Here is a 144,179-nt window from a genome sequence, read left to right as displayed (position 1 = left end):
TGCTGAGCACTTTTTTTTTTGGTAAAAAAAGTCGTTCTAATGATACCAGCTCTTCTGCTAATAACCCTTTAAAAATAAATACTGTGGATTTATGGGCTACATAAAGGAGAGATACAACAGTGAAAACACCAATCATTAACAGCATTCTTTTGCAGGTTTTTAAGAAAGGGTAAACTGATTAGTATTGTGTGGTGCACTACACACCTATTTTGATTAGGGGATCAATCTTTTTAGTATGATAGTAAGCATGTTTACAGATGGTAAATTTTAATTAAAAAAATAAAACAAAACACAACTTCCTTCCCACCAAATTGGATGCCACAGCTCTTATCTGTCAAAGCTATTCTCCTCCGCTAGCAACAAATTACAAACATTTTAACATTTTACCACAAATGTCTTCAACTTTAGACATCAGTATGACTAAAGCTATGATTTTAATCTTTGCCCAAATATAGAGACTGTTTTTGTACCTGATTAGAAAAAAAAAAATCAAAATCTAATCTACCCGGACAGGAGGTGGCAACTATCTGAAAACTGACGAGCAAGGCACCAGCCTTACCAGATAAAAGTCTCAGTTTCTTTGTAAACTGCAGCCTTACCAATTTTGCACCATACAAAAACCCACTGCATAACCCCATTCCCACCCAAGTCACATACCTATCTGGGAATGGGGCCCTATGCACCAGGAATAGCAGGGAATAAAAAGGGATTCTCTCCTTCAAACACTGTAATATATATTGGACTCTCGTCCCTGTAAGGTATCATTCATCCCTACACTGGGAATTACAAGCACATTGTTCAAAACACACCAGAGCTTGCCTTGACTAATTGTTAGACTGTGATTGCTCTGTTTGTATCTACATTCCATTATTAGCCTTTTCATTTAACCCCTTGCCAGTGGTCCTAGCCATGGCGCAAAAAACCTCTTCTTTTGAATTTCACTTCCAGAGTATTAAACCAGAAACCAAATTGAATTCCTTCTAACTGATACTGTAATAGAGCTCCCTTTGCTAACACTTAAAATCTTAAACTTTTCATTGTAATGGGCAGTAAAAATTAGTAGTTCTTACGTTGTAAAGGGAAACCTAGATGAGACAGAGCTTTTAATCTGACCTCTTCTGAACACAAGCGAGAGATCTCATTATCAGACATCAAATTAGGACCATTAATGTCACGCTCATGTCACCTTGACCAAAGTCTTTGTGGGATTGTCAGAGCAGTATCTTGTTGGTGCTTGGCTGGTCTATTTCATCAAAAAATTCAGTGGCATATGTGTTAGGTAACAGCATGTTCTTTTAATAGCTGCTGTCATATGATAGAAAATGCTCTTTTTATCACATCCACTTATTTTAAGGCATTATTTCCACTTGAAATGCTGTTGAGAAAGACTATACTAGCCTAAGGTGATACAAATGTATTATCTCCCAGTAATAGGAAGATAAATGTATGACACTTCAGAGCAATACATCTTTGCAACCAGATCATATGAACAAGAGCTGTGAGCTAATTTCTTTCAAAAGCCCAGGAGCTGCTGCAGTCTAGGAGAAATAGTGTGTGGAAAATCCAAGTAAATGGCTAAAAATATTGGGTTTGAGGTGGAAGGAGACAGGAGGGCAGAGGGAAGAAAGGTGTACAAATAGTAAGTTCTTTAGAGAGGGTAAAGCTCAGTAAATCCTGAGTAAAAACAAAAGTCTTCCTGAATTAAAACTTCATAGAAAATCTGTTGTGTAAGACTGCTACCAAATGGAAGAGCATAAGCAGAGAATATTTTTCTCAGGTGCCAAAATATAGAGGATCCTCTCCATTTCTCACAGGTGTGTTGACTTTAGGAAGACATAGCTACTTGTATTGGAAAAACAAAGGTAACATTTTGTAATCAGCCCTGAATGCAATAAACACAGGAGGAATGAAAACATGGCCTGTGTGTGCAGCAAAATACCATGGATAGTGAATTACTTGAGTTCTGAAACAACAGAGAGCCCAAGCTCCTCTCTCAAGCCTTTGCAATGTTCATGACTTTCCTGGTCAGCAGAACAGGAGTCCTTTCACTGTCCCACTGAGGCTCTGAGTGCTCATGCAAATCCCAGAGGTCTTTGTCTTTTTTGCCAGATGTTACCCCACCTACTTGTCAGGATCACACTGCTCTGCATTTGCTCCAGTTCTGACAAGATGCAGACCTAAATAATTCTCCCACAAATGTCCTTCTGGAGCTACCTTCAGATTCTGAGGCTCCCCATAGCATTCAGACCAGCAACATTTGCCTTCTTTTTGTCCTGTATGAAAGCAACTAATTTCTTTCTCAGAGCTTTCTGTGATGTTAAGGGATAAAATATCAATTTGTCTCATCCTTGATAGTGAAAACCCCATTTGGATCATAGATGAAAGAACTCTTCTCTACACTTTCAATACAGCTGGAAAAATATTTTTTAAATGTTCTTTAGTTTTCTTGAAAGAGAACACAATTATAACTTTATTTTTCCTTTCTTGAACAAATATAAGAGGGGAAGACTGTCTTGTGAGCTACTGAACAAGGGGTAAAGGTCACAATTCAAAACAGAAAAGGTCCAGAGCCTAGGGGTACTCTTTCCCACAAGTGGCTCAAAATGTCACAGCCTAGAACTTCATTCTCTCTTCAGTTTTCCAATTTTAAAGAATTTACTGGAAGGCTATGGTGTACTGAAAGGTAGAGCAGAATCCCAGACAAAACAAACAAACAAATCAACAAAACCTGGAAGGCCTGACAGCATGATAATTATGACAATTCCTTATAAAACTGGACAAAGTTGATTTATTCAATACAAAGATTTAAAATTGTAGGCCATTGAAACTTACACCCAAGAGTCAAGTGTTTGAAGGCATCCTGAAAACATAATAGCTGCAACTGAGTTTAACAAAAAAACCTGGTCATCATTTTGATCTTCATATGATACAGTTCTGGGGGAAAGAATATAATGTGATAAAATGCTTGTCTATTTTCTAGAATACATATTTTATGTTCAAAATTTCTGAAAGTATATTGAAGAAAACCTATTTACAAGTGCATTATAGGATTTAAGGATCTGTTACAAAAACAATGTAGTATAATAGGATCTGTCAATAATATCTGTGTCAACAAAATTTATCAGAATTTATGTTCTCAAATATTTCAGAGAGACAAGGAAAAAAGGACTTTGCTTTTAGCTTTGCACTGTGGGACCCAGACACAGATGTACTCACAGCCAGACTAGCTAACAGCAAGGCAAGGAATGCTGGGCCATCTTTGCTCCAGGCATGTTCCAGATAGGGCAAGGCAGTGTTGCTTGCACAAAATCTACAGCTCCTTTGCCTTCAAAAGAGCAAAAATAAATTAGACTAGGAAGGGAGCATAATTTACCTTTAAATGATTCTTTAATTTTCATTTAGGATTCGTGTAGACAGGATTTATGAAACAAAAGGTTGGTTTAGAAGTAAAACATCCAAAAGACAAAGAATACTGATCATATATATTTTTAATACAGACCATGGATTTTCATTGTATCACATGTATAACTGAAGTCTTTAAACTTTTATTTTGCTTTTTGGATACTTATACTTCATACTATTACTTATATACTATACTTATATACTATACTTATACTTCAGACTATTTTGTCTCATGTTTTACTGAGAGAGACTATGCCAACTGAAGCTTCAAACCAGTGGGAAGGAAAAACAAAGGACAAGTGTGACCATCCAGAGAATATCATACCTGAAGTGAGCCAACTGAAGGCCCAGAGTGAGCAAGATAAAAGCCCAAGATGGGGAAGGAAGCAAACTTTTCTCTTCTTGAACAGTCAAACCATATGTATAGTTGCAAAGTTCATAATGTCTTTCTGAGGTCTATGCAGTTATTTCTTCAGTTCTGCTATCACATTCAGCACTGGCATGTAAAGTAAAAGATGGAGGGTTAAAAAAATATTTAAGGCATTCTTCCATTTACAAACGTATAGACCTGAAGATCATTATCCAAGAAGGTCTGGAGAAAAAAAAATCTTCACAGAAATAGGAGAGTGGAGACATTAATCTTAAGATGTCAGATCTTTCAAAGCCTTCTAGAAGAATCTTAGCTAGTGCACACTGACACTAACCTTGTCATCTCACCCTCAGTTCAAAAGATTCTGAGCTCAAGTGACTGGAAATCAGATCAAGTTTCCAAGTGCACATATATTTGAAAATAACAACAGCAACAACAAAAATCCGGGGAATTTAGTTAAGCTAGAGTCAAATTTTGGGATTTAGTATTACCTGTGAGCAAACATACAAAGCTCTAACTCTGTAGCACTGTCTGCAGGCATTGGGGCACCCAGCCATTAATATTGCATCTTCCTTCACAAGCTGCCAGGATGCAGAACCTCTCATAAGTGTTATTTCAGGTTCCTCATATTGCTGTCACATGTAGTCATTTCATCCCAAAATAATCCCTCTCACAGTGTATGAGCACAAAAGGGTACACTCCATAGCAGAAAAGGTGGGTTGAGAAAAGACATGGCAAAAAGAAACACCATAAACCTATACCTGAGACAATGCACATCATCTGCGGTGCAAGTTCCAAACTGTCAGTGAGAAGAAATTTCAGAAAAGTTTACAAGGAATTCTTGCCAGGTAACAGGATTGGCAAGACCAAAAATATGCCTCCTCCTGACCCATGTAGATTCCTTTCCCTCTCCTGTTTCTCATATATATTGATTTTTAGATATGATACACACATGCATACTTTTCATCAGATATTAAATACACATTTGTTCTGCACTGTAAGATTTTTCTTGAAGACATCTTTTTTATTAATTTTATGCTAAGAAATTAGGCCCAATTTCTTTCTAACACCACTCCCAAGAATAAGATTAAAAGGAAGTTATTTTGAAATCTCAAAGCGTTCATGCTGAAAACAACTTCACAAGCCAAAACAAACAATACATTTTGTTTTTGTTGCAGTGTAGTTTTCATTAACTAAGAACCAAATTCCATCGAGTTTTCTATTTGTAGCTGCCTTGAAAAAAAGGAATGTAAAAATCAGAGCAGACTTTGTAGCACAAAAAAGATGTATTAATTCTTCACACAAATTTTAAGCCCTTCAGTTACTATATTAGACTACACAATTTCCAAATAACTACGTTTTCAGCATAAAAAACTAGCATAAAGTCAATCAAATTTTTATCTGCTTCTCTTTCCCCTTATTAACTACTAAAATAACAGAATATAATTCAGGCAGTATGTAAGCTTTATATTTCTTTCTGTTTTCACTATTTCAACACTAATACTCAATACATACATAGTTAGTTAACTAACTTAACAGAAAACACACCAGTTTTGAATTCTTTTCTTGACACACAATGTCAGACTTCTGCATTATTCCATAAAAAATAACACATTACATTGTTAAATTTCAGTTTTGCCTTGAAAGACTCTTACAACTAACACAGTCACTCATAATGCAAATCTCTACCAGATGCAAATGCTTTAGGTAAACTGATGCTAGAAATATGAAGTTCACTTATTATTTATATCCTTACTTTTGAAAAATATACTTTTAGAAGACTGTGTTGGTAGCTTTGTATTCTAAAATATTTTTCTGTCCTGAGAGGTAACACAGATTTTTTTAAAAAGACCTAGAAACGCATCCATATATGTCATACACAAATTCTTGTGTTCTGTTGTTTTTTGTTTTCTTTTGCCAATGCAATTTCATCCAAAATTTCCTTTTTTATTCTTTTTTCATCACCCAACATCCAAAACATCTATAATTTTCAGAGTAACTTTATTTCATGCAATAAGTAGTAAGTCAGGAGGTTGGGATGGAGAGAAGTGTCAGAAGATTCCTCCACATCCCACAGTAGTAATATTCCAGTTTCCAGCTGTCACCTGTGTCTGCAACCAGAATGTCAACAGGCAGAAATGATTTAGAAATCCTGGCTCCCTCATGTGCACCTGAAAACCTAATGTTTCCTTTACTGCTGTCATACTTGCTTCCACTTGTCTCATTCTAAATTAACTGACTGATATCAAATAAATGTTGACACAATAAATAGAATAAGGCAGGATTAAAGCAAATTCCCTATATCCCCTGTTGTTTGTAATCACTGGACAAAGACTTAGGTGGAGGAAACTCCTATCACTAAAAACCAAAGAAACCTCAAATAACAAACAAAAATTCCAAAAAGCCCACAGAATGCTGCTTATCTCAGCAGAAATGAAGTATTTCTGGGTATTTTTAGAAAATCATGGGATAGTTTTATTGATAGATGCCAACATCATCAGGGGAATTTTTCAAGTCAAAACTTGACCTGAATAGGAACTTCAGACCCTAAAACATTTCTGGATCTCTTCTCTTGTACTCCCAACCAGCTGAAAGTAGACATCCTCCCACAACCCCAACAGAGTATTGGTGTTTACTATTAAACTCTCTAATTAAGATTATTGTGTTTGGCGAAAAACAGCAAAAGGCTTATAAAGAGTTTCAACATTGTCATTTAAAAACACAGTGATGGATTCACAAACAATACAGAGTATCATATTAATTTCAATTGCATCTAATATCACTCAGGAGAACATTGAATAAACCTAAATCATTCTGAATTATCGTAGCACAAGTAGCAATAAAATATGACAGATACTGCAACTGCATTGTAAAAGGCTGTTATATTTTATGTAACACTGCAAGTCAAAGCTCTGAAGTGATTGCATTAAAATCTTTCAAGCACAGATAAATTCAAGATTTTTATATCTCAATAGAAAATATACAGAGTTTGCATATATCTGCAAATGTAAATTTCAGTTTTTAAATTCTAGTAAACAAAAAAGAGTGGCTAATGACTTACCAGTGTTTACAATGCTAGGTGAAATTAACTGGAAAACAGTGAAAGATTTTATTAGCACTAAGAAAAAAGGCAGAGTATAATAAATTTATGAAACTCTATACATCTGAACCTATGAATTTTTATAAAAGGTTACCTGGATACTGAAAAGAATCTGGAAAAATATTTCCAGAAATGCTGTGTTCTCCCTTTCTTATCAATTCCTTAAAGTCTAGGGTCAGAATCTTACAGTGGGAAGAAAGAAGTCTCACTTAAGGAAGGGGAGAGAGAACATCTCTGTACCAGGTATGTAAGTCAAAATATGTGATTGATTGCTCTCATATACATTCCAGTCTTCAACACCAAAGAAAGCGAAATATTCATTTATCCATGTTATCATAAATTCTTACCATTATACCCAGCATTAAGTAACAATGTAGGTAGTTTTTATTTGACTGCTTGGGGAAAAGGAGGTTTTCCTTGTTTCAAGGCTTAATTTGAGCCATTTTTAATGAGCCATAATTCCTAGATAATAACATTGGTAGAAGTATTAGCCTGGAGACTATTTTCTCCCTGTTGATGAAGTCTATACACAGAAATTGTTTGTCCTGTCTCTTATTAAGCCACTCATGAGTCATCTGCTTTAATAGGCTCGCACTTCCAACTGATAGCTTCTCAAATGCTTCACCAGTCACTGAACATTGAGAAGACTGAGCAAGGATTGATGGTGCAAGCATAAAAGTGCATTAAAATCTCATTTTACTGTAGAATTTTTATTATTTTTCATAATAAAGTTTTGAAATTTGAGAGCACTAAGTGTCAACAAATTTAACATCAGCCATTGAGATGTGGGTAAACCATGACTGCTTATAACAATAAATTTGTCTGATCCATGCATTTATTGTTGAGTCTAGCTTTTAGACCAGTGGACTCTACTGAAAGCAGAAAACTGAAAAGCAATCAATTGTTTTCAGCATCTAGTATATTTCTGCACTGCAACATTCAGGACACAGGACCAAAACTGGCTAAGTAAAAATTCACTTAATCCAGCATTTATTCCAAAAAGTATTAGATGATACATGGAATTCAATAAAAGCAAATATAAGCCAAATATTTGGCCAGAATGTTTAATTCTTCCTTGAACACAAAACACTTCAAAAATTCTGCACAAAAATGCCTTTTGGAAACAGAAGTTTAAAATCCTAATTATTTGCACGACACTGCTGCTCAGCACAGAGTCTTACAATGCTGTCAAACTGCCTACATAATGTTAATATTCAGGCCTTGAACCCAGAAATACCTTGGTGCAATGTATCTGTCTCAAAATGTAATCATACTAAAACTTTGTCAGGAGCAAGATCAAGCTCGAGAATTCCTTTTCAGGAAGTGTAGTTTAGAGGCCACATGTAGTTTCCTGAAGTATAACAGAGTAGGGGAAAAAAATGAATTTTCTTTTTGTAGAAAACACAAATGATTTAGTAGAAGTTTATCTCTTAGCAAGAGATTTGTAATAGCCTTGTAACAGATCAAGTCACAGACAACTCAGAACATGACAATGTCTGACTGGCACGCATATCACTCTTAATAATCCATACTACAGAAGTTCATTGGGCTGCTGTTACCCACTTTAGGCCATTTTGACAAATATGGATAAAATTAAATACAAATAAAGTCACAGTTCTCCCCTTTACTGTAAGGCATATGTTTCTTACTTTATGAATAGTTTCAGGGCCAGCAATTGGCAATGCATGATGAGGTTTCTAGGCAGATATTTGTTCCCACAAGGAGTTAACTGTTACCCTGAAACCATGTAACAATGAGGAAAAAAATCTTCCAACTGTTTTTATAGAGTTCTTAAATAGTACACCTGAAGGTTCTGTTGAGATAAATAATTAATAATAAGTACTTTGAATACTCTATTAACATTTAATAGGAGAAAATATGTGATTAATTGTATTTTTGTATTTTACTTTCTTGACACAGTTCAAGACCAAACATTGCATTGCAATAAATACCATTTACTTGGAAGAAGAAACCCAAACAAAACACCCAGGACAAACAAACAAAACTAAAAAGTGCTCATCAAAAGGTCAGATTGCAGTTGGCAAGATGAAGTTCTCTCAACCTTACTAACATTGAATATGGTAGCCACAAGAGTTAGTCTTGCATGATCACTGCTGCAGGCAATGGCAGCCTGAAGATTTTCAGCATGAATAAAGTTGCCTGTCCATGTCCACTGGCAGAGTAAACTTTGGTTTCAGGAATAAATATCCCTTAACTTCCTTATTAATTTGTTTGGAAATATATTCTGTTTTATTTAAAGTAATGCATCTTATATCCAGGTTACAAAATAGATATTATTCTCTTTTCAGCTCTTCTTAGTTCCATTCATAATGTTAAAGCACCCTGAAAGTTTAAATGTTTTATGAACTTTTCTATCTGCAGGCTCATTTTATGATTCACTTCTTGGCTACATCCACAATATCTTATGCTTTGGCTCTCTTTGAGATATCTCAAAAATTCAGCTGTGATGCCAGCCTTGTCTAGATCTTGAGCCCATGGGGACAGCACACATTATCACCTCACAAACCCATGAAGTCACAAGCAAGACCTCTATTTAAATTTCACATGATTCAAAAAAGCAAGAAGTGTTTAAATGATCTGTTTTGGTTTTTTTTTTAGTTAGAGGCATTTTATTCTAAGTGGAAGTTGATCACTGGTGTCTTGGCAACAAGCATTTCATTGTACAGCTGACAGAATCCTCTATCAAGTTAGTGGTATAAACAAACACCTTATTTCCACTAAGATATTGATCTCATCTATTCAGTTGTTGTGGAGGATTTTTGTCTAAAAAAAAAAGTGTGTGTTTGCAAATACCCATGCATGCTCCCTTGTGCATAAGCACTGATCCCACCAGTATCCAAATTACTTGGTCACAATTACCCATCCTCCTTTGATTGACAAAAAATTCACTGTTTCCCAAAGCATGTTTTCAGTTACTCTGAAAGTGGAAATATTTCATTCAGCAATACTGATACATTTATTTCGTAATGTCTGGATTCACTTTTGGAAATTTGTCTTGGCAAATCACTCTCTGGCAGAACTACATTTAACTAGGATTATCTTGGGAAAAGAAGATAACAGAGAAGTACTCAGTATACTAACTTCACATTTATACAAAAACATAAAATAGAATAGAATCTATGTGGAAGGCTGCCACGAGGAGCAGTTTAAGGAAATCAGTACATGCAGCTGTCTCCTATTTCAAAGCTTCCTCTAAAGAAATTTTTTTTATATTTTAGCAAGACAACTCAAGGCCGTAAAAAGATAGTGAAAATGAAGTTGACTTTCCTCTAGCAACACAAAAGAGGGAGAAGAAATGAAAGATTTTACCCTTGTTATTGTACTCCTCCAAATTATTTCTAGCACTTTTGTTCGAGGCAAGAATTGTCATCAATATAGGAACAAACTGTAGAAGCATATTCACTATGACACAACCACTTAGCTCTTCATAAATCCAAAGACACTTGTATCACCTATAACGGCCTGGATGTTTATTTGTAGAAACATCAAACAAGTTTGAAAGATTCTAAAAATCAGTGTTTCAAATAAAGTCCAAGAACATTCCATGTCATGTCCCTTGTACGTCCACTTGCTGTTGTAACTCTGTTGGATACCAACATAACATATAAATATCTGAAAACAGTAACAGGCTTGTAGGATCATCTAAATCTTATCTCTGTCTAGACTTGTTACCAAAGTATATAAACTATGTTTTGATTCAAAAATTAACACTACCTACATTTTTGTGTAGCAAAGTTAGGTATTAAAATCCTTAGCTGGTATATTTTTTTCATTATCCCATTGTGGATTTAGTAAACTTTCTTACCAAAACCACATGTTCATACCTACCAGCAATAGAAATGCCCAGAAACATTGACAAATAAAGTTATCAAAGACCATTTATGTGTGTGCAAATTGACATGCAAATGAAAAACTATTCCAATATAAAACACTCAGAATAAGGTAAATATTTGCTGAGAAACATTAACTGAATGTTAATGTTTCTCAAATTCAATATAAAAGGATTTCCCAGAGACCACTTACAGAGAAATAAAAACATAATTCATACAAACAGCTGCATAAAAACAACTCAGTAAGTTCTTAACATACATGAGTTGGTAAGTTATTTGTCACTGTGCACTTAACAATTCTCAAGAGCTTGCAAAATTTTAACAGTAGAAATACAAACTATTTCAGCTACCTAGAAATAAGTGTTGCAAAACAAAACCAATAATGACATGAGATATTTCACTGCTGCCACCACAGAAGGGGTTCAGTTTTCAAACAAGGAGCAGAACATGAATTATATTTAAGCTCCACCAGACTGAACACAGACTGTATTGAACTCATGGATTTCTGAAAACTCTGGGTGTTCTGGAATCACATTCATTTTATAGGTATATTTTCCATCACTCTGAATTTTTCTTAAAGTGCATTCCCAGCTCTCTTATCTCTCCTCCTCCCCAGTCATTCCTTTTACAAAGGGGAATTGAGCCATAATCTTGTAGCTGGTACAAATATACTACGTCAGAGCTTTGTGCCTGAATTAAACCAGGAAAATATTAATAGTCCCTGACAAAGTGAGTTTATTGGACTATTTCCTCCAGCTAAGCCAACATAAATTCCACTGACATTGGAAGCCTGGAATGTTAGTTCACTTAATATCAGCCTCGTATGTTTAATGTGCCTACAAGAAAAAAGTGGGTTTTGCATATTTCTCTTTGTGTGCACAGATAACCATAGTCACAACAACTGTATTTTATGACAAATGAGTAAATTCAGATGCCCAAAAGAACAGAGGGGGATAATCACCTTCCTTGAACATGACACTCTGTTGTGACATCCAGGATGTGGTTGGCCCTCTAGGTTGTGAGTGCACATTGCCTAGTAATATTGAATTTTTCATTTAAAAGAAGAAACCACCCACCCCAAGTCTTTCTTCCCAGGGCTAGTCTTGATCCATTCTCTGCCCAGCCTGCACTTATGCTTGGGATTGCCCTGACCCAGATGCAGGATCTTGCACTTGGTCTTGTTGAACTTCAAGAGGTCCACACAGACTTACCTCCCAAGCCTGTGTAGGTCCCTCTGGGTGCCATCCCTTTCTTCCAACGTGCTGATGGCACCACAGAGCTGTGTGTCATCAGCAAATGTGCTGAGGGTGCACTCAGTCCCACTGTCCTTGTCACCATGTTAAACAGCACCCATCTGCTGTGAGGAAAGGGTTAAAACTGGAAGACTGGAGAGGAGGATGATAGATTCACTCAAATGACCTCGAAGCTGGGAATGTTGAGGCCTGGAGAATGTGTGGGAAACCTCATGTATAAAACATATATTATGCCTACTGTTGTTTATCCTCTGTATTTTGAGAAGTGGAATCTCTGTCTAAAGATAACATAGGTGCTTGCAGACACCTGGAGGCACTCTCACAGATGTGCTTGAGCTTCCTGTCTTGGGAGAGAGACCAAAGCTCAGAGCTCATAAAAAGCACAGGGAGATCACGGCATGGTGATAAACCAGGTGTGTGTGAACCCTTGATAAATGGGTGCAGACAGCAGCCCCACCGTGTTCTGGGGTGAACTGAGCCTGACAGGGTCTTGGTTCCTGCTGGTGTGCCTCTGCCTGGGTGTTGCTCTGGGATCCTCTGGGTAGTGAGGTAATGAAATAAATTTACTCTCAGCAATTTGGCTGTGGCTTAGGGGTTGTTCTGGCTGCCTGCCGGTGTCAACTCACACAGTCTCTCTGAGGAATGCCACTTGTCACTGCTTTTCACTTGGACATTGAGCTGTTGACCACAAGTCTGAGTACAACCCTCCAGCCAATTCCTTATCCACTGAGCGGTCTGTCCATCAAATCCATGTCTCCTCAGTCTAGAGACAAGGATGGCATATGGGACAGTGTCAAATGCTTTGCACAAGTTCAGATAGATGACATCTGTTGCCCTTCCCTTATCCACCACTGCTATAATTCCATTATAGAGGGCCACCAAATTTTTCAGGAGTGATTTGCCCTTAGAGGAACCATGTTGGCTCTCACCAATCACCTCCTTATTTCTGACCATGCCCTAGCATACTTTCCAGGAGGATCCACCTCATGCTCTTGCCAAACACTGAGGTGAGACCTGTATTTTCCTGGATCTTATGTATTCCGTCTGGTCCCATGGACACATGCACCTTCCAGTTCCTTAGATGGTCTCAGTGAGCAGTGCTTCATTCTCCCAATCCCTGCTTTCACCTTCTGCAGCTTGGGTGCTTGGCATGAACACTTGCTGGTGGAGACCAAGGCAAAAAGCTAATTCACCTCCTTGGCCTCCTCCATGTCCTGGTGACCAGGACTTCTGTGTTCCTAAAGAAGTTCTTCTGTGTTCCTAAAGAAGTCCTGTGTTGGTGTACCTAAAGAAGTTCTTTTTTTGTACTTTGGATGTCCTTGGCCAGATTTAGTTCTGTCAGCCCTTTACTTTGCTAACAAGATCCCTGGCTGTTTGGACAATTTCTTTGTATTCCTCCCAGGCTACCTTTCACTGATTCCATACTCTAAACTACCTGTTTGTGTTTAAATTTGTGCAGGATCTCCTTGTTCATCCATGTTCACCAGGCATCCTGGTGTTCTTCACTGATTTACCCTTTGCAGGGATTGCATTTTTATTGAGCCTGGAGGATACAATCCTGAAGTGTCACGCAGATCCCTTGGGCACGCCTTTGCCTGTCCTTCCTAAAGGTCCTGCATCCTTTCATTTCAGCACTCCAGTCATAGGAGCCATTCCACAGTGTTTCAATGATGCCAGTAAGGTTTTAGCCCTGCAGGCATGGGCACATCTCATTTCTCCTCTTTATTCCCCATGCTGCATGTGATAGCACAGAGGCATTTAAGCTGGGACACCAGTGAAGCTGGTTTTCTGACTGAAGTGACCAGAATTCCTTGGTATGGTCCTAATGACCTGTGCAACCTCAACAAGCTCTGGGCATCTCTTGTTGGTTCTGCCATCTAAAACATGAAATTAATTGGTTTCAATTATATGCCCTACTACTTGATTACTCTTATCTGAAGCCCATGCTGACTACATATAATCCTCAATATTAGCATTCAGATTACATCCCTTATCTTGCTGCAGGAAAAGTGTGTTACCATTGCTCCAGTCTGCTGCATTTTAGCAGACTAAATATTTTAGATATCACCTCCTTGATACAATATCAAACGAGATAAAAGGAGGCCATGAGGTGAGACAGCTCATCTAGCTTTATGGGTTGCTGTTATTCTTTTTTCCTGAGATTTGTCGTCCCCTTGGTTTTGGGATTTTTTAATTTTTATTTTTGTTTTTAAATATTTTTGTTTTTAAAAGACAAAGGTGTCTTCATAAAGAAGAGCAAGTCTTCCCAAAGTTTGATCTAATGCAGGTAGTGTAGGTACTATTGTCTCCCTGCTCCCCTTTCCAGACCAAAGGGACATATCACCACCACTTAGCCATAGAGTAGTTCTAGCTGAGGAGAAGGACATCTCATGTTCCTCTTCCTATACTGCAGCTACAACATAGAAAAGCATTGCTAAAATTATGACAGCATATCAAAGATATCAAAGAGGCACAGGAAGCAACACTACTGCACTGACTCCCATATGGGAAAAAAGATCCATGCTATAGTTAAAACTTGCATATATTTAGGCTATTTTCCTTAATACAGACCAGACCATCCTGAGGCATATTTTTCCTCAATCCTGATCCACTTCTCCTATACCACCTATTTCTCAACCTTTTTGAAAATGTAGTTTCAGCTCCTTAGTGCCCTGCCTTTTTGTCATATGCTTCAAATAGGAGGGAAAAAGTGAGAAAAGAAGTCTGACACAAGACAGAATTCAGTTCAGTAGGTTTGCTGTTATAAACCTCTCCCTTTATGTGGTTTGTTAAATAGAGAAACTTAAACACCTCACAACATCCTTTTGAGAAATAACTATTAATGCATGTTTTCTCATAAATATTTACAAAGGCAAGACACCATAGTTCTGATCCAGTACCATTTAAAATATTCACATGTTAAGCAAGTATGTGAGAGGGAGAAAAAAATTAGTATTTACATCTGTTCAAATAAAGACTAAAAATCTGTTTTATATTGTGCTATTCACATAATTTGTGTGTGGCCAAGAGGGAGTTTTGGTCATTACAGTTCAAGTCTAAAATCAGCAATAAATTGCATAGCAGTAGGCAGGATCATCTATGAACCTGCCTGTGGCTGAGTTACCTCTTTTCAGTAATAGCCAACCTCTGTTTAAGGTCACTTGCAAATCTTGGTAGAGAGCTTTGTACACAAAGACTGTCTGTGGCTTAAAAAACCCAAACAAACAAATCCCTAAACCATACATAGTATATAAGTTCTACAAAGCAGATGTACTAAAAATAAGTGATTTACCTTTATCAATCCCCACAGCCCTTGTTTTGGGTTAGAACTTGTTTTGGGTTGCATTTATTACTCCAAAAATGCCATCAGTTGCAAGGTTGTGCATATTAGGCAGAACAGGTAGCAGGTTCTGTTACCAAAGCAAATGGGAATGAAAAAACTCAACACCAACCGCCTCTTCCATACACACTTCTTCCCTTGTTTACTATGGACTACTTTCTTCTGAGCCTACTCCTTGTTAAATATCTGTGATTGTTAACCAACCTTAAGATGACTCAAATGTATGTGGGAGTTTGTCTTTTTTAATTAAATAAGCCTTGCAGTTGCCAAGCAGCAAAGAAAACTTCTACAGAAAAAGAAAATAATGTTGCAGCAAAACCTTTTTCAGTCTACTTCCAAAAAGATCAAAATAATAAAAAAAAATCCATGCATCTTCCTTTAGTAAAATTCTAAAATGCTCTTCCATTAATTTCATTACTATCCTTGCAAGTAAAACACTCTGTTTACTTGTTAGACTAGCATCTCTCAGGGGAAAAAAAAAAATCTTAAAGCATGAAAACAAAGGGAAAACAAAAACACAGTCACAAGATGCATTTTTACTGGCTGTGAAAGACACTCCAAAATGATCTGTCTGGTCATGGAATGAAATTTCCTCTTTGAAATTCATTAAGTCAGACATTATCAGTCCAATCCTGCAATTCTGATTCAGGCAAAACTGTCATTGACATCACTGAAAGCTTTGCCTTTATGAAAAAGCAAGAACGGATTTCAGAACTGGAACCTAGTTGTGTTTCATTTCATTACCATCTTATTTCACAAACAAAGACCCCATTAAGATCAGAATGATATTCTAATTTAAAGGAAAAACTGCATATCCACGGAACACAAACCAAGCAGGGTATGAATTGCAGTGGAATTTTATTGTGGCCTTTATTTTAACTTTCCGTTAGATGTCAGGACTGTGCAAAAATCAACATATATTTTCTTTATGAGTGTTGGCTTCTCTCAAAGTGATTTATGAAAACAGATCTGCTGCTAGAAGTGCTGTAGGGTAGACAGAAGGTTGTAAGGAAAATGCCAGCACACTAAAGAGACTAAAGAAAAATAGGCAAGAACAAAGCACAAAACAAAGCAGTATAGAAATATTTAAGTATTTAATATTTTCTTAAGATATTACAAACACTAAAGAAGCTATCCCATTTATGCATAAATAAAAATAAAATTTAAAAACCAAACAACTATTGCATCAGAGGGACTTTCTCTCAGAACTCTGCTAAATTTGGGAATACAGACCTTCATTTTTCTCTTGCTTTTCATACAAGACTAGAATTATAAATCTCCAAATTTGAGACTTCTCATTGCCTGATCAGAAGTTACATCTTCTCTTCATAAATGTATAGAATATCTTGAGTTGGGAGGGACCCATAAACATCATCAATCAACTCTCTCCTCCTCCTCACATTTGGTGCTATTTAGGTATTAATAAACTATTAATAGAATATAAGCAATCATCTTAAGACAGAAAATTTGCATTCACTTTTCCTAACTGAATTGTTCCCAGATCAGTATAAAGTGCAATGCTGTAGAGATACATAATAACGCTTACAGAGTAAACTCAAAAATGGTTGTGGCTGTATTTCAGACCTCCTGTGTCTGAAAGCAATCACTATATATCCCTCATTTTTTATTTAAACTTTGCCTCCAACAGCATTCTCCTAGCCATGAAGTTACAAATGTCAACATTTGTACCTCAAATTAACTTCAACCAGAATGGGGAGTCAGAAGAAAATTCTACAAATGTATCTGCCCCAAAAACCTCACTATATAGAATCTTAGCATTTTTTGATTAGAAAAGATCTCTAAGGTCATCAGGCACAATCATAGTAGTCAACAGTCTGTCCACTTCCACAGGATGTCAAGCATTCACAGCTGAGGTTTTTATACCCCAGAGTCACACACTTTTCTAACGCATAGGTGTGGTCATCAACTCAATACTCTTGCTCTGAAATTAAAGTTACTGTGCTTAAATCTGAAAGATCTGGTCAAGCATTGGGGAAACTATATTGGCATTGGAATGACACCTGGAAAAACCATGTATTGTTCACTCTATTAAAACACAAGGTAACGCAAGAAGGCAGAGAATGTTGCTTAGAGAGCAACATTAGAGGTTATTATTACAGAATATCTTAGTATCACATGTTTAAGATTCATGTCACTTTACTGAATGTGCAAGACAGTTTAAAATATGAATATAATGGAATATGCAGTGCATATAAAAAAATATAAATACAAAAAAAATATCAGCATATATATCTTAGTTATTCTATATATAAACCCAGTTTTCCGGAAGGATTATTTAAGAGAAAAAAGAAATTTAAAAAAAAAAAAAAAAAGTTTGAGGGGATAGAATAGGGTTTAAAGGTTAGAAAGCAACTTTTTGCTAAATATGCCTGTTTGGAAATCTGCTCTCATTACAACAGAAAAATTCATGAATTTAAAAAAAAAACATTCTCTTGGTAATTTCAGGAAAAAGAATACATTTGAATTATCTCTTGGATACAGTTCTCCTCTTTGGACAGTCTTCTAAGTAAACATTTCAGTCCTTAGTATTGTTTGATATTAATTTTTTTATTATTTTTTGATATATCTGTTTTCACCATATATTTTTATTTGCTTTAGGAGGGGGCAGAAATAGGGCTTAAAAGCAGTCTGATATTTTCAGCAGTCATCTCATCATGTATAAATGGATTACATTAAGATTCAGTACATGAAAACACCAGATAATAATTTTTTTCAAATTTTAAAATAGTATATTGTACATCAAACTCCTTTTTTTTAATTGAAATGTAAATTGTGGCAGTTTGCATTTTGGAGACACAGCTTTCCCTCTTTTGTTTCATTGCTCAGATGTGCTATAAAGGCAATTCTTCTAAAATACACTGTAAAGTAGACCCATGTTAAGGAAAGAGCATTGGAGAAACAAAAACTCCTGACTTCTCCCAGTTCTAATCCAAGTTGTTACTGGGCAAGTAGAATCTTCAATAAAATTGTTTTCTATGCAACCCACAGAAGTCATCTCTATGTGGAGCTGTGTGGCCTTTCAGCACCTGTTCTGCCCAGGAGTACCTAAAGGCATTTGTTTCTACTCATGCAGCATTGCTCCTGCCTAGGGGCAAGTCAGCTGGACCTAGATGATCTTTAGGGTCCTTTTCAACCCAAACCATTCTGTGACTTTCTGAACTGTGTGACAAACATGATGGTATTCACTCTCAAAGTAGTGATCAGCCAGTTTCTATCTGGACTGTCCAGCCAAATTGAAACCTACTTTTGTGTATTATATTAAAAAAGTGAAAAGAAATTTCTTCTTATGGGAAGCATAAACACAGGAAACCAAAGGACACTGCTACAAAACAGACCAATATTTTACTGTACAGTTTATTGTTACAATTAAATCAAATAATGCTGAATCCCACTAACTTATTTTCAATATGCTTCACAGCCCAGGGAATCAGCTGTGTTTTGCTAAGGCTGCAGAGCAGTGCTCCAATTCTGGAAGCAGGAAGGCAGAGATTTTAGCCACCCAGATGAGATTTTGCTTTGTGATCGTTACAGTCTCAGGACTGGGAACAGCAGAACCACCTGCAGCAGGTGAAGACCTGCCACTCTTGGTGATTTTTTAAGTCTGACACCATTTGTCTGTCAGTGATAAGCTATGATTTCATCCATAAGCTATGATTTCATCCAGACATTAATGCTACCAAGCTTCTGTTTTTATTCAGACAGCTTAGATGCTGCTCAACCAACACCCTTGACCAGACATCCTGTTAAACACACCGGAGAAGTCACTTAACACCCTATCTTTTTAAAAGGATTTTACAAATTCACAGCACATTAACAGCTTTCCCTGTTACAAACTACTTGGGAATTGGCAGTTAGGCAACACAGTGTCAGTAATCTCAAGTGCAACACCATATGTCAGATCTATTAGAATTAACAATAACAACAGATAAACACAATCTCCAACATGTACATTCTCCTGAGCACACAAGTAGTGAGTACACATGAATTTTTACAGGCTGTGAAGAAGACTCTGCAAGGCCTTGGTGAAATAATGCATTAAAATTCAATTATAGTATCCATGAAAAAAAAAGTGAGGGCATTCAGTGTTGCTTGCATTTCCATCCCTCAGTTCCTCCACTAAAACCCAATGTAACTGGGAACTGTCTTCATAAGATCTTATAAGCCATGAAAAATTGCAGCATTGTTTCCTCTTCAGGTAAGACCATTGTGTGAATCTGGTAGATTTTTTATTATTTTGACAAATTCCAGTAGTGAGAGGGTATCAACAAAGAAAAGAACTTAGTCCACTAAAAAGCAGTTTTCCCAGATTAAATAACAACCATTCATCAGCTTTCAGTTGCTCTTCAGCTTTTCTTTCAGCTTAGACTTTTTTCTATTGTTTAACTGGATGCTAGGTAGAGCTAAGAAGGGACCTAGCCTATATTTATGTAAATCCCAGACATATCTCTTCTTTCAGAACATTTAACATTAGAAACATTTACAAATAGTTATGTTTCTTCAACAGACTAGGTGGTACTATCTTCATGTTTAACAGAAATATATATATATACCCACCCCTTAAAATAGGAAGGTGAAAAAAAGTCATTACATATTCAACTTCTGGTTTCTACTGGAAAAATTCATCTTAGATGAGGAAAAACTACAGAAAAAGCCAGCTATTTTCCTGGTCAGTTCACCTTGGCAAATACAGTGGCAATTGTTATGTGTCTATTTAGTGTCCTTCAGAGTTTGGTGAAAGATATCTGGAAAAATATCTGGAAATAAAATCTGGTACTGAAGGCTAAACTGAGTCCATGCTTAAGTGTTTTCTTAGTTTCACAGGCTGTTTTTGTATGCCACTTTCAGGCTTTATCTATAGGCACTTCAAATCACAAAAGGTCTGTTAAAATCTCAGTTATTTTGATGACCTGGCAAGATCTAGACATCATTGTCTTGGCAGAATAGCCCTGTCTTGGAGCTAATCAGTTAAGGGTAATAGTACAAGCTTTCCCATAAACAAATAGATCCAACTCACAATGGGTAGTTTGTTGTTTGTTTCACTATCTGGAAAGCAAATTATCTCAGATGAGGCATATCAATCACTACTGGTCATAAATTACTGTTGACTTTGACAAGCTGTCAGTGAAAAAAGCAAAAGTCATATTTCAAAATTATTATCTTAAGACAAAGAAAAATTCCTTCCCCCTAGCAGTAAATACAAACCCTTCAGAAGCCTCAGACAAGCATCTGCACCTGAAAATGGTCACGATGAGACCCAGTCCCACACAAATCTTGTAAAAGATGTCTATTCCATAGGAATAAAAACAGCCCAGGTTGGGGAAGGGACCTTGATAGATCATCTGGTCCAAACTGCCATGGGAAAGGAAGCCTAGATGAGATTATTCAGTCATGTCCAATTACATCCTGAAAATCTTCAGTTATGAGGACAGATGATGATCACATCCCTGATAAGGCTGCCCCCAGTACCCTAGCATTTTATGAGACATTTGTAGCATTCTGAAACTCCTCCCATTTGCCTTCATTCAATTAAAAATAGATTTAAAAATAGATTCACATTTTGTAACACATTTACACACAATAGTTGTGCCTTAAAACTTCTGAATGCTATGCTGAAAGGGGAAAAGTGGGGTACACTAAGCCATCTTCCTTACTGCATTCTAATGTCTATTGAGATAAACTCCTTGCACACATCTTGTTTTTGGAGAAAATGTTTTAAAGAACTGAATTTTGCCTTTCTTGTAGCTGGAAAGAAATTCTGGTTCACTGTAATGCCAGGCTCCAAATGTCTAATGGCTGCCCAGGTGTTTCCTGCCCACTGGCTTTGCAAGATGCCTGTACTGTATTTAACTTCAGAAATTCATTTATATGTGCAACATATGATAAAGGAAATTATGTCTCACTACTGCCAATATGCATGAAATAGCTTTGTTATTAGGTCTGGCAACTCAACAGTTTTTCCATTTTACATTTGTTTCACCTAATAGCTGTCACTTATTCAGAGTGGTTCCCACTGGTATCCAGGCATTCATAATAATAATAAAAAAACATTTTTCTGAGGTAATAGTCCATAATATACTACCTTTAAGAAAAAGCACTGTGAAAGAAGGGTCATGCTGGTTATACTGAAGTTTTTTTTCAAAGCATACTCCTTAATCTCAGTTTTAAATACAACCATTTAAATGAAGCATAACTATAAAACATAACTGCCAAGATAAGTCTACATACTTTTCTAAACCCTTCCACCTCATGCTGCATTGGCTACCTCATTATAATAAAAATAGTCTGTCTCATTTTAATATTGAAAGAAAAATAAACACCATAGTTGAAGTCTGGACTCTTGATAAACACTGCTCAGATATTTGAAACGCAATGTTCTACCTTATTTTTCACTGACATCAGGGTTCACTCCATTTACTGCTAATCTTTGTGAAATACTGAAACAGATTGTGAAACAAGTAAACAATTACAATTGCCTGAGCAAATAAAGATTTGAGATTCTTTCAAGAATCATTATGAATTTGCTTGGATTTTCTTCATACAGATTTTGTATTGCCACTTTTTCATTAATGTGGGACCTAGCTTGGGTTTTTTAGTGCAAACAGAGCTGAGCTATGTCAAAATTTTGTCTGTTACTATAGCTGCTGAATTCCATTCAAACTAAACGGAGGTAGCAGTCATCTTTTTCCTCAATGTGTTTTGATTTGTTGCCTTATCTGCTGACAAGGATGTCATAAAAGCTTCAACTCTTCCACCTCTATTAAAAACTTTTGATGAATGAGATATTTTTGTGAAGACTTTTTTTATATAGCAAAAATATTTTGAACTTTCCTCTGGCAGAAGTATCTTGATACTGATGACAAAATTAATAATATTTCCAGCAGATCAGGTCTGCTTGAAAATGCTGTATATTAGTAACGTCTCAGACATTGGATTTCTTCTTTGCCTCCATCATCAGGGTGGTACTCAATGAGCTGGATGGATCTCACATCTACATTCAGCTATGCCAAGAAGCAGATAAGAAAGAATTTTTACTCCCATTTTAGAGTTTGGAAAGCAAACTATTCGGAAAAATAGGAATACTATGGATCAGATTTTGATAATAACTATGCACATTTTCAAGGTCAGACAACATTACAATCTCCAAAGCATTTGGAGACACTTCAGTTTGTCAGAGAGTTAAAAACACAGTTCTGTATTCTTAAAACTGGTATGAGGCAGTGCCACAGAGAGAAGAACAGAACTGTTGACAGCATCAGTTTCTCTCTGTACTCCTGAAGACTGCATCCTAACCCTACTGAGGCCCAGAAAATGCACAGCAGTTTAATTTGCTTTTTGCCATTACTGCATTCCTCTTCCCTTGGTAATAGGCCTCATATTGTTAGATACCCTAATTGCTGAACTGACACACTGCATTTGTAATGCAAGGCTATTTACATTTGCATTACAGTTTTTCATCCAACTTCCTTTCTTCCAAGGAAGAGGTCACAAAAATCCACTATAGGATTACTCATCAGCCAGAGACTATTTGAGTTTTGCACATTTATGTCTCCAGATTGAAAGTATGAATCACTCTTCTACATCATTTCTGCATATAGACCACAGCTCTCTATCAGGAAATATGAATGAATTTAAATTTGATCCACCAGGGCCTCATCTGTTCAAAAATTTCACACTCAATATAACTGGCATATTTTTCTTCTGTGTCTCATCTCCTTAGCTGACATACAGGACCATTTCTTTAAAAAAATCCAAAACATAGTTTGATAACAATTCCAGCAAGAAGCACCCTTACTGAGAATTAAAAATGCAAAACATAATTTATATACAATTGAAACAGCGAAGATAAATTTGCCTTGTTTATTCTTCCAGTATTTCTGGAGTTGTTCAGGGTTCAAACTGAAACTTTAGTATTAAATACATACTGAGAGTACATGGCACATTCACCACAGTTTTATGATTTTAGTCAAATCTGAATTTTCTTGTCTACATCTGTGACTGAAATAGACTTGCTTCAAGTTCTGCCTCTCCTCAAGAAAAATCTAAACTGTAAAAATATACAAGAAACATCATTCAGAATGAAGAAACTTGATACTCCAAGTTTGATTTCAAGATAACATAAGCAAAACCAAGATATTTTTCAATGAAAGAATCTTCTTAATACAGCAAAAACTTTCCTTCATTAATGACTCAAAGGAACACTAAGCAAGTTTGCTGATGATACTATACTGGGAGGAGTTGTCAACTCCCTTGAAGGCAGAAAGGCCCTGCAGATGGACCTCAACAAATCAGAGGGCTGAGCAATCACCGATCATATGTTTAACAAGGGAAAGTGCACTTGGGTTGGGGCAGCCCTGGATATACAGACAGACCAGAGAATGAGAGGCTGGAAAGCAGTGCCGTGGAAAGGAACATGGGAGTCTGGGTTGACAGAAAGTTGAACATGAGTCAGCAGTGCCCTGGTAGCTAGGAGGGTGTGAGTCTGGAGTTGTCCTGTGCAGGACAAGGAGTTGGAGTCGATGATCCTGATGGGTCCCTTCCAACACAGAATATTCTACAATTCTCTGATTGCCAGGCTTCAATAAGGCCAAAGCTGTGAAATGCATGGGAACTTGCCGTCCTGCCAACAAACACAGAACTCCCCTTCGCTGGTACTGTTTTGCAGATGGAGAAAGGTTTTTCCTCTGAAGAAACTAGGCTTTTTGACACTACAAATACTGCAACGTGAGCATGGAAAGCTACAGATTTCCACTTCCTTTGATCCCCTTATCTTCGTGTCTCAAAGCATCCTCAAGGATATTGTCATTCAGAAATTTACCAAAATTAGAAATGTTTAGAAACTGCTAGCTTTCAATCCATTAGCTAAATCATTAGAGCTACAGTGAAACATAGCCTGTGGAATCCCACTGTTGTAACTGTGCTTTGTAAAAGCATCCTCTGAAATATGACTCAGAAGGAACAAACACCTGTTTGCTTACAGAGCAGGACACATTTTTTTTCTCCTTGGGGCAGGACTACAGGGTCCCTCATGTGCCTGTGCTTTGCAAGCACCCACTTAAGGGCAAAGCAGATAATTTCTGAGTGCACAACACATGCATGATCTAAGTGAGTGGGACTCTCTGAGTAGAGTACCTCTTCTATTTCCCAACAGCTATCCTCTTCAAGTGCTTACATTAAGTCCCCAAAATAGTTTTCTGCATCTACTAATGGAAAACCTGTATGAGGACAGTGTCTTTCTTCACATTAAGAAAACATTTGTTTAAGTAAAGCCTTGAAATAAAAATCTCAAATCTTCTGCAATTTTATATTGCTTAATGTCTTTACTACAAGTGAGGAAAGAAATGCACTTCTGGAAATTTTGTATGCAGAGCCTGCTCTTTTCTGAAGTTCTTTATCTTAGTTCATATGTTTTCTTTATTAATAAATAAAATAAAGCCATAAGTTCCATATCAACTTTATAGCTACACCTGAAATAAAATTCATCTTATATTGAACTAAAAATGCAGCCAAGGATGTTGCATTTAATATGTGAAACATATATATGACTAGAACAGACTGGTTTTATGATTCATTATCACTTTATACTTCTGAAGAGTCTTTCAGTTTTTGGTTATGTTAGTTTGTAGTTATGTTGTAGTTATGTCAAAGAAGGCACTTAAAAATTTTAACATTATCTCCACTCAATGATAACATAACAGAGATAATAAAAAATAAATATTTGAAATTAAGGTATAAACATTGCTAATCATTAATTCAAGATAAGGCTTCAATATTTCTTTTGAGCCATATTTAAGACAAAACCTAGTGCTGTGTCATATTTAAGCATATGCTGTACTATATTTATGCATGTGCACACAAGTCACAAATACACATCTGATTCAGGCCATGTAATAGTTAATAAGACAGAAAAGAAACAAAACACTATCTACTGCTAAGTAGTACAAGCTGTCTGTCACATCTGCCCCCTACTTACAACTTGACAATAACCAGAGCAGGATAGTCACTCCAGCCTCCTTTAAGTGTCTGGCCATCACTTTAACCTTCCACTGTTGAAGCATCTAGGAGTGTAGAGTTAGGAATTTCTGTAACTGGATCATCCATGTACAAAATAATTGCCATGCTGGACCAGAAAGCTGGCAAAAATAAGCTGAAATAAGAACAAGCTTGCTGTTTCAGACTTTTATTATTAATTTTAAAAATGTTACAAGTCAGTTCAATGAGATTCAGTTTGTTATAGATAATTTAAAGGTGAGATGCATCATGTGAATGATCAGCACATACATTTAGAAAATACTGATCATTGAACAGAGATTTCAAAACAAAATTTACTAGATATAGATTAAGATTTATTTCATAAAAATGTAGAATAGACTGGAAACTCGATGAGTAGCTTTGGGGCAAAACTCTTTGATTACAGCACATTTGGAGAGGAAAAAGTTTCTGTAACACTTTATATTCTGGCACATACAAGTTACAAAAGCAGCAGTTAACATTTAAGTCTGAGATCTTTTGAGACAAATAGAAAGCAAAAAAGTATCTTTAATAGTGTTTTTTGTTAACAGCCTAACCTATAACAGCTAGAACACCTATCAGAAAGAATATGTAGGAAGCCACATCTTAAGGGATGAAACAACATGTATTTAATAAGTGTTACTTTGCAGTCAATACCTGATAGAGAGCTATTACTGAAATAACTTCTTCCCTATGACACTAACATGTTCTGTCTTTAAAAAAAATCCACATTCAGAAACACACAAGCTGTTCTCTGCAAGACTCAACAGTGATGTGCTAAATGCACTAGTACAATAGCTTTCCTCTGACCTTCCTCTTAAAGGATTACAATGAACAGTAAATCTGATGAAATCAAAGATGAGTTATGGGTTATAGATACTTGAAGACACATTGGCACCAATATTGGAGTTACAGATCAGGTCAGGACAATCATCTTCATAGCTCTACAAAGACAGCTGTTGACTTTGAATCATCTCCAGCTATATAGTTTTTGTCAGTAGATAAGAGGATTTTTAATTCAATAAGTACATGTATATGATCACTTGGACACCAAATTTAAATTAAACTCCACATTTTCTGTAAGTTATTATAAAATACATGCTCAACCAAGTTGAAACTCGAAGTATTTCATAGCCTCATTTAGAGCAATAGCATCATCATCCTTAAGAATCTGACCACAAGCCAGTACTGACACCAGTGAACCACATCCCCAAGTGAACAACTTCACATCTACACAACTTTTAAATATCTGAAGGGATGGTGTCTCCCCCACTTCCCTGAGCATCCTGTTCCAATGCTTGACAACCCTTCAGGAGATTAATTTTTTCCCAATATCTAAGCTGAAACTCCCCTGACACAACTTGAAGCCATTTCCTCTTGTCCTATCACTTGTTACTTGGGTGAGGAGACTGACCTCCACCTTGCCACCGGTGGGATAGTTAGAGAGAGAAGGTCCCCCTGGATCTCCTTTTCCCAGGTTAAATACCCCCATCTCTTTCAGCCAGTCCTCATCAGACCTGTACTCTCAACCTTCACCAGCTTTGCTGCCCTTTTGTGGACAGTACCTCCAAGTCTTTCTAGTAGTGAGTGGCCCAGAACTGAACACAGGATTAGAGCTGTGGCCTCACCAGTGCCATGTGCAGGGGGACAATCACTGCCTGGTCCTGCTGGCCGCACTATCTAGTGCAATCTAATGTATAATATTCTCAAAACTATGTCCTATATGCATTTCTCTTTAAAGCACACATGCTGAAGAACACCCCTGCAAACTGCAGATGCCATTTCTACAGAAGTGAGCCTCAAAAGGCAGACAGACTTGTCCTAAAATGTAAGTTAAACTGGGCACCTTGAAAATTAAATTACTTTCATTCATTCCCATTTTCTAATGTTGAAGAACTCTCTGGGTGCAAAGTGCCTGGCACAGCTTTATCATTATTGAAAGTTTATGCTTTCAAGACTTACATATTTTCAAACTACATCCCTTTGAGTTATGAATATCTGAGCAACTCACCCCTTCCTCCTTTCCAGAAGAATGAGGCTAAGAAAAAAACCTCATTAAAAGGATGGCCAAATAGTTGCATTAAGTGAATCAACAAAACAGGAGTAACTGTTTAGAATTACGTCTCTCAAAGCTTTTCTAGAGCCCTCCCCATGTAAAGCAATTTGCCACATACAAATAAAAGCTGGACAGTGAGTTGAGAGTAGCACACCTTCAAAAAAAAAAACCAGTAGTCAATTATTGAAACCATCTTCTCCCACTGTCAAGGTACTGTTAGGCAAAAAATTAGAGCACATCTCTACACAGTCCACAGCTTTAGTTGTACAGTCAAATTTTAAAGGACGTTATGAGTGCTCATGGAAAAGTTTTTGTACTTGGCTTAGAACTAGAGTTATCAAAATAGTTTTCATCTAGAGCAAAAATCAGAAAGAAAGAAAATGCCAAACAGCTCCTAGAAATAATTCCAAAATATAGTCACAAATACAATACCGACTTAGGAAATACCATACTAACATCAACTGATACTCATGTTACAAGCCCTTCTCATATGGGCTTCCTCTCATGTCTATATTTCAGTGATGAACAGCACTAGCTAGAGATGTATAAGTAGGAAGCATTAGATAAGAGCAAAACCAAACACTATCAGTTTGTTTCAGGGAAAAAAATTCAAATGATTAAACATGATCCTTTTCAAAGGCATGGCAGATACTGCAAACATGAAATAAGGAACAAGACAGTATGTTAGGAGGTAGATTGATTTGAGAATTAATAGAATGCAAATGAAACAAACATCAAAATAATAGCAACATGAGAAGTCCAATAAAACTTTTCCCTAATAGTAGGCATTATTACACCTCAATCCAAAAGATCCAGTGATCCAAGCCCTTAAAAACAAGTCAAAATATGTTATCAAGCACTCATTCCATATAAAAAGTAATGAATGTAAAACCAATGTAATGTAATTGATTATCACAAAAATAATACATTTTACAGTAAATTAATTAGCTAGAATAATAGTCAATAGATGTAAAAAATTGTTTAAGAAAAGCTACTGAGGAAAAAGTGGGGAAAAATAGTTTGGTTTTCATTCACAACTCTGAGAATCAGTTTCGAGTAACAATGTTTATAAAGAAACAGCCAGCTACCAAACTAAACTTGCCTAGGTCTTACATTTTGGAATCACTTTCCAGATCTCCTAGAAAAAAGGATCTTCTGCAACCTATTTATGTCATACAGGAATCCAAAGGTTATTGAATGTTTACACAGCTCATAATAACCTTACTAGATTTGTGTCCTTTCTTTAACCTTATCATGCATGTATTTTGTACAGTCAGTAGAAAGGAGCTGAGCACAAACCACAGCTAGAGGAAGAGAACAATCACTGGGAGATTTTCCACTGTTTTATGTCTTTAGTATTTACTCTCTCCCTAAGTTCATATTTGTGTTTCTTACTCCCAGGACATACTGCAAAATCTGTGTACTCTCAAGATGAACAAGGAAAATGCTGTAAAGTAGGGCAGGATAAGAAAATCTGAGTATTCAGCTTTCATTCCTCTCTTTTTACATACACCTGCTGTCACTATGGCTTTGCTGCATCTCTCCATGGCCACTCAGAAGTGCTTTTAGAAAGTAGTTTGGTTTGGGGTTTTGGTGGGGTTTTTTTTACATTTTAATTTATAATACTTCAATAGAAAAAAAGGTAGTCCAGCCCAACCTGATTTTAAAAATATCTAAGCCCCTTCTTTAAGCACAAAAATCAACACAACCTAAAATATAAAGCATTGAGACATCCTTATTATAAGTCTACTCACCACAAGACCCACAGATTTTCAACTATATTAAAAAATAGTCTCAAGCCCTACTATGTTTTACACATGCAAGCAATCATATTTCTAGCCTCAAAATCCATGGGAGTTAATTTGCACAGGTACAATATGCTTCTCTGTTATTTTTTTGCATGCAAAATTATCCCATGGGTGAATTAAAAAAAAACCCCACTCAAACAAAAAGAAGAAACTGAAAGTTTCACACTGGGAAAATGGCAGGCTCTGGATATTTAAGAATTGTTCTAATATGATTACATGGTGTAATTAAATTTAAAAAAAAAGAAGCACTCACTTACTAGCAGGAATGGTCTCCCTTGGAGCTTGAGCCAGCAAAACACTCACAGGACAGCTGACTCCAGCAGAACAGCTCACTTGCTTTGAGCTAAGCAGAGTTAAACGGATTGAACCCTTGATTAATTAATGGAGCATTTTATACAAAGTATGAAATTAACTTGGAAATCTTTCTGCTTTTGATTGAACTGCTAACACAATTGTTCATAGGCATCTCTACCCTCTTTATAGACTGTTCTGATATCTGAGAGAAAATACTAAGTTCCCATTGATTCTTATTTTCTAAGAGAAATTATAAGCACATAAAGAGAAGATTAGATCTTGCTCCAAGGCAGTCAAGACGCCACAGACAACAGACCAGCTACACCTCAGAGCTTCTTTTCAGTGATGACTGCTTTTGGAGTACAAACTTATACTGCATTTATATCCTTTCTTAGTTGTCTTCCTATAAAGTGAATACATACAGACACCTTTTGTAACTTTTTGTAAATTACTAATATTTAACAATAATTTTATATTTTGATATCAGACAACTTGGTGGTATTTTTATGTTTATACCTGTTATTTACAGGTTGGGGAGTGTTTTCATGTGACATATTATTACTCTGAAATAACTCTTAACATTGATTGGGATCTTACACTAAGAGTAAAATATAGACCATTTATGTGCATTTTAATTTCTGTTACTAACATAACACACCTCTCCAGATACCGGTGTCTCATATAGATTAGCACAGATCTAAAGATCATGATGGATAAAACTGCTGCCAGTGGAAGTCAGAAAATCCATCTGACTTATGAGAATTAAGGTTAAAGGTCGAATGTGTTTGAGAAGAAAAAATATCTGAAGAAAAATACGTGCAATCTGGTGTTTCACAGTTTGATAAAAGACTGAAAGTTTATTCAACCATGAATTAGAAACAATTTATTTGTAGGCACCCCAAAATTAAATGCAATGGCCAAAAAGCCTATTTATTTTAGTTATCCCAAGTTCTTGCTTTTGAGGCAATACATTTTCAGAATGCTATGAACACACACACATTTAATTTTTTAGAGAAAACTGTCTGGTAAATTATTTCATACAGACTCCACTTTGTTTTTAGAGACTGAAATACATTTCTAAGCCTTTTCTTGCTTGTTGAGCTACATTGAACAACTACATTTTTCTTTTTAGTGAAGTTACTCTCATATTTTAAAAGTGGCCCTTCTATTTTAGGACTGCGTTCATTGAAAAACATATATATTCTATTTGTAGTTTTGTGTTTAGTAATAGGTCAAAGCCTCTGGGGTTTCACACTTGAATGGATTACATCCTGGGGAATCCTGTGTACTGAGAAAGCCAGACTAATTAACATAATAAAACATGTCTCAGTAAAACCAGTATCTAAAACTACAGTGATGTCATATCCCATCACAACACCCTCTTTAAATGCTAGAATGTACAAACTGGCAATGCAAGTGCGGTAAGGAATGCATACTTGAGGTCTTTACTCCTTACCATTATGATATGTGGGGTTTTCAGCTGTCAGTTTGGAAGCCAATCTTATAAGAAAGTAATTAACTCTAACTCTGTAGCTGAATATATCATTATAAAGCATTTGGGGTTTATAGGTTCACATGTTTTAGTATTGGAGCCATGGCTGACTTGAACTGAATCTTAAGGGGCATCAGACTTTACCCAGTGGCTTCTGGACCAAATCCAGAATATACAACTGACCAAGCTCTAAAGACTTCATCACCATTAAAGAAAGGTGATCAGTTTTGCTCCCTTTTTAGGTATTTCAATCATTTAATTGCTTCAAAGTAAGATTATTATTCTTCTATTCTGTATTCATCTTTTATCAGGTTCCAGTCTTGCCAATTTACTACCTCTAATTATTTCAGATTTTAAAATTTTTACCTTGACTTCACAATTTCTTTTGCTTCATGCAGATGTCTAAAGACCTTTCAGTTTTTTACAAGATGAAATTTAATCTTATATTTAAAAAAGTATTCCAAGCTGTAACATTCCTGTAGTTCTTTCCATAAACCTTTGAAATTTGTTGGCAGCCTTTTTACAGGATGATTAAACATACTGAACCATAATGTGTTTATGATTGGGCATAATAAAATGATAATAATAACTTCTCATGACTACAACTATGATTAGTTTGTCTTAATAGTCCAGAATAATGCTATCACACCAAAAAGCACATTAATTAATCCTTCTACCCATATATGCACTTCAGTTCCTCTGTGTGAATAACTTGAAGTAGCTACATTATCTTCCATTCTGTTGTATAAATTGTGCGTTAATAAACTGAGGTATACTATAATATTGACCCATCCTATTTCTTGTTGTCCTAATACAAAGTTTTTCAAGTATCCCCATTTTTGGAACAACAACAACAAAAAATATTGTTATGATTCTCATTGGGAGCATCTTCTTCCAGTAGCCTTAAACTACTTTTGCCTCACAGGCTACTGTGAACACTTGAAGTTCACTCCTGGTGAACACTTCTCAAGCTTATAAACACAAGTGATTTACTTTCATATATACCTAAACCAACTAAAACATGGTTGAACCAGGGATATAGTAGCTATCCACCCTGCTGGTTATAAGGAGAATTAGAGATTGACTTTAAAATATTTTGGTGAAAACTTTTTTTCAACATACTGATGTTTTCCATGTGTAACGAATGTACTTCAATTCACTTCTAGTACTACTGAAAATAAATGAAGCAGCTCAATCATTTTCAGTAAATATGCTGAGTTTTGTATGCATGTGACACACACCAGCTACCATGTTTTGAATTATGAGAAATATTACTTAAATTTTTAAATATAAATAACCAACATTAATACTTGGGACAGAAGCTCTGATTTCTGGATTCTGATTTTAAAATAGATGTTCAAACAAATCTAATTTTTCAATCTACTGTAACTGCCTGAAGTATCAAAAGATACCATAAAGATCTTCTAAAGATGGGACATCTTACCAGTAATGATATGGAATGACTAAAAAGGCGGTAATTAAAACAATATAGTAAAATTAAAACAATAGGAAATATTTTATCAAAGTTTGAAGTCTACAGTAGTGTTTTGTTGAATTGGAACCTTTTATATACCAAGGTGCATTGTTTTAATTCACTCAGAAGAAAATATTTTAATATTCAACACTTCCAGCAGAAAAGCTTGAAAACAGTCTCATTTAGCAGAATAAAATATTGCAATGGTAAACTGGCTACCTAAAGCACAAGCAAGCATATATATTTCCCACAAGGATTTTGAGAAGCTTGAGCTCTGCATATCTAAAGTATAGCCTGCATTTATAATTAATAGAACTGTTCCTATTGGAGACATGGAGAGTTCGTGATAGCAGTTTCAACTAGTAGCACCTTAAAAAAATGCATATGCCTCAGTGCAAATAAATTAAATTAGAACAATTCACTCTTGAAGTACATAATGCACAAAGATAAATAGCTCCTGGAGAAGCAGCCTCACTGCATACTCATTTTAAGAGAAAAGAGAGAGAGGAATCAACTCTTCTAAATACAGAAAAAGAAAGTAATCCACTGATTCTGCAGAGCACCTGCATTGACAGACTGTCCCTGAGCAAATAGAGGGATTTGTTAGTTTGTTTGCTATTGTGTTTTCAGTTGAAGGTGTAAACAAGTTTCTTTCATTATCATTGTTGACATTTAGGGCTACAGAGAGAAAAAAACCCAAAAGGATCAACTTTTTGCAAAGTGGACCTAGAAACCTACAGTATCCCTTCGTTTATGTAACCCATACTAATTAAAAAAGTTCAGGGAATGGAGGAAAATTTGTTAGTGATGTTCTGGTGCATTCTTTGCCATAGTCTTGATAGGTATCAACAACGAAATCCCAATTGGCTCTAAAATGTGTGGTAGGCATTAATATTTAGTGATGCCTGCTTGGAACAACCTTGAAGAAGAGCTAAAAAAAAGAATAGCAATATTGTAAAAATGGACAATGTAAATTAAGAACAGTGGTGAAAGTCACATGTGGGGTATTTTTTGAAAAAAAAAAAAAAGAAAAGAAAATATACCTGCAGGTGGAACTTTCAAGGTTTCTAATGAAATGCCTTCTTTCTAACTCACACCTATCTTTGGATATAAGGAATGCATAAAATCCCTGTTTCTTATTTCTTTCCTGCATCTCCTCTACTTGATGACCTTATAATTGGGTTTTTTTCAGTGTTAAAAGTTTTTCTCTATTTCACTCTCTCTCTTTCAATCTTCCTTTTTCTGTAATGAATGTATTATACTTCCCTCAAATTTCAGTTTCTTTTTGTTTGCTTCATGTGCCTTATCTCTCTGAACCTTTGCCTTTTTCCACATCTGCTTCTGTCTTTGACATTCAAGTTTTCTATGGTTTTTTAATAGTTTTAATAAGAGTCTGGCATGAGATAATCCTGTGGGCTGTGCAGTTATTGGAGATGCCCAAGTGTTGGGGCTGCCATCTGACTGTTAGTGTTTCCTGTTGAGTGGCTACAGGGAAAAATAGCAGGCAGATCATACTGAGGAGGCAGTCAAGGAGAGGGAGATAGGCCCAGTCAGATGCTGTTCACAAATGCAGAGCTGTGTCCTGAATGGTTCTCCCAGATTTCTCTTTCCACTGGCTCTCCCTGGCATGATATGGCTGTTCAAAGGCCATTGTCTTTTAGGTTCACAGAGCAGCCCTACTCTACAATCCCATAGATATTTTCCCCTTCTGCCCTTCTCCAGGTGTAGCCCTTCCTGACAAATCCTTCATTTTACTTGGTGCACAAACCATATAGATTCCCACAAGAATTTCTCAAACAATATTTCTCAACATCAACTCATAAAGCCTTACCCTTGCTAAGGAAAGCAACACCCGGTTTGCCTGACATGTTTGGTTTCTTTGACAATAAATGTAATCATGTCACTTTCCTACTGCCACCTGTACTTGTAACATTGTTCTCTGTCCCCCGTGTTCTCATTAATAACTTTCTGGTTTCCCTCTTAAGATGTTCCTTCCCATAATCCCTTCCGCTCTCCTTCCCAGTCAAACTTTCAAACTATTTGGGTTTCTCTATTAGCCCACCCTATGGCTCTAGATCATCTTTCTTTACTGAAAAAGTCAAATAGAACAAAATATAATGCTTTTTCTGTGTTAATCAGAACCGTATTTTCAAAGAGAGTGAAATAAAGAGATGGGTTTCTCACACCCCCTCACCCATTTCCTAAGAAAAATCCTACCCCCAGACCTACAGCAAAGCAGAAGCGCCCCTCTTTGCCCAGTCTTTTCCGAGACCCGAGGTTCAGTGAGTTCACCCGGTCTCTCTGACCCGTGTAGGCATCGGCTCGGTGGCCGCTGTTCCCGCGGCAGGGACGGCGCTCGGGCCGGAGCGGTTCTGAGCCCCGCCAGCCCCAGCAGAGCGTCCCCCGCGCCCGGTCCCGCCCCGCGCCCCCGCGCCGGCCGCGCTCTCGGGGGGCGGCCTCAGCCGGCCCCGGCCCGGCCTCCCGCCCGCCCCGCCGCCGGCCGCGCCGCGCCCCGTGCCCGGGATGCGTCCGGCGGCCGAGAGCCGGCTGCTGCCAGGAGCCGGGGGCAGCCGGGCGGGCAGGGGGGCTCCCGCCGCCGCCGCGGCTCGGCGCCGCCGCCGCGGCTGGGATTAGCTCCCGCTGGGCTGCGATGCGGAGCGGCGGGGCGGGCGCGGCGGGGCCCAGCGGGAGGGCGCCCAGGCGCTGAGGCGGCCGGCGGGCGAGGAGCCGCCGGAGCTCTCCAGGGTGCTGGGCTGCTGCCCGCCCGCGGAGCCCCTCCGATGCCTCCGACACCACCGCTCCTGGGCTCCGCCGCCTCTCCGAGCAGCATGGCCCGGATTAGGTACCTCCGCGCCGCTGTCTCGGGGTTTTATCTGTGGGAAGCCGCGGTCCTGCTCAGGTGAGTTGCTTTCTTTTGGGAACTAGAGGTGTCCCCCCTCCCGGGTGTCGGGCAGCTGAAGTGCCTGGGACAGGTGCGGAGAGCCGCCGCGGTCACCGCCTTTCCTCACCACGAACGCCCGGCTACATTCGGCAGCCAGGCTGTGGGCACAGAAACTAAATGCGTGAGCTCCACGCTTCCTGAACGGCTTCATAACATTGCACTGTCCCGAATCCCATTTTGAATTTTACAAGCAGGAGGTTGTGTACTTCCTTCACTTGCTCGCAGATAGTTTCCTTGTAAGATCTATGAATTTTATCATTGCTTTTAGCAGGAATTATAACATCAACGATATTGAAAATTCTTAAGGTGCAAAGTGTCTATATGTAAAAGTTACGAAAGATGATCTGAGTTGGGAATATAAAGACTTCTTTATTACTATCAGTTCTTTTCAGCAAAATGAAAATCACAGATTGCCTTAGGTCAGAAGACTTGTGCAGAAACAGAGAAACACTAGCTGAGTGTTTCTGAGAGGATATGGTCTAAAGAAGTTCCCTTAAGAGGGAAAGCATTTGCTGTGCTACTGACAGTCTATGATTTGTATTATGAAAGATGGCAACATATCCATAAATTATGACCTGAGTAGAAGACTGAGGTTCGTACGACTTTCTCAGCCCAGCACACTCTTTTTAGGTAAAGTGATGTTACTATATCAATGTAAGCATTCTTTTCACACATAGCTCTGGAAGTGTGGTGATACCAGGCTAAAATGAACTTAGAAAGTTCATTTTAGAACCGGTATCACCACACTTCCAGAGAAAGAGATTTCAATGTCTTATTTTCACTGCTGATGCAGTTAGCCATGCTTGTTATCAACAAACATTCTAGCCCTGTATCACAATAAACAAACTATGGCATATAACATGACAGTGCCAGACTATTTTAAGAATCACATTGTTATTTAACAGACAAGAATTGAAACTTAAATTTGAAAAGAGAGCTTGGGGATTATACATGTAAGGGATTTATAAGCATGAAGTTAAGCCAGCAGCATGTATTCCCCACAATGATGGCACACTTCACAAGTGCTCACAGTTTTATAGCAAATCTTTCCATTTTAAAGTTAATTTAATGATGTCAACATATGTAACATAAATATTTTATAATGCAATTTTCTTGTAATTGTGCCAAAAGAAAGAGATTTTAAGAAACTTGGTCACATGGTATGAGATTGACACTGTCAGGAAAGAGTCAATGCATGTATATTACACTTTAAATTTTGCAGTGAGTATTTAATGTTCAGTGTAGGTGACCAAACACTTGTGTAGTGTAAGCAATAAAAGCAGTACTATGCTATTTTTATTCTATTTCAATGTACTTATGGAACTTATTTCTCCTCTGCATATTATTCCATGCAAATGCCATCCTACTGTTGAATTGTTCATCCTTTATTTTAACGACGTAAAAACGTTTATTCCAAAGGGGAAAAAAGCTTTAAAGTCAGTTATGAAAGTCATAGAGGTATTTTTTATCACATAAATCTGTACCAATACTAAATTGTTCCCAAACATATGCAGATATCTTATGTAGCATAAATTCAAACTATTCTCTTCAACATCCAGATAACTGTGGTATTGTAATAACATTCTGCTTATAAATAGTCACTTTATGATAATTAACATGGTTACTGTGCACAAGGACTATATAGTTGGAGAAAGAGTTCAGAAAGCTGCTCAAAGTCCATGTTTATCTTCCATATCAATCTCAAGATAGAGACTGCTGATGACTTCGTCTAGAAATAATACATGAGAAACCTGAGCCAGTTCAAAACACATAGGAGTCTTCTCCACACTTTGAAAACGGAAAAAAGTGAAAAAAAAATGTAAAATACAAAAATCTGTAAAATTCTCAACTTTTCTAGAGCCATTAATTCTATTTCTTTTCCAACTTAAGCCTTGTGAAATGATTCCCATTGGAGCAAAGGGAGCAGGGAATAATAGAATGCTGCTCCTATTCTCTGTTAGACACAGACTCCAGCCTCAGAACCTGTATAACACTTGATGGGAAGGTGGGTGTGCTATGGATTTCTAGGAACAGTCAAAGTGGTTTATTTACTCACACACTTTGGAAGAAATGATGTTATCTTCTTTTACGTTGTGAAACTTTGAAACTTTTCTGCTCTTCATTAGGAAACTAAAGGCTGTGTGAGAAAACTGAATGAAACAAATAAGAAAAGCCTTCATTACTTGTCCAACAGCCCTGAGGCTATTTAAAATTAATGTTTAAATTACATGCCTGTGAGGATAGAAAAAAAGATGGTTTTCAGTGTAAATTTGGACTGGCTATTTTAATGAGCAAAATCTCGAAATGCATGCTTAACAAGAAGAAACTTCACCTGATTTACTTTTTTTTAAAATAACTCATTCTTCATTCCACATCAAAAGATCCTTCAAATTGCAATGACTGAAACAAGATGTATATTGGTCATTATAGGGTCTAATTATTTGGTTTCTGAAAGAGGTAGGGGAAAAAAAATTAGAAGAGCAATGAAGCTGGGAAAGGGTCTAGAGACCAGGTCTTGTGAGAAGTGGCTAAGAGAGTGGGGTTGTTTAATCTGGAGAAAAAGAGACTCGGGGAGACTTTATTGCTCTCCACAACTCCCAGAAAGAAGGGTGTAGCCAGGTGGGGATCAGCCTGTTCTCCCAGGCAACAAGTGACAGGACAAGGGAAAATGGCCTCAAGCTGTGCCAGGGAAGATTCACATTGGATATCAGGAATAATTTGTTCATGGAAAGGGTGGTCAAGGATTGGAATGGGCTGCCCAGAGGGGTGGTGGAGTCACCATCCCTGGAGATGTTCAGGAAATGACTGGACGTGGCACTTAGGGCTGGGGTTAAGTTGAGAAGGTGGTGTTCAGTCAAAGGTTCTACTTCGTGATCTTGAGGTCTTTTCCAACCTTAATGATTTCATGATTATCCATAGTCTTTCACTATTGTCTTTCAATATCGTGCATGTTTGTACTGTTATGTCATAGATTAACACGCATATTGATAATGTATTAACAGATTTTAAACCTGAAAAACAATGGTTAAAGCACATAACACTTTGGTTTATGCAATATATTTGAGGATAGAGAGAAAATTTATTATCAGACCCAAAATAAAAAAAACTATTACTTATTAATATTACTGCCAGTCTGAGCCTGAGTGGGATACTAAGAGGGTCCAGGTGCAAAAAAGAGGCAAAATCTAGGAAAAATAATGTAATGTAGCCTTAAAATAACTGTAATTTACTACCAAAGAAAGAAAAAAATCCTGAGATATAGTTTGAAGTTATAATAATGTCTAAGACTGAGTATTCTCCTGAGTTTTCAATAAAGTAATAGTGTTAATGAGAAATCCTCTGGATTTGCCTGAATTCCAAAAGGTCATGATGAAAGAAGATCATATTTGTAGAGTAAATGCAAAGATCAGATTTGTGAGTCGAAAACAGCTTCATAACAGCTCAGGAACTTTCACAGACACCAGCACTGATCTGTTAGAGCTACGCTGTCAGGGACTTGAAGGTATTTGCTTTTTCCTTGGAGGATGTAATGTATCTATTTTATATGTAGACCCGTGTATGAGGAAAGAACAGGATGAAAAGGTAGATTGCACTGGGGAAATGCAAAATAGATTCTTCCTATGTGGTATTTCTTTATTTATCTATATTAGCATAGACTAAGAATCATGCTATAATTAGACTCTTGCCTCTTTCCTTGTTCTTTTCACTACTCCATTGAACTTACATTTAAGAAAACAGTATCACAGACACAGATAATTGCTCTTAAAAACCAGATTTTTGTGGGAAAAACCTCCATGCAACCTAACTTTGGGGCATATCTGAGTTTAAGGTTAACTGATTTTGAAATTGTTCCTGCATTTCATTGCAAATTGATTTCAGGTGAATAGCTATAAGAGGCAGAAGTCATAATCCTTTAGGCCAGTATTAGTTCCTTCAAATAATGAAAGAGAAAAAAATACAGCAGCTAAAAACTATTAATTCTGACATAGCATCACAAATATCTTTGAAAATAAAGATTTTCAGGTGCTGTAATGAAGCTTTCCTAGCTTATTAATATGTTAATAATTAGACCTACAATGCTACTCAAGAAATAAAAGCATCCAAATCAAGATGTGAATAAGTTTGTAAAAGAAAACCTACTAAAGCAAGATGACAGCACTGAGGCACAATACCTTCTCTTGGCAGTCCAGACTTAATATGAAAGTTAGTTTCTGTGGAATAAATCAGGTGACAGACTCCGGGTCCCATGAAAAGCACTTAGCACATCTCAGGGAGTAGCAAAGGAAGGGTAGGCGAGCTGGGAGCTCAGACTTACAGCAACGCAGGAAGGAACAGGATTCTGCCATGTAAGTTTGCAGTCCCACAGCACTTGTGCAGGAGAACAGTTCAAAAGTTCAAATTGATGGGCAAAGGTGGTAATGAAGAGGTATGCCCAAGGTCAAAGCCAAAGGGTCAGGTCAGCAGGTCAGGCTCACGATGGAAATGATGAAGGTACAAGACTGGGGGAAAGCATGCTTGCAATACTAGCTCGTGCAGAGACCATGAGAATCTCCCCAGCACTTCTGAGGGTGAAAAAAAAAAAGGAAAAACAAACACAAGTCCTCAGAGAAGAGAGGTGAACCCCTGCTGAGGGTCCTACAAAACAAACATCTCTGTTTCAAAGCTGAGTTACCAGAGCTCACACTGAGCCCAGTCAAATTTCCTGTAATGAAAGATCCTTCCACAAGTTTAGGAGGAGAGCATCAGTACCATTAGGGAAGCATTGCATTTTCCTAAACTCAGACAAAAGTGACAAAAAGGGGTTTTGTGACCCCTTATTTGAATATGTAATTCAAATGCTCTTGTATTTCAGCTCTACCGATCTCTCTTGTATTTCAACTATACCACTGAAGACAGTAAAATCCTTTTGTACCAAATAGGTGCAATTTTTACTTTTCATGAGTAAAAATTTGATTAGTGCTTTAGCTATCCATTCTTTATATCTATAAAAACGTGGTGATTTTTCTAAGAGATTATCATCTTTATAATTTCAGGAAAGGATTATATATTTATATATTATGTATATATTTTTGTGTTTACAGTACTATAATCTTTAAGAAAATTAAATAACACAGAAATTTCAATTAAAACCATGAATCTTTCAATTCTTACAGTGCTAGTGACATTTTCTTACTTTTCAACTTCTTTTAATTCATTTCTAGCCAACTGATGGTAACAACAACTGAAAGCAAGTAATATTGTGAGATAAGTGCTGTGCTTCTGTATGATGATAAATGTAGTAGCTCCTCTATAATATTATTTTTGTCCAGGCATCCTAGAAGTCATGACAATCAGAGAAAATAAAAGTTTTTACAAGATTAGAGCTTCTTATTTTAACAGATTCAGAATACAGGCTTCAAATGACCTTACTGAGTATTATGTAATAATACCTATAGGGAATTATTCCTGCAAATCAGCTTTTCTCAAGTAATGAATGATGAAGAGCTCTTTTCTGTGGTGTTGCTTCTTGTTCTCTTTACTGCTTTTCCTACTAAAGTTCATGATGTTTAGTGAAAGAATCAGTGAAAGAAGATAGGAAATAGAAGATATCACTTTCACTGATAAATAGGCATCATGAATAGGTCATGTAAAAGGCACCAGCAAAAAGGGAACATCTCAGAGAGCAGGAAAATACACTGTAAAAAACTATGTTTAACAAGGATGCAGGACCAAAACAGAAGAACGAGAAGAGCATCAGAAAGCAGAATTGTTTGCACTGTAAAGTCAAGAAAAAAGGGTGAGAATCTTAAAGACTGTACTTTTTTCCTAGCATAATCTGTTATTTTTTATGGCTTTTGAGGCAATATTATCCTTTCTGGCTGTCCTTTCTGCCTTTAGATGGTATGGCAATGGAAGTGTAAGAAGTGACAATAAAAAGAAAGAATGAGAAAAAACCATAGATGGTATATATTTATATAAAAGAATGCATTTCATTATTACATTTCCAGTCAGATATCTAATGAATTGTTTCAACACATTATTGACAACCCATTATAGCAAACAGCGTAACAACACCCAATCTACACTTAACTGGACTTTTCACATAATGAACAGAATCACAAAATCACAAAATTCAGTTGGAAAAGACCTCTAAGATCATCACGTCCTTTGAATGAACATCCCCATATCAACTAGACCATGGCATTAAGTTCCACATCCAGTCTTTCATTAAACATCTGCAGGGACAGTGACTCCACACTCCAAATTTTTATGCAATTTTTCCACACCAAAGACCACCCTGTTACTTCTCTGAGCTTACCTCTGATGTACAAAATGAGTGGGGACAGCTGGGAGAGTCAAGGCTATTTCTAGGTAGGAACTTCCCTAAGGAAGATCAGTCCTCTTCAATATCATTATTACCGAAGTTTCTTTCTGGTGACACAAAATATTAGCAAAATGTAGTTTTCACAGTTTTCAAGACCACAGAAAAGGTAGAAAATTTCAAGAATGCTCTGGTCTGACATGATCATGGTCACTGATGGGGCATTGAAATAGTGGAGCTGCACAAGTAGTGGGGCTACTGACTAATACAAATCAATGGTTAGAGGAAAAAGCAAGGCAGCAGTTTATCCCGAGGCTCTTCTGGTGAAACAATAGAGTAGAACACAGGAGTACTAAATTTTCTCAAACAGTTCCTTAGGCTGAGTTAATTGCTATTCACCTGCATGGGATTCTTACAGTTAAAACTAATTTAGGAAAAGCATCATAAGCAAAATCAAAACAGCTATAAAATTTAAAAAAACAAAATTATTCTTTTCTTCTAATAAAATTCAAGCTGTAGTTATAACTACATCACCTACTGTCTTAATATTTTTTCTCTTTTTTGCATTCTCTCTTTGATATAAGATAGATATATAACCATGTTTAATCTAAAAAAGGTATTAGCTTGTGCTGCCCATCACAGCATTGCTCAAGGCTTCATATACCATGTACAGTTTACATTAAGACTCCACTATGTCTAGAGTTCGAGTTCATTATAAAAAACATTCCAAATACTTTCCCCCTTTCTGAATTTTGAAAGGTAAAATGTGAACCTAATGTAATCCTAGTATCTCTGAAGATCCACAAGTACCAGAACACGCAATTTTACAGATGATTTTCTACAAAATTGGCTGTTAACAATTTTGTATGATTTTTACCAACACTTTAATTAATTTTAATTTCACAAGTAACCACTCAGCAGAAATACCTTGCTAATACAATTATACCAGCATGGTTCTCATAGGTTTCTTTTCTTTTCCTTTGTTTCTCTTTGAAACTGTTATGATGTTACGTCTTAGTGGGAGACTGCACTTAGGGACTATTTCAGGACTGAGCTTAGGGACTATTTTGTGAAAAGTTGGTTTATAATGTTCTGGCATAGAGTGGGATTCAATTTCTAAAAGGATCTTGAGTTTTTGTCCTGCTAAGTCTTGTAGTTTCATGAAGGGTTCAAAACTGCACTGTCCTTTATGGGATTCAGTAATGCACAGGAGAGTCCATCTTCTGGGCTAGGTAGGCTAAGACATCTTCAGGGACCAAGTGAACTTGCAGGTTTGTGGGTAATATATGTGCTGACTAAGAATGCCCTACTAGATAAAATAAATGTCACAAAGTGGTAAATTGCTAGCAAAAATAGAATAAATACCTTGAAATCAATCATGACTAAAGCACTGACTTCACACAGCGAAGTTGTGCCTAACTCCTGTGTTTGAGGGTAAATGTCCATTCTGTGCCTAAGCACATACATAGAACATTTGGGAGGGGATGTGCATCTGTGGGATGTTTTCCCTGATGCTGTTGAGTCAGATCCATTACCTCTGACTCAGCAGTATTAGAACTAAATTCAAAGTGGCCAGATTTCAACATCATATCTGCTATACATCCCCCAAAAGACTTTTTTTGAAACCCATAGTGGATTTATTCCACAGTGCTTTATTCCACTAGAAGAATTCTTTGTGGATTGTTTCTTTTCTTTCCTTATTTATTTTTTTTTTAAGAAGAGATTTATCAGAGTTTGCTTAAACTCTTAATTTGCAAGACTTAAAGTAGAATAAAGTATTTTGTCATTTCCCTCAGTTCTTGCACACTAAAATTGATAGTCAAATATTTTGAACGTAGTATTGCAAGTTTTTACCACACAAAATGAATATGAAATGTCCCCGCTTGAGACAGTAATATGTGATTACAAAAAGTACAATATAGCGGGGAACTGGAATCAAAAATACTATTTGGAAGTTTCTCCATATGTGTGTTAAAATTTTACCTTTTCTCTTCAAAACTTAAACCCAAATTCTAATACTCTGCAAATGAGCTCTCAGAATATCCCTCTCCCTTTACCTCTTTCTGTTGTTTCTCTATACATATCTTTGGATCCAAAAGTGCTCAAATTTGCATCTGTGATCAAAATGTGAGCACAAAGGCACTCGTTCAGATTCCCTAAATAATGGTTAACAGAATGCTCTTTTTCCTCCTTTTCAACAGGGATGACTCCTTCGGGAGAAAATGGATCTTGCACATAATAAAGCCTTTAACACTGTTTGGGAAGGAGGCAGTGTCCTCAATGCTTTCATGATGATCCAGGGAAGGGGAGAGGGTGCTCTGTGTGGACCCCTTTGTGAGGGCAGTGCAGGATCAGCTCAGGTCATGACCCTTCTTTCCCTCAGCTTATTTGGAAGTTTTTACACAAAGTTCCTAATACTGGGATGATAATTTAAGTGCTGCCATAATGAAGACTAGAAAAGCAAAGACTAAATATGTATCTGAGGGGAAGTTTAAACGCCACTTTCTGTGTGTGAAAGAGAATGAGTGTAGTGGACCAGGATAATTTTGGAGGAAGCACGAAAGGCTAGCAGCACTTTTTTTTTAACCTTCACATTATTTTCTCTGACTTATTCCGTAAGGAATATGCTTCAGTGCATGCATTAGGAATACTGGGTTCTGTCATTATGTGGCATGAATTCTGTCACTCTCATCATCACCCTGAAGCTCAACTCTGTTCTTGTTAAAGAAAGTCTTATACTGATTTATTACAGTGTTGATCCTGGATAGAATTAATAGAAAGGAAAAAGTTACTTAATCCACATATCTCATGTAAATTAACACGGTTGGTTAAACATCACCATTCCTGTCTCACAAAAAATTCCAAAGCTCTGAAAATATTTTCTCACTTTTTAATGCATTAAAATAAGTTTAAGAAAGCAAGAAAAAATCTCCTCATTCTTTGAGGAAGATGTTCAGAGTCTTTGAAAATTAGAACCTGATACTCCAACTTCAGTTTCCATTGACATTGGAAAACTGATTGTTACTGACAAAATAGAAAGGACACTGAACAATAGTCCACCCAAGGCTGTCAACATTTCATAAAGCTACATTGACACATATATGTTTCCTTAAAACTCCATTTCATGAAAACAGTATTTTTTCAACTAGAAATATTTTGTCTCATTTGAAAACTCTAAATTATTAGTAAGAACACAGATCTACACTATAATTAGCTGACTGGTCAGAATAAACAATTTCATGAGAAGTATTTTGGGAAAAAAATACTTTATATAGTGACTTTTCAGGCTATATTGAGCTCTTCTCTAACAGAACTTTTATCAAACTTATTTTAGAGAAAAAGTCAAATCTTCTAAACAGCCATCTCACATGTTCACTCAAGATACAGGACTGATATAACCAGATCTTCCCTAAGGCAAACAGAATATTGTGTCATTGAATTGTGGTTCAGTCTTTAAAAATCTGGAGTTTTAATTCAAAATCAATTTTTTTTATCTAGTTTTGATAAACCTCAATTGTTTTATTCCAATGTAAGATTTTCTGAGAAATTTTTTATGCATACTAAAAATTAAGAAGAACAGCAAAGAACCCATTTTTAGTTTTGTTTAGGGTTTACTACCCATAAAAGTCAATTTTTAAAACAAAATATAAAAAAGGATCAGAATACTTATGACATTCTAATTGGCCATTAATTATGATTACAAGAAAGATGTCTCTTCTGCAGGTATACACTTTAGTGAACACTGTTCTGGTTATGCTGTTAAGAGTATAGCAACCTAATAAATGCAAAGCTGATGGGGCACTCCCATAATAGTTAAAAAATCCATTAGAACTAAGAAACTCAGTGATAAGCATCTCTACAATTTAAAGGACATTTTGAAATGTATTCTAAATACAGAATCAACAAAGCAGCTATACTCTGTAGAATTTTGTTTGCAGAATTCACAGGTTCTTCCTAGATCTAGGAAGAATTGCCTTGAGAAACAGCAGTTTACAGTCAAAAGTCTCACTTGCATTAATTTGCCTTTCAGCCTTGTGTTGCCTCACTGTCAGCAGCTGCATTACCATCCATTATGGTGGTGAAAGACACCAGTCAGGTCCTGTGCAAGGTCACTTGGTTAGGGGAATCATGCATTAATCATGACAATAAATGTAATTATTCAACTCCGACAGCTTTTATAGAAGAATATCTGATGTAATAACAGAATATTCAAGAAATTATTTTACTTGGTCATTTTGCAATCTATCCATTATGCCTATAAATTTTCTGCACTATTTAGTGAATACACAAATTACTCTTTATAGTGAGATAATAATGCAAGTTCAGACTTCTAGAAATAAGTGGTTTACAGATTCTGTAATATTTTTAAAAATATTCCATTCCTTTTAGCTAAGTACAATCGATCAAAAAACCCCAAACCAAAACAAAACAAAGTTAATTGAATTTGAAGAATTTTTAATCAACAAATAAAGTTGTCAAAACCTAAACCCATTCATTAGGTCCTTGGAAAAGTGAGAGATTTGTCAGAATTTGAATATTTGAAATATTCTCTGCTCCTCTTTGAGTTAGCTTTTTCCTCCCCCAAAAGTAGGCTGAATAAATTAAAAAATGGCAAGAAACTAAGACCTGAGTGTAGATCATTCATAAAAATAGTCTATACAACAGGCTAAAAGAATAGTAAGTAGGTTCTTCTGGGAAAACAATGAAAAAATATTCAGAACAGAGTCCTAATTTATAAAATATATTAATTCATATGTTGCATTGCTGAAACTGACAACAATAAACTTGTCTTATACAACAAGGCAAAATTACAGAGACAACCTGTAGTTTGTTTAATTGATATTTTAATGAAGATAGAAAGCCTTGCCCGTAGGATTATGAATAATGCTGATAAATTAGTTTTCTTCTTTTACCCTGAGATTTTTTTCCCTAAGGAAAGTGTAAAGCATTGTGCTTATATATATGAAATAAGTCACAAACAAAAAAAAAATTATGTAAATCTAACATTATCTAGACTATAATATACTAGAATGATGATCATGACAGAGCAACTCATTCAGAAGACTTTAAATCACATTATTCTCTTTCTTTTCTCTCTGTTAAGATGAGCTGAAACATTCCACATCAATCTAAAGTTTTTTGAAACTGTAGCCCATCATTTATGTACTTTATGTTAACATGTGTTAATCATGTGTTTACTTTAACAAGCTATTTTACTTCCATGACAATCATGACTAGAGGAAGATTGTAGAACTGGAAGAATTCTCAACTGTATTAATAAATGCAAAAAAAATATGGCACCTTAAAGGTATCAGGAACATGAAAAAATGCATGTAACTATTGCCCAAGCTACAGGAGCACTAAAATTTAATGTTAATTCTGTAGCTGAAACAGAAAAAAACCTCAAATCTAAAAGAAAAATACTTTTCTAATAGTTGCATTGAAATGCAATCCCCTATATATTTAATGTAGCTTTCATTTATAGCCACTAAAATAATAAAGAATAAATATTTAGTAAACTTAAAATAGAAAGGGTTTTTTTGTTGCACATAAGTATTGTTACTGAAAATGTGTCGTGATGCAACTCTACTTATCTCCACAGCTGTGAAAAATCAGTAGAAAATCTAAATTTTACACAAAATATTTCAAATTTTATTGAGGGTTTTTCTTAGAAAATACCTTTTTAAAGTCTTGGTGATACAGTGCTTCTGCTCCTCTTAGTTGATATGACACTCTGGCAAACACGAGTTAAGAATTCTGTTTGTTCTGATAAAATTATCATTATCTAAAACATTGCAGGATATGAAAATCTGCATTTTCTTTGCACAAGGAACTGTCAATTTTATGACCTACAACAAGTAAAAGAGATTGCATCTTTAATTAGCAAGAAACACATTATTGTCAGTTTTAGCAGAAGTACAATGAAATGCACTTGCAATCTCAGTCTTTGTTAACACATTGCAAATTTAATTCTTTCTCTGTCATTTACTATCGTTGGCTTTATTATATGCCACCCTCTTCCACTATTCTTTCACCATAGGAAACTTTTTTTTTTGTCCCCCAGAATTAAATTAATTTATTCACCAATAAATCATTATTCAAATAGAATTATTTTCATAATGGAATACAAAAGAGTTGGAAGAAAATTATCTCCTTGAATGGTAGATGGTAACATTGTCTAATTCAGGCATCTAAACTAAGAGTTCAGTTTCCCTGAGTTCACAATACACATAATGTAAAGAGCTTGTCTTCCAAGGATAATTCAGAAAAGGAGATGAATTTTGTATTGTTTTGTTTCTCAGAAGAAAGTATCTCTGTGTGAGCTAGAATGGAGCAGCAGTGACAGATTATTTAGTAAGTCACTTTCAGTACTGGGTCCATGCAGCTGTAACCCCCTGACATAGCTCCTGGCTTTCCAGAATGGCCCTGGATTTTCATAAATAAATATTGCTGATGAATGGCCTCCAATCAGAAAAGTCTGTTTGTCTTTTATTTTCTATGAAGCATTTCAATTTTCAGTAAAGAGGTTGGGTTTAAATTTTATTGAAATTTAAAAAATAATTGCTTAAAAAATTTTTATCCTGTCTTCTGAACTCCCTCCACAATATTTGCTAATCTTTAAAGTTTCCAAATTTAAAATTCTTTATTGCAGTAAACCACCGAGACTTGTACTTCTCTCCTGACACATCTACCTCAGTCAGTTTAAACACATTACACCTCAAAAGAATATCTGTGTCATGCCACTTAACTGAACAAATACATTTCAATGATAAATGATGAAAAAATTTGGAAAAACCTTAGCCTTATCCTAAAAAATCAAAAAAAATTAGTATTGTTTATGCTTTAAGTTAATGGATTACATTTTTTGGTGTAAAATGGAAAGCAGTTTTTGTCTTTCTAAAAAGAGCAGGGTTTATTTTTGTAAAAACAAGGAAAACACTAATTTGGATCAGCTTGAGGCCTTCAGTAATCATTCCTGTTATATTTTATTTTTTTATTTTAAGATATCACATGCTGGAACATTCTACTCTCAAAAAGGTATCTTTGTTCAGGTTTATGCACCTCTTGACTAATGTGTGCAAATTATGCTTACTATAAACTCTGATCTTGTTAGTCCTTCACCTACTTAGTAGATCAGATAGTTAGAGACATTACCATTACAAAAAAAGCCATATTTTTGTACCATTACAAAAATGCTTCTGACCTCATCAAATTAAAAGCTTGCTTTCCCCATTAATTCTGCCAAATGTATTTGATGAAGTTCTGTATCATTCAGAAGAGGCTTTGAATGCTTTCTTCATATCACAAAATCTTAGTGCTAAAGACACCATCAGATGATCCAACACCTCCAGTTAGAGGATCATTTCCTTCCTAGCAGACCTCTTAAATTACATGGTTACACTGAATATTTTTTGTTTTAAAAGCTGATGAAGTCTATCACCATTGCTTACAGCTATAGAATCAAAGACACTAGTCATGAGGTTAATTCTCCTTGCCATTGTTAGTGAATCAGTGAGTAAGTACCGCTCGAATAATTTACTGAAATGCTATTGTGTAGCAATGTATGTGACATGCAATTAAATGCATATTGGCTGCAGTTTTTGCTTTCCTTCTAAGGGTGTCATTAATTTCTTTGAACTTCTCTGGGAAGTATTTTCATATGAAGTGCATTAAAACATTCAAACATCAGCTGGAGAGAATGGACCACAAACACAACATCCAGTTGCTCCAGGGGTTTGGCCACACTTGCTGTCTGAGAGAATAAGTTAAATAATGAAATGAAAGACCTACTGGACCATCACAATGCATGTAGTGGCACTGTAGTATGCATTGTAAAATTAAATGCAAAACTTCAACCTCTCTGAATTACTAAAATGGATTGTTTTCAAGACAAAATTAGTAATTTTTGATCAGATGAAATGAATCCCCAGGACAAATGTGACAGGAACTTAGTGTTAATGTGAGAAAACATTTTTTCAAGAAAAAATGCATTGGTAGTTTACCTATGGAAGGGAGAAAATGAATTTACCATATAATTCAAAGATAATTTGTATCAGTTGAGTTCAAAAGTAAGTCTGTGAGACTCTGGAGACCACTCAGAGCTAATTTGGATAAATTAGAAGATTGTCCTAAACTGGACATTGAAACATCTCTCTAGGAAGTTTCCAGGAAGGTATAATTACAGCATGCCGTATTCTTTCTCTGCCTGTCACCTCCCTGTAGCAGCAGCAAAATGAGAAGACTCAGCAAATGGTGAAAGATGTAATTTCTTCCTTCCCTTTTGTCTATACTGTTCTTATTAAGCCCCTCTGGAGTGACACAATCTTCTTTATAGAAATGCTGATAGTACTCCATCACCATTTTTCTTCAATATTTTCAAACAAATATATGTATTTTTAAGGCTGAAACCACACACTGAAAACAATTTTTAATATCCTACCTTGAAGATGAATGTTTAAATGAGGGAAATCAGTAAAAAACAGCACTTTCTGCAGTACAAGAATGATAAGTCTCAAAGGTAGTAGGCCTGAAATTACATTTGAAAATATTCCTTTTAGAATAAAGATTGTATAAAACACTTTCATATGTAAAGTTTCTTTCCCTTGTTTGTGCTTTCCTAAAAATGTGCAGAAGGTTAGGATAGATAGACACAACTTAAAGGTAGAACACAGTAGTTCTTCAGGGAAAAAAAACAAAAAGACATGGGAAAGCAATCTGATTATCTGATTTTTTTTCAGCCTTAAATGTTTTAGAGAAGGAAACATTTGTGGTAATTGTACATGCCCTTTGAAGAGTTTTTTCCAATAGTTTTCTTTTGGAGGAAGAGAAGAGAAAGATGTTCTCTTACAAACATTCCTACTTTAAATAGATATTTCAGGAGAACAGATTCATGACCCATGCTTTATCTTATTCATGACCCGTGCTTTATCTTGGTACCTAAATTGCCAGCTGATAGATGAGACCTCCCGTTTAAATTCTGTAGATTTGGTGCTCTGGCTGTATAGCTTTGTTAACTATACTTTTTTCAGACTTCTGTAGCAGCAAATATTTTAAAAACATAAAAGAATCAATAATAATGTAAACATATTCTCAGGAGAGGATTAAAAAATAGCTGAATCCCATCACCTGCAATCACAGTCATACATATCACACTATCCTAAGGCCTAGCTCCATCTTGAAACACACAGGGCTATCTATCTCTGCTCAAAGTGTTATACTATTCCATAACTAAAGTGTTTCAGTGATTGAAAGTCTTTTAATTTTGATCTAAATTTATTCCTGGCAACTTCACATCCATTCGCTTTCATGATAACGTTAACATTTAGCTTACAATTCTTTATTCCTTGCAGGTGCATGTCATAGACAGAATATTTGCCTCTCTTTTTCCTATTTGTGGTCAACCTCTGATTCTTTAAACTGCTTCTTGTTTCTGGGCAGCTCAAGTGCACTTTCCATTCCAGAGCTCAAGTTCTTACTGTGCAAGGAGCTGATGCTCATACAGCTGCTTAGTAAGTCAAATACCCAGCTGTGAAAGGAATTGAGCAAGATGAGCCAACATTACAGCTGTAACTTTCAAACCTCATTACAGCAACTGCAAGCCTGCGACCCAACCCCTGTGTAGAAGGACCCTGAGAAGACATCATTTCACACTTGGAACTATGCCCATTGCTTCCCTTCCTTCAATCAAATCAATCAAGTGCCTTTTGACAGTCTGAAGATTTCTGCATGAGATTTGCAATGTTTAATTTGAATTTAGCTTGCTTTTCTATATATCATTCCTTTTCACCAAGCTAGCCATAGATGAAGAACAATACCTCATATTTTATTAAATTGTTTCATCCAGAAAGCTGTATTGTCTTAGTTGGTACAATCTGATCTTCTGTTATTAAATTGTGTGTCCAAATTCCCATTTGAATTTGTCCAACTCTCATTGGTTTTTCTTCTGCTTTTATTCTTTAGATAAATGTCCAGCATTTTCTGCTGTCTTGAGATATTTATACACTTCAATCAAACTATTTTTTTTCACTCTTCTTTTTTGATAAACTAAGAAGATTAAGCTTCTAAAGTCTCTTACTTGAAGCAAATTTCCCTAACTCTCAGGTCATGGTTTAGTGGCTTTGTTCAGTACCTCTCCAAATGCTTTAATGTCCTTTTAAAACTCGGATGTGGAATTTGATGCAACTGGTCTCATTAATATCATATAAAATAATAAGTGACCTTCATGCTTCTACTCACTCTTCCAATCTTTCCACACCACTGGATAACACAGCACAGTGAGAACTTCACCACAACAGTGCTGAGTTGTTTCAGGAATTCTGAATCCTTCACTGCTTTCTCATGTTCACAGTTCATACATCTCTTAATATCCTCGCTCTAATTGTTTTAAACTCTCCTACTTAAATGGGCTGACTTCAGGAAAGAGGTTGTTTTCTTCACATCATCAGAATTTGTCTGTCAATTCTTTTTGCATTTCTTAGTTTCAAACCATCAATTGCTTTGCATTTTCTTTCCAGATTGTAGATGGGATTGCTGAACACCATTCTTAAAAGTAGCTTGCTTTCTCAAATTTAGAATGTAGTAGCTGATCTAGAGAAGCTGCATCTAGTCTGTGTCAGGCTGCTTCTTCTCTCTAACATTTATATCCCACTTGAACTATCTTCAGCTTGACCTAACAGTTTCTGATTTAAATATGACTCTTTGTAGGTAAAGCACCTGTGATTTAGGAGAGTTTTCTATGTCCGTGATTGAAATTCCAACTTGACAGGCTTCAAGGCATTGATGCAAAGCTCATCTGTTCTCAGATTTTCGGCAAAAAAAAAGGTTAATGGACAGAATAGACCAGAGACAGGAGTAATTATAGTCCTTGTGATTCTCATTTTCTGATCTTGTCTGGTGTTGTGTGACAGCTTATTTGAAACAAAAACTGTAAATTTTAATGGTGTGAATTTGTCTGGTCAGAAATAATTTTTAATATATCTTTTGACATTTTCAATTTTTTTCTTGATTCTTTTCCACAACTTCAGCTATCAAATTTCTTTTCAATTGTTTTTGAAGGCTTAATTTACATTTTAAAGATTTTCAGGAGACATCCAGGAAATTGAAGTCAAGTACTGTTCTAAGTCTGAAACTGGAAAATAGCATAAATCCTTATAACTGATAGTAATATTTGCAAATAGCTCACAGGAACAGCTCAGAATCACTCCCAGGGAGAGCATTCTTGTTGGGAACTTTTCCTCATAAAATATGAACAGACCAGAAGACTGTCAGGTTATAATCTCTCTCCAATAAAAGACTTCAGCAATGGGAAGCTTCTACCTCCAAAAAAGTGTACAGCTTTCTTTTTCAGTAATTTAAAGTCACATTATGACTTTATGTTAAACACAAGTCCATTATACCTTGCCGATATTAAAAATCTTGCTGATATTAAATTCCTATAATTCTTTCTGTTAGAAAATGCATGTACAAATTCTTTAAAGTACTGTGACAGGTCAGAATGAATTCCCTCTGGAGGCACGCAAAGCCATTCCTGGACTTATGCAATAGTTGTGTATCGAGGACAAAGTTTTGTGCATTATTAACACTAAAAGGAGCTCAATTCTTGGTTCATGAAAGGAGTATACCCTCCTCTAACCCCTTAGCCAGAGGCCTAGCTTTCAGAGGCACTGTGCAATAAAACTGAAGAGCCCTTACCCTGCAGAGTAAATTTTTATATTAATCTGGACACAGAAAATCCCTTCCTAAAATGCAGTGCTTTACTTGCTTTTACCACATTATCAAGTCTAGCTCCTTTTTAACTAGAAGAGTATTCCACATGCCAGCTTTGACTGATGAAAGTTTTATTTGTCGAACAGTATTCTTGAAATACATATTTTCAATAAAACTTAAATCAAAAGGGCAGAATTCTGCAGAACTCAAACAGCTTTTTCTCATTACACCCCAAGCTTAGTAAAAGGGAAAATATTCCTTGAAGAAATATTTAGCTACAAATTACAAATGACTTTTGAGATAAAGCTTCTTTATATAAAAGGTATTAATTATGCTGAGTGTATTCTTTTCATAAGCAGGCATTGAATTATTCAAGATGCTCTGAGACTTAAAACTTACTAATGAAAGCAAATACTAATGATGCCATCATACGAAAAGGTAAATGTCACTTTGAGAAAATCCATAGTCACAGCAATTTCTATTTTTCCCAGTTAGCATTAGTTACCCTAATTTCAAATTACTTTATTCCATGGCAAAGCAAGAGCTACAAGTACAACAAAGAAAGATTTACAAAAATTCCAGTGAAGTAAAAATAGAGCAAAGAAACAAATTCTTCCTTTCCAGCAAATGATATTCAAGCAAACAATGGGCCTTTCTATATTTGAGTTCTGGATAATTTATATATATTAAGAATAAAAATATAGGATTGCATATCCCATAGTATAGAAATTTCATATACCCAAGGAATAGAAATATAAATTTCTTACAGAAGACTACTAGAAAGAAATCTGAGTGTTTAAGTGTATATACTAAGTGTGTACACGCAGTAACTCACTTCTCCTACCTTCCAAGTAGATAATACCCAACAAAGGTAATCTGACTCTTGTATCCTATTTGCTGTATTAGTGATGTCTTACAGAAACAGTAATCACTACAAGTTGTAATAATGTGAGGAATAAGATCTGTTCAGAATGATTGATAATGAAATTGTCCTATTGTGGCAATAGGATAATTTCAAACTGAACTACAAAAAGAATATGTTGAATACTTACTTTCTCAGAAATGGAAATACATTCTGCAGCTATGGGAAGAAAAAAAAACTAAGTTAGCTATTGAAAGAGAGTAAAGAAACATTTCTTACTGAAAGAGATACCAAAATATTGATAACCATTTAGAAATATCCAACAGCTTAACAATTTATGAACAATTTAAGAATATACTAATCAACTTACATATAGAATAGAATAAACACTTGCTAAGCAATTAACTCAAGGATAAAATTTAAACCTTTTGCTTTTATATTACAACTAAAAGACATAATTTCCATTTTTAATTAAAATATGAGCAAACAATAGCATTCTAGAGGTTTCTGTGTTCATATTCTATACGTGCCCAAGTTTGTAACTCTCAAGGACTAATATGAAATCCTTTTTTATTTAAGATAATAAATCCAAATTTCAAACTTGAAGACAAAAATTTTAGCAGACCTTCTAAATGGAAGTTTCTATAAAACTGTAACTTTTAACATCCTGGATAAAAGAGTCGTGGAAAGAAAGAAATTACGTTCTCAGTCTGTGCTCCACATGGCCTATGCATGCACACATACTTGTATGAAATTTTTCCATTTTGATATTCCATCCATTGTTTAGAAGCAAAATTTAGCATGGTTTTTTTATGAGTCAAAAAATTCCTTAAGTCTGTACATTATTCCCTGTGTTTACATCTAAACAAAAACATATTTATGTGGTTCTAAAAGAGTGACTTGATATGGAGACAATGAATTGGGTAAGTAAAAGAGGTTTAAGTCCTTCTGTAATGGGTTTTTGACTTGAATTCAGCACAAACATGCAAAGCTCTTGATCTTTTTTGAGACTCCAAAAGCCACAAATAGTTTCAATTGCACCGTGGACCACAGTATAACTCAAAATTTATGTATTTTCTGACTGTTATTTTTCCAGTGTGTTGGACAGCACTCAAGAGTTGTTCCACAAAACAAAAATCTTTCCTTTGGGTCCCATGGCTGATCACAGCGCTCTCTTAACATGTGCAGAACACACTTTAGAATGTCAGTGGGAGTTGTGCATGCATATGAAGAGGGAGCTATAGGAGATGACATTTGACATGTGGCCCTGAGAAGAAAAGTTTGCCCTAAAACAGTTTCTTCAGTAAGTTGTTAGGGTTTTGCTTCGTTTTTTTTGGGTTTTGTTTTTGGTTTGGTTTTTTTTTGGTTGGTTTTTTTGTTTGTTTGTTTGGTGGGTTTTTTGGTTGTTGTTTTTTTTTTTACTCACTCGAAGACAATGTTAAGACCTGCCAAGAGACTGATCTGTTTTATTAGTTACCTATCAACATAAAACAAAAATTGGTGATAGTAGTACTATTTTAATAAATTCATCAGTACTTCTTTTTTCTTCTGATCCAGGCTTCTCTCATAGCACACACAGTTAAAATAGATCAGTCTCAGAATAAACTCCACAATAGGACATTCCACATATGAAGATGACATTATTTAACTCTGTGATAATGATATTGATTATTGCTGACTGAAAATGTTATTAATCTTCAGAAGTTCTGAGGAAGAAGTAACCTATAACTGTGCAGCATAGCAGAATAAAATGCATGTATGAAATGACAGATATAGAAAGAACTTACTGTTTTACTTTCTTTACTACTACTGTTTTTGAAGTATTATCTAGCTTGAAAGACTGTCTTGGCTTTCCTGTTTTCCCATTCCTACAAAAATGAACTATGATTGACTAAATAAAATCAAAGTTTTGCTAACAAAACTTCTAACAAAATTTTGTTTGTTTGTTTGTTTTTCCTTGCTGCTAGCTTGGTAGCCACAAAGGAAACAGACAGTGCAAGATCTCGTAGCATGCCAATGTCACCATCTGATTTCCTGGATAAGCTAATGGGGAGGATGTCAGGCTATGATGCGAGGATCAGACCAAATTTCAAAGGTAATTTCACAACTAAACTTTCAGGTTTTCAGTATGTCAGTATTACTGCACACAAAAATGCAATTTCTTAAACAAATATGAAAACTAGGAGGTCCATTCACTCAAAAAAAAAAAAAAAGTGCCTTCTTTTGCATTTCTTTTATATGTGTGGCAGTTCATTTCAGTAGCAATACGCTCTACACCTGCCACTTTCACATCTGCCCAATTGCAGGCCTTCAGTAAATATACCTTATCCTTAGATTTGAGTTATCTGATATGATTTGTTAGTTTCTTGCATTTCCTGAAATGCTTACTGATGGATTCAGATTCCCAGCTTGGATTGCCATAGCATGAAATACTACAGAAAGCAAGCTCTATGAAAGATTGGCCAAATCTTCATAACTGTCTGATTCTCAAGAGTGTGTTAATGACATTGACCATCAAACTCAGACAGCTTATCTTAATTACCAATTCTACCACAAAATTATATTCCTCTTTCTTGGGCACCATTTGTGCCTTGAAATGCCAAAAGGACCATCTTTCCTCTTGTTCTTTTCCCTGTTCTCAGTTCTCCACTGAAATTTTAAGTTCTCAATACATGGAATTTTGTCTTGGCACGTGCCTTTTATGCGCTTATCACAAAGGAGATTCAATTAAAACAAAGCAGTTTCAAAGGCTGTAACAGTTTGCAAATGGAATGACTGCACTCTCCTGAGGGTCTTAGCATATTATCTAGATTCAGGCACATTAGAGCATTTAATGAAGGATTACACAAACTATATTTTTATATGAATGTGGAAAGTATCATACATACAAAGGCCATCCATTCTCGTTTGGGAAGTCTGGGTAAATTTGACTAGTGTTCTTTCTGAAAAAAAAGGAGATCCAGTGTTGTAGTGGAACCATATTTAACTATATTACTGAATTTTTAAACAAGGTATCAGTCTTTAAATTATCCAGAATATAAATAAAGTTTTGAAAGAACAAACCTATTGTGATTAAAAATTATATTATTCTTACTTTGCCTTAGTTGCTTTGTTCTATACCTATCTTCTTGAGTCCAAGAGATTCTCTTAGCTCTAGCATTTCACGTAAGCCCCATATAAGGCTTTACTCCATGTTTACTACAAAAATTTTCCTTCAAGCTTCAAGCAGTGCTTTCTCCTCTAAGTCATCTGTCACTGCCTTTCCATCTTAATTTTTATTCAGCAAGAAATGTTATAATTTTTTGACATCTCCAAGTTCCAGAAACTTAAGTGGTTTTGACTCTAAAGCCACTGACATGTGCTGGTTTTACCAGAATTTGCTCAGTCTGATTCATAAGGACCATGTAAGAGATTTGTCAGATTACTTCCTCATCAGCAAACCATAAACAGTTGCTTGTGTATATGTAAACTTGTTACCCAGGATTTACTGCAGCTGGAAATGCTTTGCTCTTTTTTAAGTTAATGGTGCTGATATTTCTCAGGAAATTATAAACGTGCACTGGAATTTTAAACACATCTCTACATGATTTGGGGATTGAATTTTATAGTTTGTCATGGATGGCATCCAATCACAATCTTCTGACGGGGCAACAGGGAAGAATAGGCAGATGGTTTAGAGATTATGAAATTAAATGCAGTACTTCTTGAAAGTATAATTCAAAGGATTTAGAGCTTTGTTTTGTAACTATTGAGACTTAAAGAGACAAAACCTAATTTGACGTTGTTCCTTTTCAAAAAGCACACATTCTAAATCTTCTGGACAGCTATGCAGTTTTAACAGATCTGCTCAGAATGATTCAAACCTACCACTAAGAATAAGTATCTCCTTAAGTGACTTTCCCACTTTTTGGTTAGTTTTATTACTCCTGCAACAAGTGCTGGGGCTTAATGCCTTTTTAAAGGTTTTAAATTGGTGACAGCTTAAAAGAAAGAGGGTAAGTACTAAAAAGATAACTCAGACATTAATTTTAAATCATTTTCCAGTAAAATTCTTATGCAGACAAGATTTTTAATTACCGATTTTATTCATAATTAATCTTGGTCAAGGAGACAAAATTATATATTTTGTCTTTGTGGTCTGCTTTTGGATATGGAATATTGCATATGAGTTCTTGTTCAAAAAATATAATCGAGAAGACATGGTGTTTATTCAGCTGTGGAATACACCAGAAAATTGAGAATCATTGTAAAAGCTTTGTTCCAGTTGCAATTTTTTTTTAAATGTTACATTAAACCTATAGTAAAGTGCCTTCTCTTACTCAGTGTCCCATTGCAGATGATATCCATTCCTGCAAGTATGGAAAATACTTCATTGCCTTTTAAATTTGAGCACAATTATGTAATCTAGATGTAAAAAATTTAAATATTAAAGTAAAAATTTGGGCATTTATATAGGAAAATGCAAAATATTACTTGCCCTGATATTGGCAAGAATTTTTCAGCAATCATTAGTTTAGAAGCTTTGAAAACCAGGACCTAATTAAAAACAATTTTAATTTAGTTACATATGCTCTCCTGATCCCTTCTGGAAACTATGTCTATTTTTGGCCTTTTCATTATTTTCTGGCAATAAAACCTTTGTTTTTTGGAATATTAAAAAGAATTTTTTGTTTGCTTTAAATTTGCTTATTAATTTACTGGTTTTATTGCCATGTGACATACTAAGACATAGATAGAGAAGTATTACCTCCTTTTGATCTTTGCAAAGTTGTGTATTTGTAATTACTGCCCACTGTATACCTTTTCCAGTGTTTTCTACTTAAGCTGGTTTTGTGTGGCAGCTTTTCATAGAATTTTTGATTCTTTTTGACATCTTTCTCCCGAATATATATATATATTAATTCATGTAATGTATTTATATATAATATTAATCTGTATCTCTTATTTATAAAACTTCTTATTATTTCTACCAGTTTGGCTGGTAGAGAGGTAAGATTTGCAGGAATAAAGTTCATGTTCACGTCCCCCACCATCATACCTGAAATCTGGGGGGTTTTTTTGTTTCAAGTTATACTTGCAGAACAAGGTAGACATTTCCACTGATTACAAAATTGACACAGGTGACAGCTGACTCACAGTGAATTGTATTTCCAAAATTCTGCAAAGATTTTTATAATGTCTGGATTTATATCACCTCAGCTGGTCAGTTTGTTCCTGTTCACTTGGTCTGAAATGTCTTCTACAGTCTTCATACAAAATTCCAGCAGAATGGCTCTAGTATTTGAGACAGCCAGCAATTGGAGACAAATGCTGCTACAAAGACTTCATTTGGCTTTTCTGCTCTGACCTTCTTCACTTCCGTGGATACTTTTGTACCTTAATCATTTTCTTTCAGCTTTCAGATCTTGGCAGGATTCTATTTTTAATGCCTTGTAGATAGCGATCATTGTTAGCTTTTCTGTCTCTAGTGAGTTTTAGCTCTATTTCTTTTCTGCCTCTCTTTAATCTATGTTCAACTTGCCTGAATTCCTGTGTTGGAACATGACTTCCAGCTTTTACAGCTTCTCATTCGTGATTCTTTGTGACCATATTCTGGGAAGTTCATTTTTACTCTCAGCACAGTGTCTTTGAGTTAGCTCTAAAGCATTTGGAGGCTACTTTTAGCTTCTACTTTTGTGTCCCTTTTAACTAGCTATTAACTGTTTTATTGTAATTTGAAAGTAGGCATCAGCACTGTAGTGATTTAGAGCTTATTCTTAATAAAAGCAACTATGTTGATAAAGCAAACATATTTTAAAGTATAGTGCCATTTTAAACAAGATAGCATCACATCAAATTTGAAAGGATGGCAGGTACTACAATATGGAAGTGTTTGAAAGAAACCTGCCTTGCAAACAAATTACTAATATGGGCAAGAAATACAATTTTTTCCCTGACAGTTTTTAGTGACTGCCTTCATTCATAGTCCCTACTTTTCCTTTCCCCCTTGATCCTTTTCAGGAGTTGAGCATGTAAAGCTTTTACTGAATTCTCAGAAGTACTGGATATGCTCCACAACTCTAAAGAATTAACTGTGTATCAAAGTGACTGCAAGTGCTACCTCCTTACCTGAGAATTCTGCTCCATAGGTGTAGTCTTGTGTATTGCAAAGACTCAAGTATGTGCTTAAGTGTTTTGTTAGAATTGTTGTACAGGACTTCAAAACAATTTCTGCTCTCAGAAAAGAAAGCTGGATATTCGAAGTTCTCTCCTATTGGGAGAATTTTTAATGGACATTCTGATTCTTCAAGTATTTAATGTGAAATTTATTGGTCATGTTAGATTTTGCTAGTAGTAATCCACCAGTAGTGGCAGAGGAATTTTTTTTCTTCAGTGACACTAAAAAAGAGATATTGCATAAAGGTTTATAAGACCAGTCTTCATATTCCAGATACAGATCTCTCATTGTTAGACTGCTTACAACTACAAAAAGAATCCACATTCTCCAATGCTGAAGTGGTTTATTGATATAAGAATACTGAATTTTAGGAAGGTAACAAAAAAAACCCAAAAACTGGAGATGGAAAAACCTTGCTTGGTTTGGACACAGACTGAAATTGATAAGGAATAATGGAAAAATTAGCATGTTTTTCCACAATGTCATTTTTAAAGTGACTTCTGGAAAATAATTTAAACCCTTTTCCATGAAGAGGCAATTCCTTGTTCAGTTATCATAATGACTGCTCTGCCACTATTGATTCTTCAAAATGCAAGATAAGACAAAACAACAGTTGACTGAGGGCCCATGGTAACAAAGAATTCAGTTATAAATGGACTCAAACATTTTGTGAATTTAAGAGAAATGGGAATAGAATCTAAATTACTTTCCTGTAAGCAGTAGAGATAAGAGCAGCAATAATGCATTTATTTTCCCAGTGATGACAGATAACATTGAAGGTAGAAGCTGCCTTGAGTGAAGAAAGTCACTTTCCCCTCTAATTGTTGTGGGAAGTGACATGCATTCTCACTGAAATACACATAAAATATTTTTACTATATATTTCAAATGGGATGTTGGGTTTTTTTTTCATTTTTTGTATAGAAGCATGTGTGCAGGTTTATACTGAACTTTGTTTCTGTGGGTTTTTTTTTAATTGCTAAATGTGGTCAGATAGGTAGTGTACCTGTGACAAAAATCAAAGAAAATTATAAGAAAACATTAAATTTAATGTGTGTTAAATTAGTTATGAATGTAGCATTATTTCTTCCAAAGTCAGTAAATATTGTTTACAGTGGTTTATATTGAACAATCAATCAATAAGCAATAATTCTGGAACAGGGACTGGTGGGGTTTTTTTTTCTCTTTTGCAGGTCCTCCAGTTAATGTCACATGCAACATATTTATAAACAGCTTTGGATCCATTGCAGAGACAACCATGGTAAGATATTTTAACTAAGTCAATGTTTGAAGTTCAAGTGAAATATGTTCCATGAGCTCTAAAGCTAGATAGGGCTTCTCTTCAGCTGGAACTCAGTGAAGAAGGAAATCCACTTCTGAGAATGGAAAGTGAGAATTCCTAATTTGGCAATTGATTTTTTTTTCCTAACAAAAATTTAATCATTATACCACCACACACAAGTAAAAGTAAAGCCAAGGCTAGAAGGCTTTTTTTAATTATTTCAACCTAAGTTTTATTGGACAGTTTCAATGAAATAATTATTAGATAGATATTAATTTCAATAATGTTCCACCTTCCTAACCTCAAAAGGTCTAATTCATTAAGCAACTTTGTTAATAATATTTTTTTTAATTTCAGCATGTACAGTGTATACTGAGATGAATACTTTATTTTTAAAATCATTCTTCCATAGGGTTATTGCAGTGAAATTATAGAAATTACTAAAACTTTGAACTGGTATATAAAATTTGGAATAAAAAGAAGATGGTTGCATACTTTTGTACATACACTTAAAATTTGTCTACTAAAGAAAGATGATAGAGTACAAAAAGATGAGATTTTAACAAAATGAGGAGAAGAGGTCAGAGTGTAAAGGTAGCAAAACTAGATATTGAACTGCGAATTGATGAGAACCCTCAGGATAATCACAGTAAAAGGTGAGACATATGCTAGTAACTTGGAGTATATAATCACTAAAATTCACTGTGGGGAGATATTGACATTCCTTCTCTCCCCAAGCGTTTCACATTTGTTTGAAGAAAGTTAAAAACACCTCTTTGAAAACAGTTACATAGTAATTTTGGGGCAGAGCAGGTTAAAATACAGAGAGACGACAGAACAACTGTGGGAGTTTGTAAGATCCAAATATATAAAATACTCTGAAATCCCAACAATTTCAGGAGTCAGGATATGTATTTGGAATGACAGAACTGAATTGTTATAGCAAGAAAAGAAAAAAAAAAAAAGAAATCCAACCCAAACAAACAAAAACCTACCAAAAAACCCTAGTGTAACCAAGAACCAAGGACCTGCAGTCAGGAAAACAAAAAGAAAAATTCATATAGTCAAATATTTATACCCCCTATCTTCAAGTGGTATTAACAACTGCTTGTTCTTTACCTACCTTGGAATGTAGTAGTAGATGTTATTGAGAGAGGTAGATGATTTTGTTTTCAGATAGAAAATTACTTTAATTTGTATCTGGGGGCCTTTCCAGATTGCAAATCCCAAACAGATTGACAGGGCATCTAGAGAGATTTATTCAGGTTCAATCAGAGGATTAAGCAGTACCCACATGATTAGAATAGCGTTCCACAGCTACTTCCTAATGTCTGGACAAGTGGATCTGGTCCAAAAGAGGAGACAGACCATAAGGTCAGTAAAGTTCAAAGACCTAGCCACTCAATTGCTATATAAAGGATATATACAAAGCTGGAGTTGTTAACACACAAAAATTGTCCTGAGTTTGGGAAGAAGATGACCAAGTTCACATCTCATTTGGATTTTCTCTCCAAAACCAGAGAATTTTAAACATTTCCTTTCAGTGCAACTTAGTAAAGTTAGTACAATATTTCTATTTTATAATCAACCCATTCTGATCTGTGTTACCTCCAAAGCAAATTGAAACAGTCAAGGTAGACAATGACCTGGTCTGTACAAACAGTTACAGGTAATGTAATATGTTACAGAAAATACCAAACCTGGTCAGAACCACAAGTTTTTTCATTCTCTGATTTTCATGCATTCAGAAACTGGACATTTAAGTACAACCTTGACCTTCATGATGCTTGTGTTCTGCTGAAAATGTATTCACTGACATAGCTCAAAACAGACTTCTACTTATTGTCAGCAGCTGATGACCTCTCAGAGACTCAAACATTTCTTTGCAGAACAAATGCTTTTGTCTAGATAGGACTTTCAATTGTGTGGTTTATTATCTTTTCTTCTCCCTAATACTGATGGTGAGCTTCTGAAAAACATTAAAATCTTTCTACCTTTAAATGACAATGAAAACAATCTTGCATTTCACAAACTGAAATTTTAACTATAGTTAATTCACTGCAGTTCAGTATGTCTTCAATTTTCACTATTTTATCAACTGAATGTATTGTATCCTTTAAAATTCAGGTACCTGTGTCTTAACTCATTAGAACAAATTCTTAGACTCAAAAAGACTTTAAATTCTTGATAAATACCTCTTTTTCCAAACTGTAAACAGAACTGGTTAAGTAAGCAACAAGTGCAAAATAAAAACTGGCCACTGATACCTTGTATTTAAAACTACCATCTGATAATGGGGTACATATAGCTGTATACCAGCTTTAAAGGAGTCCAAACACATCCAGCCCTGTCCTTCCCTGTCGCTGCAATTGCCCCTGGAAGCGTCCTTCTCTGTCCGGGCCTCCTAGGGTCTCTTGCTGATGTCCAAAATCTTTGAGCTCCCTCTGCTGCCTCGGCTGTGCATAACAGAGGAAACAGGCAGAGAAGCAAGGGGTTAAAAAAGCCTGCGTCGCCTGCAAAGCAGCCCGGTGCCAATTTGACACTGCTGGGCCGAATAGCTCTCAGTAACGGCGAGGAGTGTGGCAGTGGGCAATGGGAAAGGCAGTGTGCGGCTCTCGGGCAAGCACATTCTCTTTAACTCACCTACACCTGCTCCAACAGCTCAGGAGAGGCAGACAAACCAAAAAAGTAGCATCATTTGGCTTACAGATTGTCAACTCTGTAAACTGGTTCTCCTTTCTTTTTTTTTCTTTCTTTCTTTTTCCTTCCTTCCTTCCTTCCTTCCTTCCTTCCTTCCTTCCTTCCTTCCTTCCTTCCTTCCTTCCTTCCTTCCTTCCTTCCTTCCTTCCTTCCTTCCTTCCTTCCTTCCTTCCTTCCTTCCTTCCTTCCTTCCTTCCTTCCATGGGTTCTAGTTATTTAATATTCCATTTCTTTTTCTCAAAGTACAAATCAGATGGTTCACAGCAGGGAAAAGAATGCCACCTCTTTCTAGGAAGCTGAGTTGGACCTAGGTGATTTTAAGTGATCATATAAGCACTTTATGTCATGTATGCTCTGAGGAGACAGGCAAAAAAGTAAACTACATAATTGAAAGTGCCCTTAAACAAACTTTTAGCACTGGCACCACTTAGGTTCTAGCCTCACCAGTTTTTCTGTATCATCAAGCTGAATGGTAGCACTAGATCTGTGCATGATATGCACAAAGTAAGAATTTCACACTCATCCTCTAGACAAGAAAAACTCTTATTGCTTCACACATATAAAGGAAAACCTAGGACCACTGTTTCATATTTTACATTTTGCTGTTATTCTGGGCTTTTACACATAAGAATTTAGAAATCTGGAAGAATAAAAGATTAAAAAATTGCAAAAGCCCAGAATAAAATTACTATTTCATTATAATGAAATTAATATAACATATTTAATACAAATTAACATGTAAAGTTTTTAATTTGAGATAAATAGTAACACCGAAGCACATATAACATTAAAAATCTGACGAATTTGTTGGATTGCTTGATCACATAAATTAAATGTATATTGGTGGTATAGGAACTATATCCTACAGGAAAGCAAATACTTTTTTTACTGGTGCAGTGGAACTTAAATTTCAGCTTTTATCACAATACCCTGAAAAATTCCTTAGAGAGTTTTTGTAGCTCAAGCTGCACTCAGCTTGCTTTCACACTGTATCTCCTAAAGCTAAAAGATTTTGTGATCATTAAGAGCAGTGGCATGTATATTGTTGGTAATTGCCCAAAAATAAGAGGAGAGATTATTCAGTCACACAAGGTCAAAATAATATCAGTGCCAACATTTTCAGCTGCAAATGTTCAGAGTCAGAACACTGAATACACAAAACAATTAGTCTATTGGGTAAGTAGTAGGCTGTACCAAAATATCTGGTTTTATTCTAGGAAATGTGACTGATAAACTTGCTCAAGGTTTTCTGAGTTTTAAAGGTCAGGTACAAAACTGACCTTAATGCAGATTTACAGCAATTTTGACTCAGGGTGTGTTAATATGCTTAGCATAATGCATGTGCTCAAAATGCATTGAAGGGGATGCTCACAGAGAGATGTGATGGCAAATAACAACAGTGCAGACAATTAACGCTGAATTAATTAATTTAATTATAGTCTAACACTCTTAATTAATCTCAATTAACAATTGAAAGTCATGTTTCTTATTTGTCCTTACCATGTTTTTGCTCAGGGGTATTTTTTGATTCAGTCTGAAAAGAATTTAACATTGATAGGAAGCATGTTATAGATCTTTCTGTACTCCTCCCACTAATGAGATCATCTTGCATTTGCAAATAAAATATGCTTTTAAACCACACCAACACATTTTTAAGCCAACATAATTACTGTCCTTTACTGACTCACAGCTCTTTAATTTCTTTAGCTTCATCTTTCTTCAATAAGCATTCCTGATTTGGTTCTATCATACCTATTCTAGGTTGTCTTTCAGTAGATTGCTTGGAAGAAGTGTTCTCTTGTACACCTTACAAACCTCAATGCTAAAGAGCTTCATCAAGCATTTTTCCTCAAATGAATCATTTAGGCTGATACCTTGAATACAAAGAAATAGATGTCTTTACTGAAAACACACTGAAAAATCTGTCCAGTATATATAGCAATGTGTTAATACTGAAGTGTGAGGAAGAAACACCTATGCTTTGACCCTCAGATGAGTGAAAGCAAGGCCTCTCAATAATGGCCACTTTACAGTTTCAGAATTTAAAAAAAAAAAAAAAAAGGTCCCTGTTTGACAATCAACTCCCTTCTATCATGGCACAGAAAAATGGATTGTTCTTGTGCAAGTTTGGGCATCAGATTATATAACATCCTTTAGTTTTTCATACACTGGCCACTGCCACTGTGATCCTGGGTTACAGAGTCACAAGTAGACAGAGATTTTACAAATTCTAGTGGGTCTGCAGCTGTCCAGTTTGTTACATGTCCAGAGTAATCCAAGCAAACCTGTTGCTGAACCTGCATTCTAAGCAGAGAGATCATATCACCCTTCTGAGATACATCTATTGCATATTATAAGGAAACTCTATAGGATGCAGCCAAAGTTTGCTTGGAAAAACACATCAGTACATATGCAAGATACAAATTAGCAAACAAATGGCATATATTTTTTTTCAAATTTAAAAAGGAATTCCTATACCCATTGATTTTCCAAGCAGAAATTGAAAGCATTTTTATGTACACTTCTGCTCTGGAACTTTTAGTTTAGGATAACTTTTTAGATGGGAATTTTTGAATTACCTAGAAATTGTGGTGGAAGATATCATATAAAACACTGGCTGGCTTTACAACAGCATAACAAAGTGAAGAGGGACAAGAAAATATGAGGCAAAGGTATCAGAGCCATGTTCCAAATGTCTCACCAAGTTGCAAGGTGTGACATGGCATTGCATTGCAACAGTGGATCAAGGGTGATGTGCTGTATTGCACATCACTAACAGGTGTTGAGGACTTGTTTTCAGAGATGCTGGTTAAGAATGAGTTCCATTTGAAGCTGTGCATAGAAACATGAGAGTTAAGGATCTGATTTGCTGATATATCCAGAAAAACTCTCTTAACTACTACCAAATGCATACAGTATCTCGTGCTTTGACTTCCTGGTCCTGGAAGAAATGCCAAATCAGGTATACAATTATCTATACCAATTTCAGGTATAAGCAAGTTCTGAAAACAAAACCCATTAGTCAGAGATTGTTTCTTAGATCAAGGGAAATGGTAGCAGTAGTAGCCTTTCTGCTTGTGCATTGGGTCACATGTTTTTTAATTCTTGTTTACATTAATGGAAACCAAATATTTTTTACCTCATTTGAAGAAAAAACTGAATCCAGACCTACAGTTGACTTACTAATGTAAGCTAGAAGTAATTGTTCTGGTTTATCTAAAATAGGTAAATATTTACCAGCACAGGTGTTATAATCAGCTCATCCAGACATACAAATGTATCCTTCTTTCTGGTGCATTTTAATAAGCATTCTTAAAGAATTTGCAAAACACTGTATAATAGAGAAAGCTGAACAGCTCAGTTTATAGGCACAAAGCTTTCCACTTCCCCATAGCACTTACTGCAATCATTAGCTACAGAAGACCTGAAGTTCTTCATCACCTGTTCTAATGCTTCCTAATGCTTCCTAAAACCAAAATGGTTTCTCTACAAACTTATCAAAGGTTCTTCCAGAATCGTTATCTTCTCATTCCAAGGGAGACAGCCTTTAGTTAATTTTTATATCCTTTTTTACCTAAAGTAATATAATCCTCTAGCAAAGCTGGGAAACAGTTCACACCTCTTATTTCCCCTTATCTATGTTTGTTTGCACTGATTCCTCTTCCTCTGACTGCTCTTTTTCACTTAAAGGGAAAACCATTACTTGTACAGCACTGCACTATGAAATCATGCGGCATTACTCCCTTCCCTCCCAGTATCTTCTTACTTACTTCCACATTATTATATTAGTCTTCCACATTATTATATTAGTCTTTTCAATCTGTTTGAAGGCAGTAATCAGATAGGCCGTTCCTAAAAATCTACATCCTGATATAGCAATTGCAGCCTTATCCAGAAAAAGGTGTGAAAATATCTAATTTGCAAGCTGAGTTCTACTCAGTCACTATTGTAGGAAATCTTAGTATCTGTGAAAATAAGATTGTGGCATCACTACATAGCTCTGTTCAAATCATATGAGGTATGCTCTTAATGAAGTTTCTTATTTTGTTATAATTGTGAAAGATTAACTCCCTTGGGCTTATGATAATGCAACATTCATGATGATTTCTAAAATCAGAACACAGATATCAGTGTACAAACATTATTAAAAATAGTTAAATCAAAGGAATAGTTCAAAAGTGATAGTTTTAAAATATCTTTAGTGTAGCTGCTTCATTATATGTATTTAAGCAATGGAAATTAAACTCATCATGATATATGTGGATTTTCTCCTTAACTCCCATTAATGCTAATAGGAGTTAAGTCCATAAATCCCCATCCATCACTGTATGACTGTAGCCTGTCTCCCTCAGTTTTGCATGAACTTGCAATTTACTAGCTCTGCTTACAGTAACAAGAGCTGCAGTAAACTTTAGAATATTTGTTGAATAAACCTGAATTAAGAAAATAAAGGATTTTCAGATTGTCACCTTTGTTCCTAATTTCTGTTCTTGAGCCTAATAAATATGCCCTGGAAAAGTTCTTAGTACTAACATTCTACATGACCTTGAAATTCTTGATTTGAATAAATTTCAAAGCATCATTTTAGCATCAGTTAAAAACTACATTCTCCCACCATGTTTTTATTCTATTCTGAACACTTGGTACTTCCTGCACTCTGGGTGTGCATATGTTGGGTGTGATTTTTTAATTACAGCAGCCAAAGTAATCACTCAACATAAAAGATCTGTATGCTCAGACTCCTATTCATCATGCCAATACTGCAAAGATGTATTGTAAACCGTGTATTTAAAAAAAAAGTTAAAACCATTTTATAATACTTTAAAATTAAACAGTAAAATTGTCCAATTCATCAAAAGTGCTTGTAAGAATCTGTATTAACATACCAGATTCTTTTTTTTCCATAGACAATACACAGCATGCTATCAATTATGGCTGTTAAAAGCTAGCAGAACAAGAAGTATTATGAGTCTGTGAATCAGACTTTAATTTTCTTTAAAAGTCAATATGATCACAGCAAGGCTGGTATGATATGCATTGTCTACTGACATGCCACTCCCTATGTCATTACTGCATTACATCAGTAGTGTTAGACCTCTTCCTCCCCCCTCCAAATCCTTTTAGAGCCTAATACCAATCTAAAAAATAAAAAAACCTCATAATCTCTCAAGTAGTTTGATTTCTTTTTGCACAAAGTAACCCTTATGACTTCAGAATCTCAGACATACTATGTGGGTCTCAGCAGCAGCAGCCATCTCCTTCAGCACAGAAATTGGGTTCTGTCTTCTCTCACTCCTAATCACTCCAATTTGACCCTTTATCTAATTAACCATCTTACCCAGGAAGTGCTACTCTGCTGTTTAGATTCATCAGACAGGTGTCTCTAGACAGAGATCTACAGATGGACTCTTTCCTCCCTCTCTCCAAATTGCAGGTAATCCCAACTCACAGGCTTCTCTGCTCCTATGCCTCTAATGCTCCAGCTTGCTGAGGCTTTGAAATTCTCAACAATTTCTTCCAGGGCTGAAAAGCACTGCAAAGCCAACAAAAATCCCTTGTCATGATTTAACCTCAACCAGCAAACAAGAACCACACAGCCTCTCTCTTATTCCTCCACCAGTGGGATCAGGGAGAGAATTAATTGCGAGGGTAAAAGTCAGAGGACTCGTGGGCTGAGATAAAGACAGTTTAATAGGGAAAGCAAAAGCTGCACACACAAGCAAAGCAAAACAAGGAATGAATTTACTGCTTCCCATGGGCAAGCAGGTGTTCAGCCATTCCCAGGAAAGCAGGGCTCCATCACACATAACAGTTACTTGGCAAGACAAACACAATCACTCCAAATATGCCCCTCCTCCTTCTTGCCCCTCTACCCATTTCTCACCCCTGATATATACTGAGCACAATGCCATATGGTCCTGTTGGGTGTAGTGCCTTGGTCAGTGGGTGTTAGCCATGCCAGCTCTGTCTCTTCCCTATTTCCCACGCATTCCCAGTCTCTTCACCAGCACAGCAGTTGGGAAAAAAAAAAAAAAAAACCAAAAACAAACAAAAAAAAAAAAAAAAAAAAAAAGAAAAAGCTTTGGCTCTGTTAAAGCATTTCTCAGCAATAACAGAAGACCTCTATATCATCAACCTTGTGCTCAGCGCATATCAAAACATAGCCCAGTAACAGCCACTGTGAAGTAAATTAACTTTACCTCAGCTCAAACAAGCTGCAGACTTCTCCAGAGTTCAGAAAGATCTCAACTTGCAAGCCTCTAGGCCTAAAATTTAATTTTGCCTAGGAGCAAATTTAGTCCTATATCATTCTTTCCCATAAATAAAAAGAAACAGGCAGCCGCCTCCTCAAGGCATTTCTCATTGGAAACCAAGGCAGTGTGAATAAATACTAACCTAAAACTTTATTACAACCATTAAGATATTGAAGGTGAATGATAAACATGTTGAGCACACATAACTGAAAAAAGTAGGTATTCATTATTTCTTGTTTACCTGTTTTTGATGATAAAACAATAATCTTTGAAAGCACTCTTGGAGAATCTGAATTTATTCCCTTGCTTTAAAAAATAACCAGTCTTTACAGTGCTTGATCTTTCAGTCACTAAGTTTCTTTTTCAGTTAATGGATTTCAAAACGTAAATGTATAGGAACATATGCAAGCTAATTTATTGGCATAACAGGATTAGTTAAAGAAGATTTCTGGTATGATTTCCATCTACAAACACTGTAAGCTACAATATGCCAGATCTCTCACAATCTTCTTTTTAGTTCCTCTATCTTCTTTTAGAAGATTTAAATTGAGTGAGGGTTTAGCTACTTAACTCCTGGTAGGATTGAAAGGATAGAATACTGAAAATTTGATGTTTCTAGTCAGCCATTATTAGGTCCCTTGTTTGCAATATATTTTTCCTTTTTTTTGTGAATGTGGCTGCTCTACAGTTTCAGAAAACTGACTGTATTAAATACATAATTTGCATGTCTTGTTAATGTCTATCATATATGCATATAAAATATATACTAAATACAAATATAACAACCGTTTTCATTGTATATATTGATATTTTGCACTGGTTAATTAATTTCCCAGCTTAGCAAAATGTAGGGAAAATATTTTAGATTTTTGCCTGTGACTACTGTTCTGGTATCACTGTGGTATTACAAATTACAGTCTCTGAGATCTTTTAAAATAAAGATTCACTTTTCAATAAGTTACCTTTACTTCTACCCCTCGGTAGAAGCTCATCATGGACCTAGTGGAAGGCCGTAAAATGTATATTTCTTCTTTCTCCCTTTCTACTCATCTAGACCCACATGTACTCATCCACAAAGTTAATTTCTGCATGAAAGGAACAGGTTAGTAAATCCATAGTGAATGGAGCTTTTGTCTGTTGAAGTTTTATTTAGTTGCCCAAGTGTATTTAGTGTGGCCTTAATAATCCCTAAGAATCCCTGAGTTATCTGGGAAGGTAGACATATCACAGGATTGCAAAATACATGCATCTCTTTTAACCAGCAGCCAAAAGGCAAAACATCTTAGGGCTTTTCAAACGCCACGAGATAATGTCTTTGGGTAGACAAATAAATTGTTCCCTTTCTCCTCGGTACTGGTACAGTACAAATACACATAAAATTTTATGTGTTGCCAGACCTCTTGGTGCATTTCATGCATATCAATGAATTTAAGGTCAACTCATATCTGATCAAGTTTGTTTAAGTTAGAAATATATTCCTTCTCATAGCCCACTTGAGCAGGTGTTTAGACTACAGGAGTTAGCAGGCCCTGCTTCTGGGCTTGACCTAGTTTAGCTTTACCTTTTATTTTACCTTATTTCCCCTATTCTAGACAATGTCATACTTGTCTACCAACACAAGGAAGGCATCAGAGAAATTTAATATGGAATTCCCAAAATTGTATTTGATCTAATTTGGTTATATTTCTCTGAGGAGATGAAACAGAGGGTGATTTCAAATGCATGTTTTCAGTAAAGAATTATAAAATTAGCCCATTCAGTCACTCATTTAAACCAGTCATATTCAAAAGGCTAACATAAAATTCATTAATAACAGAATGGAATATATAGCACCAAAAATTCATTTGAATACATGAAAAATCATAGAAAAACTTTACTTTTAACTTAGCAAGTACTTTCTGCTGTAGAGCAAAAACTTCTTCAGGGACACATCATTTGCTTGCAGAAAAAAAACAGAATCTTTTTTCAACTGAGAACATGGCAAGGACCAAATGAAGACAGAGGCTTAGTGTACGTTGTTTGTTCATGTAATTGTCATGTCCTTTACCATCTAATCACTTATCCTACTGCTTGAAAGTGCAAACATTTTAAAAGCCCCTGAGCTAAAGCTTAAAAAAGCAATTACACTGAACAAGTTTCGAAATGTGATTTTAGTGTAATGCATTAGGACTTGGGAACACACAGCTTCCATTAAATATGGGAGCAGTATATTGAATCTTTAATTAATAAATATTCTAGAACATGCAGTAGGAGCTATGACAAACATTATTATACAATATGTCAGTACTATAATTAATCTTTTTAAGAATAAACACCCTAGATATTAACTAGCTTTGACTTCTGATGATTATATGTGAGCACAGAAACTGAAATCTAGTATTGCTACTGATAATAAACTCAACAAAATAATTCAATGTTAAAATAAACCAAACCCATCCATTTGCAATGTTTTATCCTTAAAAGGTATGGAAAGTGAGTAGATATTGTAACACACTGTTGAATTCAACTGATTTTTGAATGTCTTGTAAAAAAGACAAGGGAGTAAGTAAGGCAAAAATCAAGGAGCTCTCTCAGAAACTACTGACTGTATTCTTTGTTTAGCTGTGGATTGAATGATAAAGTCTGATAGCTCTGTGCTAACAAGCATCCTGTAAATGACCCAATACTTTATCTAAGGCAAAGACAGAACTGTAGTAGTTGCAGTAGGTTCTCATCCTCCACATTTGTAGTGGTGGCAAATGAGGTATAACTTACTCCAGAAGAAAATAAAGCAAAGAGTGTTCATCTGTGCCAGCCAGAATGCTAACAGAAGCCATATCACTTCAGAATCCAACGGTATGAAAGCAGGTGGCACACCTAGGGAGAGCACTAGGTGCAGAAGTTGTGTGTAAGTGTATTTGCTGAACTCTAAATTTTAAGTTTATAAGGAAGTCTGAGAGGTCTGATATTGCAGGTAGCAATGTTGAAGTACTAGTTTTAGCCAGCTCTTTGCCAAGTGACTTCTAGTTCTATTGACTTCAATATGAATGTTGATTAATAGCTATTGGAGTCAAACTCTGAAAGGAATTAGGTAAAATTGAAATAAAGTTTTAACCAAACCATTCACAGGACACCCATTAGGATATCTACTAGCTCTTAAATGGATAAGAAACAAACAAAACCAAACTAAAACCCCAAAAATTAATTTACCAAAAAGAACCCAAAACCCTAGAAATATTAAAGACATTAATACACACCTTAAAATCTACTGCTCAGAGCAGCTGTTCATTTAAGTCCATCAACAGTCTTTTCTGAATAGCTCAAATAATTTTTAAATCTTCCTGAGATCAGAGGCAAGTTAGTTGTCACCTAAACCTCCCATCCATCTGAGCCATCCTACTTAATGGAGGGAGCAGGAGCGCCCACAATTTGCAATATAGACTAGGATTAGAGCTTTTTCCTGGAACTGAGCAGACCTTATTGCTCATCCTCAGCCTTCAAGGGCTGAAATCTAGACATCCTAATCACCCACAGTGTGTTTAGCCAACTAACTTCCTTCAACTAACTCCTGTCTGGCAGGACCAGACAGGAAAATTTTCCATCTGTTTGCATGTGGAACTGAATCTTCTTCCTTATACAGAAGAATCACAGGAAGATTAGAAACAAAAATTGCAAGAAGAAGTAATTTTCCTAAGGCACATCCATGTAGACATTGCTGTCCGAGGGAGGAATCATGTGGTTCTAGAAAATTCAGTTACTTTGTACTAAAGAAGTTGTACAGTACTGCAGTTGCTCTCAGCCTCTCTATGGGTTCTTTAATTCCAGAATCTGAACAAGAAGGACATCCTTAGTTTTACCCACTGCAAAAATCAGTTTTGGAAAGAGAGATCCCACCTATGGATGCATCCAGCAGATCACCAAGAAAAATTCTCTTTGCTATAGACAAACACTTCATCATAATTAACGGTGTATCTGCATTGCTTCTTGTAATGAATGCCCTACAGCTCTTCAGTACAGAAAAGCATGTTCTCAGGGATGTTTGGCAAGAGTCAAATATTGGTACTTGGACACAGATTTAATGTGTCAATTAAAGCTACGTACTAAGCAATTGATTTAAATCACATTTAATTTCTCTTTAGCTGCTATGGTAAATCTTTGACAGATTAATGAGTTACAGTTAATGGTGGAGCTTGAAGATTGTTGCAGTTGGTTTTCACTCATTAATTGAAATGCCAAACAGCTTAGATATATGCACTATCCTTACTGCAGTTCAGCCCTGGAATCATAGAATGTTAAGGGATTGGAATGGACCTTAAAGACCATGGGAAGGTACACCCCCCACTAGACCAGGCTGCTGAAAGCCTTTTCCAGCCTGCCCTTGATTGCTGCCAGGATTGCAGCATCCAGAACCTCCCTGTTCCAGTGTTGTTCTGCAGGCTGAACAGCTCCAACTTTCTTACCATGTCTTTGTAGCAGAGGTTTTCCTGTCCTCTTACCAACTTTGTGGCTCTCCTCTGGACTTGCTCAAGCAGTTCCCTTCTTATGCTGGGAACACGGGAACTTTAAATAGTACTCCAGTAATAGTGCAAAGATGTAATAAAAATAAATAATCCCCTTATTTACTATAATAAATAAGATCAATGAAAATATCACCAGTGTTTGTTAGCATAAGAAAATAGATGAACCACTTCGGTTCAGTCTAAATTTATTGAAAGTTAAGGAAGGATATTCTTGTCTTTAGATTTAAAATGTTTTCTCCCTCTCCTTTGATATAGTAACAGAAAGCAACCAAGTAGTAAATAAAGTCATAACACAAGTCCTTTGCATTATCAGTTTAAAGAAAGCCAACTTTTCATGTCTACTCTCACAGAACTGACTGCCCTGTCCAGTCCTGTATCAACCTTCCCTGCACTTTCTTTTACATATCCTTTTGAACAGATAAGGCTGCACCATAAGTAATCCCAGTAATGATGGAACTCCAACAATTAGGCATGAGGAAATACAAGGCAATCCTTCAGAATACAAAAACTATATTTGCATTTCTCAAACGTGAGTGTGAATTTCACAGTTCTTCTCCTACTTTGATTTTGCAATGGCATTGGCAACCTGCATGGAAAATGATGACAATTTGAGTGGTTAACTTCAATTTAAAATATTTGAGTTTCTGTACTAGAAATGTTTTGTCAAAGGCATATTGAAATTGTTAGCTGAAAAACGTTTGGTCCAGTCTGAAATTTTCAGCTATGTAAAGGAAAACAAGAAAATTCCATCTATTTGGACAAAGTAATTGATTACCCAATATGCAGCCACAGTACTTAAAAAGAGTGAATAAATTTAAAGTGGAAAGATGTTATTACCACAAATAAGGCCATCCTGTCTAATTATACCAATCAAGGCAGCAATAAAAAGCATGTCAAATTGCATGTTTTTCAGACACTAAGACAGTTATTTTGGAAAATCTCAGAAGTAAAAATTAAAATTATCAATGTTTTCTTCTACAGCAGTGAAAATGAGCTTTCATTACAAGTGTCATAGTTAACTCACGAAGAAAAAATTTTCTACAAGAACAATATTTGTTATAGTGTCTTATGTTTACTCTTAACAGTGTTCTTCCAAAAATCTGTAAGAACTTTCTCATATTAAAATTTTACAGTGAGTTATAACAAGTGAAAGAAGAATCCTCTGACTACATTATACAAAAGACGAGTCTAGATTTCACTTAGCAGTATATATTAGGCAAAATTATTATATTTGGAATAGCAACAGAGAGAGTTCTGTAATTTATGCATGAAATTCTGAGGACTTGGCTCAAATAACAGCATACAAAACTTATGAGAACAGGTGATAGTCAATGTTCAAATGAGGGGCATATTTTGGAATCTCTCAGATCTGGAAGGATTTCACATGAAGTGCATATGAAAAATGCTTTAAAGAAATAGTGAGAATTAAGAAATTAATATCTTGAAGATTTGTGGAAAAATCTCAAAAAAGCTACAGTCTGTATGTTGTGGTGATACAGCTCTATCTGTATAAGTATAATGAGGTAGAAATCAAAATATCCTGTAAGTGTTTCAGATTTTACTGTGTGCTGGAAATTACTAATCAAAATGTTAATACCAAGGTCCATAGTGGCCTGAGCCTTGGCATGGACAGCAAAGAGCAATTACCTGATCTCCAATTTTTATTTTATTGAGCCTTATGAAGCAGGTGAACAGTATGCTGACCCTCTAAGAAGGTTCACCTTGTGCTAAGGTTTTGAAGCATGGTGAAACAAGTGCAGACCCACATCTCACTCTCGTTCTGTAGAACCAGGGTACAGCAGCTGTTCAGACAATGGCAGCCTTGAGGTTACAGATGAGGCTGTGGAAGTCACCACAACTGAAATAATGATTTCTCCCTCCCCTCAAGGGACTGTTCTGTCACAGTTATTTGAATTAGGAGTCAGGCAAATACCACATGAGAACACTGAGCCTCTTGTAGGATAACAAATCAATTCAGGCAGTTTGATTCTGGTGTCTGTGTTTGCATCAAACAACCCTACTTGTTTAAAGTAGTTAGGCCTTGTGCTCATAATGTGTAATTATCAACTGAGATGATGAATACTTGTCCTTCATAAAATAGCAGTCAAATAGCAGCCTCTTTCCTTTGATAGATTAGGATATGTTTTTTAAGTGAAACATGAGTGCCAATGGCAGTGTTTTCAAGGGAGATATCAATGAAAAATATCTCCAATTGCTTCAGTGAGAAGTTTAACCAGGACTTTTTTCATCTTAAAAGCTGGAAAAAATTTAAACCAATAAACTTTACTCATACTGACATACAGAATAACTTGACATAATTTTGAAAGGATTACATCATTTGTCATTCTCCATTATCCTTTTTCATTTGGCCTTCATGCTATGCCTTTTTCACATGTTCTGTCAGTGAGAAGACCTTTACTCTAAAAATGATCCGGTCCATAAAGTCTTGATATTCTGCTAAGAAAAGTAAAGTAATTGACATACCTCACGTTATATAATTTAAAATATAAAGCTTGGGTTGGGCAGAAATACAAAGTCCTGAGAGCTGCAGCATTCCCACCCCAGTGCCCCAGGTTTAGACCTGTTTCCTTCAGTGCAAGGATTGGAAAGTGCTGGGAAAGGCAGTGGAGCCCTCATTGCTCCCACGTCCTTCTTCCTCCTGTCCTTTTGATTTTATACAGCAATCTGGAATGGACTCTGTTACTACATGATATTTGGGATGTCATGCAAAGAAATAAGGATATTTCAGGGGGTTTATTCCCTCTTGTTAGAAGACACCAAAAATATAGTTCTGTGAGCACTGAGGCACAAGCTTCTCTAAGAATTTTGTCTTACTTTGGAAACACACAGAAAATACATCTGTACATCTGTAAAGTACAAATCCCTGGCTCTGGTTTTACCGCATCACGGTACTAATTATAAAAAATACCAACAGGTTCTCATAAGAACTTTTTATGACTTTTGAGGCTGTCCCTACCCATGATGAAAATGTCTTTCAGTCCTTTCCTGAAAGGGGTTGGGGTGTGTTTGTGAGTGTGTTTTTAACAAATTAATTAACAGTTTATTTCTTTAAATAAAGCAGTTGATTAACAATTCCAATGCATTTAATGTTGCATGCTTCCATTTGGTCAGAGAGCCTTTTTCCTCTGCTGGAAAGAGTAATCTGAATTAATTTCATTTTGCAGGTGTAGTTTTCTACTTACCTTCTTTGTGCTAAAAATTGTTAAAGTTATGTTAACATAAAATTCTTTACTGGGGCTTTCTCTATATGATTTGCAAATATTGGCAAGTATTGGCAATACTTGGTAAGCATGTTTTTAGCATATTTGGCTACCCTTACTTACTCAGTCAAGCTGAGTAATTAAATTGACCAGAACAGCAGGATACTGAAGATATGAAAAACAGTTTCTCATGAATAAATGTTGCATATTGAGGTTCCTGTTGTGCTTTATTATGTCTGTTGGCATGATTCTTCCCACTACATGGCTGCATGGTCCAAGTTTCCTAAGAGAAATATCAATAAAATGCTGCATTTTTAACCAACAATTTCTACACCAACAGGGTTTTAACTAGTTAGTCTAACCTATAAAAACTAGTATCCATAGGTTTTGGCTAAATTTTATTCCTCAATCCTGTACACTTTATTTCCCATTCTGTCTAAAAAAGCTTTCTTGTTAAAATTAATTTTTATAATCTTTTTTAACCATAAAAAAGTGATTTATTTTTACTTCTGTTATATTTAGAATTGTCATGTAAGGGCTGCCATCCAGTTGCCATTTTCTCCCTGCAGCTAACCTATCTTTTTCTCTATTTTATTTTGATCTTTTTCATTAATGCAGTTCAAATAATGAGGAAAATCTTATTATGACCAATAAAAGTATAGTTCCTATGCCCTTATGTTCAGTCTCAGTTCTAAATGAAATGTAATGAGAAGCTCTTCTTCACCTTTATTTAAAACCAAGTATTTTCAGAGTGGTAAAGTTGTAAGAAAGTAGAGCCATAAATATATTTCTGACAGAATGTGTGCGCAAAATGACTTCCAGAAGTTTGAAGCACTCACTCATCTTTTCTATAGAAGTCCTCTTCATTAAGACAGGACTTTCTGAAGAAATTCAGGTGACTACACCAGTAGCTAATCTAATTTATTATAAAGATTTATAAGGTCTCTACTCTATTTGAAGAGAGGAGGAACATGTGCCCTCCTCAGACTGCTGTGTGAGCTGGCAAGCTACTGCTCACACAATGTTCCATAGGGAACTGAGGCACAGAAAGCCTATGTGATGGGTCTAAAACAAGGATTAGAGAGAGAGGAAAAAAAAAATAGTTTAACTTCCTTTACAGGGGGGCAGATTCTCACTGGCAGAGAGAGAGGGAGTTGTGAATACTCCTGCCAGGTTTTGAGCAGAAAAAGGTAACACCAAAAAACTCTTTTTATGCTTCTTATTTCAAATTCAAGACAAATTTGTGATAGAGTAGGTAGATAGATAAGGTAGAGTTATATGGAATTATATGAACTGTACATGGAGGTTGGATTTCCTTATCTTAGGATTTTTTTCGATTGCCCTGAAATGCATCTTTATTCTTATCCATTGTGTCCCCACTAACATAAATAGGTATCATTCTGGCATTCAGCTAAGTAATTCTTTTGTCATCCACAGATGGACAGGGGATTACATGGCTAAGAAATGAAATAAAAGCTAAATCCCTATGCTTGTTAAAGCTTTGCTTGATTTCTCTTTTTTCAGGATTACCGAGTGAACATCTTTCTCCGTCAGAATTGGAATGATCCACGCCTCGCATACAGTGAATATCCAGATGACTCTTTAGATTTAGATCCATCCATGCTGGATTCCATTTGGAAACCTGATTTGTTCTTTGCTAATGAAAAAGGTGCCAACTTTCATGAAGTTACAACAGATAATAAGTTGTTGCGGATTTTCAAGAATGGAAATGTACTTTATTCCATCAGGTGAGTCTCTCATTTAATGGGTTTTTTTTCAGATAGAAGCTCAAAAGTATAATTAGGATTTTCTAAAACATATATTCAGTTGCTAGTCATGCAGAACTATTATTAGTGAGTTTTGAATGCAGAATTTTGTCAGCATTCACTGTTTATATTAAAATAGAAAATTATCACTCATGCACATAGCAAAAGCAACAAGAAAAATTTCTTTCCCATTTTAAAGTACAGGTACTGAGCCTAGAGGAACTAGGACACTGCACAGAACAAACAATCCTGTAGTATTATAATCTGAGTTGGCCTATGTATGAGTTTCACAGTCTGTGGCCTCCAATGACAATCCAATTTTACTTCTTTTCCCCCCTTCTGGATATTGTATTTGCCCTTCAACGTGAAATACATGGCCTGTTTGAGGAAGTATGACATTTAAAGAACAGTCATTTACTCATCTCTGAAGACGGAGAGAAAGCTGGAAAGTAATTTTTTGAAAAGGTTTTAAGAAGCTGAAAGCACTAATCATAAGTATTGACAAAATCTAATTATCCCACTTCTATTCCCTCCACTTTCATTTTAATACAGACATCAGTAGGCATTTTACCGTTGTCATCAAAATCCCAATCTAATGAGAAACACATTAGATATAAGTATGCTAATGCCCCACTAGATTTGGTATTGAAGCAGTGACTCACTTGTGCAAAATGTTACTCTTTTCAAAATAAATATACTATTGTTCATTCAGTGTTTTGCTTTGCATGCTTTTATGACACTGAATTAATGTGTAATTAGACTCTTTGAAGAGACATCGGGAATCTGTAAACACTTTGTATTCTGGAGAAAAAGAAAACTTTATGAATTGCATTAATTGTGTCAATGGCAGGGATCTCCTTCCTCCTTCCCTCCTTCCAGTGCCATTAGGCAGCACTTCTCAAAGCTTACACAAGGAGAAAAGGTTGGGTTAAAATTCTTATGAGGATTTCATATCCAACAGGTTGGTCTGCCATTCTGGGAACATAATCAATCCTCAGTGTCACAACGTGTATTCTGTCACTAGAAACAGATTCAAAGTAGATTGAAAGGATTCCTTCACTGGATTCAAGCAGAAATAGATCTAAATCAATTATCTGCAGACTGTCTGAGTCACCCCAAGAGGCACTGGCCGTTGTTCCACTCTAATCAAATAACTCCCTATCTTGCCCTGTTCTTTCTGAATACACACAGCACACAGTATAAACGCCGCCACTCAGCTGAAACAAGTTTGGATTGCAACTTCAATACAATTCAGAGCAACTTCATGGCCACATGAAATGGGGTGGAAAACCATTTTTGGGAATGTGGGAATAGTATCATATTAAATTATAAAGGAAAACATCAACTGTGCTGAAAGCAGACACCAGATAGTTCCTCTGTTTCTTATGAAGCCAGAAATTTCATGTTGCCTTGATTTGATTAAGACCTATTACAGTTTCTAAAACATTTAAAATCATATCCTTGACATCTAGTTTAGTTATGTGCATTTGAGTGAGTTAACCTTCTGATAAGGGGAGATATGCTAATCTCTATTGTGCTGATATTAAAAGGAAAAAAAAAAAAAAAGAAGTTTCTAAATTTGCTTCTTTCTTTCATTCCCTAATTTCTCCTCATCTCTAATTGCATTGGGACAATACAGACAAAAAATAATGGAAGGTAACAGTTCCCAGCTCAATGAATACTTAATATAAAATGCTAAAATATTTACTGAAGCACAAATTAAAGTCCAGGTGCCTCTGAAATGACTTGCCGTGTTACCTACTAGCCAGAATTTGCCTTTGGAACTATTTTTAACAGCATGGGAATAGGGGATGGGTCTGACTTCCCTCTTCAGACTCTCCCCATGCAGCTCAATCACTGTTTGGCTAAACAGAAATTATAGAAACAATGAATCAAGAAGGTTTGGTCACCAACAAAAAATTAGGTAAAAGAAATATACAGCCATACTTGCCAGCTACTGCCCACTTCCCTTTCGCCCCAGTGCCAAAAACATCAATGGATACATAGGCATAGCCAGAGAGGGAAAACTTGTGCCTTTATCTCTTATAAATTCTTCTTTCTGATTCCTCAGAGAACTTTTACTCAAAAGATAAATTATTGTAAAAAATTTATAAATTATTACAATAAATAATAAAAATATTTAACCTAAATAAATTTATACATTTATTATAAATATTATAATAAATAATAAAACAAATTTTTAACCTAAAATTTAAAAATACCTCTTTGCCTATAATATGCAAAGAATTTCACAGGAAGTATTAGGACTAACATTGATGCACAGCTACAGTTCAAAATTGCAGCCATATTTTTGTTCACCATCAATATCATCAAATGTTTCTTTAAGCCTTTGTGTTGACATTTTAAGCACTTTATTTTAGGACAGCAACACATAAAACTACTTTTCCACCATGACTGCTGGCATATGTTATGAAATTCTTGCAAATTTGGGTAAGTTTTATGCCAAGGGTTTGAAATACTGGAACTGTGCAATAATTCTGCTGTAGCGCAAAAAGGCAAACTGCTGCTGCATTCCTTTAGACTTCTCATTAAGTTAGGCAACCCTACTGAAAAATTTAGTTTTCTGGAAGTCTGTAAATTTATTTTCCATGCTGTCATACTAGGCTGAGTTAGATGGATTCAGCTAATAGAGACCTTTTTTGAGAGCTTTGTACTGAAACATGTATTCTATTTCTAATTTCTTCCATTGTATTCATGCACTCTTCCCACACAGTTCTATGGCTTTTTTGGGGGGTATATTTTTAATGGTTTTTTTGTGTCCTTTCAGATTGACTTTAATACTTTCCTGTCCGATGGATCTCAAAAATTTTCCAATGGATGTGCAAACATGTATAATGCAGCTGGAAAGCTGTAAGTTTGCGTAATGTATTATCCTATACATACTTTTGCAGAGATTACAACAGCTATTCAGGAGGTAGGAAAACCCCTTGTAGTGGTACAAGAACAAATTTTCAAAATGAATCTTCTATTTTATCAATAGAATATGTGAAGTATAAGTGACTTTGAGGAAGAGGTTCTGTCATACCTATTTGAATTGAAAATAGAGAGTTTTGTGTAAATCTGAAGTTACCATTAAACTCAGTGACAGTTTATGCAAAAATTTCTGCACATAGGGTTTCACCATAAGTCTTTCTGTGTTCACACATGCAGGAGGTAAATAATAAGGAGAGCATAAAAGAAACATAAGAATAACTTAAAGAAGTGATGGATGGGGCTTTATGTGAAATGAAATTATTATATTCTAGCATATAATATATTTTAGTTATCATCTACCTTGATATCTTGTTACTTAAAAGAGGATGAAAAGTGTAAAGCAGCTATGCCATTTCAAGGCACAAACACACTCACAAAAGGAGAAATCAACTATTCTGTCTGATGCATGATATTCTCATTTTCCTTGTGATATGAAGTATTTGGGAATTGCTGTTTCCCTTAAATTGAGAAGACTTTGAAAGAGAGCTGTAGCAGAAAAACCCTCCTAATGATGCAAAGAACAAAAACAAAATAAAGTAAAGCATTCTTTGAAAGCTTCCAGCAATCTGAAGTTAGTGAAAATAAATGACAGGAGTAAGAAAAATTAAGAAGTAGTCATCTAAAATATCTAGATTTACAGTTTTAGGGCCAATAAGTAAAATATTTCAAAAATAAAAGAATTATGCTTATAGAATGAACATAGTGGATTATTTTAAATATATCATAGATCAGAAACAAAACAAACATAATTTTATTAACATTTTTTGAAGTTTTTTTCTTTTACTGGAACAAAGCAGCACCTAGGGAAAGGGGAGGTAATTATCAGTCAGTATGTCAGAACTGTTTGTTGTATGGTGTGCTATTTATAGACTATTGCAGGGTGAGTACAAAAGCCAGGTCTATCGTTTACTACAATGGACAGATGGTAACATTATGAAGCAGCCTTTCAATATGAGGGCTACAGCTGAATCTGACAGCAGAAATTTTCTTGACTAAAATGGAGAGATAATTATTTGCTGCAAATGTCAAGGAATTTAGGACAATATTATATATCCAGGATTTGAGCAAAACTCCACAGCCAACCTGAGCAGACAATCCTACTGATAACCTGTATAATTAATGTGACTAAACAAAAGGTTAACAGAAGGCAGTTGCATCAGAGTACATGCAGATGGCGGGTATACTCACTAAATACGATTATGCTTCAAAGAGGAAGTATCATAGTGTTTGACTGAGCAAGCAAAATGTATCATTAAAAATGCTTTGAAAAGTTTTGAAGCTTTTGCTTTAACAGCTTCATAAACTCAGCTGCATTTTTCCTCTCAGCTATTGTGAGGACAGGTCACACAACAACTGAGCATTCTTGAACAAGCAGGCATCTGGTTTGCTTTAGAGAAACCTTGCAGGAGCCCACAGTTCCCACAAACTACACCACAGGGAACCAGCATTTGTTAGTTGAATGGTGCTGTGGATGTTCTACTGTATTTTCCAGCAGAACATTTTTCACTGAAGTCTTGTTTTTAATCATTGAGTTCAGTGGGAGTAAATTCCCAGCTGCACATTCATATGGTAAAGAGAGGTTCTCACAAAAGAAGAGCTGAAGAAAATACAGATGAGTGCTTCAAATTCTTTATTCACAAAGAAAGATCAAATTTGATTTCATAAGGAAGTTGCAAGTAATAAAGCTTTTCCCATATTGCCTTGTCTAATTCTATTTTACCTGTAAATTCAGACATCAAAAAACAGACTATGGGAAAAAATGATGGCCTGAGGAAGAAAATTTTGCAGCGTGTGGGAGCTCTGGATATGCTTACATGTCTGATAGCAGAATAACCAGTTAGGTTTGCAAGACCAAGGCTGCAGTTCCCTGAGATTATTTCGGGACAGATTCAAAGCAATTATGTACAGTGACCTAAGTTCCAAGATCCTAGACCTTTGAGAGCAGGAATTCACCTGCCCATAGCCAGTTTCTCAGTACAGGAAGGACAGGAAAGGAAATAAACAACTTAGAAGTGTTACAAAAAATATCTACATTCCAGGAAGAAGAGTAACCAGGTTAAAAAAAAAAAAAAAAAAAAAAAAAAAAAAAGTAGTTTCTATGAGAGTGAACTCTGATCAATTTCCAAAACTTAGGAAAGGATGAGCAGAAACACTCAAATTCCAGACTCTCTGGCTAAGAAAAGACATCTAGTTCTATTTAAAATTATAGAAGAAAAAAGGAGGATGGTGCATTTGGCATTTTCCCAGGCTTCACATCAAATCTCAAAGAAGTGACATAACCCTGAGAGCCTGATTCCATCCAAGCATCTCTAATTTCTAGGCCACAGTGTCATACTCTGCTCTGGCTGTCTGCCTTGCATTTTTTTGTGCACAGTGAGACAATGTAAACAGGGGGATAAAAGCAGTAACCCTAGTGGTTAATGCCTTGTCTGGGGAAGTGGAAGACATTTGGGTTCAAAACAGAAAACACAGTCCTCTCATGTCCTGAGTGAATGATCTGACCACCAGGCTATGTTATAAGAAACCAAAGTGTTTGCAGGAGCAAAGCAGCAGTAGCTGTGCTTCCAGATGTTTCTTTTTGAAGTGCTGATCACTGCTGTTTTTTCCAAGTTGTGTAGGACATTGTACGTTATGAATTTACAAGGCCCATTTGTCTCACAGTTTCTGTAAACTGTGTCTGATCTTGCAAGACTTGCTTCAGGATGTGTCACTAAGAAAATTGGAATCAATCACTCACCTTTTTTCACTCAGGTTACCACTGGGTTGCAAAGACTGACAATTATAACAGACAGGTTATGGGTTTTGTTTCTCCTTTAAGTAGTAATTTCTTTTAGTACTAGATACTTTCCTTCAGTATTGATACTGTTTCTCCATCATAGAAAAGTCTGAGAGAAAAAATCCTGTATAGCTTTTATTCCCAAATGATATCTTTATTTTTATCTGGCTCATGTAACGTTTTCTCCAAGGTCAGTCTGAGCAGCTGGATTTGCCCCTGGTACAAGTACTTCATTAGATCATGAAGTGTCTGAAAAATATTTCAGTAGAAATGTCTTCTGTTTTTAAAGGATTTATTTTACCAAATGATTTCTCAGCAGCTAGAATAGCTGCTTTTTTTATCTTAGAAAGGGAACAAATGAAAATGCACATATGAAATAATCCCTTCTACAATTCTATGCCTTACACCAGGACAGCCTATAGGCATGTGGGATAATTTTAGTTTTATTCTGCTTGAATAAGATATAAAGAAATGTCAACTAGATATGTACTTATTTCTGTGGCCTGTCTCTCCACAAAGAAATGTTTTTCTTTCGTATGCTAGAGCTTGTTGTCTTTCTTTTTTAAGTCTCTCTTTTACCTCACAGCATTCCTTTACTCATAAATTACAATTATAACTTTATGTGACATTTAATATCCCCGAATTTTCAAAGAATATTGAAAAGACTAAGTTACAAAGAAAAAATACTATGAAAAGCAGCATAGGTAAGGTATAAAACACTTTCTTACCTCATAATTTTAATTTGATGTTGATTTTTAAATTAAACAGTGGCCCTTTTTTTCCCCCTTCTGATTTATGGAGGCTTTTTAGTCTTTCTATGCAATCATGCTCCTGTCTTCTAGATTGTTAAAGAAAATTCCCTGTACTACATGATTATTTGCACAATTTCTTTACCCTCAGTATCTAATTTGGAGATTGTACAAGTGGAAAGATGGGTATGCAGGCTGCAGCAGTATAAGTTAATGCATTACAGGAAAGTGCAATGTGCACATTTTTCCTTTTCCCACAACAGCACAAAGACAACACAGGAAAGATAAAATAACTGGAGCATATTTCTCATCTTCCAGGGAATTCTCAGGTCTCTACCTGAACGACAGAAATTATGGACACACTAGGCCAATGCCTGTCTGCGCCAGAAGGTGTAGAATCATACTGCTTCTCTCCTTTCCATTCCAGCAGCACAAAAATTATCAGCTGCTGAGGCTATGGTTTTTATTCTGCAAATGGGTGACTCAAACCATTGTGTCTATCTGAAGAGAGACATGACACACAGCTACAAAGATCAGCATACTTGTTGTCGTCAGCTCCTGACCAATGCAGGATAAAAGGGCAGTAGGAACTGCACAACTGCTGCTGACATACAGAAACTAGAATAAAAGTGATAGCTGAACACCTATAGGCTTCAGCAAGAATAGTAGGTTTGAGAGATGTGCTAGAGTGCTGAGCTGAAATGTTATCCAAAATTCAGGCTAAGAAGAATAACCCTATATCTCCCCAGAGAGAGATTCCTCCAGAATGACTTAGAGGGCAGTGCAAGGGGCAGACACTTTTCAAAGCAGCTCAGAAGCACATTGAATAAAATCCTGCCTTCTTGGAGCTCCAACAAGAATTTAGCCTTGAAATGAATCACAGCTCATTTCTGAAGCTAATATATTTAGTGCATAATGTAGAAGAATTTGTTCTAACCTCAAGCCAAAGGCAGATTCCCTAGCTCTGTCATATCTTCCCCCTGCTATGTTGCTGGGAATTTAGGACACAATTCAAATGTCTGTCATGCTCTTAAGAGCAGTAATGTGCAGGCAGCCTGTCCTGGAGGCAAACTGATGGGATGCCCAACAGAAGAGTAGTGGAATAACCCTAGTCAACATGACTGTAGTTCTTGCTTCAATTGGAGACCTAAAGAACTGACGGGTTTGGACCTGTACCTTATTAAAAATTAAAGAAATGAGAATGGAATTTAGATAAATCACTGGGATTTAAAAAAAAATGTAGTTGAACTAAACTATTTTGCAAAAAAACCAGATACTCTGCTCAGTTCTTTCACATGCTGAACATGTGTCTGTTTATTGAACATGGGGAAAAGAGCTGGGTTTTAATACACCTGTAGGTATTTAAAAATGACACAAGAGAAGCACAGCCTTCCTGTAATGAAAAAGAATGAGTAGAAAAATTTACTGGATATATTAATATTCAGGTGGATCAGAAGTTAGCTCATGGCTTGGAAAGGTGTGCTAAAGGAGCACAGACAAAGCAAATAAAACTGTGTCAGCAGATATGATAAAGGAATTATGTTGGAATTGCCGTGACAATGACAGTTCAAAGGTGAAGAGTCTCTAAAGGTACAGGGGAGCTGCTTGCCTTGAATAACAGGTTTCTGTAATGGTGTAGTCCTTGGAGTCCTTGGAAGCAGGAGAAGAGATTTAACAATTTAACACTTCAACAATTCTTCAAAACAAACTTGTTGGTTGTTCACTCTTTTGTCTATGAGATAATGGGCTTTTAATGCCTACCACTGATACTGAATTAGCTAAAATAAAATCTTCCAACTTTTAGCATGCAACTGATATAAACATCTTGGTTCCAATAAATTCTATAGAGTAATGTGGACTGATGTGGGCTAAATGGCACTCTATGTATTTAAGGCAGGCTTTATTCCTATACTTTCAAAATTGAATGAATGAAAGGTTGATATTTGTTATTAATGGTAGTGCAAAAAAATACAAAGATACAGTCTAATTCTTTCTTTCAGGAATCTCATATGAGTGTTGAAAACAACTTGTCAACACTGTTTCTGAAAAGATAATTTTTTCTGGGAAAGATGAGTCAGACCAAGAGAAATTTTGGGTTTTCTTTCAAGACACTGTAGATGCCCTTGATACTTAGAAATATTTCAGTAGGATCACATCATTTTTTCCTGAAATTTTTCTGGAACCTGTAATTGAAAATGCTGAAAATTTTCACTCTAGCTAAACAATTTTCTGTGCTGTCTAAAGCCCAAAGTTACTATGTCTGTCTTGTCAACCATCTGCCAGTTTTTTTATAGATTACATCAACTAAATAAAATACCACTTAAATTCAATTTTATTTGATGTCCAGTTATTCAAAATCTTTCAACAACTGTTCCAGACACAAGTCCTGAGAACTAATTTTCATCAATACCCTGTCTCTTCCACCTTCTCCCTTTGTTAGTGTGACAGAATTTTACTTGCATTTTGTCACACTCATCACCAGCTCGGTTTCAGAAAACATAATTTTCTAAAATAATATTTCTGCAGACCAAATCCAAGTTTCCCAATTGTTTCAGGCCTTCTTCCTTTCTAGTAAATTATAAATGTTCCCTAGTTTGTCATATTCTTCTGAGGCAGAGCTCTTAGTCTGCTATTATATGCTTCATTAGCTAATTACCTGGAATGACTTCAGGCTCCAGAAAATTACTTGTCTCTTTAAGAGAACTGTGCACAAAGGCTACAGTGCCAGGCATTCATACAGTTCTGGAGTTTTCCTGAGAAATACTCCCCCTGGAAACGTTCTCCTCCTGGGATGATGTCTTTTTCAAATAATTACCAACAATTTACTGCCTGCTTTTGCATTTTAAATGTGCAAGACCTCAGAATTTGGGTTAATAGAGTGTTAATGTAACCTAACCAGCCCTATAACTCCTGAGCACTGCTGTTCAAACATAACAAGGTTGTTTTTTCTATCCTTTCTTTGTAGTTCCATGAGGATACCATTTAGATTTTGTATAATTAGTAATACCTTTATAGAATCAAGTAAGAGTGAGTACTACACAGTAGCCAGACAAAATGAAATACATTGCTAACTGTTCTCCTCTTCAGCCACAAAAGCTGGTGTTTGTCCTTTAAAACACAATTTAACAACTTTTCTTCCCTTCCTAGCCTTCATTCTTTCATGCCCTGCAAACCCAAACCCTAGTGAACTGTGTTTCAGTGACAGAAACCTTTATTAGTCCACTTGATTTAGTTTATGTTGGGCTGGTCCTGAAGACCATGCTAGATTATAGCCTCCATTGTTTTCAGCACTTCATGTAGAATAACAATTTCACTTTTTGCACTAGTGAGCTGCACCCTCATATCCTACCTAGGCTAGTGACTGACTGTCCTTTTCTCAACAATAAAATTTATCCACTCAGAATTCCCTACGTAACACTGTACTTCCCAGCCACTGGTAATAAAAATATCTGGTAGCAATTCATAGAAGTCACCAATACAACCTCATAGTCAAAAAAAAAAAGCTTCTGGTTTAATGAGAGGCTAAATATCGTGCTGGGTTGCAGTTAATCCCTTATAGGCCCTAAAGAGAAATCTCTTGCTCTTTATGACTGCTACACATTTCAGTGCAGTTCCTACAAGACACATAATATGTCTAACAATATAAATGACACATATAGCACAAGTTTGTACAGGTAGCCACACATCCATTCAGAATAAAGCCTTCATATTTCAAGACACACTTTACTGCTCCATTTGCACAGTGATAATCATGTAATGGTTATCAACTTCTCATATTTTTTATCTCATAGACCATTTGGAAAATACAAACAGTGTATTTCTAATCTTCAAAAGCAGATCAGTATCAGCAACAGGCATTTAGACTTTTAGTTAAATTTATGTTACTGAATGACTTTTTTTTAAAAATTGTTTAAAAGATAATGCACATCTGTTAATCAGGTAGCAAGTAGGCAAGAATCAAAAGCTCAGGTGGACTTCAGGTTTAGTATTTCTAGAACAGGACAGGGACAGTTTTTACAATTAATCAGCAGAGGTCCCAAAATTAGTTTGCCAGGGGACTGTATTTTAGGCTCATTGCATACATAGCACCACATACCTAAACTCTAACAGTATAAATACTACACTGTGGTAACCACTGGTTGTTTTAAGGAGTGATTTCTATAAAAATGTCTTTTTCCCCTTATGCACAATGCACACAGTACCATGAGCATTTTGAGTGTTAAGCAGTGTACTACCTAGCAGGTCCTCTTCAAAAATTAATTGAAAAAATACATTTTCTTTTGATTTCATTCATGCTGATTTACTTTAAAATACTAGTGGAAACATTATACTATTTTAAATTTAATTGGTATAACAGAAACTCACATCTCCATTAAGTTCTCTATATTTTAAGATACTTTTAATTTATGCCTATGACCTTGAGTTACAAAACTGAAGTTACAGTTTTGAATGCCAACACTGTATTTGGGCATTTAAAATGTAAACATGACAAAAACTAATTACTACAGCAGCATTTTGAATATGCTGCTATTATTTGCACTATATTGCATTATAGAAGAATTAGTGGGCAGAGTAGAAAATCAAAATTAAAAGCATGCATTAGAGATGAATGAACCTGATTTAGAGAAACAAATTTTGACACTGCAGTTGTTTCTTGCCAGTTCAATGAGTTTTACTCAGGGAATATCACTTCTGGCCATAATCTACGTGCTTCAAGTGGTAATCTGCTTTACACACAACTGCTTTTTGTCTGAATTCATGAAAAGTTTGATAAGATATATATATATACTTCTGATTTTTCACAGTTTATGTCATTTAATAGTGAATTTTAATTGTGTTTATGGAATATTATGCAATTGATAAAAAAGCAAGTATTTTATTGATATATGCTTGTAGTGGCTTGACCAATGTCTGATCTTAATTACTTGTTTAAAAAGATATGGTGGTCTCATTTTTATCATATTTATCCAGCTCAAAAAAAGTGCCAAGTAAATCAACAGTCAGCCTGAGTTCCTGTGAATACACTGTATAAAGGTTGTCCCCAAAAGAAACATCAAGAACTTAGAAAGAAGAAGAAGGGTTGAAAATATTTTTTTCATTCATAAACACTAATTATTAGCTCCTAGTTTCATTCAACATAGATCAGAAAAGATGAAATTATCTCAGTTTTCAGGTCAGCAGATCAGGTCACTGAATACCATTTATAGGTGTATTAAAAGAGTAACAAGTCATTGAATATAATCGAGTAAGATTTGTGCCCACACAGTAAAAAGGTTGATTTTTTTCTGAAACTCAAAATGTCAGTAATTTTGTCCAGACAGTTACTCTGAGAAGGTTCTGAACAATATACTTTAAACAATAATTTGTTACTGAAAGGTTAAAATAATTTCTGGTTCTCAACAGCTTATTAGTATTGGATTAAAGCATAAAGGAAATATTGCAATGAAGCTGAAAGCTATATAAATCAGAGGAAAAAATCTCCTTTTACCTTCTGGTTCTTTCTAATATATGTGGCTTAAACTTGAATGAAAATATGAAGCTTTTTTTTTTCCAGTTGTAATAAAATTTATTTAGATAAAATAAATAAATTTATTTAGAGGATAAATATTTATTTAGAAAGAGAAATAAAATTTATTTAGAAACAAAATTAGAATTAAATGCCTGGGAAAGGTAACAGATCACATATTCAGAAGAAATAGGAATATTTTCCCCAATGATATCCTATGCAAACATTTATCTGAGAGAGGGAAATAGAAAGAAAAAGTACTGGTCTGTTGCAAAGTCTGGGCCTTGATTAGTATTAGTCTTTTGCTGTTATAGCTAATCTTATACACATGCATGAGGTATGGATAAGTGCAGGAGTCTGAATATTACAGCTGAGTGCTTGATATCATTATATGTCACAGTCAGTTAATATGAGATTATAATCAATTGCTTTTCCATGCCTTGTTCCAGTTTGGGAGAATAGCAGTTTTTCAATTCAACTAATACTACTGCAGAATTTTGAATTCATCGTTGTCTTTGAACAATTTGCACTTAACCATTCAAATTGACATAAATCCATAAGCATAACTTTGACAATCCACATTTCACCTCAAGGAGGAAGAGATCTGAGTGTCTATTTTATCCTTCATGGGTTGAGGAGAAAAAGATGTTCCCAAGCACCAAAGATATTTGGATGTTTAGTGAATTTAAATGCTTTTGTTGAATCCATTAATAGACCATATAATTATAAGGATTTAAAAGAGTTTCATAAGACATCTGTTTTGTCTCTTCCAATTCAATGTGGTATAAAATGGCAGATAAAAATTTGTGATCAACAGGTACAAGCAGACCCTCTGTATTACTTCCTTTCTATAACATTTATTAAAATATTTTAATTTGATATGTTACTGCTTTTCAAAGCTTGCAGCAGACTTAATTTGGGTTTTTTCTTTGTTTTAGTTGGATACACAATGAATGATCTCATTTTTGAGTGGCAAGAAAAGGGAGCGGTTCAAGTAGCAGAAGGTCTCACTCTGCCACAGTTTCTGCTGAAAGAAGAAAAGGATTTATGTTACTGCACCAAGCATTACAACACAGGTAATAAAGTGATTACAACTGAAAAGATATTTAACATTTTTTGTTATAATAAATGTCACAGTTGGGGTAGATTTTAAATGTTCTCACAGAATTCAGAAGAGGGTTAAAATATACTGGTGCTTTGTGCAAGGTAATGCAGTTTTAATAACTGGCAAACAAACTAAAAGAAGACTGAAGACTGAACAAACTTTAATTTTAGGTACCTTAAGAAAATACAGAGTTGAAATAATTCAGAAACTGTTTAGTCAGGGGCTTTACTTTTTCAGTAGGTGCCGTGACCATATTTACAATGTGGGATCTGAAGAACTACTGAAATCCAAAGGTCCACATGCAGTGCAGTAATCATAGCCTGGCTCAGTCAGGAAAAAGGGACACAGGGCTGCCAAGCCATGTTATCCCTGCCCTAGTTCATACAGCAAGGGAATGAGCTGAAAGGATTCTTGGTGTGCAATGGCCAGATGTACAAACTATTCATGAGCATGCAGTGACAGGACAAGGGTGAATGGATTCAAACTGAAAGAGAGTAGGTGTTGATATCAGGAAGAAATTCTTTATTATGGGGGTGGTGAGGCACTGGCACAGGGTGCCCAGCGAAGTTGTGGCTGCCCCATCCCTGAAAGTGTTCAAGGCCAGGTTGGATGGGGCTCTGAGCAACCTGATCTAGTGAAAGGTGTCCCTGCCCATGGCAGGGGAGTTGGAGCTAGGTGATCTTTAGGGTCTCTCAACTCAAGCTATTCTATAAAACTGAATTGAGGCCTTTGTTGAACTGAGATATTTAGCTCATCTCTGGGATTATTTGAAAAAAGGAGGGGATTAACATAAATAATACAGTTATTATGGTTTTAGTTTTAATTGTGAAAAACTATTTTAATTACTGAACAATCACAAGCACAATAATCCTGAAGAGCAAAGCCTAAGAATGCACAGTTGGTATATTCTCTTAAAAAAAAAAGAAGCTAAAACTCTTCCATTCTAATCCATATATCTTTTAATTTTTACTCCCCAGTATGATTAAACATGTCTTAAAATTTAAGATTAGAATGATTCATATGGATTCTGCTGAAATGTCAGGGAGAGAAAAATTGAATAAGTGGTGTCTATAAGGAATGTCCTGCTATGATCAAAATAAAGGAGGAGTACTTTCCAGTACTGAGTTTTATCACAACTGCAGTGTTGCCCTAAGAGAAAGAAAGGTTCTCTCAATTTCCATTTAGAGGAGGAAGATACTGATAGAGATATTTTGAAGTGTTCTCCAGAATAAATTGGAAATACTTAATGTGCACTTTTTTTGTACAAATACTAATATCTGGATGATCCTTGAAAACCTTCTAAAATTTGTGATACATATCCTATAGCAGAGTAATTTTTTCACCCAGACATTTCTTTGTTAATGATAAGATAGAAATTCCTTTTTTCCTTTCTTCCATAATCCTTATGACAAATAAGAAGGTTTCATTTTCATTATTCCTAGTCTCCTTTGAGATATACAAGCAACTTAGCCTTTCTCTTTAGGATTCTCCTGCTTTTGTGCCATTTTAATGAGTGTCTGTAATTGCATTCTATACCCTGTATATGGTATTAACTAATGAGAAATCATGGTATGCAGTATTCTTCTCTTTTTTCTCAAGTTCTTTTGTATAACATGCTGCATCAAAAATCTCTGAGAAATTAAGACATTACTGTGATGCTTAACCCCACACTGAATGGAAACCTGGTTTCAAATCTCAGAATTTCTAGTGATTTCCAAACTCTCCATCCAAAGCTGAGTTGTACTCTTACTCATTTGTCTGAGAACTTACATTGTAATCATCTGAGTTTAAACCTTGTGATTTTGACTAAAATTTCCTTTTTCAATATTTTGAAGGCACTACATTTTTCTTCACAACCTCTGTTTCAAGCCTATTTAACTTGGTATCAATTTTTATCTAAGGAAAAATAGGAAAATATGCTATGCCTAGGTACTTTATGTTAGGTTATATGGGTTCAACTTATATGTACTGTTTTTCCACTGTGGCCCTAAGCTGAGTGGAGAAGCAGGAGCAACAGATGTTATTAACTGCATATGAGGCCTCATGGTTCTGAAGATGTAGCTACAAGTGTGCTTGTGTCTGCAATTCTGTCACATTTAGGTGAGAGGAGGGGTTTACTGCAATAAGTCTAGAGGACAGTGTGGCCAATCAGCAGCCTGTTGTATTCTGTATTGCTTTGGCCAAACTGCATTTCTGTGGCCAAACATGCTCTAAGATGCAACCCACAGGCCTGGAAAGATAAAGATCATGCCTGTACTGAGAAAGTAATTTGAACATTTAACTTGTCCACAAAAAAATCAAGCATTTGATAACACAGAAACCTTGGAAGCCTGGATGCAGTTAGAGGATGGGAATGTTAAAAGACATCAGCAAAAGATAAAGCAATTTCACAGCTGTGGGACCTGCCTGTGATGGGCAGGGGGAAAAAATATGATGCTGATGCTGAGCAGCAGGTGGAAAGGTATGTCCTCACCAGAGGAAGCAGCTGAGTGGCCTGCTCTGAGTTACAGCACCAAAATTACAGGTACAGAACATTGTCAGGGCAAATCAGAAAGAAAAGGTGGTTTTACCCAAAAAGGACTACATTTATTGTGAGAGTCTCCTCTTTGAGATAACAGTATTTTGTCCAAAGTATGATTTTTTTATTCAAATCTTCAGTATGAAGCAAATTTAATCAGATTAGCAAAGTTTGGTTTCTAAGAGAATAAGAATTCCTTTCATTTCTTTGTTAAAACCATTATTATTAACATTTGTAGGCTAAAACCCCGTAAACATTGTATTAAAATACAACAACTATTTTCACTATGTTACTTGGATACATGACCCATACTGTGCTTTCTTAAGGCTTTTGCAATGAGATACTGCAGGCAGATATGACCTTAGGGTACTCCACAAGAACCAAAATTTACAAAAAGCAATTTTTAAAACATGATGTGAAGTCTGTTTCTCTGGCCTATGACAGATTAGATAAAATGAATTCTTAAAATAAAGCTCAGCAACTGCAGCTGGTATGCAGTAAGTGACCAAAGAAGAGTTTTCAAATTAAATTTAGTAACAACACAGAATGGAAAGCTCTTCTGAGACATCCTTTAAAACTGAAAAAATCCCAAAATTCTCCCTGTGAAGCAAATCAGCATGAAGCTTCAGGACAGTATGTGGAAATTCATCAGTGTATGTCTCATCAGTGTTTCATGCTCAATTGAAAATGGTTCACTGTAACCAGAGTTCAAAAAATAAACTAAATATATGTCTAAATATAGAGACATACTAGTTTCAGCAACAGTACAGCAAAATGGTTCATCAAATCTTGTGTTCTGAAGTGACACAGCAATATTTCTTGACAACTTTCATGTTTTGCATCCACAGGCATATCCTTAGTGACCAATTTGGAAAGTGAAGTAGAATCATAACAACCAGAAAAATAACACATGAACCATTTACATTAAAAGGATAGTCTTGCTTTGCCACATTCCTATGTGACATTAATTTCTTCCCTGGGCTGTTATGCAACACCTAAAAGTTATTTCAAACACAGCTGCAGAAAGCCCAATATACATTAGCATGAATAGATACATAATGGCATTGGCTAACAGGCATAAATGAGTCTTGGCTTTACTCCTGCATCATGGATAATGCTTTACACCCACACTTGAGTGATGCTGCTCAGAACTGGCATAGGTCTAATAATGCCTTTTGCATCAAAGAATGGGTGTAGTGGTCCTGGAAACAGCAGAGCTATGATAGCTGCACTCACCACCAGATCTGATAGATTCTGTGTATAACCATTTCTGATAATTGCAATCTTGATGAGCAGCAGGTTTCCTTAGCTCCATGCTTCCCATCTGACTTCCTAATATGCACATCCCAAACACAATTCTTTCTCATGATCCCATTTGTTCCCCCATCATCAAAAAAGGTGCTTAACACCTGTAGATTGCGACCCTTCTAAGTCTCACCTTCAACCAACCTAGTGCCTTATATTCAACCATCTTGCTGCCAGCTGGATGACAGTGATTAAAGAAGACATAACTTCAATATCTTACTCTGAGAACAACTTATAACCTTGCTTGTGTTGACAAATACCTAAACCACTCTTTCTGAGACTATAGGAGTGCTTTTTAAGACATGACTTTTTAACTCCCTCAGGTTTTTGGTTTTTTTTCCTAGAGCATTTCTCCAAAAAGGATGTTGGTACTTTTTACCCAGGAGATAGTCTATGGGTGTGAAATCTCTGAAACTGCTCATTCCTTCACTGAAAAAGCAGAAATTACAAACACTTTGTAAAACAGAGCCTATGGCAGGCTGGGGATGTGACCATCCCTAGGCACACAAAATGGCACTGTCTGACGCCAACAAGGCATTTTTCTCAAGGGCAAAGAGGCCACAATTGTCAACCCTGCACTGCCCAAAATTTGAGCATTCTACTTGAAAGATTCATTGAATAAAAATTCATCATCTGTCCTGAAGTGGAAACATTACATCTAGATGTCTCTTTAGTTTATACTTCTCCCCTCTTTGCCCCAGCTAACACAGTGCAGCACATGACAAGTCTTTCACATCACGAGACTTCTGTTCAACTTGATATCTCTCAGGCTCCCAAGCCTGAGAGACCTGCTGCCAGTCCACCCCCAGCTTGCATCAGGGCAGGGGTTTACTCTATCCTCATCCCCCATCTGTGCGTTTGTCTGCTGGCTTCTCCAGCCTGTGAAGGTCCTGCTCAATGCAGCTCGGTTCTCCTTTCTGAGGGACACGAGAACCACAAATGCAAATTTATCAAGATGAAAAAGAAATAGTTTTTCTTTTCCATATTTATTTTCAACTGTCTTTTACTGCAGTCATTATCAGCCTTACACCAATGTCAAGTTTACCACCTGCTTCAGTATTTTTTTCCAAAAAAAGCTATGTAAAGATACTTCCCTCCTGTCCAGGAATCTATGTAGTCAAAGACAGGTGACAGCCTCGGTACTGATTTCCCCCAATATACTGCTGATATCCACAGACTGGGATTTGAAACAAAGACTGAATGGTAGTACATTTCTAGAGTCATTTAGTGAATCTTGGCTTTAGATACATAGACAAGTGCCATGTAAATGAAAATTTGTCTAGTTCTATGTGTTAGACACTGGAAAATCATAATTTCTTTTCAGGCTGTATGAAGATAGATATGGTGTTTTATCTATTTTATGATGATGAAAACATGAGTACTTTTATAAGCAGCTTTTATCAACAAAATATATTCAAATTGCAATTTATATTAAAGAGCAAATTGGAAAGTTTCTAGAGACTACACTTACCAAGTGTTTTTTTATTATCCTGACTTCTTCTTAGAAACGTATGAAAATTATTTCAGCTAAGTTTACTTATATGCGATCAGTTTTATAGGTAAAAATATTTTGAAAAAATGAGCTTTGCATACACATAATTTATGAATTTTATTTTTTGTTTAAAAAATTTCATCAATGGAAGTCAGAGGAACAGAAAGCATTTAGCTGTATTTCATAATAAGTAAAGTAGAGTTGATCTCAAACAAAAGTGTCACATTCTTGGAAGAATAAAAAAGGAAATGTCTTTATTGAAAAAGGTCAAATCAAGTGGACTGCTTTTCTTGTGGTGATCCTGATAATGACTCAAACAGGAGAGAAAGTAAAGGGGACAGTATTGCCTCACGGAAAAGTCAGTTTATATATATCATTCTCCTTTGTCTTCTCTATGAAAATCATCTGCTATTCTGACTGCAGTCTTGGCAACATAACATGCTGTTGCCAAGAGATGTTAATTGCAATCTTAATTTTAGCAGATGCAGAGAAAAAAGAAAACACTCAACAAAAGGCAAAAGGAAAGTGTTGGTGGTCTATGTGGTCCCTCTTATGGCAATACAGTTTATTTTCTCCCAAGACTGTCTATTTTCAACTAAGAGGTTTTTTCAGTTAGAAGATAAAATTGTCCTCAGAATTTCAACACTAACAACTTCAAACAAATCTTTTTTTTCACCAATCCATTTTGTCTGAATACATCTGGAGCCAATAGCCACACTCTCACTAAAGGCAGTGACTTTTGCCAGGGTGATTCCATCCTGTGTACTAGATAAAACATTAGAGTTTATATATGCAGGGCCTTTAATAAAAGTGTTGATTAATTACATGATGAATGATTTTGTCTCAGGACAATACTGATCAAGCTTTATCTGTCTGGGCCTTTAACACAGAGGTCTTTAAAGGACTGGCTTTCCACTGCCTAGCACACTGAAGTTCCCCAGCTCAGGAGGAGACAAAAGCCAGAATCAGTATTAAGGAAGGGCTGAAAAAATTCAGCAAAGGGAAGGTCTGTGATGGCCTGCAGTAAGATCATATTTGCAATATATATTATATGTCATGAGCTATCCTCAGTGTGTGTTGTCCTGCAACAGATATTTGTTTTGAGTAAATATTTGTCCTTGTACAGAGAGCAGACAGGAATACTCAAAGCATGGCAGTGACAACCATTTAGCAAGAACCTGTGAATCCAAGGTATTAAACTTTAGAAAGCAGTCACAGGCGTAAGATACAGTAGCCATGTTGCATCAATCTATACAAAATCAATTTCTTGAATCCACCTATTGTTTCATTTTGGAGGAAGAGTCTTTAACTTTTGTCTTGAGAAGAAAGAACTATCATTACTTTTATCTCTATAGAGAAAAGACTGTCAGCTGGCTTTTACAATATGTTATTTTTTCCACATAAGATGACAAAATCTGGTTTTTACATGTCTAAAAATGTTAAACACAGTAGAGGTTTAGAATAACACCAAGAAGGAAATCCTCTGTCTAACGCAATTTTCAAACTCATTTTGAATTTAGGATCTCTGTCAGGATATAGGGAATAGAGGAATTGAGGTGCTTAAGAAATGGCTTTTCAGAAGACAGACAAGTGGGATAAGCTCTCTATTGTATTAAGAGATGTAAATCTAAGTTAGCCATTTAGGTTGAGCATATCTTAGCCACTGAAGTAGTCTTACTCTCCCCTTCTCCTTGCCTGCTGTCTCTCAGTTTTTTCTCTAATTTCATGCTAAGCCTTGTCTCTAGCTGTTTTTTCAAGAGGAAAAATGAAGTGTTGTTGCAAAGGAACAGAAGCAGGACAGAACATCATCATAGTTCAATTGCCCCAGGATTCTGTTAGCAAATCTCCATAGCTGGCAATATTTTGATTGCTAGACTGGCTGCTTGTTGGCTATCAGTCACTGGTAAAATCAGAATTGTATAGTCTACATCCATACTGACAGATGTGTTGGAATCAGAATATGAAAAATTTTCTTCCCGGATCCAAGACACATATTCTGCAGAATAAAGATTTATTCAGGTTTGCTTAACTCTGTTCAATTTTGCTTAGCTTTAAAACATCTGTATTCACCAAACATAAGTTTCTTATTTTAAGGTAATAGATTCATGTAATTTCATTAAGCTGTATAGTCTTTCAGCCACAGTCCTCTCTATATCCATAAGACAGTCCACAGGAAATAATTTATTAGCATTATCAATGACTTACAAAGTCAGACTACCATTTACTACTATGTAAAGTAGTATCAAGGATCTTCAGCAGATAACTCTTCCTTCTGCATGGATTAACAGTTGAATTCCACATGCTTAGTTATTTTCTCATTCATTTATGCTTATTCATTTCATATTTTATTATATTATTAATTTTTAATTTTATAGTAATTTAATAATTGTTACTCCTTTCTTAATTATTTCTCAGGCACACTGTTTCCTTGACTCAGAAGTCTGAAGTAGTTCTCCCTTATTAAAACTTTCTGTATAGCTTCAGAAACAGCTACTCAGCCTTCGTGGGAATCATAACATGTTTATGACATTGTAGGGGTACAGAAAGAAAATCTTTCCCCAAAGACACCTTAAGGGCTGCTAAAAGGAAACAAATACTTTTAACTCCTACCAGCTTTTACCTCTGGGACAGTTTGTGACAGATGAAACAATAAAAGAGGACTCTTTATGGCTTGAATTTACAACTTATGTTTGATTTTTCTCGCACATCCCCCACTACTGACAGTACCTTTTAATGACACAAGCATACTGCTGCCTGCATAGCCCATTTTTTAAACAGCACATACCACAATCAGAGGAGGCTATGTAGTGTGAAGATGACCTGCAGTAAAAAAATGCTCTTCTTGGGTTGGCCATGGAAGAAACAACAAAAATAGTGTGTGATCTAGATACTGACTCCAAAGAAAAGCAATTTACGCTTTCTGGGGAAAAGAAAAATCATATAGACTGACTACAATTTTATTTTCCCACTACACTAATGTTTTCAGCGTGGACATTGCATGGAATTCTTGCCAGTTCAGCAGCTCTAACGTTGTTACCAAAGAATATGGGTAAAAGATAAAAATGCACCATCACATGCATATACTCCACTGTATTCCCTTCACATGCATAGGTGCAATGCTCTTCAAGTCGGCACTTTTGGGGCCTTTCATGCACTTAAATCCCTGGTTAGGCTAGACTTACAAACAATGTAACCTCAATTAAAGAAAAAATATTTATTTTGGGAAGCCCTGCATAGTTTTTCTTTCCTTTACTTTACAAAAACCCCTTTAATGGATTGTGTGCACACTTATAATTAGCTTTAATCTGAATCTACCATCACGTTTTAATTTGTTGCTCAGCCTCAGCAAAGCCACAATACCAGAAGGGATTCCTGTTCTCCTGCTAGGCACTCTCTGGGACATTCACAGTGCATATCAAAATAAACTGGATCTTACCTTTCATGTACTGCAAATTAATTACTAGACCAATGCTCTTAGTTGCTTGTCTATCTCATTCTCCAGCTGAAATGAGTTTATGGGTATCTCTCTTCTGATCCATTCAAGCATCCAGTCAAATAGATCAAACCACAGATAACCTGTTTTGAGTTTGAAATGGAATACAGGAAGAGAAAGGAGGCCCACAGCTGGATGCTGCCTCAGGTGGGAAAAAACAGCACAGCTTCTGCTGGCTGGAGCTCACATCTGCTAGTGCAAGTGTTTCCTTTTTTCACTCAGCTTCATTAGCCAGGTTTATGCAGGTGGTTCTGATTTCAGTCAGGAAGGGCAAAAGCTAACATCAACCCTTTCACACTTAGACCAGCAACTGCTGCAAGTGAAGTGCTGAGACTGCCATGTGCAGCCTTTCTCCAACACTCGGTGGTGGAGCAGAGAAGGGTAGCTGGGTAGCAACCAGTCTTCCTGAGGAGATGTTATATATTAATTTTTCAGTGCTGTACTGGAAGAGAGGAGCACAGTAGGCTTGACTAGGAAACACTGGAAGTATGCCTGGCAAGCCCATCAACTCTCTGGGTCTAAGACAAAGGCAGGACTCTAGATCACACATGTTGTGGAGCTAAACAATGGTATTTTTCTACTTTGAGACAGATTTCACTTTCTTTTTTTTCTTTTTCAATTTTTTGTTTGGTCTTGGTGTTACAGATTTTGAGGGCTTTTTTCCTTGGCCAGTATATTTACAAAAATACTAAACCAAGCAAAAAATGCTTTTGTATAATTCCTCTGACACATCATTCAGTTCTAGTTCTGGCCTCTTCACTAACCCTACTTTTTCTCACCTTCCCTGTGGTACAATATATTCCATTTCCACTTCTTTCATTGCAAAATCTCTTTATTTTTCTTAGGAGTATGTTGCTTACAATTATTCTTCTCTTCTTCCTAAGTTCAATTGGATCTGTCAAATTTGCAATCACAGAAAATAATCCATATTAGAACTACTATACTATTTGCTGTTCACTGTTTAGGACCACAGAATTTTTGTGCTGAGTGGTCTGTAATAGTTCAAATCAACTGGAGTCCTCAGGAAAGAAACTCAGATCTCTCATCCCATATTTCTGTGGATGGGAAAAAAACAGCATACAAACAATAGCTATTGTTTATTGACACTTCATATATGCATATGCATATATTATGCAGTCTGGTGCTCCTAGTTTGTTTTGAAAGGAGATTATAGGACCCTATAAGAAGAAAATATTGCATGCTGAACAATTCTTACTGATATGATGCCAAATAAAATGGCTTTGCTTAGACCTAGATTGGGCTGATGCATTTCTGTCCCTCCTCACTTTTCTGTGATGTATGAGACAGAGACTGCTGCTGTCCAAGGCTGCTGAATTAACAGAATGAATGACACAAAAAAAGAAATCCTCAGGGTAAGAACCAGTTTGAAGAATATGATTCCAAGAAAGGCCAGTCAGTGCAGAACTTCTGGTTATGTGGGGTGTTCACTGAACTGCTGAGTGAAACACTAGATTGCATTGGTGTCCTTTTGAAGACCATGGAAGAGAAACGTAGGGAAATATCTTGGCCTTTCCTCAACTAAACACCAAAATCCCATTCACTTTTTTAAGCCAGGATTTCATCCCATGACTGGGGCAGAAATCAGTCATGAAGCTGTCGTAGCAGATGGTTGAGCCAGGATCCGGGACACAGATTTTGGGAGTGTAGATAGGATTCAGAAAATGCCGGCAATTAGGAATGGAACTAACAATTGAGCTTGCAGATATAAAACTCTTGAGATACAGAATGTCACCTTGAAATTAAACATCATAACTAATGTCTCTCTAACTTTTTTTAGTGCCTCAGAAGAATAAAATTGTGGCATCATACAAAAATTAGTGTCCTGTTAAAAGAACTGTTATGAAAATAATGAAGTTTAGAAGCATTTAATATCCCTAGAATAAAGAATATTTGTTTGACTTTATCTGAAGTTCATTTCTGTATGCCTAACACTATTGTCACAGCAAAAAACATAGTATATTAGTATAGTAAAAGCCTATAAATACATGACATATTTTTTTTAATCTGATAAATGTCAAATCTCTATTAATATGGAAAAAAATTGTATAAAATGGCATTTTGGCAACTAGAAATTGATTAGGAGAATATCTATCAAAAATGAGTGGAAAACATAACCAAAGAGCTTCATAACACTTAAGAAATATATAACAATATAGCCTTCCTTATTAAATTTAGAATTAGGAAAAGTTTTCACTCAATAAGGAAGAAATTTGAGTTATGGGTATTTGTTGCTGTGAGAAACTGTTTTATGTATCCACCACTTGCCGTAACAGCATTGCCTTCAGCACCATCCTTATGTGACTGATATGGCCATTGGGCAGAATTAAAAAATCTAATGAGGCTGGATCAAGATCTGTGAAATAATCTACAGCTTGCAGGGTGGAAAAAAAAACTGAACCCCACAACAATCTGGCTAATCTAAAAATATGGATTTATGAAATTTTTATGAGCTACCAATAGATTTTTTTTTCTGGTTTGAATAAGTCAGTAGAAGTTGCTAATGTTTAGTACCTAGATGAAACTAGGTCATTTAATCTCCTTCCTAAAGCTTCCTAATCTCTGCCTTTCTAGTCTTCAGTCAGTGTTTGAATCTTGATAATTTCTCTTATGAGCTGAAACCGTTTGAATGGGGACACAGGGAGAGATTTAGCAGATCCTCCTATTGATAACCTAATGCCCATGCTGATATCACTATATTTTTTCAATTTTTAATAAAAATAAAATTAAGTTTAAAATTGAACCAAGCATAAAAGAGATATTATACAATGGAGAAGCAAGAATTTTCCTTGCCCACAGAAATGTTTCCAAATCATAAGTCACAAAAAAAGTGTGATCTCACAGAGGAAATTTCCTATTGTTAAAATGAATAATGGGGGTTTCTATAAGAAAATAAAAATTTCAGACCTTATCGAAGTCTTAATTTTTCAGATATTTTGCCCTTTTCTTTCCAATGTGTACTCCTGTTATATTGGGGACTTTCTTTATTACAAGTCACTGTGGGTAATTGAAAACATAAATCTTTTTCTAGTGAACAAATATATTTGACATAACATAAATTCTTTAAGAGTGTGCACTAGAAGTTGACTGTAAAAGCATTATATTTCTCTTGAATATTTCCTCTTTGTTGTAAAAAGGGAAGTTCACATGTATTGAAGTCCGGTTCCACCTGGAGAGGCAGATGGGTTACTATCTCATCCAGATGTACATACCCAGCCTCTTGATCGTGATTCTCTCCTGGGTGTCATTTTGGATCAATATGGATGCAGCTCCAGCCAGAGTGGCTTTAGGCATAACTACTGTACTGACCATGACAACACAAAGCTCAGGTTCACGAGCATCTCTTCCAAAGGTAAGCTAAATTTCCTTTGTTTGTATTATATTAATCATAATGTTATTTGGCAAACACTTTCATTAAACCTTATGTGTTTTAATTTTAACATACAATAATTTCCCAAACCAGATAAATAATTTTGAAATGCGTAAGGGTGTTTTGATTCTCCAGTCAAATTTATCCTATTTCTCCCCTGTCTCTACTATACAGCCAGCCACGTATCTAGTTAATTCCATAAACCTTAACAAGTAATGAAAACATTACTCAGTTTTATATAAACCCTGCTTAACAATTGACAGGCTGATACTTTTTCACATCCCAGTATCTGGTCACATGCTAGAAGATATGTTTGAAATTCTAAAGGCCATAGATTCTTACCATAGATTCTCACCATAGATTCTCACCATAGATTCTCAATTGTATTCCTCTCTCAAAACTTCCTAAATTATGAATTAGCCCACTAGTTACAAACACATTTACATTAAGATGTAGAAAAATGTGAACCTTAACAGCTCCAAACAATTGCGCAAAGTTATTCTCAACACAATGAAAACCACTTAAAGTTTATTTCTATGATTATTTATTTCTGTTTTCTTAGTTGTAATTGCTTTATATATTTTCAATTTCATTTTAAGGCTTACTCCTTGACCATCTTCATGTGCCATTGCAGCTAATAGAAATAAAATTTGTACAATAAAAATAAACAAATTTCAATTCTGTATTAGTTTTAACATGATGTTTTTCTCAAATTAACTTTTTTTTTAAGTAAAACGGATACCCCTAACAGATTTGAGCATGCTTTGTGAGCCAAATATGTGAAGCTAGATGTATCTGAAGTTAGCATCAACAGATAAAACAGAATGCTCTAAAAACAAAAAAACAGCAATGTAAGAGGCTAACAGAGAGCTGTAGATTATTTTTTCATATTTTGAGGCCTGAAGTTAGTTGTTTGCTTATATAAAAAAAGCTCTTGTAACTCTGCAAAGACGGAGTAGGTTCAGATCATGTCCTGCATCTGGTCTTGGCAATATGGAATTGCAATGAGGTCTGACCTGTATCTGATTTTTAGTACTTTCACTGTGACAAAACTACAGGACTAATTTGAAACTATACATTTGGTTTCCTGTGCCTATATTAGCAAAGATTGAACTCATCAGACCTACCTCCTTTACCTATCTCCTTTCTTCTACCTAATTTTTATTCCAGGAGCTTTCAGCCACATCCATTTTAATACAGGAATTCCAGCTGGTCCCACTACAAGCTATTTTTCACTTCCTTAGTGTCATTCACAGATCTTAGTGGGACGAATGAAGGAAGAGCATGTGTTTGAGGATTATTTCATTCATGGTGTAATACACTATAAGGATCTGTTAATGATTTAAACACATTTTGTAAAAGAATACATTTTTTAAACAAAAACTCTATATTTATAGATTGAATTGTTTTTCTTATTACTGTCTAACTTTCATGAAAAGTTTTTTTCAATAGAAATATTGCTGGGATATGGAGATATTAATGCACTTCCTCCTGACATATGAAGTACTAAACTTTACATCTGTGGAACATTTTACCATGCTCAGGCTTCCCCTGTCTCCTCTCATAGGTGTCATACGTCAAAGCCATTGACATCTGGATGGCGGTGTGTCTGCTCTTTGTGTTTTCTGCCCTTCTGGAGTATGCAGCTGTAAACTTTGTGTCGAGGCAGCATAAAGAACTCCTGCGCTTCCGACGCAAGAGGAAGAAGAGCAAGGTAAAAGTAACAGTGTTCTCAGCTTTTTAAGGGTCTGACTGAGTTGTGCCAGGATACAGAGTTAATTTGGTCAACACACTGCAGCTTGAAGTGGCAATAGAAATAAAATGGCAGCACAGCATAAAATTCACTTTAGGCAGAAGGTCACTACAAGGACTATGAATTGCATAAATCCAACTTGAATTCTCGGAAGAGGGATTAAGAGGGATTTAAATGAGGCACGGGCCATGTGGGAGCCATCTGCACAAGCATGAATTTCACTCTGTTGGAAGAGTTAGATCATACCCCCGTGAATGAATGTTACTGGTATTTGAGGCAGTTTTTATTACTGTGAGATTCAACAAATGTTGTTTCCCCATTTCATTCTAATACTCAATTCAAAGCCTTACCAGCCGTGTTCCATGCAAATATTTTTTAATACACAAAGTACTAATTCAAATAACATCATTGGTAGAAGAACAAACATTTTACTTTAAAATGCTGGTAAGTTTGGGGTTTTTTTCTCCTGTCCAGTCATTTTGTTTTAGTTGTTCATATTATTGGTAAGAAACTTAATTATAGTAATAGTTATTAATATTTATATTAGAGCTGGAGCTAAACAGACTAACAGTAAAATAACTCACTACCAGCATGGAAAGCCAAACAGCTGAGGTTACAAGTTTGAATTCTGAAATCTGTAGTTAAGCAATAAGGAACATTTCTTACAATGTGTAACTCCTACTTCAGATTTTACAAATTGTAAGTAGTTTTCCAGTCTACTTATTAAATGAGTACCCCCCTCCCCCACCAATGTAATGCCTGTCACTATCAGTCACTATCTAGAATATTACTAGTGGATGAAAGTCTGACCATAGCTAAATGATTCAGTTCAACCATTTTTCATTGCTGAAGGCTTAGTCTACTGCTTACATCAGCAGGAGAAGATATGTTACAAGTTTCCCTCTTGCTTAGAAATTCTGCACTGCTGTAAAGCCTACCTAAGCAGTCTCTGTTAGTAAGACTCAGTGATAAAAGGCAGGCCAGACAGTCAGGTGAAAATGACATTTTCATACATTTGCCTGTCCCTGTGTGGTGAGTCCCAGACTTCTTCAGCTGCACAGAGAAACTCATGTACTGTAGACTAGAGGATGATTCAGACTGCAAGTGCCTGTGTTCAGAGTTTGATCCCGTGAAAAATGTGCTTCTTTCTTCCTGCTGACAGTAGCAGAACAAACAGCACTTTTGTTACAAGGTGTTTTTTCTTGGAATATGGCAGCTCTCTGAAAGCTGTCCTAACGTTTGGAATGGGAAGAATGGGGTGGGGCAGACAGGAATTACTTGATGGGGGTAGGTAAATCACAAGTGAATTATGTATCAAACAGCTGTGGTAAGTGATATATTATGTCACTATACTTTTAGTCCATTCATCTTTCTCACCATGTATTATTGTTTCTTCTGGATCTCAAGCAAATTTACCAGTTTCAACTTCAGTGATATCTCTCTTAAATGCAGGTCAATTATTATGACCACAGGATTAGGAACTGGCAGGAAGTATCTTCCTTCCTCAGAATCAAACCAAATTTCTTTTCAGCACCTTCTTAGCAAGACTCCAAATTCACCAAAGACACTCGTTCAGCAATCACAGTCAATTAAATTTCAGCCTAGAGGTATGTGAAAGAGGAACCACAATATAAAAAGGACTTCTAAGAGTAAAAGGACTTTTAAAGAAAATAGGTTTGTGCATGAATAACCATATTGGCTTAAGTGTTTTTCTGGATCATGGTATTCTTGAATTCACACTTAAAAATCCTTATTCTAATTTTACACTTTGCTAGACAGTCTTTAGCTTCCGGTAGATTGCCTGCTAAATTCTCATAAAATTGCAGAGTTAGAATTAGAGACTTTGGAGTGCACAATAAAGTATCAAGTACTTTGCTTTGATTCTGAAGGATGGAGATGTTAATTTCAATGTTTTTCTCCACAATGTACTTCAGGTGAGGGTCTTAAATATATTTGGGGGTATAGGGATTTCCCTTCTCCCTGTACCTATATGTTTCATCATGAGACAAGCTTCTCAGTCTAAATTTACTTCAATATTCTTTGTTCTTGTACAAGGTTATGATTTTAGGAAAATAGTAATTTTTCAGAAAATATTAATTTAACTAAATGGTTTTTGACTCACTCTAATTCCATGTAGAGTTAGAGCTCCTGGACAGAGTTAACCATTGAGAATACAGCTTCTCAAACTCTAGAGACAGCTCAGCTAATTGTTTCTCTCTTTCTCAATGTTTTATGAAACCTTTCCTTGCACAATACGTATACAGGACTTGAAACATTACAGCATGGAGATTTTATCTCTTAAAAAGAAATTTGGATCACATCCTAAACCCTCTGTTATACAAATTATACATGAGTCTTACAGATTGAAAACTGTAGTTAAAAACTTGCCTTCCTTACCACAAATGCTATTATTTATTCACCACAATTTATAACATAAAATGCAGGCCCTAGGATCATAACTCAAAGTAACTTGGTTTTCCTTCTTTTGTCTTTTTTAAAGTCAGTTACTAGAGCTCAAACTTACAAAGTTTTGTATGTTTGTTATTCCTTTGGACTAGGTCAAACAGCCACTGGCTCTCAGGGATTAGATTTTATTGACTTTGAAAACTGCCATGTATTAAGAAATGTTCATTTGACCATAAAGTCAAGAGGTGAAAAGAGTTTATGTAAAAAGGCTGCATGTAAACTTCAGTGGCTTCCTTGAACATTACATCTTCTTCCTTGGCAAAGAGAAAAACAATATTGTATTCAGTATTTATGTCCAAAACTTTTAGAGAAATAAAGCAGATAGGATAACTTATTAGACTTTTTCATTCTGTATGCTTACCATCTTGGAACATTTTCCTAAGATCAGGTTTTTTTACCAGGTGAAGTCTAAGTGTTGAATACAGATTTTATTTTTTTTGCCACTGGCATTTTATCTACAAGGGTACAGCAAAACTTCTAGTGATTTGACATGTTGCAAAAGTGCAAAAAAATGTTTCATTTCAGGTATGTGTAGGGCAGCTGAAGAATTTCCAAAGTCTATTTTCTTTGTAATTAGTAAGATATGCTTGTTGCAAGAAATATTTTTACCAAGTAAAAAAGGTAAAAGCTCTATGATTGAATTTCAGTGTCTTTGGGAGGTAAGTGGATCCATTTTGCTGACTTAAGTAAAGATCATTCATACCTAATTCATCCTAGCCAAAAAAAAATTCCACAAGGTCCCTTGAAATCTATTCCAATTGTTTAAAAAGATTTTTTTCCTAATGTGTTTTTTTGGCCTGTCATAGCTTGTCTAGAAAAGACACAGAAACCAGATTGCTTCATTCCTTCATGTCACCATTTGCACATTTCCATTCAGTCTTTTCTATAAATATTCCCAGTGAACAAAATTTTTGGTTTTGGTTTGCATTGGTTTTGGGGGTTTTGTTTTGTTTTGTTTTTTTCTCATTCACCCTCCCTGGAAATTCTCCTAATTAGTCCATATAATTCCTCAAAACTATGTTTGCAACATGATCAACATGAAACCTATTGTGTAACAGTTGAAAGCAGCCAAAGGATCAAGTGATCAAGTTATACAGTTTTTTACCCAATCTGGTTTACAATTTGCCTTTTAAACAACATCAGGTTATTGACCCATATCATGATTTTGATCTTCTGTATCTTCTGGGTCTTTTTCCAGAGAAACACCCTGCAGGGACATTGGCTTTCCAACTAATACAAAGCTGGTTCTCTCTGGCTAAATGTCATACTTACTGATTCTCCTGTATTTTTCAAATGCTTTGTTCGACTCATTGCATTCAATTTTATTTCTAAACATACATTCAAACAAATTTTCATGTTTTCATAGTTTGGAATATTTTCAAAATTAATTTAAACTATGGGTAATGTCCTTCTGAAAACACAGGGGAGCTGGAATCTCTCTTTTAAGAAGCATATGTTTGAATTCGGATAAGACCCCTGCAGTAAATTCTATTATTATGAAAATTGCAGTTCTGTACAGAACTGCAACAAGACATTTTGGCATCTAGAGTTCATCTATCTTTCCCATTTTCCTTATGCTTTTTCCACTTATAGTCACTGCTTTTTTTACACACCATCTGGTTCATTTGGGCCTCCCTTCCCAGACAACAATAGCAGCATCATCAAAGGCAATTCTTAGGTACCACTGCACCCTCTGGCCACTGTTTTTATGATTGTAAGTATGGACTTCATTCAGTGATTCCAAATTACTTGAAGACAAATTTCTTTTCAGAGGCCCAACCCAGTCTGCACAGAACTAGCAAAAATTTTGAAGTGTCTGGGGTTGTGTTATAAATTCATTTACAAATTAAAACTGTTGTTGCAACATAATGTGCAACCTACTCAATGCTTTTTTCCAGCAAGCATCACAGTAGGTATAGGAGATTTTTTTTAAAGGCTATAATGTCTTTATGATTACACAAATGGTGTAACAAATCCTGAGAACAAGGGACTTTTGTTCCCAGTTTGAGACTTCATCTGACTCTTAGTATATGAGACACAGTTCTTTGACAAAAAAAAACCTGGCCAGTGAAAAGAACTATTCAGAAATATTATGTTACCACTCCTTCAGAATGAATGTTAAATATTCATTTCCTTCCTAAAAGACAAAAGAAAAAAAAGGCAGAAAAAGAAGTCATACCGGGATACTGAAACACACCTATGATCATTGTTTTTTCTTAGTTGCATTTACATTGTATGGGCAAAATATTACCTGTGTACATATACTGAATAATAATTTGATTTTAGATTAGCTGTTAATTTATTTAGGTTTTGGGAATATTCAGTCTATTAGTTCTATTTTCAAAATCTAAAGATCACCATATCTTTAGAGAGGAAAATAGACATGCAAACTAGATTGTCTTTAATGGTAATCACACCTTTTTTCTTTTGTTTTCTTTTTGGTCAACCATCCATTTTGATGAAAGTATTTTGAGGGAGTTCTTGATGGAAATGAAATCAGTGAATCATTACAGCATAGCAATGGCTTGAGAAGTGCAGGACGTATAGACGGGACTTTGCCTCAAATCTACAGTACAAATTTAAGGGTAAACTATTGAGAAGATGTCCCATTTGTCATAATGTGCTATCCAACCATTAACAGAGGCCCTGTCCTTTTGTCTTCAATAACATCTTCCCATGTGAACTTCATATACCTTCATTGCTACCTGTATGTGATGACGTGAAATGTTAGTAAAGGTACTGTCTTGTTAATTTTATAATCCATTTTTGATCTGTTTAAATCTGGATCAAAACATAGGGCTAAAATTCTGCACTGTTTGTAGTGCAAAACAACTTAATACCACTTGTCTTCTCAAAACTGAGCAATAAAAAAGAGAGTGTTCAAATTACCAAAGTCAAGGCTTCAAGTCAAGTTTTTGAGTTGTTATGACACTTTCCAATCAAACAGTGATGGAGTTATTTTCAGCCCTTATATACATATTATTTCTCAAGATAAATGTATTACTAAGCACACTAACTGAAAACACCACAGTCAAAAGACCTCAAGACTCACAGTTTTCTTTTAATTTATAGCTAAGTATTTTGTACAACAACACTGATACAGAAGTAAATGGATCGAAATTATTTTTGTCAGACCAGCAAAGAATTCCAACTTTCCAAATAAAACTTATCTAAATTTTTTCCATTTCTTAATTACATTAATTTAATAGAAATTATAAAACATTTAAATGTAACTGCATGCAGAACAACTTTCAAGTTGTTAATTCTGTAGCTGAACTGGTGAAAAATGTATTCAAATCAAAGTTCATTCATAATAAGATTTTTTAAGCTCTATCAAAAATCTATAATATATAGCTTTCTGTAGTGATAATGCACTAAAAAGTTGCAAAAGAAACAAAAGCTTCCTTATTACTTAAAAAAATAATTCTATTCATTCAGCCAATATGCAGGACTTTTTCAGGAAGATTTACTGTAAAGGCTCTCAACTGGATCTTACAGGGTATTGTCCTTCAGATGATTTCTACATCTGTAGACTCAGACACATGCATTCTGAGACATATTTCTAGTCAAAAAGAGGGATTTTAGCCAAGTCAATCAATAGTAAAAAAAAGAAAAGGGGTGTCACGGACATAAATGCCTTTAAAAAGGCACTCAAAGCTAGTATTGATAACAACAGCAACTGCATCTTTCCTCCTGTGCACAAGCACCCTCCAATATGAATCTGAAGCTAACCTAGTGATCTTTCTGCATTATGGATCTGCTCAAAAACTTGCAGAACCCCATTTTGAATATTCAAGCTGCTGCCCCTCAAAGGAATTCTGGTGGCTCTTGGTATGCTCCAGAATGTTCTTTCCCGCATATCCACCAGCCCTAGCACTTGGGCATGATTTGGATGGCTCCAGCCATCCTGCATATCTTTGTGGAGACACCATCCAACAGACACTGGGCAGAAATGCTGGACTCCTACAAGGAGCATTTCAACTACAGTTCAACTACAAAGAGCATTTCCAGCCAGACTGCTTGCAGATGAATTACAGGAGGTCTGCAAGCACAAAAGTAAGGAGAGACCTGGCCTTTAAAACATTCTAGGGGATCATTCCATTCAGGTAAACCTGAAAAAAAGACAATAAATTCTTAATATATGTGCCATGAAAATATGCACAGCTGAAATCTGGTAGTCAAAAGCATCATCATATTATCTTACTCAGCCTGCGCAGTACACATGAAGGTATTTAAATGGCAAGTTTATAGTAAATTCTCACAGTACATGCATTTCTAACTTAATATTTCTCTTAACTGCAACACAAGACTACAACTACTATAGAATACAACTATATTAAAGATGTTATTTTCCATTCTTAGCTGACAGGAGAGGAACACTATTGCCGTAATTAAATCTCGGTTTATCACGTCATCAAATAATGATCCTATCATTTTGTATTTCTGTTTTTCATTTTCATAGTAAAGTCAGTCAGTGATTTTTCCTCCTCCTTTTCTTTCATGTTAATTTTTCTTTTTTTTTATTTTTTAAAGGCAAATTCTAATATAGATTTTAGATATAGCAGTTTCAGTGAACTTTATCACTCTCACTATTTATTCAATTTACATATATGAAGTATTTCAGTAGGCTGATATCTACAGCTCTGCTGGATGGTCATGCTGATGGCCAAGTAGTTCACTTCAAATGTGGTAATTTATCTGCATTCTTTTGTAGCTAAAATATTCAATTAATATTGATAATAAAAGTCGGATTTTTTTAAACAAAGTAATAAGCAATTATTTCATGAAACTTTTAAATTTTTAAAATTAACTCTTCATTAAAAAGTTTTTTTCAGATTTTCAAAATGTCAGACATTTTCAAAATGAAAAATTTGCAACTTTGGATTTAATTTGTGCTCATTGAGAAATTGCATTTTTATAAAGTAAGAGATTAAAGAAAAACAAAAAAATGCTTCTAACTATTGAATTGAGATAGTAATTATTTGACTTGCTTGGGCAAGTAAATATTTTTTGGATTTATTTTAATTTCAGTTAGGAAAAGCTTTAAAAAAACAAAAATTCTCCTACAAAAAAAAAAATTGACAGCTGCTCAACTGTTTTTATAATAGTTATAAAAACCATTTTTCAAAATACTTATTTAAGAATTAATGTAATAATTTCTATATTTCATAAAAGTGTAAAATCCTAAAGCAAAGAGGCTAAAATTAGAAATGAAAAATAGAGATTCCTGAATTTAAAATTACTATTGAAAAATGGTGAATGCCATCAAAATCACATAATTATTCTTGAATAGTTTACATAAAGAAGGAGTACACTAGAATATATTTCAGAACCAAATCCAGCCCTGACTTCACAGATTATGTATCATTTATTTGTCTGCATATGTGCCTTTTTTATTACTTGAGGACACCTAGGTAAAGAGAAGTAAAAAAGATGTCTCCAGGCACAAGAGACATTTTTAAATTGTATGCTATGAAAATATGTGTATCTTCAAAACATCTTCCATTTCTGTGCCATGTGATTAAGAATTGCTTTCTTTTACAGTTCCCTAATCCTGAATGTCTTTGCCAGTTTTCCCCTCAATTGACAAAAGAATGAGTCAGAAGAAAAATCTGGCCTTCAGCTTCCATTTCCTTTATTTTAAATTAAGACACTTTGCCTACTATTCTTTTTATTTGATGCATTCACAGGGAACAGCAGAAATTAGGCATACAGATAAGATTAATTAAATATACAGTGGCCAAATAGGCAGAATTCTCACTAATATAATGAATGTGCATATCATTAGTGATTTTATGATGAGCATCCCTAGAGGCCAGGATCCTGGGTCCTGAGGCAATGTACAGACTTAATAGATGTTTTCTAAAACAGCAGTGTGAAATTTGTCCTTTTGAAGACTGGACATATTTACTGTAAATGGGGAAACTTAAACGAAATCAGAAGTTGTGTGCCCAATTGCTACTAGTTTACTAGGCTTTCTCATTTCTCTAACTAGATTGCAGAATCTAAACAAACAGAAAAATTCTGTGCTTGTTAACAATCCAGCAATATTTTTGGCTGAAATATTTTGGATGAAATTTCAACAAGTTAAGATAAGGTGTGGATTCAAGAAGTCAATGAGGTAATGGTGCAACTGGTATTTAGCAGCAGGTGAGATTTCTGTAAACAATAATTTAAAAAAAAAAAACACTTCTTGCTCTTTTTCTCTCTTCTCTTCTTCTTTTTTCCAACAGGAGGATGATACACGTGACAGTCAGTTTAGCATTACAGCATACGGAGTGGGCCCGTGTGTGCCAGCAAAAGACGGAATAACACAAAAGGGGCCAAATAATCCTGTTCAACCTGTACCAAAAAGCCCTGATGAGATGAGAAAGGTATTCATTGACCGGGCCAAGAAGATAGACACAATATCCAGAGCTTGTTTCCCATTAGCCTTTCTGATTTTCAACATTTTTTATTGGGTAATCTACAAAATCATCAGGCATGAGGACATTCACCAGTAACAAGATTGAGGCTTGCAGTACATAAAGATCTGGCTGTCACACTCAGCAGGAGGCTTTTTGTTAGAAATGCACATCAGACGAGTGATTGGAAGAGTTAAAAACAAGGAGGGGAAGAAAAAGGATCCTGCATGGCCTGCAATGACCAGCTAGAGTGGGATGGAAGAATGAAACCCAGAGAAGACACATCTGCTATTGCAAACTTTCCTTGTCAAACTAAATATTAACAACTTTTTCATTGAAAATCACTCTCTACTGAAGCTTTACTGCCAAGTATTTATACATATTGTTACATAGTGGTATAATTGTACAGTACTCTTTGATGGTCCTTAAATTTTTTAAATTCTGGTGTATTTTTAATTTTAAAAATGTTTCCAGAATACCCTAGTTAAATCCCACAGTATTACAGAATAGACTAGTGTTTGTTTGTAAGTTTTCTTTTAATTTTACAATATAATGACAAATTACAGATTGGAAAAAACAGCTTAAAGGACTTGATGTAGTCTTAAGGACAGTACTGGTGGTTTTACAGTGAACATATTTAACCATTTTAAGTCATTTAATTTATTCAATGTACTTCATATTACTGTTCCCCTGGAAGGTGTATGTTGAAATAATCTCAGCTCAAGGTATACAGCCTAACAGTCTACATTTCATATGAGAAATATACTAAAATTTCTAAAGTATTGATTCCTGCAAAGGATGTTTTTTCTTTTAATTTCCTATTCTTTGATAATTGAAGCATATTCTTTAATCTTTTTTTTTATATTTTAAGGAGTTTTTTTTCCTCAATTCATAAAACTGATACAGCTTGTGAAATAGACAAATTACGTCAAAATTTTGCAGTGCTTCATTTTGATTCAATGCAAAGAGATCTTGGACCGAAACTGAAAGCAAAGAGTCAACTGTTTCACTGAAGCATTTGGAGGATGAATACAGTTATGTTGATGCACATTCATCTCCTATATATTACATAATTCCAGGAAGTTTAATTTATGAATGTGTCAAATTTTCTGACTCATTCCTTGAAGTTTGTTAATGTGACTTAGATACTGGTTAAGAAGCACTTCACAGCTTTGGAAAAACACACAGCTCTTCTAAACCAAAAAAGAAGAAGACCTGGATGGTCTTTTACTTTACTGGATTTCACATTAATAAATAGGAGAACAACTATTAAAACTCTTAGATCTTCCCTGTTTGGGTTTAAATAAGCCATGTTAGTTGCTTCTTTGAATTGTAACACCATAGAACACATTTATGGCATAGTGTCCAGGCAAGAATATTTAATTTTGTCAATCTATTGGCAAAACAAAACCATGCTATGATGTGGAAATATAACATTTAGTTATTAGATACTCTAAGTCCAGTCAGTGAGGCTGCTTCTCATTGCAAAATATTTTTATTTTGGGCATGTTTAAAATTTGTGCTTCTTTGATGATCAGAATGTGTATACAAAAGCAGAATGGGCTGGAGGCGAACATCTGGTGCACTGCCAAAGGCATGGTGCATATGAAGTAACAGAAGCAATGTAACTCTGTTCTGGGGCTTGTAACATAGCAACCTTGGGTTTGGTTTGGTTTGTTATTGTTTTTCTCCCAGGATTACTTAGAGAGATTCTATAATAGTAGCTCTCATATTTTGTTAAATTGTGTCAGAAAGAACATATATACATATATATATATATATATATATATACTCCACCTTTATTTTAAAACTATTATGGTTTTATATTTTGCTTCATTTAATAATCTAAAATTATTTCAATTCACTTTTTGCTTTCTTTTTTTCTGATACTGTGTCTGCTTTTTTATTGGTTTCTTTCTGTGCATGTTCCAAAAATCTTATTCGCTTATGAAGGTGTGAGGGGGTATCACAAATTTATGACTGATATTCACCTCTCTCAAAGTTAGGGTTAGTTATATTTTATGGAAAGGGTTGTTAACATGTTTCTGCTATCAGCAAAATCAACTGTATTTTGTTTAAGGGTTGTTTTCAAATGCGCATAATATGTGGCATGTGATTCTATTTTAATACAATGGAACCAAAATCTGTTCTCTCTGGAGCTGATGGTTTTGTAGACTTTTTTAATGGAATCATAACATTTACCAAGGTAACATAAGCCTCTGTAGTCCACTAATGTGTTTTTCAAAAGAAATAATAGCTTTAAATTTAAGCTTCATTTAGATTATTCCTAAATTACTTAGTATAAAGTCACGTGGTAGAGAAAGAGAGAAATGTCATCTGAGATGATAAGAAACTTCAAGGCACAAATGCCTGCTATTCACCACTTACTACAGGAATAGTCCAAAACTGCCAGCAGGCATGCCAGCCCTCTGTGCAAAGCTGGAATCAACAGCTACTGACATCAGCTAAGATTACTGTGAGATGACATTTTTGCAACTGTATCGTGAAGCATCAGGAAATGATGTTAAGATGCAAGAATTGAAAGGTACTCTGCAGTACTTACCAGACTGCAGCATTTTTGTTGCCCTCCCATCAAAGAGATGGGAAATGCAGAAAAACACTCATCACAGAGATAGTGCTTGAGGTAAATGGTACTTAGCAGGCTTCCTCCTACATATAAAAAAGACCCCGTTCATTAGGCAGAAGTGATAGCTACCACACTTAACTATCACTGGACCTGGGCTCTGCTGAGAACAAGTCCTTGGCAAGCCACAGACAGCTTCTCATAAGCACAGTCCCTGTGTGACAGGATAATGCAGCTTCGTCCCAAGTCATCATTCAACATAGGTGCAGACCCTGTACTTCTCAGGTCATGTTTTTGTGGACCAGCCCTATGCTTTGAAAATTAAATACTGGCACTAGAAGAGCATTGTAAGACAATGAGAGCAGAGACACTGTAGGATCTGGAGGAATAGCCCAGTAACAGAGCTACTGAGGGGCTGACACAGTTACCATGAGGGGAAAAAAGGGGTCAAGCACCCTTAGTATTTTTCCCAGACCTGCCATGTCTCCATAGGAACATTTGCTCAGATAGACGCAGCAACTGCAGGGGGAAACAATTTATTTCATCTGTTGCAAAGTTTATGTTGTTTTGTGACAGTGATTTCTACCTGCGCAGATTGACTTCCACACCATCCTCTTTCTTGATAGAAAGAGAAGCAAAACAGGAAGGTACAGGATGAAAAGTCTGGGCTGTGCATAGCAGAACAGGAGCCACAGGGAGTGAGAAAGCCCAAAGCAGAGCCTGGAATCCCTCACATGACTGTCTTTTCATTCTGCACTAAAAAGAGATGTGCCCAATCTGTGTCACCCCTCAGAAGGCAAAAAACTTCAGCACCTTGAGAGAGGAGAAGAAAAGCCCCTTAGAGGTGCAGTAGAAATATTCCACTATCACTGTGCCAAACTCCTACTTAAATTGCAAACAGCAAAATGCATTTTATTTTTAAAACTAGATTCAAATATCAACACAATAGGCTTGCATGGTTAGAGGGATGTTTTTTTCTCTATAATGCTGATAAACGATGTGAAGATGTAAGGGAATTAGGAATACTAATATTGTACTACTTAGAACTCAGCTATTTTAACACCAAAATGAAGTACATTTTACTTTCAAGGACTTTTGACAGCAAGCAGTATTGTTTAAACAGGTTAGTGCAATTCAGGAGGAATAGAGCATTTACTTAAGATTTAATTATTTTTCATACATTAGGTTTCTTTGGATTCCTTTTCTTATCGTTCATTCCAAAATCTGCTTTGTAAAGAATCATTTGTGATGTGTGAGAGATGATTCTGTTTACTCACTAGACAGAAATATTTAGGTGATTTAATGTGCACTTTATATTTAAGGAGTGAGATATTGCTTCCACTTTGTGTATAACCCCTTACAGAACTGTAGACTGATCATGTAGATAAAGAGAGAATATAATAAACTGTACAAAACCTTATATTTTTTAACAGTAGGGAAAGATAAAAAGTCTAAGGTTAAGACCTTAGAAAAAGTATTATTTTCAGCAATAATTTTATAGTAGAAGGAAATGAATTTATTTATACCATTCCCAGCCCAAGCTGACATGATTGGTTGCAAAAGATACACTTTTCGTCCAGCTTCTACTCTCATTTGAACTATCATAGAAATTAATCTAATCCAACAGAATAGAATTTGGCCTTAAAATGTGAAACTGCTGAATGAGCTAGTAATACATACAGTACCCCTGTGAGGTAGTAAAATAAATTTATCCACATCTTACTGCACAATCATGTGGTTATTTAGATGAGTACAATATCAGATTTCACAGGTTTTTTCCTTTTGAAACAACTAAGTAGAAAAATATAAGTCTCAAACCAGACTACTTGTTAGTAATAAAATGGGTGTTCTGTTTTGGAGTGGTTACAGAAAAGGTGTCTTCAGGCAACAATAATCTACAGTAATTACTGACGTACTATCAGTTTGGAAGGCTTGTGGAAGCAGGTTAGATGGCTAGAAGCAGTAGATTAATGCCAGAAAAAGAGTTGGCTCATCCTGTCTTCTTTACATTCTTGAATATTACTGCACTTCTTCACTTTCATCTTTGTGAAATATGCAAGAAACATTTCTTATGTTTGTATTTTAATGTACATCAGAGTGATATTAACAGATGAAATGGACTCAAGTAGCTACTGACGTTCCATGAATGTGGAATTGTGAGCTGTATAAAAAGAAATTGTGCCATAAGCTTTTGACATAAAGGTTTAACATAATATATGGTATTTTGTGTGTTAGTGATCCTGGCTTTTTAAAGGCTACAGCGAGAAAAAAATAAAAATTTATATGATAGTGTATTAATAATTTGTCTGTGAGTTTTCAAAATATTCTCCTGTGAGTTCTCTCTGACAGCAATTTCATCTCAAAGTACTTCCTTTTTTGTAAAAATCTATAAATGTGTTGTGCATGGATTTTATTAGATTCCTTTTTATTGTATTACAGTATCATATTGCACTTAAACTGACATTCTCTGCAGTCAGAAGTGTTTAAAATGTGAAATTTATGGTGTCACCCATGTCATTGTAGATATTTTGTTCAAAAAAGAAAATAAACTTATCTTTTTTCAGAAACTGTGAAGTAATTTTTATTATATTTTTGAATTTAAGTTATTTAAAGTCAAAAGAGGAACAGACAACACCACTGGAAAAAAGGATTAAACCCGAAGCAGTAGTTACCATGGACTACCATTAAGTATTTCAGGAGTGAAAGCAAGAGAGAAAAGGAGTAGAGTGCCTTTGAGTAGAGTGCCTTTGATTGTTATATGGGCTCTAGCTCTGAAAAAAAACCCTTGTTCTGAAACTCGGGGAATGTTATCTTGATAAATGCCTATTGAAATAAGTACAACCACTCCAAAATAGTTCTGCTGAACTTATTATCAAAAAGGCAAAGAGTTTCACTTGCTGCAAAATAGCCTCATGAAAATTTTATAGGTCTCTGAGCAGCTCCTATGTACTCCTTGATAGAAAACTTGAAGTTAGCAGATAAGAAGTCATTTGAGAACACTCTGAGTTCTTCTAATCTGATTACAGCAGTGTTAATGCTCTTATAAAGAGCACAGTCAGTAACAGCCCTGTCTTTAGGAGACGACTCAGATGTTTGTTGTTTGTCACTCCCTGCCCACAAAAGGCGACGTCAGTTCACGCCTCTCAATTTGCTTATCGTGTCCATGGGACGCCAAACAACAACTTTGACATACTCACAAATGAAGTGTTTCCATTATCAGTTGCAAGTAATTCAGTACAGCAAGCCTGTAGCTTGGAGCTTTGTAGAATGGAAATTTCTCAAAGGAACAGTCAAATGAAACAAGAGCACCAGAGAAGCCTTAGCAGAAATCTTGAGTGAGCCTTCACAGAACCTGCAGAACTCTCAGATCTTTGCTATTTGTGACAGCTGTTGCTCCAGCAGATCTGTACCCTCTTGTCTTCCCTAAAGCAAAGCACAGCTGCTACCTCTGCCCTTGTTCAGATATATTCACAAGCAACAATGTCATGAAACTACTGCAGTAGCAAATGTTTCCATGATGAGCTACACAGTTCCCAAAGCATGAAAACTGCAAATGCACCATACCAGGTGTGCAACAAGCAATTAAAATGGAAAGTAACAGCCAGGCAATGTGACCTGAGAATCATAGGAAAAAGAAGTAACAGATCTTAAAGAGATCAATATGTGATTTATGGCATAAACTATATGGCCCTTTCAAGACAATGATCTGGAAAAACATATCAAATATCCTCTTCTTACTATTGCATTTATAGTGACCTATTAATTTTAGAAATACCTAGATATTTTAAAATATTTTTAAAATATTCAATTTCATATGATCCATACAGTGGATTTTATTCTGTATTTTCTACACATGATCAGATCTGAGAACATACTTTTTTTTTTTCTGAATAAGACACAAGCTCATGAATTTAAAACCCAGGACAACAATCCTCAAAAGTCACAGATGTAGAAGTACAGAGCGATTTTCCTTTTGGAAATGAATCACCTTCTCAAAAATTTATTAATATTTCCAAAAATGAAATATTTAAACATTTATTTCACAGAGTTACAAAGTCACAGACTGGCTGAGGTTGTGAGGGGCCTCTGGGAGTCCTCTTGCACAAACCCCTGCTCAAGAAGGGCCACTTACAGCCAGTTGCCCAGGGCCGTGTTTGGAGAGCTTTCGAATATCTCCAACAATGAGGACTCCACAGCCTCTGCAGGCAGCCTGTGCCAGTGCTCAGGCCCCCTCAGAGTAAAAAGTTTCCTGATATTCAAAGGGAGCATGCTGTGTTTTGGTTTGTGCTCATTGCCTCCGATCTTGCCACCGAGCACTGTTTAAAAGAGCCTGACTCCATCATCTTTACATACTGCACACAAATTTTTACATGAGTTGATGAAATCCCCCAAGACTGGACACTGTAGTGCAGGTGTGCCTCTACCAGTGCTGAGCAGAAGGGAGCAATCACCTTCCTCAAGCTGCTGGCAGCACTGTTAGGGCATCCAAGGCTGGCATTAGGGGTCCTTGTCACAAGGGCACGTTTCTGGCTCATGGTCCTGCTCTGAGCATCCCCTGTCCTGCTCATCCCTCAGCATACACTGGGGCCTGGGGGTTGGCACTGTCCTGGGGCAGGGCTTTGCACTTTCCCTCACAAGGCTGAAAATACTTGTTGTATTAGTTCCCATTTAAGTAATCTGCATTTAAAACCTCTACTGAGGTATTGAGTTCAGCCTCAAACCCACTTATGTTTTATTTCCTCTCGAAACAAGCCAAATAACACACTGACCTGCCTTGAAAATTTCTCAGTGTTACTTTAGATGTATTTGGTTATTCTCATTAGGCAGGTTCAGAAGACATTAAACAGTTGTTTTTAAAAGTGCATGATAGAGCTGATTTTCCACCTGAATATGAGGAAGAACTTTACTGTGTGGGTGAGTGTGCAGGGTAACAGATTTTCCAGAGAGATTATGGAATCTCCCTCCCAGAGATATTCAAGAGCTGTCTGGACACAATCCTGTGCTATTTGCTTTAGAACGACCCTGTTTAAGCAGAGGAATTAGACCAGATGAGCCACTGTAGTCCCTTCCGACCTGACCCATTCTGTGATTCTGTATGAGGAGTAAACCTCATGTAGGGATCAGAATAAGTCCACAAGTTTCTCGAGCTAGGCTTAACATATTTAAAATAAGAGGTTACTGGACATTTTTACCAAGCTCAAAAACACTTCATTAGTTGTACACGAGCCAGGTGTCCCTCCCCATCCATTTCTTGGTTTACTGTAGCGAAGGCACCGTGGTTTCTCAGGCCAGTATAGATTACACCACAAGATGGCGCCCCCTCATACGGATTGCGGCACGTTTTGGGAACACACGTTTTCAAGGAAAAATACTTAGCAAAATGCATCCTTCCTGAAGATATTTCACCCACTGACAGTCATTATTAAGAAAGAAATTTATAAAATATAATTGCTATTCATGCTACAAATCATAATTCACTTTGAAAGTGATGGAAACATTTTGGGGTGATGGTGTCTCAGAAACAAAATTAAATATTGAAGGTCTTTGGAGTAGATTCCTCATGGTAAGAATGCCTTCAGAGTACAGGTGCAGCTACAAGTACAAATGCATCACTTATTAGATATGCAAAACAGCCACTCCACTTATTCCAACACATGTGTTGTCACACTATCATAACACAAAGAAGGAAGTACAAGAAAGTTTCAGGGTGACTTAATTGAGGCTTTCCAGTAGCTGGAGGGAACATTCCAGAAAGATAGAGACTTTTTGCAAGGGCATGAAAACTTTTTACATAGGTCAAGGGGAAGTGGATAGAAACTAGAAACTAAAAGGCATTAGGTCTAGAGGAGATATTAGGAAGAAATTCTTCCCTGTGAGGGTGATGAGGCACTGGAACAGGTTCCACAAAGAAGCTGTGGATGCCCCACCCCTGGAAGTGTTCAAGAGCAGTTGGATGGAGCTCTGGGCAATCTGGTCTACTGGAAATTGTCCCTGCCCATGGCAGAGGGGTTGGAACAAGATGATCATTAAAGTCCCTTCCAATCTAAGCTATTCTATGATTATATGACATCCATGTTTCATTGAGGAATAGATAATTTCATATTATCTCATAACTAAGATGAGGTGAGCCCATACACTTCAGCAACATTAATGATGTAAATCTGTAACTCAGTTTGTCTTGTAATAGCTTGTTGTATCACCACCCTCTTGCTTTCCTAGCAGACTTCACCCCTTCACACATTCACTGGACAAATATGGAAACAGCAGTAAGAACCCTGAACTTTGATCTGAAATGATACTGAGAATGTTCTTATAGATAGATACTACAGTATAGTTGCAGACTAGAATAGATACTACATTTTACCACTAACATATTTTTCTTGTTTTTCCTTCTCAAGGGAGTACAACACACAGTTTCTTTCATGATTTAGATGCTAATTAAATAGGACCATTATGAAGATTACTAATTTTTAATTTAGTACTAGTCAATAATTGATGAATTGTATGTTTAAGATTTATTACTTAAAATCAATGAGTATTGAAGTTGTTTCTTTTCCCCATAGGCTTTGCAGGCTCTTCCCAATGATCATTCAATGAAATACTTTACACTTTGTATTTAACTTCATTGATAATAAAAGAAGGTCAGTAAAAATAAGTCAAGAAGGGAATCACACCTCAATAGGAAACTTTTGAATTGTATATGACTGTGGTCAGACATAATACAGAAACAATTTTATACTACACACTGTTTTGAGAAAATAAATGTGAAAGCACTTTCAAAAATAATCTGTCCCCTTTCCAATAGCCTCAGATTTAATTAAGGTTTGTAAGTACCAAAAAACCCTTGTATTTTGTTATATATGAGACCGAGTAAATTTCTGAAGAGTTCTGAAGCAGTATCAAGCAGCTGCTAGATGAGGGAACAGGGAGGAGGTGCAACAGGGAGGTTGTGGCAACAATTCTGTGTTCAGGCAAAGTCTTGATATATGAAGGCCCCTTTCTGAGAGGTTCTTACACTCTGATTTCACCCCTGAGTTAATTCCTTCATTTCTTAATGACACCTCCAGAACGCTGCTGTCATTTAAAAGGCAGTACATTCCAACACCACCCTGTGACACAGGGCAAGTGTATTAAACTAGTTTGTTATCCCTGCTCACCTTCTAATTCCTTCTGCCCTGTGACTGGCACCAACACTTCTCACAGCTACTCCACTTGTAGAACAGTTACATTGTCTTTCAGATTATTAAACCGCCAATACTGTATTCTTACTTGGCAGTACTCATGCTTATGTTCCTACTCTGGCACCCCCTGCAAGGGAAAGTATGGACTCAGATTAACATGAAAACCCCAAGCATTCTCTTGGCATAAGTGTTACTAGAAAATTTAGGTACTTAGATCCCGTCCTCACCTCTTTTCTTCATTTACTACCTAATCCAGGAAAAGTTTTTCAGTATTAGCAAGTCCAAATCGTCTTAAGTCTTCTATAAGTATCTTTTTCACTACTCATTTTCAAAGTATCAAACCTAGGTCTAAATTGTGTCTTAACTTATATTTTTTTTTCCTTCCCTGGGGGGCACAAATCTTTACAAATCTTTTGGGAGGCCCAAAGGGGCTGCAGGATAATTACTGTAAATACACAGAAAATCCTATACACTGTCTTTTCCTGTCTACCCTCATAATCTCTCCTGAGGCTGTACTGGCTCTCATCCAACCATATCCCACTATCTAATACTTAGGAGATATCTACAGGGTCATTTCAGGGTACAGCCAGCATTAGCTGATCTGTGACTTTTGTAAGGTTACTTAACCTTTTTTAAATTAAAGCATAATTTTTACTTGTAACCACCAAAGCAACATAACCTGCATGCCTCTTGGGGTATGTGCAAAACCACCCAAAACAAATTTTTTACATAGTAACTAACCAGGCTACCAGACTCCTCTGAGCTACCTGGGAAGAAACAATACCACATGGCAATGTTACAAATTATGCATGCTCATCTATATTGCCTGATACAAATCTCCATTGAAAAGGTAATTCAAATTGCATAGTTAATACTTTAAATCAGCGGGTGAGTCAGTTAATTCTGTTGCAATTTTCTGAGCTTAATATCCTTGACAGAATTTTAGTGGCTGGAATTTCTGTGAATCTATTTTGAACTAGAATTTGCTGTCAAAACTGTTTGGGAAGTTACCAATAGCTCTGTTTAGTGGGTCTGAAGTAAATGAAAAAATGTCTGAGAAATTGGATCAGGATTGTCTACCTGCTTACAAAAGGCAGTGGTTATATATCTCATTGTAGATGGAATTTTAATCATTGTTTTTTTCAAAGGAAATTGAATCACCATCCTTGACATACTCTTTCTGAAAAAAGAGTTTAAAAAAAAGAGTTTTAAGAAAACCTCAGCTTGCTTCTGACCCTAACAGATGTTCTGAACTCAGGGACTTAGGCAAACTGTGAGTCCTTTCCAGAGCTTAATTGTTGTGTGCTGCAAGTTAATGAGCTATTTATTCTCTCCATAAAAATAAAGTGCCACAGAATCTAAATCGAAACTCGAGCACCTGAACCAAACTTGAACATCTGTAAAATATTCCTGCCATCATACCTCTCTTAATTCTACTGCCATCAAATCTAGCTCTGCCTTAAGCGAAAATATTTCTACAGACCTCAAGTGTGGCTGGTTTCAATTATGCTATAATATTTTAACTAGTAAAATAAACATGGAAAATATTGTCAGAGATGGTAACATAATAATCATGCAACATCCAGAAACACTACCAAAAAAAATTATTTTCATCATAGCACTTTTTGACACTTCTTTTATCCACCAATCTATTTTTTTGGTTGTTGTTTGTTTCGTTTGTTGCTTAATTTTTTTAATTCTAGGAATAAAAACCTATGGAAACAAAGTAAATATTTTTGTTTGTGCTGTTTATGTCTAGACAGTAAATAGTCAGCAGAGGTCAGAACAAGGAAAGAAACACTTAAATCACCTATCTCTAAACAACATATTTGACTTAGATTTAGAAAAAGATTGCTTTTTTCTTTTTATTTTAAATTTTAGAGAATATTCATAGCCATCCCAAATGGGTCATGCTTTTGTTCCTTTCCCACTTGAAAACCCAAAATGAAGTTTTCTATATCAACATTTTAAATCCATTAAACTATAACAACTCTTGTCTTTCCCCAGACAGTAATCTTATTAAAACAGAGCAAATCCTTAGTGGAAGGAAGTGGACTTCAGACTCTGCATGTACCCTCCAAACAGAGATACCATTGAACAGAGATATTTCTGACACTGCTTGAAGCCCCAACATATAAGCTGCCTCCTTGGAGTTTCTGTGCTGATAAGAACTTCCCTTTGGTCATCAGAAACAGGGTGATGCACAGGCAATGAAACAGATTTTACTATTATTTTACCTGCAGAGGAATCATCCCTGGATATTGTGGAGAGTAAAAATTACTTATGAAATAGATCTGTCTAAATAATTAATTTTCCTATAAATGCACAAATAAAAATTTGAAAAAAAAATCAGCCCAATGTTTGTTTGTTTTTAATCAAAGTAAAATTTATTTCTATGTGAAATCAACAATTTTATTGGAAACATAACTAGGTGATAAATAAAATACATTGAATAAAATTCAAAATTATAACATTATTATTTTGAGATATTTTGTAGTGGGATGACCCATTGTGAATGTCAGATACCCGCCAATGCCACTCTGGCACTCTTTTCCTCAGCTGGACTGGGAAGAGAAAATATAAGGAAAGGTTCATGGTTCAGTATAAGGACAGAGAGATCACCCATCTGTTACCATAACAGGCAAATCTCAGAGGTAACTTGGAGAAATAAACTGAACTTATTACCAATCAAACCAAAGTAGGATAGTGAGAAACAAACCCAGATCTTGAAAACACCTCCCCACTACTTCTCCCTTCTTCCCTAGCTCAACTTCACTCTGATTTTCTCTGCCTCCTCCCTCTCAGTGAAACAAGAGGGGAATGGGGGGTTGCAATCAGCTCATCTCACATTGTCTCTGCCACTCCTTCCTCCTCAGGAGGAAGATTCCTCAAACTCTTCATCTTCTCCTGTGTGGGGTCCCTCCCATGGGAGACAGTTCTCCGTCAACTTCTCCAACATGAATCCATCCCCCAGGCTGAGGGATGCACTTGAAATATTCCATAACAAAATGTTTTGGTTAAGGAAAAAGGTCTAGTACCAATTATGTGATGCAAGTTTATATAATTGGTGTACTTAAAATGTGCATTGTAAGTGAACATAAAATCATGGAAGTAAAAGAGATTTCTGAGTTAGCGTAGAATCAGATATGTATGTGTGGACAGACACTTGTGAAACCTGTTTTAAAAGAACTTCCCAGCTTCTCAGCAGCTGATTATTCTTACTGTTAGAAGTTTTTTTCTAAATATCTTATATAACTCCTTCTTTTGCAACTTAGGTTATTATTTCCCATTTTATCTACAACAAACAGAGAAAGCATTACTCCCTTCCTCTTTGCTAATGGCTTATTTATTACGTTCCTTCTCCACACCATATTCCTTTCTTTTTCTCTTTTGCTCCTGAAGAAAAAAAATAAATCAAAATCACTTATTCTTTCCTCGTAGATCATGGTTTCCAGAGTTGAAATCATTGTTGCTTCTCTCTTCTACGTGCATTTCAGCCAACCCTCAGTGTGTTTTGGAGAGGAAAAAAAGAACAGAACAAATTATTCTAATGAAAGCTTTGTTAGTGAGGTGCAGGGAGAGGGATTACTTTGCATGTTTTAGTTATACAGTTCTGTTTATATGTTTTCCTTTTCATAGCTGCATGCCTCTGCTAATTCATGCTGAGCCATACTAATCCATAGATTTTCTTTTGTCCAGAAATACTAGTAAGCCTCCTACATCACTTATTTAAGCAAAATATTTTTCTCACTTCTTGTGAACCTTCCTTTTAAAATTCCTTCCCCAGCTTCAAAACTCTTCAAAAGTTTTAAGACTTTGTTGGTAGAGCTATCCTCACCACTCAATTATAACAAAGTTTCCCTATCATAGCCAAGATACATATTATTCACATGCTGTAATAAGAGTTTTTAAGGAAGAAAGCATGAAATTTTGAACAAATATTCATCTCATGCCATTTCTTACTTTCAGAAAATAAAAACCAGATTTTCCATCCTTCCCTTTTCATACATATATGCTCACAGGCACAAAACAATTTTTTATGGAGGATTCTGTCAGTGTTAGAGAGCTATTAGAATGTTCTCAGCTTACAGCTGGCACCTAAAGAGGGGGAGTTTCTGTTATTGAATGGAAAATTTTTGTGATAAATGTTAGAACAACATCTTAGGTGTAATTCCTCAAAGTGTGTTGACTGCATGATAATACTTTTTTAGAGAGAGAAAAGAAAAATCTGAGGTTGCTGATTAAAGCACTGACACATTTAGGTCATCACAGTGTCATTTACAGAAAGACATCTGGATGTAGTGAGAAGAAAAGCCTTTGAAGAAGGTGAATTCAGAAATCTGTAGTACCTCCATGGAAAACTGTTTTTGAAGTTGTCTTTCCCACCTAGAGTGTATGTAATTCAATATTTTGAGGTTTTATATAATTGCAATGATCTAAAGTGCAATAAAATGCAGCAAAACAATTTAATATTCTTACGTTTAGGTTTCCAATATTTCCAAGAATACACCCACACCTATATTCCTTCCTTCCCGTTGCTAAGGGCAATGTGTTCAGAATCAATACTTATTTTTAATTTTTCTCTGAACCTTCCAAACTGTTCTGCATGTCAAGAATTATGAAATGGGACTGCCAGTTATTTCAGAGAGAACATGGGGGAAAAAAGACCTAGATACCCTTCCAAAATCCAGAAATGTCAGCAAGTCCAAATGCTTCCCTTGACGTAATTTCAAACATCTGAAAAAACATTAGTAACCCAATGCTAAGGATTTGTCCTGAGTTATTAAAGAAATAAGAAAAGAGACCTAATTCTTAGTACATTTTGTCCCATATAGTTATTATCTGTGCAAAACATGTACAGAAGAAGACACTAATTTTAAAATTGAGAGGGAAGGCAGAGAAGTATTTCCTCTATCAAAGTAAGCTTTTAGATGTAAACTGTGAAGTGATTTTATATCAGGTGTCTCAGATTCACTGTGGAATATTTGCCCTCTTAAGAACATTCTAAAGAAAAGACAATAACCATGAATTGGGGATGGTGAACTCTCCTTTTGCTTCCCTCTTCCATATCAGTCGTATCTCTGATTTCTTTGTGAGAAAGGGAACATGAGGTTATGTGCCCCCTGGGAAACAGAGTAAGTAGCAAGGTGTAATATGACACTGAGAATTTCAATATTTCAAAAAGAGTCTTTTTTTTTTCTTCACCTTAATTTATTTTTCTAATAAGGTTCTTATCTTCTTGTTCATACTTAATGGCTGTCATGGTTTACTAAATATATTCAAATAAGTGACAGAATGCTATTTCAGTGATGCTATATCTGTGATGCAGAGAAATGGGTTCTATTGAAACAGGAATGAAGTCAGAATTCATTATGTAGCATGGAAGGAAGAATTCCCAGCCCTTTTTTCTGCTTGATTTGTTTATTAGCTTGCTTGTTTTCCCTAGGATCCTGGCATTGTTGTTTTTACTTACAGCTCATCCACGAGGTTCTTTCACTTGACACCTTGACTTTGCTCTTTTCCATGCTTGCAATGGGGCAAATTTCTACAAAAAATACAGGCTGATAGAGAAGAAGGGCCAATTGTGACCACAGTTAAGGAAACAAAATAGCTATCTGAAAACTAATTGTGACTTTACAGTGACTCCCTTCACTTTTTGTTTTTTTTTTTTTTTTTTTTAGCCATAAATGAAAGGAGATGATGAAAAGAGAAAAAGGGATAACTGGATAAAATTTCCATGTAAGTATGAAGCTTCAATAAAACACATTACACTGAACATGGAAATTCTCTGGGTGGTTCTGCACTCCTGCCACACTAGGGCCATTATGAAGTCATAGGCATATATTTTTCCTGGTCACAAAAACTCCTTCCAAGAACTAGATGCAATAGATTAAGTTACATTTAATAGCTGCTGCTCAGTCAATCCTGTGACTATTTAGAAGCACATGGTACAATGCCAGATCAACATGAGCAGCGCATGTGATCCATCACAGCAACTTCTGTAGCTCTCCAACAACGTGTGACTTGAAATTCAGTTTCACCACTTCCAAACACAGCTGTTTGGAAATGTGCAAAACAGTTTCCATAAACTACTCGATGACCTTGTATGCTAGAGAAGAAAGGAGGAGACAACTTCCATTCAATAGTATAAAAGAGAAAGTCTTTAAATTATTCAATAAACAAGAAAAAGGGTTTTAGAGATGACTACAGAATAGCACTAAACTGTTATGCATTGCAGGAGAGAAAAAGGCAAAAGGAATCATAGGAATCATAATCAAATACACTTTTGTTACAAAAATATCCCTTTCAACAATCCTGGAACTGTTCTGAACGATTATGTTCTAACACCTAAGGCAGATCCAGAAGAGGATTATTTAGATTACAAAAAATATGAAATTTGTCTTTCACATAAGCTTAATTTTCTTAATCTAGTAATACAAACAGCAAACAGATATGACTGATTTGCAGAAAGTGAACATATCCTTGTAATTCCGATGAGAGATAAACACCACGAACAAAAATAAAAGAACTCTTTTAAGATAAGAAAGGATGTCAGTGGGAAAAAAACAGGTCATTAGTATTTTAAACTTTCTTCTTACAGAAGAATGAGTCCTAACCTGTAGAGCTTTCAGTATTTGGAATACACTTCTAATGGAATCAGTAGAAGTAAAAGCCTTCAAATAGAGAACTTTGAAGGAACATAATGTGTTTTCCTACAACAGAATGGGATTTCTCTCAGTGACTTATTTCCCTCTAAATCACTGTTTCCATTACTGTGTGAATATGTACTTGTGCACATACATACACATACATGTGTATGCAGATAAAATTTGCATTGTGTAGAAACTACATGTTATTGTACAATGCATTTTACTCATGGCAGTGTGTTTTTATCCATGGCAGTATGTTTTTACCCATGGCAGTATTTGATCTGACTGTATGCATGTGAAGAGTAAATAGAGATATGGGAAAAGTTGGCTAGAAATTAAATGTCATAACCTTTTGCCACTGAAAAGCAAACTATGTACTTTGGGTGTATAGCCCTGAGTCAGTGTTTTTATTGACATTAAGTTGTTATACAATATTTTTATTTTAGATAAACACAACGACAAAGCAAGAACAAACATATTTTTCCAGGAACTATTTAGGATCGAGTGTACCTTAGTATACCCTGAAAAAACAGTGTATAATTTAAGAGTGACTCATTTGGGCACCAGCTTTGGAGGATTGTTCAATTCCTGCTCTATCATGGACTTACAATTAGTCAGAAGAAAGCCAAGTGGGGCCTATTTTTACTATTGTTAGTTCAACCATAGTGTTGATGGAATTACTGAAATTGGGACTAACTCACTCACTGTATTGAGTGCAGCATAGTCTTCAAGAAGGTATGATAAAAATTAAGGCCGTCCAGCAACTTACTGACAGTGAAAGAGGTGATGTCATCCCTTCCAGCCTCCTCCCTGATACCCAGGTACACAGCCCTGCCCTCTCCCTCATACCAGCTCTGTGGCTGCCCTTCAGAAATCTAATTCAGGTCACTAAGCTCACTATTTCTGTTTTATCAATAAAATCAGGGAAGGGAGAGTCAATTCTAGGTGCTCTAAGTCAGGACCATGGGAGACAAGGCTATGCTATTTAGTATAAAATATTCTTCAACTGATTGAGTCATGTGAAACTGCATTCACAAAAGGGATGTTTTTCAAGAACAATAATGCCTTTTCCACAAATGTCTTTTAGGCAATCATTCTTCCAAAACATTGAGGAACAGAAAAGAGGCCTAATTTTTTAAGGATTATACCAAAAAATACTCTCATTTACATTTAGCATTAATCTTTAAATTACTTCTGGATGGGTAAAAATGTGCACGTATTTGTGAGTGTACTGTATGTATATAAATAAAGAATGGCCCAGTTACCCATTTCATGTTTCAAACTCATTATTAACATTATAACAAAAATACCTGTGGCACTGGTGATTAGGATATTATCCAGAATAGCAACCCAAACTATCTAAAGCAGCAACATTATTTGCTCCATAGTACTGAAGGATTTCTTGGAAATTCTAAAGGAGGAAAAGAAATTGTAGTATTTCTTGAAGGAGCTGGCAAGGGCCCTACCCAAGGCCCTTCTCAGGCTTGCAATCTGTTAGGCTCAGGTACTGAAGTCCTAAGCAGTCCTCAAATTAAGCTGGATTAGTTGAGTAACTGGACATTGACTTGTCCACTGTGACTGAAATGATCCCAGGAAATAAAACGTGAGTAGTTCAGCTAACAGAGCTGATGGAAGTGTGGTCTCTGGCAAAATTTCATAATATGCTTCCAGGTTTGGACAATTCCAGCCAGCTTACTTCTTTTGTGATGTGGAACTATGCCTTAAGTCCCTCATGAGACACAGGAAAAAAGACCCCTGGCCTGCTGTCTCCAGTACACTCAGCTAGTTAAACCTGAGCCACTCAATCACTACTACTGCAAGGCAGAATCTAGAAATCATCACTAAAAAAGCTGAAGTTCTTCTGCACTAAATTCTGCCATTTTTAATTGTATCTTATTTTTTTACAGATACAGTGTATTTTCTACAATACTGATCACCACCTTATCTAACAGCTCCATTTGTATTTTTACATTACCTCTTTGGATGGAAAAAATGATTTTTTTCTATATATGAATACAGAAATTATGAATATGTACCATGAGAAATTATTTTTAAAATTTAAGTTGAAAAAAAAATTCACCAAATTACTTCATATTAAGCCAATAGCAGCATCATGTCCTGTCCTTAAGTTCTTTAGTGATATAATTTTAACAAAAGAAACATGGGATACACTTAATGCTTTTATTTTGCTGCCTTTATCCTCAGTGGTATTAGCAGGAGCAGTGCAGCCTGCTCTCAAACACTCCCAACAGAAAAACCCAGGAATGACCAAGGCAGTTGGGACAACCTTTCTTTCTCTTCCTAAAGAATCAGCATCCATTTACTGTGCATTTGAATAACATTGTTTTTCAATAAAACTTTGTAAGGTTGTGCTCATTTATTTGCATTTTCTTTTCTATCTAACTGGTAGAACAAATCCTACAACATACTGTGCATATATAGCTCTGAATGACTTTATGCAAAAGCAATTCTAGTGGTTACTTTCTTCTGCTTTCCTTTTTAGTAACTTTCATAAGAGTTCTTTGTCAAAGAAAATAAATGCTTTCTTTTTCTGAAATGCTAAAATAACTAGTTATCATCAGACCGCGGATTACAGATTAAGCTATGGGTTTGTGCCTCAGCAGAAAACAGATTGCAATCAATTTTTTATTAGTGTCACACCTTTTCATTTCCTTTAAACTCTCTTTCAATTCCTTAGTTATTTTTGTTGAAAGGTTCCCCATTGTGAAGGGAATTGCACGAAAAGCACAAGTGCTGTTGTTGTACTGAGGAAATATTGTTGTGTTTGTTATGAGTCAGACTGGATGGAGTCAAAACATATTAGTTGGTCTTAAGAAACACTGGCTGAAAAATAATCAAAATCACAGATATACATCTGCTTTTATAGAATATATAACACCTGGACTGAAAATTTTCCATCATCTAATTAAGAGTGATAAATTTTCTCTTTTCTTTTCTTTGTTGGATCCAGATTTTTTAATAGAAAAATCTGGAAACTAATTTCTGTGCAGAAATTATGATGCCTAGTCAGAATATTTTCTTTTGGTTCCTCTTTCCCATGGTGTCAGTGGTAACTTTCATGTCTTCATGCAACTTCTGAAAGCTTTATCTCACACTACACAAAGTCTAAAAACCAGGTTATAGACACAAGCTTCTCTGTCACTGTAATTAAAGCCACTGACATGTGCTCTTCTTTCTCTTCTGGTATCTTTAGTTACACCTTCTGCTTGCTGCAGCTTTCTCAAACTGCAACACTCAAATGTGAATTTCTCCCCCAAATACCATCCCTTTTCATATCTGCATGATAGGAGATGTTTTGGAGTGTTTTATGACAAAAAGAGAATGATGACATTCACTTTACAAAAAAGGCTGAATGAAAGTACCTGCACAGTTTTAGAAAGACAGATTTTTGTATGACACAGAACTTTAAACCTTGCTTTTGCACAATCGTGGCAATTGCTCTTCAGAAAAAACAGTATTGGAAAGGGGACTGATGTGAAAAGTGAGAAAAATTGAACATCCAATGTATGGCTGAAAGCCCTCTCAATGAGGACATTTTTGAAACCTGAAATAAGCTATTGTTGTTGAGTAATTGAGATTTTTTTTTCTTCAAAATGAAGAAAGATTTCCTTCATTTGTTGTTTCCCTTTTTTGTGTTGCTTGCTTCTCATTTTTCCCTGAAAAGTCTGAATGAGTTGCCTTGAAGAGCATTTTTAAGATAATACATAGTCCAGGAAGTTAGTGTAAAAAAGTTTGACTTTATGTCTTCAGAGGAGGGTGGGGGATGGTTATGTGTTTAAGACTAATAAAATACAAACCAGAGTGAGATCACTTATCCTGAATGGTTTCCTTCTATTTTATCATTATCTCACCAGTTTCATCCACTCATTTGAATGTCACCTTTTTATGGGAATGTTGACGTATTACTATCTCTCACTTGATCCTGTTAATTCAACAATACATAAAAGGCAGGTTTTGGTACCACTGAAGGGTTTTTGTACCTGTCAATAGCTCGTTTCACATAGTCTAGGAAAAAGAAGATGGAGTATTCTTTCACCCTGAAAATTCACCTGATGAGCTGATCAAGAAGGAAAATGTTGTACAATCTATTCTACAAAATAGACTTGTTTCTTGTGGTCTTCTGCTCAGTTAAAAGAAACATCTTTTAAGCCTAAAGCGATCTCCTAAATTTAGAACTCTCAGTTGTGTACATATTCTTGCGGACATTGTGAAAACAAGAAGTTCACTGTTACATGTTAAATTTGTACTCAGCAAACCTGCCAAGAGTGTTTCCAGTTGACTTATAAAAATGTCAAGCTATTGCCTTGGAAAAGAGGATATTAAAATGCTTGTTGATAATTTTGTTTCCCCTGGAAAAAAATTGAAGAGAGAAGCCTTGCCTGAACAGTCACATAGTGATAGTGACCATGTGTTTCAATTCACAGTGTGTTCTGGTTAAAACATACCTGAAATTGATGAATTACTGATATGCATAACTAACTGTGTCCTGCTTAAAGAGAGGTATGTAGGACAATAAAATCTTTGAGCCAGATACAGTATCATATCAATTTACAGAACTCTGATCTTGGATGTACTCATCATTTTCCTACAAAAGTCCGGTGTCATCAGGTGTACAGGTATCACAGCAAAACTCTGTCTCTGACAATTACTGTTGGAGCTTTCACTCACAAGTATGTCATTTGTTTTCCACTAGGCCCAGTAAATAGATCACTTAGGTGAAAATAGGTAGGACCATGTGTTATGGCTGAATATCACCTGATTATTTTGAATTGTACTGTTTACATACACCTATGTACATGTATGTTTATATATATGTGCTTATATAATGTATGTAAAGAGTACCTTGTCTTTAGCTACCTGAAATATTTGTTACTCCTACAAGCTTGCGGAAGACAGCAATTACTTAGCAAGAAGTCAAGAATTTTACTCTGTATTATTAGGAGACTGGAAACATATGTGGTGCTGTGGGCAGATTACCAGTATATGACTGACATACAAAAGGTTCACTTGAAAGAAGAATTTCTGTAAGACTCTCTGCCCTAACTGCAAAAGAACCTTTCTACATCATCAGTCCCTGCACCCCCTGCCTTTTTGTAGCCATAACTGGCATAGAGAGACAATGTTTTCCTACTTTGATTTGTTTTCAGTTTTCCATAACAAAAACAAAGAGGAAGAAGTCATGCATTGTATTAAACAATTTTTGCAAAATGAATCATTATCTGACATACATCAGAAAAAAATATGAAATTAATTATGGCATGCTCTAGCTACAGCTTTTGGAATCTTGCCATTTGCCAAATTTATTTTCTCTTAACTTTCTTGAAAACAAGTCGAAGTCCACTCGTTTTGCTTAGATATTTGTTACTATCAGTTTTCTAATAAATCTTAGCTGTTATTTATCCACATAACATCATTAGTATTTGTTCTTTAGGATCCACAACCTTCCTACCTCAACATGAATGTATTCTCAAGTAAACAAACATACACAAAAAAGGGAAGAAAACACTGAAACAAACAAAAATGAGGAACTTCTTGCTGAAAAGAAAAACATTTATCAAAACTTTACCCTATAGAGTTCTCTAAGCAAAAACTTTTAAAGCCTGCATAAGACCGTCTTCAAAGGTCTTGACAACAGGCTCTCTCAAACCAATGGGGGAATGGGAAGGGCCTCAAATTCCAAAATTTAGGCTATGAGCCACAAAACATTTAACTGCTGCTTAATTTGAAGCAGACAAGTAGTCCAAATGACTGCGAGCTCTGTGTGCCTCTGTCTGCCTGTTTACTTACTTACCTGCCTGCAGCCAGCAAAATCTTTTCCAAGCATGGAAGCCATTGTCATGGAGATGTGTCTTCAGTAGGAAACCAGGTGTGCTGTCACCTAAGGTAACAAGTGCCTAATAAATTCCTAATGAGGACAGGCAATGTGTGGCTTTCATAGAGCAGCAATTCACCACAGCAGACTGTGCAGCTTGGTCTCTAAATTCATGCTGAAATTCTGAACAGATTTGTCTTCATAAGGACTTTACCTCATACTAGTAATCTTATTTATCATGTGCTAGCTAAACTGAGTAATGATTTTTTTGGAGAAAACAAGATGTGTGAGAATTCATCTGTTTACTTGAGATCTAAATTACGACTCATCTGAAAACAAAGTCTAATGAATACACTGAGAAAATTCTGGCGATCTTTATCATCTTGGTGTTACAAAAGAAGGACGTTTCTTGAACTATTAGGATGCAAAATAACTCATAAGAACCACAGGGAGGAGGGGAGTTGACTATGTGTTGGGACAGATATTGGTCCCTTGTTAAGGGCCTTCTTGGAAAAATTTGCTAATTAGACTGAACCATGCAGAAGGTTTTAAACAAAAGAATTTTTTTTCTTGGCAAGCAATCATAAGGTTAACATTCTTTTAAAAATTCTTTTAAAAATCCAGTGATTTGCCTGATTTTCCAAATGAAACATACACATGTAATGTTCTTAGAATCCTGTTTATTATGCTTTAGGGTTTTTTAGTGGAGATAATTACCTGCTTTATTGCTTTAGAAAATGGTAATTTGAGAGGAGTTGTTTTTTATTGTTGTTTTGCTTTGTCTCATTTTTACATGCAGTTGCAGACCTATGCTGAATTCAAAGCTTAGTAGAGGCAAGATTCTTCAGTTTTGCTTTTAGGTAAAATAGATTGGGTTAGCAGTATGCCTTCAGGTGTCTCTTTTTGTTTCATATTTATTTACCTGGTAGAAAAGCTGAGGTTCCTTGTCACTGCATGCATTTTGCTTGTAGTAATTACCCTAAGGTAAAGGCTTACTTAATAATCAAAGACAGAGTGAGGTTTTTATAATTGTGGGTTTGGAAGGTTGGTTGCATGCAGTTGGTAAGAGTGTGAAGCCTGATGCCTGCTTGGTAGTACTATGAAATTATTACTGTTTATTAAATATTAGTAAGTTCACTTTTCCCTTCCAAGAGAATCTACATGGAACCAAGCTTATTCCTGTCTTGCTTTCAGACAATTTTTTTCTTAAATAATGTCTCTAGATATATTCTGAGGAAAAGTTTAAAGCAATTCTACACTTTATCCTGTACCATGGCTCCTGAACAAGCAAGCAAAGTTAGTATAAACCGAGAAGAAACAACTACACATAAAAACTCATATACAATAATTATTAAATTGAGTTAATACAAATTTAATTAACTTAGTTAAATGGCAAAGTTCATCCGGTAATTTCCAGTAAATTCATATATGTTCTTATTCATACTCCTCATTAATCACATTAATATCTTTCTTTGACAGTTTTATTTTTTGAATGTGTTTATTGCAGAGGCTGGCAGCCTGCTTCTATTTAACAGAGAACCAAATTTGGACAAATTTGTTAAGAATACCAGTACAAATGAATCCATTTCAATGAAGTGATAACTGAAATTCACTAATGCAAAGACTGATTTAATATACAAGAATAAATATTAAAAAGTAATAAATAGAAAATATAAATAAATAATGAACCAGAACTGAAGTACAGAAAACTATGAGACCATGGTTCTCATGGGCTCTGAGAAAAATTAGTATCCCAGTATCCTGATCCTAAAAGACAAAGGAAGTAACAAGGAAAAAGTTAGTGCAGGGCAAGCACGGATTTTTTTTATATTATTTTATTTTTCTATTATTATTTTCTCTAATAGTTTCCTGGTCTCAGTTGTTTTCAGTTTATCAAATTTCTTGAACCTCATGTAGTTCATCTATTTAATAACCCCTCTCAAGTACTTGCATCACATTTCTAAGTGTCTTTCCAGATGTTTGCTTGAGCATGTGTTTATTTTTTAATAAAAAATATTATTTAGCAAAAGGTTCAAAATATGTACAATAGCACTGTATGATCAACCACCTCTTTCTGTTTTAAACTACAGCTTTATTCATGAGCTCCCAGCTCCTGTCCTCTAAAAGAGAGTGAAGAGGTCTCTCTAGCTTCTACACAACTACCTCCAGATAGTTATGATTCTGAAGAGCTTTACCATACACCTATCCAGTAATCTCTCAGTCGACCATCATTCAGTTTAATCATTATTCATTCTGAAGCTGTTTTATGTCTTTGATCGTCCTTGTTACTCCTTGAACTTTTTTGATTTCTGCTGTAGGCCTATATTCTGCTGAACTGAGATAAGGAAAAAATCACAGAATTCTAGGAGAACATGAAGTATATATTTACAAAAGGGGAATAAACATTTATTTGGCATTTGCTCTTGCTTCCTTTTGTAACAATTCTTAACATTCCTTTTTGTCCACTGCTGAATGTTAAGTTAGTGTTTTGACAGAGCTATTTATCATAGCATATGAGGAGCAAAGTTGCAGATAGCCAGGTCTCGTATAAAGCTAGGATTTTCTTTCCTCATGTGCATGTCGTATATATCTAAAATGAATATTAGCTGCCACTTCATTACATATTCACATCAATTTCTAAGGTCCTTTAGCTGTCTTTAGGTGTTCTAATGAATTATATTACCTGAAAACTGTTTCACCCACTGAGAATATAATTTCCTAAAAATTTAGAAATATGTTGATAAGCCAAGATTCTTATCCAAGATGCTGGGGAATGCAGTGGAACTAGAGTGGTAACCTCTCTCTTTCTTGTAATGAAAACATAAATTCTGGTTTGGTTATCTTTGTTAACCAGAGTTTTATCAATGGACCTTCTCTCTAATTTCATGATAATTTAGTCTCCTTAAAAGTCTTTGGACAAATACCCAACAAATCTTTGGAGAGGTAAACTAGCAGTCAGATTACCTTTAGCCACATGTCTGTTGAGCCCTTTGAAAATCTTCAAGAGATTTACAATGCAGGACTTCCCTTTAGCAAAGCTATACTGAATCCTCCCAAAGGATTGCAGTTACCTGTGTTTCTACCCTCAATTAATTTAATCCACATTAAGATTGTGATCCCTTAGATAATGAAATGTTTAAGTATTTTGTTTACTTGAGTCATCCTTTAAACAGCATGAAGCTATCTAAATGGATGAAGTGCTACATCTTTTTTAAGAATGTCCTGTGCTCTAGTATGGACAAGCTATCTGGTTTCTTTTACAACTACATGAAATAGAGGGGTATAAGTGCACCCCCTAACTCCTAAGCTATCATGAAATATTATACTGTGGTGTTGATGAATTACAATGATTCATAAACTAGATAGATGATGATAGATGATGATAGATAGATAGATAGATAGATAGATAGATAGATAGATAGATAGATAGATGGATGACAAAAAAATAAAGAAACAAGACAAAACAAAACATGAACAAACTTAAAAGCAATATTAATAAAACACACTAGACAACTCTTGGTGATTCCCAATCTAACTTCTTCTTGGCAATTTTGCAGAGAAGCAGAGATGTTTGGACCACTCCTCAAACAGCTCAAGGCTCCAGGAAAAAATATAGTGTTAAGTGATTTAAAAGCTTTGCTTTAATATTCATAGAAGCAAGGATTCTCAAAGCTCATAATAGCTTTTCATTGTGTGTAATGGTTATGAATATGCTTTCATTCTGATAAAGTCTTCAAAGTACTTACAGACTATCAATTTTTACACATACAAAAAAAAACACTAATTTTTTTTTAAATATAGCTGAGGTGAGAGGCAAGAAATTATTTATTTGGAAATACCAAAAGATATGTAGTCAGGGTAGAGAAGGGTAAAGGAATAGGAGATTTTAGAAAAGACAGTCTCTTCCAAGACATAGGCACAGAAATAGAAATCTTGTCCCATCTGTACAATCCTGTCATTTCAAAGAATCCTAGAGAATTTCACAAGATTTGAGAGTCAGCAGTTACCTCTAAAGTAGCTTTATATTTCAGACCAGAAGCAGCCTCATGAAGGAAGTACCTCAGTTGCCTCCAATCACTACATACTGGTTTGCATTGCAAGGCAGAATCAGAGTGCATGAATTGATACACTTTTGGGTGAGACTGTTTTACAGTGCAGGACCTCACTTCCACATAACACTTCAGCTGATAACAGACATTCACTTCATGCAAGCCCAGAGCTAACCTGAAGTAATCTCTACCACTGCAAATGCATTGCACGGATGTCCTCAACAGCTTGCTACCAGCTAAGGCAGATATAGCCAGAATAAGAGAGATATCAATAGCTCGCTCAGTGGAACAGTGAGTGAGCTATTGATGTGTGCTATAGCACCCAAGCACAGTTTTGCTCAGCCTTCAGAGTAACACTTTGCAAAATGTATAAAATTGAATTGTTATGATTCCATGTGCAGACTAGAATTAAGTTTAGCTTATGGTAATACTTAAAAGGTATGCATGGAATTTACTCTGCTTAAACCCAAAACAGATTAATGCTGAACAGGAAAAGTAGTTGAGTATGTGCAGCAGATGTGTTTTCCACATTTTGATAATCAAGTATGATACTTGGCCTGAAGTTAAGTTTTCCTCAGTTCAGCTTTTGAATTAGATGCCTGGTGGTAATAAATACCACCTACTTTGGTGTTATACCTGTAGGACACGGCAGTTCCAAACTGCGTCACTTGAACACCCTTTAAGGTCAAGTCTTCAGCTCTTTGTCTCTTATGACAGAGAAACCACATGATCTTAAAACAAGTGTTGAATTTTAAGGCATCCAGCACACACACACACACACACGCACAGATGCACAAAATAAACCCAGACTGTACTTACTTTTCAAGTCCTTGTAGGTGTGCAAATATGCCAGCAGAGTACATATATCAGTCAATCACTATTATCATTATCATGTATCAGTCAGTCACTATCACTCTTTGCATGAGACGGATTCAAAATTGTACCCAAGTATCTCATAAACCACAGTCAAGGCCAAAATGAGCATAATAAAAAAGGTCTATAATTTTGTCACAGCTAAAAAGTCATAATTTATCTTAATCCCAGACAGTTTAACAGGTCTTTGCTAAGCATTACTCCATTTGTTCATGAACAGATGTTCAGCATAGACTACTTGGTGAAAACATATTTACTCTACTTGACACACAAAAAGGACCAATATTGGCAAGTCTGTTTAAAGGAGGAATCCTCTAGACTGTGGAACTCCTAAGGCAGCTACAAGATAGATAACATCTAGCTTTTGGAACAAGGGCAATGAGGAAATTGTTTCAACAAAGCAACAGTGAAACATATGGATTTATTACAGACATCCATGTAATGACTGGGACATAATTACAATGTCAATCAAGGTGGAACATGATCAGAAACAGATGAAAGGGAAGGCAAAGATCCAAGTAGAAAATATTAATTTAATTCAAGTGAAGACTAAAAGATGGTAAATACAAAAGGAATTTAGACAGATCACAGCAAAGTTGAAGACTTCAGCAGAAGCAAAAATTAAAATTTTATAGTACAGGAAGCTGTGCAAGAGATTCTGCAGATAATTAGAGTAACCACAGAGGGTACCCAAGGGAAGTCTGTTTGCTGAGACAACAGGATAACTTGGCAGTGGCTGGAGAAACGTGATGAAGCTCTAGAGCAACTAGATAGAGTGTTCTATTATGTGAGTCCTTGCTGTCCAACAAATGGACATAAATTTACAGCTTTAACTCTCCTATTGTCCGACTTTCCAAACATCGCATTGCTTTTCAGGCACTCTGTACCTTTCTAGACTAATCT

General features: G+C 35.7%; 1 protein-coding gene across 3 annotated transcripts; it reads left to right on the top strand.

Moving 5' to 3' along the window:
• Positions 1 to 34,895: 34,895 nt before the first annotated feature.
• Positions 34,896 to 121,257, top strand: GLRA3 (glycine receptor alpha 3). Of its 3 annotated transcripts, XM_077177338.1 has the most exons (11): positions 34,914 to 35,368; positions 55,376 to 55,582; positions 56,247 to 56,374; positions 61,629 to 61,696; positions 79,916 to 80,139; positions 82,946 to 83,028; positions 93,121 to 93,258; positions 105,251 to 105,465; positions 107,051 to 107,197; positions 112,168 to 112,287; positions 115,936 to 121,257. In XM_077177338.1, exons 3-11 carry the CDS (start codon positions 56,290 to 56,292, stop codon positions 116,203 to 116,205), a joined length of 1,350 nt encoding a protein of 449 aa, XP_077033453.1. In that variant the 5' UTR covers positions 34,914 to 35,368; positions 55,376 to 55,582; positions 56,247 to 56,289; the 3' UTR covers positions 116,206 to 121,257. The 3 variants fall into 3 exon arrangements, with proteins under 3 accessions (XP_054489088.2, XP_077033453.1, XP_054489087.2); XM_054633112.2 differs by lacking the exon at positions 55,376 to 55,582; XM_054633113.2 differs by lacking the exons at positions 55,376 to 55,582; positions 112,168 to 112,287 and having other exon boundaries at positions 34,896 to 35,368.
• Positions 121,258 to 144,179: the final 22,922 nt, after the last annotated feature.

This window comes from Agelaius phoeniceus, chromosome 4, assembly GCF_051311805.1.
Source record: "Agelaius phoeniceus isolate bAgePho1 chromosome 4, bAgePho1.hap1, whole genome shotgun sequence".
NCBI lineage: Eukaryota > Metazoa > Chordata > Aves > Passeriformes > Icteridae > Agelaius > Agelaius phoeniceus.
The sequence above is the reverse complement of the archived record's forward strand: the minus strand, read 5'-3'. Positions and strand labels throughout refer to the sequence as shown.

What these genes read in the sequence shown, in the direction of transcription:
- GLRA3 (XM_054633112.2), top strand. Translation starts at nt 35,250, where the DNA reads ATGCCTCCGACACCACCGCTCCTGGGCTCCGCCGCCTCTCCGAGCAGC. An exon ending in GATCAGACCAAATTTCAAAG is followed by an intron (nt 56,375 to 61,628) that starts GTAATTTCACAA and finishes TCTCTTTTGCAG; the next exon opens with GTCCTCCAGTTAATGTCACA. An exon ending in CACCAAGCATTACAACACAG is followed by an intron (nt 93,259 to 105,250) that starts GTAATAAAGTGA and finishes TGTTGTAAAAAG; the next exon opens with GGAAGTTCACATGTATTGAA.